General features: G+C 43.0%; 3 protein-coding genes across 13 annotated transcripts in view; 1 reads left to right on the forward strand and 2 right to left on the reverse strand.

Annotated features, from left to right (window-relative positions):
• TRMT61A (tRNA methyltransferase 61A) overlaps positions 1-14,694 on the reverse strand; it is a 19,711-nt gene extending 5,017 nt beyond the window's left edge. Inside the window, exons 1-2 of the mRNA XM_009949703.2 lie at positions 14,364-14,694; positions 4,539-4,805 (exon numbers count right to left, since the gene is read on the reverse strand). Coding sequence (XP_009948005.1) covers positions 4,539-4,805; positions 14,364-14,694 — 598 coding nt within the window. The remainder of the gene's footprint in view (positions 1-4,538; positions 4,806-14,363) is intronic.
• A 7,377-nt stretch (positions 14,695-22,071) lies between these two features.
• Positions 22,072-30,226, forward strand: CKB (creatine kinase B). Its single transcript, XM_086461984.1, has 8 exons — positions 22,072-22,099; positions 23,014-23,226; positions 24,352-24,506; positions 25,690-25,822; positions 26,740-26,911; positions 28,448-28,571; positions 29,257-29,446; positions 30,032-30,226. Exons 2-8 carry the CDS (start codon positions 23,034-23,036, stop codon positions 30,208-30,210), a joined length of 1,146 nt encoding a protein of 381 aa, XP_086318110.1. The 5' UTR covers positions 22,072-22,099; positions 23,014-23,033; the 3' UTR covers positions 30,211-30,226.
• A 22,028-nt stretch (positions 30,227-52,254) lies between these two features.
• On the reverse strand, positions 52,255-117,351 carry MARK3 (microtubule affinity regulating kinase 3). Of its 11 annotated transcripts, XM_086462291.1 has the most exons (19): positions 117,270-117,351; positions 104,137-104,328; positions 98,161-98,214; positions 89,795-89,843; positions 88,937-89,002; positions 86,271-86,341; positions 80,699-80,755; positions 79,525-79,761; positions 79,313-79,432; positions 78,501-78,600; positions 78,121-78,233; positions 77,205-77,358; positions 75,450-75,667; positions 69,973-70,076; positions 65,176-65,340; positions 64,187-64,444; positions 61,794-61,820; positions 56,996-57,040; positions 52,255-54,742 (listed from the first exon to the last, which is right to left on the reverse strand). In XM_086462291.1, the coding sequence occupies exons 1-19, from the start codon at positions 117,318-117,320 to the stop codon at positions 54,397-54,399; spliced, it is 2,427 nt and encodes an 808-aa protein (XP_086318417.1). In that variant the 5' UTR covers positions 117,321-117,351; the 3' UTR covers positions 52,255-54,396. The 11 variants fall into 11 exon arrangements, with proteins under 11 accessions (XP_086318417.1, XP_086318418.1, XP_086318422.1 ...); XM_086462292.1 differs by lacking the exon at positions 65,176-65,340; XM_086462296.1 differs by lacking the exons at positions 65,176-65,340; positions 98,161-98,214.
• Between the last annotated feature and the right edge of the window lie 9,932 nt (positions 117,352-127,283).

Genomic DNA, 127,283 nt, shown 5'->3' on the forward strand with positions numbered 1-127,283 from the left:
CCTAACAACTTCCTTTAAGGATCCTTTCATCCCAAACTACTTCCTACAAAGCATGTAAAGGCCAATAGCTTTGGCTGGCATCCCACAGCATGGATTACAGATGCAGGAAGCCTTCTGCTTGGTTCTGCTTGGTTCCTGACATGGGAGGGGATCACTTCTACTTCAGGCCAGGCCCATCGTGTGCACCTGACCTACCAATCAGACCAGAGCTAGGTTAATGCCCTCCAACGAGATACAACTACCAGGGCTGGCTCAGCAAACAGCCAGTGCTTGGGAACCAGATGGAGCTGCCTTGTAGGTCAGCACTTGGTTCTAGATCCTAGTGGGGCACCTCTGCACTAGACCAGATGGCCCCTCAATGTTGAGAGGATATGCTTCAATCTAAAGTTAGTTTGTGGATCTTTAACGCTACCTTGAGTTAATTCTCCTTCGAACCAAAGCAGGTACCACCCTAGCAAAGGCTGGTGTGGACATGTTAGCAAGCACTTACTGCTTCATCCATTTGTTCCAAAACAATCTCCTGGGGACATGAGAAGCATCAATACTGGCTTGAGTACCACCTGCATGGGTGGAGGAAGATAGTGTGGTAGACTGTCAGGCTCCACTTCCAGCCCTAACACCTTCCTGGTGTGTTCTTGAGGTAGTCCAAGCCCAAACATCAGCCTTGATGTCACTGCCCTCTTCTTAGTGTGATTCAGCCTGGGGTACTCCCTGTCCAGATACCACAGAGGTGAGACTTGTGGCCTGGGATTTCAGCTGCTCCTCAAAGCCATACCTGGGTGGTTTAAAAACAGGACCATGAATAACCTCTGGGGCTAATGAAAAATAACCAGTGAGACTTTCTACCTGGATGTGGTATCCCCTGAAAGCTCAGGGGAGGAGGGAGGCAAGCCCAAATGAAAACTGAAACTACCTAAACCAGGCAATGCCTTGCTTGACCACAGGCTACTGGGAAGATGAGTTATTATTTATTCTTATCTACAGCACCTGTAATAACCAAACCTGGCAGGCTAGGACAACAACCAATGGCTATGCTAAGGGGAAAAAACGCAAACAAGATGTGTTTTAAGTCCATTATGTACAAACGAAACAAATATGAGACCGAAACCCAACTCCTGTTACAAAGAGCAGAGCACTGCTGAAGGGCTTCTGCGACGGCAGGAAATGCAGAGGCCCAAACAGGGAGATGTCCAGAGGGAACTTTCCCTGCAGAGTTTTTGGGGGAGGCCTGACAGCACCCTGTTACCTGATCCAGGTGATATCTCAAGGATCACAATTTGACAAACTCATATATTTAGGGGCTCAAGAGGGAGTGGCAAGTCTGAATTTAACAGTTAGATCTTTAAAAGAAAGAAAGGAAATAAAAGAGGGGTGGTTTTAATAATTTTGTGACTCAGACTGTTAATTTAAACACCACCAAGGACTGATTTATAATTCAAGAGGCCAATCCAACCTAATATATGGCTGTATTTTTCCATCTCCCTACCTGAAAATTTACAATCTGTATGAAAATTTTTGTACAAATGGGTTTCTGCTTCATCTTCCACAGCCTTGGAAGAAATAAACAGTATTTAGAAGATTAGAGTAGGTGGGTGCAGAATTATATTCAAAGCACTACAGCATTCAGCTGTGAGATGACTGTGAGTCAAAAGTTTCAGGGCATTTAAGAACTGTAGAATATTGAGGATCTTTTTGTTACCTCACCATTTTTTCATTTATCTTAATTTTTTAAAATTTAGCCTGAAAGGGTTAACAGCAACTTTGCAAAACCCACCAAGGTCAGGTATTGGGAACAGCAGCTATAACTATACAACAGCATTAATCAGCAGATGCTGCAAAAGAAAAACAGTGCAGGTCTGGAAATGAAAGCAAGTTCTGCAGTGCAGCAGTGCCCGAGAGATCCTACAAGCAGCATTTCTGCTGAAAGTGTGACTGGGGAAATCAGCACAGAAGGATGCAGCCGAGATGCAAGCCTGAACGTCGTCAGAGCACATCACCAGAGAACAAGAACCTTCTAGTCACAAACCTCCTGTGCCATTTTATTCTTTTAGCTCTTCAGAGGTTGGCAGTGCTTTAATGTACAGTAGCCAGGCTACTGTAAGTAGTGTATTTACAGCATACTGCAAGGCATAACGTGAGTGATAAATGTACTCTGTAAAGAGGATCATTAACACTCAGCCTACTAGGAGCTGCAACTATTCAGGATCTTGAGCTTAAGTAGGAGAGAAAACACTGATTTGATAAGGTTTTGTTAAGGTTAAGAACTCTCTCTTACATACAGTCTCAGCTGAACACTCGATAATGAAAATTGTGGTTTTAAAGAGGAGGCTAGCTGATGCCATATATTGAATTCACTTAGTTCTCATTTCATTCAAAGTACCTTAAGACTTTAGGGAATAAATTACCACTATCTGGCAGTACAGCTGCGATATTTGTGTGGCACATCACAACAAAATCCACAGTGTGAACGGTTCAAATGTGACCCTGTCCAGATGTGAGAGAGAGGGCGTGGAGGGAAAAGAGTGGAACGACTCATTTTCTCCAGTGATGATGCTTTATCACTATACTAACCCTTGGAACAGCGGTGAACACCAGCACTATGGGCACAGACTGTTCTTAGTGCAGAAGAGCTTTAACTATTTCAAAACAAAAAGAGCACTATCGAATTATCTGCCTGCGGCAGAGAAAGGGAAGCAGTTACAGATACCCTTCTATCATATTTTAGATTCTACAAGAGTAAGGAAAAACCACAACAAAGCTACCCACGATTTGGAGTAAAACAGAAACATGTGTAAGTTTGTACCTAATACTACGGCAATCAATTATGTTTTATATGAAGAAGAAAAACAGCTTTTGTTTATATGCAAAATAGAAAAAATGGCCCCATCTCATTCAGGTACTATGAAACCCAAAAGATGACTCTTAGACCAGCACCAGATCTCAGACACTGGTGGCTGTTTGCAGCAAAAACTGCAGCAAGGATCAGCAACTTTGCCTTTTGACTGGTACATAAAGTGCAAGATGCCACTTCACAAACACAAAAATGTGGGATTTTAAAGTATTATTTATATTGCCTAAGCAGATGTAACACAGAAGCATAGCACAGAAAAGTACAGCCAGATGGTATGGCCAGTTTGGGACTATACTACCTTTTCTAGGATTTCAAATGCTGGAGTGAGCCAAGGATTTGAAGCTTGGAACTGTTCAAGCAGCTCTGCTTAGTATTCTAAACATACGCCACTTAAATAATTCAAATTGGACTGCGCAATGCAGCGCCTTCTAAGCTGGGAAGTCAGCTGAGTGTTGTGCTCACTAGATTAGATAATTTGAGCACGGGAAGGGCATCGTACAGTGCAGTGAAAATTATTTTTTTCCCAGGACACACTGGAAAGCAGCTACAAATTGAGCTGTAACCCTTGCAGGTACAGAGTGCTAACAAGTCTCTCTTTATTCACCTTCTTAAAGAAAGCATGTGGTACATTGGTATCCTAAAGCTTTCAAGAATTTTTTCCGTAGTAACTGAGGTAGACTAACAGCTGGGTCGGTCCTGACTGAGCAAGGTAATGCACATTCAGTGACCTTTAAGAACAAGCTTAGATCCTGTCATTTCAAGAAGACCTAGCAATTCAGTTAAAGTCAGGCCTGTGATTACACACTTTAACAAAGACCTGTGCCTTGGCACATAATCAAGTTTTACTAAACTCACGTCCCAGCACGGGCATTGTTCAGCACTCCATCCTCTTGTGATTAGAAAAGTCACTTTTGTAGATGGAAGTGATCTGGCATAAGCTAGTTCAGATCCACACTAGTATAGTTACACTACTATAACATTAATTAGGGGAAAACTTATTCCAGGATAAAAGAATGATTTATTCACTAAAGCTTATTTTTCAATAGGGAAAAGATTTAGAATAAACTGATGAAATCCATCACTTGCTGTCACAATCCTGGAACAACTGGCATAAGCTAGAACTGCCTTTTATGTTCCATTCCCACTGCAACCAACGGCAAACTTCTCATTAGCTCCAATAGAGAGACTTAAGGCAGAAATTGGCGAGCCTATTTACGTATAACCACATTTTCTTTAACATTACTGATGGGGTGCTCTGTTTAAGAGGTCCCAATCTACAATAATGGATGTGAAGTGTGTCTGAACACCTTTTATATATGCACCTTTCCACTGAATTGCCAAGTAAATTTGCTTTCAACGTTTATTGTTACTGCTGCTTCCCACACGCTTCAGATCTAGCAAAATGCACTTGACAAAGGTTCAAACGTTTGTTTTTTTTTTATAAACTGCCCATGCTAATTGTAGCAGCTAGCACAGGCCTGTAGGAAAAAGTTGTTCTTCTCATTTCAAATCTTCCACTGCAAATTGAAGACCTCTTTTGAAGGTTTTTCAGCCTTAGGAATGCCTAGAGACATTTAAGAACATTGACATTTAAGAACAGTGATCACACAATGGAAGCGTACGGCTCAAAGGCAGAGATGTGTGCATGCGCAGCACTTCCTGAACCGAAAGAGGGAAGTGCAGTTACCTTCAGCTTTTAACGCTGACTTGGCATGTCCTATGGCTTCCCATGGAGACGGAATATCTAGGAACACGGCATCTGCAATGTTTGAGACACCAAATCCATTTTTGCAGACATCCTGGTTGGTCACGGTGACCAGGTGCTCCACCCCATGCTCTCGAAACTCCTCCCTGGCCTTCTCGGCCCTCTGTTGGTGGAACTCCACCGTGTACAGGTGCCCTGTGGGAGCCACTGTCCTGATGACAGCGTGGGAGAGGGATCCGCTGCCCGTACCTAGAAAAGAGAAGAAACTCATGAAATGCCTTTTGACAGCGCTAAACATTAGAACAAAGGTCTTCTCCATTAGTCTTCCCGCTTGAACACTTAAGTCCAAACTCAAATGAACAGAAACCATTGGTTAAACTACTGAAAGAGAACAGTCCTTCTTTCACAAGGAGAGGGGGACCAAATGACCTAGGAAACACTCTTCAGGGTCTTCAAAGCATTAATTAAAAATCTGTCAAACCCAGGACCTGCCCTCTCTCCCTGGAGCAGAAAAATAATGCCAAGGGTCAGCTATAGCTCTAACAAGTGCCACAAGAGAACACAAGGAAGCAAATGCAACAGGAAAAACTCAAGGAAATTAACCAGAGAGGTTTTTTTCAGTGTGCCAGACTGTTCTTGGGTAAAGAGATGAAGCCAAATTTTAACGTATTTTCAAATCCTTATACTTCTTTAAAACAACAAAGAGATGCTGGCAAGCGTCCATGCTTGAAAATCCTATTGATATATACGCAAACAAATGGCCTTCAGGATATGGAGTCTGTTTTGCCCACAGACACTGACCATCCTCAGTTCCCACTGACATTAACCAAAACTAAGGCCTCTGGGCTCCTTGCAGCCGCACTGACCAAACGACCTGATTTCACAGGTGACTTACATACGCACACACCTACACAATCTTAACAACGTCTAAGGAGATCCATCACATATGTGAAATTGTATATAAGTACAATTACCACGTACAACCCGGGACTAACTATTAAGACACAGATCTTTTTCCTTGTTTCAGTTTGATAATTTAGGAAACTTATTTTAAATGATCCATTGGCGTATTAAATAGATGAATGACTAATAACCAATGTTTTCACTGAAGAAAACACCCATGTACCAATTCACATTGCAAATTACTCACTCAAGTGGCATTTAAGAGAATAACCCCCCAAACTCAAAACCCCACAGCAACACCAAATTATCTGTGTTTATTGATTTATAATTCTGTACTTGGAACACATTTCTCCTGCAGAAAGAAAATCTATTTCTAGATGTCTTCAATGACTGTTCAGGCTAAATTTCAGCCTGAAGCAAGTTCTTTCAAGTAACATAAATCTTAAAAAACTTAAAAAGGACAGAACCTGATGTACAGCAGCGGTGGAGAAAGCTCAGAAACTAGTAGAAAGGAAATTAATTAGGGGACACAGGGTCTGGTACAGCTGCTTAATTGGAGCAATACTTTCCACGACCGTACAGGAAGTCATTTTACTGACGGATCCAAGGTTCTTGCCCTCTAGTCACGTAAGGGGAGAAACATGGTCGTGACACTGTGTTTAATCTGACAGCTCTGAAAGGGGAGCCCTTCAGACTGTAAACAGAGCTCAGGGCCTATGTTGGCCGAGTCAACCCACTGCACTGTAGAATCAGCACTGCTCCTCTGCCTCCCTCTGAGAGGGCTCTGACCCCAACGGGAGACTAGCACCCTCCCCCCAGCTTTAATGGGGCAGATTAAATGGGGAGGGAGGACCTACAGGTTTTAGCACTGGCCTCAGAGAGGTGCAAGGGAAGAGAGAAACTGTGACACACACATTTATTTGAAGTGAAAATCCATGCATTCATGCCAGTACTAAAGTACAGCAAACAAAAGGCAAAAGACACTTACATGTGCACACATGAAAAACTACCTGGTCATGGCACCTGTAGGCTCTGAATGTCAACACAAACTTTTCCTTGGTCAAAAGGAGTAATAGCAGCACAGAGCCATGTGGTTGTAAAAACCCAATATATATGTGCACAGCAAAGGAATAGCATTTCATTGATTTTTTTTTTTTTTTTAATGACAGGAGCAGGGAACTATTTGCCACAGGATGCTAAAACGACTGACATTCTGCCTTTACGTTTCATGCCAGAAGGCAGGATTGCATTACTGACAACTTTTGCAAACTGAGGGAATTTAATTATTTTACCTCTCAAATGGGGAATGCTGCACACTTTCTGCACCTTTCTCTGCTAATCTAAAGGAGTGAACAGAAGGCCTGTCAGCACAGCTGGGCTGTAAGCAGAAGAGAGAGGCAGCTTGTGCCTGTATCCAATTTCCTTATTCATATCCTTTTACATTTTTAATTGCTTTCCTTTTAAATCTGCTCTTAAAAACACCACAGAAGCTACTGTTTGTCTCCTTCCTAGGAAAACCCATTAAGACTTTTCAGCTTTTTTTTCTGGTACTCTTGTTTTGTTCACAAACACTCCAAGCCAAACCCTGAACCAAAACCAGGATGTTGTAACTCACCACTTGCAGGCGTATTACAGACTGAGCTTTTGCTAAACAAGGTTGCCAGGAATTATTTATTGTTGACTGGCTGCCACAAACATGAGAATAATACATATGTATCCCATTTTAACATATCAAATTCTATCACACTAACATCATTAATGAGACTATTTCTGAAGGTGCTGCCTGCCTTCTCCGTGACAACACTCTCAAAACTGCAGGAAATAAAGAACAAGATGGTTATGAATCACCCACCATCGTAAAACCTCTCCTTGAAGAGATGACAGATTCTGAACTCAGTCCTGTGAAACGATGATGACCCTCAGCTCTCATGTGCCTGATAGTTCAAAATGCTTGATATGATACATTAAGAATATGAGGGTCTGGCAGTTCAGCCTGAGTCCACACCCAACACAACCCCTGAAGCCCAATCAGCACTGTCTACAGAAGGTAGGCGTTCAACCCTATGTTTCTCTGATGTTTTAGAAGGGGAAATGAACGTTTACATTTGCCTTCTTCCCTGCAAATCTGCAACATTCAACATCTGAGTACTCCCGCCACTTTCTCAATTACTTTTCAATTTCTCTTTGTCCTTATTTCAGTAACACTACTGAAAAAAAAAAGCAGTATTCTGCAAAATATGACTGAAAGAGTCTTAAGTGCCAGTTGGAGTAAGTTCTAGTCAGGTTCCGGTTTTCTTGGGAAATGAAAGGTATCCTTAGCATGATACAGAATCAGTCAGGAAAGCAGCAAAACGTAAGGAGTATTACTGAAGACATGAACTAGAATGCTACCCAACCTGAAATATCATAGCTGAATTGCCTGTATACAAATGAACCAAAAACCTGAATGCTCAAAAATTAATATTTTGTATCGGAAGAGGCAAGGTAAGAACTGGATGTACTTCAATAGATTTTCATTCTCATATAGGTGCAGTGAAACGCCTATGTTCCTGATTTGACCTAGAAAGCAGAAGGTAAGACAACTTCTAAAACAAATAGTTTATAAGTTTTACACCAGGATGATTGCCTTTCTGACAGCTTCACTATAAATAGCCTTAGAATCTGTTTGCTCTCCACCACAGGACAATGCCTATCTAACTACAGTGTATTAACCATGAATGGAGTCTGTAGAAGAGAGGTAAAACAACGCCAATTCTGCTGAAGACATTCTTAACACCACAGCTGCTGTTTTAGAGCTCACTTAGGTGAGCACTTAGGTCATTGCTAACGCCTTTGGAAAATATGATGGTCTTTCACATTGACTATTCTGTGATCTTAAACATCTTAGGCAAAAGGCAGACATCTTGCAGGTATTTAATGAGACATAGCAGGGTCCCAAATATGCCATACTCAAAGCTCAAAATCTGAGGAGGAGGCACCACGCAGGGGATGAGCATGTACTCTAGGAAAGTGCTCCATCTCAGTCCGAAGGCAGGAATTAAGGTCCTGTGGTAAAATCACATGAGTTAGGCGGCTAATGACCCTGCAAACATTCCCTTCTTCTTCTCTGCTACATCTAAGCTCAGGGGAGTTTTCTGCCCCCTCCCAAGACAAGGAAAACACTGCAGTTTTAGAAGGATTTTCAATCCTAACAAGTGAACACCTAGATGAAACACTCTAGCTCAGCACCTACTGATACTTGCTTCTGATTTGTAGACAAGAAAGTAATGATCAGATGAACTCCCTGATCATTCTGCTGACCTCGAACAGATCTGCTCTTCTCACTCTCTGCTTATTCAAGTGACAGGTTTTCCACAGAGAAGCCTCCACACACCTCAGCCATTTTGAGACAATGTCCATGTTAAGATCACTTCTCACCTTTTCAAAGCTGCAATGGACATCTGAGCTGTTCAAAAATAACAGCTGCTATTTCAGCACAGTATAGATACCCATCAGAACACTGTCAAGAGAAACACGAGTGTTACCACAGCATCTTGCGTAGCACTTGACTGATAACTGAATAAGAGTACATTTATACACTGTTTTCTGTTTAGTCTGGTTTTCTTATTGCAAAGGATATTTGTCTAACCTCCTGGAATCCCACCCATGCTAGAAACATTTCACTACATTTCCTCACTGCAGGCTATCGCTTGGCTTGTCTTCCCTAAATATTTCTCATCATCGGTGCTTCTTTTTAAAAAAGGAACTACAAATTGAGGTTTTGAACCTATAGGTGTTTGCAGGAGTGCACAAGCAAACAGATTTTGGAATAAAGTTGAAGACGCTCTTAAGTGCATACATAGGTTCATAGTGCTTGGAAACAGGAAAAGTGAAAAGTATGCAGAGTATTATTTAATACTGGGTCAATACACTAGTAATATTTTGCTAGAGCTGAAGTTTCTGCTGTAAAATTTGGCTACCTAAGGTATTCTAAAATGAGTAAATACAACAAAACAACGACAGTGTTGCTGTATTTGTCTCCTAGCTACGCCACTTAGACCTAGCAAATAATAAGACAGGTCATGTGTCAGCCATGAGAACGGAAGGAGCCTCAAAACCAAAGCAAAATTAATCTTTAGACAGAGCTAACGATTCCACAGCTAATATCTGTCCAGAAACACTGAACACAGAAAGACTGCTCACAGTACATGACAAGTTCATGTAACAGAATTATTAATCATTTGTAGCAAATATATGAAGAGATATCAAGCACCTGATGGAAACTAACCCAAAGATCTTACTGTGAAGACAGTCAAGGGCACAAATCATAGTGACAGAGGTGAGACACAGCAGGAGCAGGGACAGAAAGAGGGAGGAGGAGAGGGAGGGAAAGAGTTTCAAGGAGATGAGCTCGTGGCTGAAAGAGGAAACAACCAATCAAGAAGTTCCCTTCACAGGATGAGCTCTTTCTCCTGCCCATCTGCTGTTGACACCATGCTGAAATAGGCATTTTAGCCAGCAGGCTGGAGGTCAGCGAGGGCCACTGCTCCCTGACCAGATCGAGGACTTGGGGGAAGGATAGTAGGGAAGGTTTCAAGGCTGGTACTGCCTACAAAAGGAATGGGAATGTGAAGACTGCAAAGAATTTGTCCTTAGAGATTCAAGAGTCCTTTAGGGAGGGATCTTCTGCTAACAGACATAGTATTAAGTTCAGAGCTGCATGTGAAATGCGCGTGGTAGTCAAGTGAAATGACAAGATTAAAGTGAGTCCAGAAAGTCTGGAAACAAACGCTTTAGGGTATGAACAGCATTCCTCATCAGCTGCAGGTCAGCCACAAGTCTGAATACATTAGAGTGATGCCTCATGTGGCCACAGTTTTGGTTCAGTTCTTTGGTATGTCAAGAGAATACTACCCTCTCCAACGCTGGTACGGAGGAGGCCTTTCTTATACTTCAAAAGGTGCTATACAAGGATTGGGCTTTACAATTCTTCTCTCACTCTAACCTGAACAGCTACTAAGAGGTAGATAAGGAAGACATTACAAAACATAAGAATTAATTAGTATGAGCACATTCCAAAATCAAATCAATATTTAGAAACTTTGGTCTGTACTTCACACTAAAGGTAGAGCTGCAAACAGTTTACATATACTTATGACACAAAAATTGTAAAGACATGAGCAGTATTTTTCAAAAAGTCTATAGGCACTTTAGAGGAGACATAAGCATACAGCTGACTTGCTGTGACTCTGCAATAAACTATTAATCATTTATTGAGTATCCATTAATCATTAAGTCCTCATTAAATTTTTATGAGTGTACTCTTAACAAAATCTATACCCAGGCTGTGAGTTTGAAAATTTCATAATTGTTTTTGAGAAGCTCTAGTGTAAGGCTGGCCAGCAGCTCTCAATATTGCTTCACAGAGAAACGATGAGAACCCCGAATACTGTTCTTAGCCTTCAGAAATCCAGTCTGTGGATTCAGAAACCCATTGCTGTGTGGCAATGAACAGGGTTTAGCAATGTTTAATTTGGGATTTAGCTGAACGGAAACAAAAAATCCAATTAACCTTTTTGCTCATGTGAGTCTGATTTTGTTGAACGCTGAAGGATCACTGGGGTGGTGGTTAGAATACTTTTGACTAAATTACATTTTGTCTAAATACAATGCTCCACCAAAGCCAAAATATTTCTGAGATTTATCAGATTAAATGAGGTTTCACAGTGCTGTACTGCATTCCCTGAGTAATTCAGAGGGTTAGGACAGACACTTGTTCAGGTCTCACCAGGGAGAGAGGACAGTAAAAAAGCCTCAATACACAGGGACTGGAACGAAAAAAAATAGGGTTCCAGAGACTTTTGTACGGAAAAAATACCTGAAAGGTTTCATATTGGTTCCAATGTAGTATAAAAATAAATGTAAAAACCTCAAAATTGGTTGTCAAACGGGAGTTGTTATACTACAGGCAAATGTAATCACTGGACTGAAAATAGCCTTGCCAGGAAAGCTGACATCAAGATTAGTTTTGGAGAGTGTAGCAACACAAAAAAAAAAAAAAAAAAAAAAAAAAAAGAAAGATTCAGTTTATTCCTTTATCTAGACAGTGGCTGCACATGCAATGAATTCAAATGTGATCAGAGTTACCCGACAAGAATTACATATTTCACGCTAGCAGGCCACCCACAGCAGGTATTTTAGCAGCTATCTCAAGTATCCTTTAATTCTGGAAAGATCGGGCTGTTGAAGTCTGTATCAGAGTGAGGAATTCCTCAGACCAGGGGCCAATGCTTTCAAGAGATCTTAGCTCCAGCAACAGTGCTAACAGTTTTCAAATCTCAACATACCTTTATAAATTAGAAATTAGAAGAAGACAGAAAAAGGATCATATTCCTACACCTCCATCATGAAACATCAGGCAGACGCCGAGTTCCCTTAGAGCCTCAATAGAGTATGCTTGGATCATTTTAATTACGCACTCACTGCTGACAAGCTTGCTCTTTATGTATTTATTAAAGATGATTAAAAATAGTAAAACCTGTATTGTTTATATCATTTATGACAAATCATGACTAATCGATTTAAACTGCGTAATTCAAGTGATATAAAATTAAAGCCTCCTGGTTATTCTATTGAATTTTTCTAATCACACACAAAAGATCATTTACACTCCTATTCACGCCATTACAACATGACACAGAGGGTATTTCATCTTACTTTATCGATCCTTTCTTCATACAGTTGTGGAGACTAATCCACAATTCTGCTTGCTTACACTGGGTAAATGCAGGGCACTTTTCCACAGTCTAATTAGTGAGACAAGAGGAAAAGGGCCTGGTCTGTTTACAGTGCCTGCTTTGCCAGTCCGTACAGCAACTACATCTATCAGTTCAATTTCAAATAATAAAAAAGACAGACCTCCATGCTAATTAATGCTCAAAATACATCTAAAACCAGCACCAGCAGGAAGCTGACTCAAATGTCATTACCAGACCAGATTTCCTGTCTTGCTTCTATTAATCGCCATTGGGCTGGTTCCATCTAGGCCACACCAGGTTAATCTAGAACTAATGATTTTGGATCTCTGAATACTGTCTAACTTAGGATGGCACCGAGGTAGGTTACATCATCACACTGGAGGCTCCACTTGTCAATACCTGTAAAATTTTTAATTCAAATCACCACTTCTGGTCAGTTGCAAGCAAATCTGCAGTAAGATCTCTTGCTTCAAGGTTAACCAGATGAATTTGATGCAATACTTTTTCTTCGTGAACAGTGAATCTTACATTGCAAATACAAGCAAAACTATAGTAGTAAAACTGTTCACTTTTCCTGGAAAGCTCAAGTTACAATCCTTTGACAGCACAGGCATTAACATAAACCTGGGGACAGCATTCCATTAGCAAAAAGGATTGTTTGCGGCTATGACTTTTGGCTCATAACATTTTTGGGAATCTGGATAGGTTACCTCATCAAGTGTTTCCATTTCTTAGCTGTTTAGATAAGTGAGCTTTCAAACACTTTCACCCTCTCTAGGTACCTTTGACATTACTGAAAACATTTTATGTGCAGCTCTGTACTTCAACATTCACCTGTTTATTCCAAGTGAGGCAGGACATGGAGCAATTCAAATCTCCCACACCCTGACTAATTTGCTGTGTTTATTCTTCCCATCCAGTCTAAACATAGCAGGCAGGTGAAGAGGTGAAGAGCTGCCCAATGAACAGTACTGCCACTTCCCATGATAACCCTAAAAATGCCTGATCATCCTGCAAACCAAACTATAAACTCATAGGACCCAACCATTTTAGCAGGGCCAAAGGTTTGTGCATATGGCTTTGCCTATTTCAAGTGCTGCTGTACAGCAACCAGCTCCATACACCACCTGTTTCTTAATGGATGCAACTGGATGCAGAGATAAGTGCCATTTCAGTTGTGTTGGTAGGTGGCCATTATGCTTGAAAAGCTGCCCAAAATTATGCTTGGGTGGGAAGAGGAAATGTTAAATGCAAGAAAATGGAGTGCAGCACAACCCCACCACGCCGATCCTTTTCCATATCTATGCTTGGGAGAGAAGTGTATGAAATTGCTTCATAAAAACACTCAAAAGAAAAGCCAGAAAAAGCGACGACAAACTACCTCAGTTCATATTTTTTCAAACTAGAGAGGTGCACTCAAAACAAGCAAGCCTCGTGCTGCCTGCAGTAATAAAATCATGAAGGCATTATTATAAACTGTATTTAACCAGGAAAATAACTATTAATATAAAATTTCACTCCTTACTTGCAAATTAAGCAAAATCATGGAAGCTGCAATAAACCAAGTTTAGAAACAAAACACAGCCCTGTGATGAACACATCATCCATCGTATTATACAGCTACAGTGATTTCACATGCAGTTGCAGTGCCACAAGTGGATCACACTTTGGAAGAGAAAGATGAAATATACGTACTTACATGGCATCGCATTACATAAATACTGCCAAGTTATTTCCCTAATTAGTTCAACACCCTATCATCAGAGTCTCTTCCACTGGGTTATCTCAACTATATTCTCTGAAACTGCAAATTCAAAGCCTGAATTTTGATTCAAATAATGTATTTAAAAATATTTTTGAAGTACTTAACAACAGATTTAGAAAAGGGAAAGAAAAATGTTTATATATTTCTTCTAAGATGAATTAACCAAACACATACTCAAAGGCATACCCATACGTGAGGCCACCATACTGAGGCAACATCACCTGTTGAAGAAACAGCAGGTGATAACACGTGCACATGAAATAGAATTATTCAATGTGTAGGCTGGGAAAATTCTATCACAAAGGAAAAAATGAGATTTTTTGCAAAACGTAAAGATAAGCCTGTTTTTTCATGAAAGTGTTGGTGTTAGTTCTTAATCAAGGATTTCAACATATTAATTACCTGATTCGCACACTATGGAGCCTGGCTTCAGTTCTAACATCATGGTGATTATAGAGATGTCAGTGGAATACAGAATCTGTGTCCTGTGCGGAAGATTCATGGTCCAGAGTTCTGGAGTTGGATGAAGAATAAACACCCATCCTCCTTTACTGCAGGTCACTTTGGAGCCATACTTCTTGCCTATGAGGTCCGTGGAATGCCTGATGACCCCGTACTTAGTCTGAGTTACAGTGCCATGCTGGACTTTCACAGGAAACATGGATTCGTGGCCCAGAAACACTATAGCTGTGTCACCATCCTTTATTGTATCTCCATATTCAACAAAACTCATTGCGACAGTCTTGCAGTTGGCTGATGGTTGTCACCTAGAAGAGAATAAGTATGTCAAGAGACTTCTGCAGGATCATGATGGAGCTGAAACTACAGACATACAACGAAGTAATTTTATTTTCCCAATACAGTACAAAACCCCACTGTGCAAATAAGATGTTAGCAAGAGAACTCCATGAAGTTCAGGGACCTCCCTCCTGCTGCACTCTTGATCCAATTAAAATCAATGGAAAGATCCCACAGATTTGAATATAACCAGTATTTTTCCCATTTTATGGTATGTTTTAAACAAAATCGAGGAAATGCATTATAATTTACTCAGCCTGCTCCACACTACTACTGCGAAACGTGCAAGGCACTATCAATTTCAGCACTCTGCTCAATGCCAGTTCTCAAGCTCTCAGAGTATGCTGTTAAGTAGTAACTTTTATTTCCATCTGCTGGCTTATCCCTTGATGATTTACAACATAAGACAACTGCTACTTGCCTGGATATCAATCACTAGTTATCAGGACCCCTAAGAAAAGTTTACTTGAAAGTCTTCCAAATGAAGGTTTCGAGACAGCATAAAGGTAATAACTGCATTATTTTATGCATAAATTTGACTAATTACAAGGAAAAAGGAACATTGTGGCCTTTAATTTGCCATTGGGGGTGCAAAGTAATTGTCTGGGAAGCGATCTGTGCTGCAACGAAATGGAAACAACCATTTGCAAGCTAATGCAAACAGTTGTAGCACTTTAGTCCCATGGTTACAGACCTGTTGAAAGAATTACAATTAAATTTTGTTGTCTTTGAGAAGTCAATCTAGAAATGAGAAGGCAGCTTACAATGAAACCTGGGATTGCCATTTGGAGAAGGCGGCTAACAATTCTAAGCTTCAGGTTGATCAGTTTGTGGAAGGAATTGTTTAATGAAGCAATGGTGATCCCAAAGTTAGAAATTATAGCCTATGACAAAAGGCTTTGAAAATCAGATTTCTGGTACTTCTTCCATGAGAGAATTAAAAACAGCGTCACTTTTAGTTTCAGAACAATGATTTAATTCCAGTGCTTTTGCACTGAATGTGAAACAGCTTGGTCTCACTTCATCGTTTTCATTAAAAACTTTTAGATCTCAAATTCTAGTGTTTTTGTTGACTAAAACTCATTATAGTTCCATTTCTTGTTAAGCAGCTAGATTTATAATTTTTCCGCTGCAGTCACTGAGACTGTGGCTTGTGGCCAAAACTTCCAAAGCTTATGACATGCTTATTACATAAGGTATTCAGATGCCAAAGCAGAACAGGCCTGTCTGGACACATGGTGAGGGCATCCCATGAATTCATAAATGTATACATACTGGACTTTGTGAGATAGTGCGAATGCTTAACCGTGTTTTATAGCTTGCACATTCCTGTCTTAATCCTTCATAAATGACACTTTGGGTTCTCATTCTAGATACTACTAATGCATTACAGCTTTCAGCTCTTAGTTAGAATAGTACCATTGGAAAGCAGCTTGATGGTAATCCATTTCTGTCATGGCACTCAGACTGTAGTTACACCCATGTGCAAAAGCAACATTCCTGCAGCATGTCTGCAGGGACATGGTGAGAATTATTCTCCCTTTGATTACACAAACTGGCTTCCAGTTTCTTTGCCTTCCTTTGAGCCGCTACTTGGCACAAATACTTGTCACATCAGTGCACGCGGACATCCCAAGCGACAGATCTCTCGGGCTCAGATCTCACCTAGCATGCTATGTTCATACACTTGGGATAAATTTGGGGTCTGTGAAGAGTTCTGGTAGTTTCTTTGTCTCCCGCTATAGCAAGGAGCACAGTGATCTACAAGTACTCGTTTTTATCCATTTTCAATCACTTTCCATTCCCTACCAATGCAGGGCCTCATGCTGTCAGCTATGTCTCCTTTACCCTCTGGGTAGCACGCAGATTTCTTGGTACAGTATTACTCTTGTCACACGGTGCTGTGGAGTGGGACCAAAGGGAAGGTGAGGCAGCGGCTTGGCAAGGGGTCAGGACTTTTCTATGCGCTTGCCTCAACTTCACATTTCCCATGACTGCAGCGACCAAAAATCAATGACCCAGGCGATCCCTCGCAGCCTGACAAATTAAACCACTAAACTGATTCCGTGTTCCCTTCAATCAGAACCCAGATATACCTCTCCCTTTCCTGACCAGCTTCCACACAGACCCGGTAGGCTGCCCCTTCCCTCCCTGAGAAGCCTGGCTGCTTGACACGGCAGCAGGGGGAACCTCCCGAGGCGGAGGCGGAGGAGGAGGGGGAGGAAGGCATAACCTCTCACCTCCCGGGCAGCGCAGGCCCCCCGGTCACACGAAAGCCGGTGAATCCGCTACCTGGCCACCCGCGGCAGACCGGCTGACCCCGGCGGCAGGGCCTCTCGCCCTCCCTGAGGGCCGCTTCCCCCCGCAGCTCCAGCTCGGCGCCCGGGCCGTGAGGGCGGTAACGCCGATCCCTCGCCCAGGAGCCCGGACCGCAGCGGCCCCGGGAACCTCATTGCTGCTCCGGGGCCGTGTCCAGTGTTGATTGATATAATTCGGTGTTTGCTAGGGGGCGGGGGTTTAAGAGCACAGACCAGGCGGAGAAGGGGAGAGAGTCCGCCGGCCGGCGGGGTGAGAGGAGGGATTAGCCTGCAAGAGAGCAGCATTAACCCATGACGGGAGCGCCCTCTCCCCAGGGCCCCCGCCGCTCCTCAGGGCCTCGCGTCCCCCCAACAGCCGCCAGCTCTCCCGACCCCAGAGCCTTTACCTTCCGGGGCTGAGCCCCGCCAGCAGGCCCGGCCCGGCTCTCCTCACACGCGGTGCCCGCCCAGCGCCTCCTTCCGCCCCGGTCGCAGGCTGCTGACGCTCCCGCCGCCTCCGCCCCCGACAGCCCTGCCTGGAGCCGGCGAGTCGCCGCCGCTCGTACCCGGCGCCGACAGCCCCAGCCCCCGCCGCCCGGCCCCTCGGTCCTCGCCGCCCGCAGCCCGGTCATGGCGCCCGTCCCCTCAGCCTTGCGCCCCGCAGCCCGCCGCTGCCCGACCCAGCCTCCCGTCCGCTCAGCGCTCCGTGCTGGGTCCCTGAGGAGGGGGGACGGTCACCGATCGCCCTCAGCAGCCTCCGGGCACCCCTCGCCGAGCCGGCCGGGGTGGCCCTGCCTCGGCGAGGGCCGCCGGTCCCAGCCGGCTGTGGGGCCGTGAGGGCGCAGAGGGGCAGCTGCCGCTCACCGCATGTCTTGGTGAAACTTGAGGGGTCCCAGTGGGCGGCGGGCTGCTGTGAAGGGCCATGAGGGTTACCAGTGAACCCAATGGGAACTCACGTTTGTCGCCTATCAAGCGTGTGTTTCAGGAGACTTGAAGGCAGCCGCCTGCAGGGGTGAAGCCCCTTCCCCAGGGAATGGCTCTGCGTTTGCAGTCGGTGGACCTGGGCCTCACCTCCAGCACCCCTAGCAAGCGGCTTCCAGAAAGCCCTGCCTGCCTTCCCCCAGGGCAGCCTGCTCTGGGGAAAGGCAGCACAAGGCCGACCAAGCTCTTCATATGGGTTTCATAAGGCTGTAGGAGAAACCACAATGTGGGCTCAGAAGCAGCGGAGTCGTTACCTAAACCCCAAATAGCATGGTACTAACTCCTACTTCTGTCTCGTGTTTAGGATTGAAGTGATGTGGAAAGCCCTGCATGCCCCTGTGGTACGGGGGATGTAGTCAGGAGGCAAGGAGGAGCAAAGGAGGAGGGTATCGCCTCATCTGCTTGCAACAAGCCCAGGCCACCTGTCATGGGAGGGGTATGGGCATAGCAGGGAGCATGTGAATCACCCTGGACGTGCAGGTAATGTTCCCGGCTAAATCAGATAACTCTGTATGGTGCTGTGTTCACCAGTAACCTGTAATGCACAATAGTGGAGAAAAAGACAGCCTTCCACAACAAGAACACAGTAACGGACAGACATTTAGATGAAAATTTGTGGGTTTTTTAAAACGAATGTGATTCTATCAAGTATAGGGGAATTTTTGCCCATTAGCACCTTTTGTTATGCTGTTGACCTGCCCATATCATAATTGCAGTAGTCTTTGTTACTTAGTTATGAAACTCTCCTCCATCTAATCTAAACATAATGTATGCAGTTTCAGAGGTTTCTTAAACTGTGAACTCCTACTCGGCTGTTTTTCTGACTGGCAATCATGGCTCTACTGTGCCTTTATATTTGCACCTACCTTGGGTTTTTTTTTTCTGTCATTTTTAGTGTCATTGCTTATATTTGTCATTGTTAATGTTCTTATGTCCTTTCTTTCCCATGATGAACTGCTGTTCAGATCACTGTGGGCCTGCCTGTATGCAAGATCAAGACACTTGGCAACTCCTAGTTTCCACAGGCGCTCAGCTCACTGGAAACGATCAGTAATTTTCAACAGACTGCCTAAGCAGTGTGAAAAAATACAGCAAGGATATTAACTAGGCAAATATATTTTAAGCAATAAATGTAAATGGGAAGAAAATTTCATTTGAGAAGTTAAGCAGATGCAGCTATAACCAGTTTCTTTAATCTACTGATACTTGAGTGTTATGTTTAATTTTCAAGTGCTGTTTAGTTGTCAATTAGGAGCTGAAAACAATTCGGTTCTTTGTAGCAAGCCACTTTGTCTTGCTATTTCCTAATTTGGAATATTCTTCTAGACTTTCAAGATGTTTATTCCCCAATTCTTCAGGTTCATCTTACGTTCATGCGAGTAATTTCAGAAGACACATTCACTAGCTAACACCCATCTCCTCTTGCAGTTGTACACTGCACAACATTTATAATTAAGCCTCTTAGGAAGTTAGCTGCATGGCCCATGATTAACTTCTCTTAATTCTTCATTGTTAAAGCTCAGTGCAGAGATCTCAGGAGTAATCACCCCACCTTCCCATCCTGAGCTGCAGGATGGCAACTTATAAGTCAATATGCACTAAGATACCATCCCAGCACAGAAAGTAAATATTGGTGCCTTTATCTCAGTCTAACAGGCCATACAGGCTTATCCAAAGAAAGTATTCTCTCAGCAGATGAGCTAGATAAAACGGTTGATCAGAGGCTGTTGACACACGGCACAGCATCTATAATTAAGTCACTAGGGAAGCTGGGATGGGATGCTGTAACAAAGGCAGGATCCAATTTACACACAGCTTTCAGCAAATCTTAAAATGCAGTCTGAATAAAACCCAGTGAGGTAATAGCCACCTCTGACTTCCTGCATGCTAGAAATTTGTCAAATAGTGGTAAGGAAAAGGGGGGAGAGGGTGCCCTGTTTATTAAACATGTACATTGGATATAGTTTGGTTGTTTGGCGCCCGTGACTCTCTTCCCATGTCTTCTTTACAGACAAAAGCTTTGTGAAGAAGGGGTGTCTGTTTGTGTCGGAAGTGCTGTAATGAATGGCACATTGAGACTACTACCAGCTTATAATAATGACTGGTATTCCCTGTTCTGCAAGACTGGGAGGGAAAGGGCATAACCAATGAATAGAAATGGATCCTTGGGTTTGGTTCTCAAGGTGACCTTGACTCCACGAATCTACAGAACAATTATAGTACAGAACAGTTGATTGCCTCTCTGTTCGTTTGGCAATAGATTATGGAATAAGACAAAAGGAGCCTTCAGTACCTAGCCTGATATGCTTTTTCTGTGAAGAAAAACACCACAAAAATATGGTGTAATGTAAGAAAATGCTCTTAGTTGTATTTCTATTGTTCTAAATTAAAAATAAAACCGTAGTATTTTATATTTAAAAAATCCACAGTCAGAACTATGTTTGCAACTGAGGTAATCCAGCAGTATTACGTTTATTTTGAGGACTCTGGATATGATTTTACACTTATGTTCATTTAATACTTGCTTAGCGACAGCATTATTTGCAATTTACACTGTTCTGAAGTATTACCGTAGTGTGGCTCTAGTAAAAGGTAGGGGAAGATTTTGTGAGGTTAAAAAGGCAGAGAAGACCTAGAGAGAGGATTTGTTCTTTGATCTGAGAGATAAGAGACCAGACTTGCACAGATGCTGAGCCCTTGGCTTCTGCTGGAGATCTGTACACTCAGCACCTCAGTCTATCAGACCTGGAATAACTCGGAAATCTGGATGGCAGCCAAACACAACTCATTTTTATTTGAAGAAGTCTGTGCTTTTTATTTTGTAATGATTTCCTCTCTATATATATTATTTTTCTAAAATCCAAAGCAGTTCTGTTAAGCGCAAACACTTCTCGTCGGGCTGAGGGTACTGGTTGTGGTGCTGAAAGAACTGTGGTGGGGAAAGAGTTTCTGCTGATGTCTCCTGACATCCACAGCTCATGTCAAAGAAAGGAACCCTGTGACTCAGATCCACGTTCACATGGCTAAGTACACTCTCTGGACAGGAGGATAAGCGTGGGTTCTGTTGTGAGAGATAGACAAATAAACTATTATGTAAAGGTGAAAGTCAGATCAAGATAATAATTAATATATTTATTTCTGCAAAAAATGGGATTCTCAGCTGCACTTTAGCTTTGGGACAAACTCTGCTCGTTCCTACAAAGAGACGAGTGGAAGACACTATTTTAATGAATTTCAGGTGAGCTTTAGATGGGTCAAATCCCAGCCTTCCTGCTTCAGTGCAAAATCAGCCACTCTCCAATAAAGCTTAAGACTTTTTTTTTTTGGCACATGACAAGAGCAGGAGGCTCACTGTGCTTTACACAACCACCCTACCGCCTTTCAAATCAAACTGTAAAATGAGCCCATGGCTTTGCAGGTGCTGGAGGCGAGGCGCAGGGCGAGTGGCAGGTCCCTCCCCCGCGGAACGAGGCCACCACTCCGGGCACCAGGGGCTGAACACCAGATCCACAGCCATCTTGGTGGCTCCTGCCAAGGCAACTGAGGGGGATAACTCAGGGCACACCGCTCCTGGCGCTACAAAGCCCTTATTTTTAGGGTGGAGGATTATGACACCTGTTATTGAATCCTCAACCAAGGTGTGAAGCCTGAACAGCAACAGGCCGTGTGCCTGCGTTGGCGCGCAACGGCACCACCACCTGCAGACAACCGTTGGCCCACGGGACGCGGGGGCGGATTTCCGCACGCATGGAAGCGTTTAACGAAGCCACCGAGGCCGCCGTCGCCCCTCGGCCGCGGGGAGCGGCCCCGGCGCGAGCCCCACCCCACGCCGCCCTGCCTCACCGAGGCCAAGCAAAATGGCGGCACGGCGGGGCTTTGGCCCCGCCCTCTCCCGCGTCTGGCCCAATGGAATGAATGGGCTATAAATATCGGCCAATGGGGCGGCGGGTCCCACTCTATATAAAAGAGGCGCGGCGGAGGCGCCGGGGCTCCACTCCAGCTAGGGCAGCAGCGGGGCGCGGAGCGGGCGCGGAGGTCCTTGCTTTGGCTGCGGAGCCCTCGGTAAGTCCCGGGGCAGCCGAGCCGTTCTGTAGCTTTAAAATAAGATTTAATTTTTTTTTTTTTTTTTTTTTTTTTTTTTCTCACTGTGTGGGGTAGAGCGGGTCCGGCTGAGGAGGGGGAGCGGGGCTGCGGGTGCGGCGGGCGTCAGCGCGGGGCAGGGGTGCCCGGCGTGCAGGCGGGGGACGCGGCGCAGGTGCTCAGTGGGCTTGTCCCCAGCTGGAGCGGGCCGCGCTCTAAAACCAGATTAACCCGGTATTTAGCAGGGTAGTTACATATGCTCGCCCCAGCCAGGTCCCCCGAGGGAGCCGTCTGTTGTATAATGGCTTGGATGCTGCCCACCCCTCCGCTCCCAAGCCGGGGAGCAGCCGGGGCTCCGCGGGCGCGGAGGACGCCGGGCGTTAGCGCTGCTCGGGCCGGCGCGTGGCGGGTCCGTTCCCCCCTCGCGGCGGGAGGAGGCGCAACCGCCCACCGAGGGCATCGCGGTGCCGCCCCGCTCACCTGCCGCCCGGCCCGGGGTCCTGGCGGGGCCGAGCCGCCCCCCGCCCCCTCAGCCCCGCGGCGGCCCGGCCGCTCCCCCCGCCCCAAAGCCGCCGGCGGGGTCTGCTCGGCGCTGCCACGGCCGCGCTGCGCGACCTTGGGCACGTCCCTTCACCCGGGCGGTGCCCCGGGGGAGCGGGGAGAGCCCCTGCCTTGGCGGCCGGGGTGTTCAGGGACGGGGCAAGGCTGGTGGAGGTGAAGAACTCTTTTTCTTTCCTCTTGCCTGGCTCTTGTGGAAGGCGGTGTAGCAGCAAAGGTGTGAAAGGCACGGGTGGACTGACAGCCAAGGTGACCTTGCCTGGGTGCCTGGCTTCCCCCCGAGCGGTTTGGAGGCCTGCCAAGCCCCCAGTGATAGGCTTCCCCTCTTTCTCCCCTAGTGACTGCGGTAGGGTCAGACATGCCCTTCTCAAACAGCCACAACCTCATGAAGATGAAGTTCTCTGCTGAGGATGAGTTCCCCGACCTGAGCGCTCACAACAATCACATGGCCAAGGTGCTGACCCTGGACCTGTACAAGAAGTTGAGGGATAAACAGACTTCCAGTGGATTTACGCTGGATGATGTCATCCAGACTGGGGTTGACAACCCAGGTAACGGCCGGGGACCGTTAGATCTGCATAATGATCTGTTCTCCCTCCTTACTGGAAGTGCTTTTTGACAATGGCACCCAAAGCTCTTGAGCTGCTGAGACAAATCTTGTAAAGCATTGAGAGACGGCTCTAAATGCCTGACTGTTAAAAGAGGCCTTGTTCTATCAAGCCATGTTCCTTGCTGTGATCTGACATATCAATTCCCAGACACTTCAATTATGTAACTGCTCTGCTAAATACTTTAAATCTGAAGAAAAAAACACCCAACCAAAACCAAACCGCAAATGCATTCTAATTATAACACAACTGGGGAAAAAAGAATGTTGGCTTACCTGGCTGTTCTGGTCTATTCCTATTCCAAACTGGTTATGTGATGTTCTGTAGCACTTCTATGAAAAAAGGGGGAGCAGATGTGTTTACATGTTAACATTACAGTATTTATTTTTACTCTAGCAATATCAAAATGGCCCAACTAAATAATCAGAGACTGCCTCCTGATGAGGAGTACCCGGACCTGAGCACCCACAACAACCACATGGCCAAAGTTCTAACCCTGGATTTATACAAGAAACTGAGAGACAGAGTCACGCCCAGTGGCTTCACCCTGGATGATGTCATTCAGACTGGGGTTGATAATCCTGGTAAAACGCATTGAGAATATTCTGTGTGAGCCAGCTGAAGTAACTGGTGCTTTTGAATATGGTGACTTAAAACTAATCTTGAGGAGGTGGTATTTATGAGCACACTACAGAAATGCAGCTCTGTCTGTAGCAGAAGGAACGAAAGCGAAGCATGCTTGCTTACAGCAAAGCATGATTGTGTAGACATGAAGTTCTGCCTGGTGGTCTAAATTAGCTAGTGAAATTGGGTGTGCTGTGCAAATTTGTCCTAAACCAAGCTTGACAAATGAGCGTGGTTTAATGGCAATAGCTATGGGTTTCCATAGCACTGCATTTTACTAACTGGATGAAGTGTAAAATGTAGGATCCCTCCAAATGTTTTTATGTAAGAATGCATTTCTAAGTGACTAGACTTACCACTAAAGAACTTGCCTGGTTAGTGCTGTGCTGGAGTACAGCCAGACATCACCCAAACTTAGCTTTTCTGACTTTATTACCACTCCAGGCCATCCCTTCATAATGACAGTAGGATGCGTAGCTGGTGATGAAGAATCCTATGATGTGTTTAAGGAACTCTTTGATCCAGTTATTGAAGATAGGCATGGTGGCTACAAACCAAGTGATGAGCACAAGACTGACCTGAATGCTGATAACCTGCAGGTATACATTTTTGATCAATTACTGATGCCTACTGATCTGGGGACTGGAAAAAGTTGTTAGCAGCTGCCTAAACTGATTGCTCAGGTTCTGTCCCCTCATTCTTACCCAGCACAGACCCACAGGCTGTGCCTAGTGCAGTCAGACTTAAGAGCTTGCTGCTGTAGGATGTCAGTGGCTGGGTAGAACCAGGCATGCTGGTGGGCAGCAGGAGCTGGTTTCATGTGCTGCTGCACCGTAGGTCATGCCAAACACATTCAACATATATTTCCATGAATAGTAGTCAAGCTAAACAATATTGTCCTAGAAGTCAAGGACTCTTATGAAACTTAGCACTTTCTACTATCTGATCTTGGATCTTAAATATCATCTGGTAGTTTCATACTGTAGAATAGACATTGCTATGGCTAGGAGTAAGGATTTCTGCCCGTTTTATGCATTTCAAGTGTTACTGTAGACTTTAGGAATTAGTAATGCCATGCTTCTTGGCTAGCCATAAGTAGTCTTGAAAATAAGAGACTTGGGATGACAGTAGTGAATAACTCTCGTTTGCAAGAGTAAACACCTACCTAAACAACAAGGTTTGCCTCGTGTTGATACCTCTAGATTGCGGATCTGGAGGGGTGACAGGAGCCCAGACTGTAGTCTGAAATGGACATAAAACTGGTGGTCTTGTGGTATCCCTAGCTTCTAGCATTAGTAGCCATAGCCTTAGCCTCAGCCTCAGCCTCAAAGTGAAGGTTGTGTTACACAGAATGACAGAATGGTAGGGGTTGGAAGGGACCTCTGGAGATGGTCTAGTCCAACCCCCTGCTAAAGCAGGTTCACCTAGAGCAGGTGGCACAAGGTCACATCCAGGTGTTTTTTTGCTATCTCCAGGGAAGGAGACTCCACAACATCCCTGGGAAGCCTGTTCTAATGCTCTGCCACCCTCAGAGTAAAGAAGTTTTTCCTCATGTTCAGTTGGAACTTCTATGCTCCAGTTTGTGCCTGTTGCCCCTTGCTTTGTTACACAGATACTTGAGCTAATGCTGAGGAAAATAGTCCTGAAGTAAGATGTTGGCTTACAGGCCAAGTATTCAATATCTCAACTATAAGGTGCATGCTTAAATGCACAGGAGCTACATGTATTTAGGGTAGATATCTTGGCAACAGGGTTTTACTCACTGGTTTCCTAATCCTGTAGGGAGGTGATGACCTGGATCCCAATTACGTGCTAAGTTCCCGTGTCAGAACTGGTAGAAGCATCCGTGGATTCTGTCTTCCCCCGCACTGTAGTCGAGGAGAGAGGCGGGCTGTCGAAAAGCTCTCTGTTGAAGGTAGGCTGAGAACTGGGTGCATTGGAGAAGCTACGGGTGTCCTTTGTGCAAGAGGTGTTCTTTGCAGTTTGAAAATGGAGGCAGTTGGCAAAAGCTGCCTCCCTCAAGACTTAGCCTGAACATGGAGTCTTCCCTGAAAAAGGCTCATTACATTACAGCTGCCTCAGCATTGCAGTTTGTAGCTGAGAGCAAGAGCTCATGGCAGAGGGAAGTTGGACTGTGTTAAGTTGACCTTTGCTCATCTTGAAAACTTCTTATGTGTGTGGGGGAAGGAGGTTGGTTCATCATGGCTCAAACCTGAAGTGTAACAGGTATGAGGCAACTTCAGGGCTTGAGTCATGGTTGCAGTATTTTGTGGCTGCTTTTTAATTGACATTCATTAATGTTCAGCTTGCTTAGAGGTGTACTCTTGCTCCAAATGTGCAGTTGACTAGACTAAGCCCTAGTTTTCAGTGGAACGCCTCAGCTGCAGGTTTTTTTCTGTTGCCTCCCCACTCCATTAAGTGAGAGGAAAGGATACACTCAAGGTGCAATTCTGGAGGCTGAGAGTGTAGTTGTTCCAAAACCTCTCAAGGGCAGGGTAACAGTCCTTGGCTAGAATAATACTGTTTGTTTTATTCATGACCTTGGTTGTCCTTGGAAGAAAGCACTCCACTTCTACAGTTAAGCATCAGTGGTGATTCTATACTGCATGTAAGGGAGCAAAGGCTACTTGTATAAGCCTGGAAGGTGCAGACAAATCGCCTGATACTGCCCTAAGTTCTGTAATGGCGCAAAGGCGTTGCCATTGTAGATGAAAGCAAGGGAGGAACAAAACTCGGCCTATCAGACATTGCCATACTTTGTGTGTGATCTCTGAAGTGCCGGGAATGTCTAACATCTTTGGTCTCATCCTAAAAGTGACACTTTCTTTTCAGCTCTGGGTAGTCTGGAAGGTGATCTCAAGGGGAAGTACTATGCTCTGAGGAACATGACTGATGCAGAGCAGCAGCAGCTGATTGATGACCACTTCTTGTTTGACAAGCCAGTTTCTCCTCTTTTGTTGGCATCTGGGATGGCACGAGATTGGCCGGATGCCAGGGGTATCTGGTGAGTATGCCTGGAAAGGAGGAGTCTTACAAAGTCCCTGCAAAAAATTTTGCAGTTTTGGTTGTGACTTGTACTGTTGGGCAAAATGGCAGCTTCTGAACTCGTATTATGGAATCTAATGAGAAACTTGTGTGGTATCCTCTGGGGAAGTTGCATCTAAACCAGCAGAATTTGGACAACTGTTACTATGCACCACATTGGGCTAGTAGGAACAAGCCAGCTTGGCCAGCCTGTAACCAGAGCCTACCCATCCAGCACAGGTTGGTGGAGCACCAGACAGTAATCGAAATAGCTTATGAAGCAGATAACTTCTAAAGGGGTAGATGTGCCACTACATTGAGCTCTTGTCCCAGGAGCTTACAGTAACTTGTGGTAACAACCATAGCATTGGCTTAGCTCAGACTGGATACTGGATGCATAGTTGCTCCTTTGTAATCTCATCACTTCTGCTTGCGGAAACTCACTGGTGCTGGACTGGTATGGCTTTACCTGTACTAGTGATAAGATTTCCCCCTGGCCCGCAGAGACTCAGTGACATGGGTTGACTGATGCAGAGATGTGGAATGGAAGGATTCTGCTTATCAGATGTAGGTCACCTACATAAAACTCTGCATCTCAGGAGCTTCTGTAGCATAATTAACTTGCTCCCTTGTAAGCCAAGGGCTAGGTTTTTATCAACTGGAATACTCCAATCTTATTACTGTAGCTGCTTCAGTACAACCCAGAGGAAGCATGCTTTGTTTCTGTAGGTCACCTTTAAGATTGCATCATCTACCTGCAGATTGCCAGTGCTAGATAGCGCTGTCATTTGAGTATGACTAATCTACAGGCTTGAAGTGTAAAGTCTCAGTGTTGTCTGCATAAATAACTTTCCTCAGGTACTGGTTAATTTTTGATCCTAATCAAGCTGAGAAATTATCAGTCTGATAAATATTGACAATAGTACTTGCTGCCAGCTGCAAGCTAGGACAAGAGGGGCCCGTTGGTGTTCAGAGGTTTTTATAGCATCTCTGAAGAGCCCTGATGTAAAATTAATAGTGAAAACTCAACTTCGTTCTTTGATAAGGTGCAAAGTACATTTTAACAGAATCTGACAAAATTCTGATAAAAGGCTTTGTAATACCTTGTCAACATGGTGTCATGAACATCACTCTACAGGGCTGCCTCAAAGTCTGTACTGATCACCCTTCTGCCAACTCTGTTGAACAGATGAAATCTCTTAAATTGAAAACTTGGATCACAAGTGAGCTAGAGGGATGGCTGGATTTTAGAGTTTGATACTGTAGGAGTGGCTAATGTCCTCTCATTCTGACCTGTTTAGATACAGGCCAGTTCAAACTACCTCTTGAAAAGAGCAGGGTAAAAACTACTAGCTTAACTCTGTTAGGTCCTACATGGACCAAAAGTAAGATTTATTTTGAGAGGCTCACTTAGTTGCTTCTTCAGAGAAATAAAAGCTACAGTGATGAGTAATTTGGTGCTATTACAATTATCTTGAAAGTGTCAGGTGGAACAGATGTTTGCCTTGTCTCCTAGGCACAATGATAACAAGACCTTCCTTGTTTGGATCAATGAGGAGGATCACCTTAGAGTTATTTCCATGCAGAAAGGTGGCAACATGAAGGAAGTATTTACCCGCTTCTGTACTGGGCTAACACAGGTAAATCAATATTGCCTGAGCTGTAGGTTCAAATGGTACATGTTTCTCTGGTTTGAGCTGAGAATGTGAAGTCTTTCAAGCCCCCTTGCATGATGGTGCTTCATAGCCTGGGTCTCTAGGAACAGCCTGATGAGGTCCAGAGCTGTCAGGGCACTGAAACACCTATATCGGCAAAGCGCTATGGCTATGAAATCTGGAATGTGTCCTCTGATGTGGCACCCTTATCCAAGTGTCTGAGCTGTACTTAAAGGACTCCTGCATGGTTCCATAAATCAAGCACTGAGACACCCTGGGTGGGAGGAGAAGTTGCCTGAATGTGGCTGGGTAAAGCTTAGCTTCTAGTCTTGATATGAACTTGAGCCTTATCAGCCCCTTCCCTAATCCTAACAGATGTGCCAGTGTGACATGCACTAAATCAAGCTTCCCTACAGATAGTAACTTCAGACTTTGTAGTGTAGCTTACACTTAGCCTGTCTCACTGCTAGGAGCAAGATTAATGCCTTAAAAGCCCCTTGTTGGTGGCCCTTTTTTCCAAATGGAGGGGGCTTGGTGACTGACTTAAATAGCTGTTCAAAACTGTTGTGGCTGTTGCTAAGAAACTGAAGCTGTAAATGAGCACTAATGGATGACCTGCATCCTTCAGGGCAGAGAACAATCTCTAAACATCCATTCTCTCTATTTATAGATAGAAACTCTCTTCAAGTCCAAAAACTATGAGTTCATGTGGAATCCACACTTGGGCTACATCCTGACCTGCCCATCCAACCTTGGAACAGGACTCCGTGCTGGTGTGCACATCAAGCTACCAAACCTTGGGAAACATGAGAAGTTCGCAGAAGTCCTCAAGAGGCTTCGGCTGCAGAAACGAGGCACAGGTGAGAGGTGATAGTGATGTCCTAGTCAGGCTGCTCTAAGACACCTGCATAAGCCTGGCTACAGCCAGAGCCATGTTTTGGTTCACACTGGCAGTGTCTGTCAGACCATCCAAAAGGTACCCTCGTAAAGCACATGGAGAGGACCAAGCCTTAGAATTGTATCTTGGAGGAACTGGGGATGCCAATGCTCTGCTTAGCCTGTACTGTATCTGGCTATCTAGGTATGGTCTTCTCTGTGGTATTCTGAGCACCAGATAAGGCGGACCTGGTGGCAGCTCTTCCTGTTGTAATCAGGGATGGGAATCCTGATTTAACTTCTGCCTAGGAAGTACCTACAGCAGGTACTTCTGACCACAGGTTAGGTTGCTCATGGGTTAAAAGAATCACAAGCTGGCCTAACAGCATGCTCAGTGGCTCATGTTGGTGGTCATGTGCAGCTTTATGTCCCTGCCTGTAAGAGGAGGCAGCAGTGACGGCTTGTAGAGAATTGTCTTGCTGTGTTCCCCCCTCAAGCTAGTGAGGGAAGAAAGGCAGAAGCACCTGCTCTAGCAGTGGTCAGTGTACTAACTGAATCTCTTGCTCCAGGTGGTGTGGACACAGCTGCTGTCGGAGGAGTGTTTGATGTCTCCAATGCTGATCGTCTTGGCTTCTCTGAGGTGGAGCTGGTGCAGATGGTGGTGGATGGTGTGAAGCTGCTCATTGAAATGGAAAAACGCCTTGAAAAAGGCCAGTCCATTGATGACCTCATACCAGCTCAGAAATAAAGCACTTTATTCTCATGCTTCCTAACTTATTGGATGAATAATAAAATGTCACTCCAATTCAAACCCCTGGGGTCAGAGCCCACTTAGTTACACTGTAGAGAAGTCTTCCATCCATCTGTGTTAGAGTTTATTTTTTTGATGGTTGAGATGTTGCTGAAAATGAAATAAACTATTGTTTTGGCCTGAGATGTCTTAGATGTGTTAACTGAATGTCTTTGAGATGCAAGTGATGAGTCTTTGGTTTTTGTAGTTAAGCTAGATGGGCTGGTTTTGTGTGCTAGCATCTTCCTGGCTGTGTTGCTGCAGTCTACTAGAGTTGAAGTGTGGTTAAAGTAGTGTCAAAAGTGAACTTTTAACTTGATTGTAGTTGCCGTAAACTTGAGAACTAGTGTTAAACATGAGTCACTGCAAACATGCCTTACCTCCAAGGCTTTGACTTGTACATCTGCTCATGGCAACTGTAAACTGTCATTATCCTGACTACAGCAAGCCAAGCTGACTCCTGCAAGGGAGAGGAGACAGATCTGGGTACAAAGGGCTGCTGTTTTCAGACAGGTCCTCCTGGGGCTGCAGGGCAATGCTCTGAGGTCAGGCTTCAGCCCATAATAATACTGATGCTAAGCTAGTTCGTGGGGAGAAGATCACATCTTTAATCTAGAGACGTGCAGAGAGTTGGTGTAAACAACTAATTGCTTTCTTGGGGGTAAGGAATGAGGTGAAACATAGATTAAACCCATGCTTCTCTATATGGTTTTAGCTTAACCTGGGAAGAGTTTGGGCTGTAAGCTGCCAGTTACAGGAAAAATATCAGATAACTGTAGCTTTCTTCAGTTGACTTGTTGGCCCATGCACTTGTCTCAGGAACCTAAAACCAAGCAGTATAGTCAATTAAAACATGATAAATAGTTGGATTTTTTCCCAAACTGGGTCTGGCTTGCAAGCTCAGGCTGTTTTCTGGGTGTGAGCTTACAGTGTTGTATCAAGTAGATCTCCAGAATGGCTGTAGTCAGTGTGCTTGCTGTGTGGAAGCATCACATTAGTAATGTACATGAGCAACATTTTGCAGAAGTACTGATAGCTAGGATCGTTGGACCCTTAGTAACAACAGCTTTTGCAGCTCATGCAACCTGGGAAGCAGATAGTACCTGCTCAATGCTCTACTCACTGCTAAAACCTGGCTTTTATAGAGCGAACGTGATGAAAGGTTGATACATAGCTTCACAGCGTGAAGCTTTATATAGGTTTATGTAGATAACTGAAGATTTCTTTTGTAGAGGCTGTGATATTTCGAAGGCTGTGATTGCAGGCTGTCACTCAGCTGAAGTGATGACTCCAGTTGGGGTAAGCGAATTAAATTTTTCTGAGGGAAAGGCTGAGTGAACATTTCAGATGAGACTTTTTTTTTTTAAGGTAGCTTTCTATGTGATTCAAATTTAACTGAGTGGGGGAGAGGAGATCACATGTAAGAGCTTTGTTCTGTGCTGGGTGATGTTACTGTATTTGAGTTAATCAGCACAGGGTTTTTTCTGTATGAGGCTTGTGAGAGCAAGGAAGGGAAAATGGTACAAGAGACAACTGGCTGGTTCTGTATATTCTTTAGATCCCCCTTGCTGTGCTTTGTGTCACTGTTCACAGACGCTTGGCAAATAGCTGGTGCTGCATCTTGTAATCAGAGTGTTCATTTAGTGGTGCCTCTCCTCAACACAGCATCGTTACTGTGCTCACAGCAATTAGCTAATGGAGGTGCCTGAAAACATGTCTATTTTTTTCCTAGCTATATCAGCTGGACTAATAAAACCATCTCTCTCCCTATGCATCTTGTTTCTCCTATGTCCTTAGCCCATCAGAGCTGCTACATCTCTCTGTCTTGTTTTGGCCCCTGGGTCCCCACAGTCTGAGGCAGGACCTGTAGCTGGCTAAAAAAATTATGGTCAAAGCAGCAAGCTAGACTTTAATGCTTGCATCCAACTCAATACTTCTTTTTAATTGCTTTTCTTTCCCACCCACCACCTTTGCTGTGTTCCCTCCTGTTGTTGCCACGAGGAATAACACGACTGTGCTTTTGTTCCAGCTTGTACAAAGCAATTGAAAATATTCCAGAGAACCAATGTGTCATGGCAAAAGGCTGGACACAGCGACCTACCCCAGCTGGGACTTGCTAAAAACCTGTGACCAAGAGAGAAATGAAACCTCCCACCCCCTCAACCTTAAAAGCTTCGGTTTGATTCTCAGCATTACTCACTGTCGCGCCCTGGGTGCCTGTCGTGGGTCACTCAGATACTGCGGCCCTACGTAGCAGGTCACGCGGAGAGGCTGCTCGCTTGTGCCTCGGGCACCTGAAATTGCGCTGGGCAATGGCAAGCTGCTGTGGGTCAGGGGTGCCTCGGCCTTAAAGCGAGGGGAGGAGAGGGAGGTGATCAGTCGCTACTGTGCTTTATACAGGGGAGCTGCAGTTAGCCTTGCTGGCCGAGCCACCCGTGTCACGTAGCTTTTGGGAAGGACGCGGGAGCTGGTGTGGCCGGCGGAGCCCTCTGGGTGGGTGAGCTCATGCTCTGCATCGCACCCAGCGCTGATGGCGGCGTTCCTCACCGAGCCTGGAGCTGTGCACGGGCTCCTTCGTTGGCCCAAAAAGTGCTGACGGTGCGTGGGTGCGGGCAGGGGAGGAGAGGGGCCGGGGAGCCCTTTGGGCCATGCAGGCGCGTGTTGCCCCTCTGGGCTTTCCCGTGAAGTTTTAGCCGAACTTTTCTGGCTTACAGGTTCGGGAGCAGCGATCTTCGCTGCCAGGGAGAGCAGCTGAGCTCTGCCGGCTGCCCCGCGGGCCTTGGGGTGGTGTCCTCTTGCGCTGCCTTCACACAGGCCGGCATGTTGTCCCTCAGCTGCCAGCTCACCATTTGAAACACGCACCGTTTTTATAACATTTTCAACGGGATTTTCTTTTTGTCATTGTCTTTTTCTTCTGACTTTTTCTCCTTTCCTCAGGGGAGCGGCTGCCTAGCCCTGGCCTGCGTGCGATGCCCATGCAAGGCAATGCCTGCGCTGTCGTCAGCCATCCCAGTCCCCTTCCTTCTCAGCATGTGTAGCACAGGCAGCACATTGGGTCCTTATTCAAGAAATCAAGCTACTTGGGAAACCATTTACCTCTCAGATTACGCTTACTGGCAGTAGACTGCCCATAAATGCTCCTTATTCCGCATTCATGCTATCTATGAATCTTATTCATGGTCTTTCATGTGCTTGTGGACTAAGCCACATGGAGAATGGTGGTAAGCTCAGCATCACGTCATCAACCCTGGGCACCCTGCCGTGCCGTGGGAAGCTCCCAGCCTAAGCAAATTGGTCAAGCTCCCCACACACTCCCTTGTGTCCTCAGCCAAGTGAGGGGACAGGATGGCTGCTTCACGAGGAGGTCCAGGTGCTCCAGGGAGTCCCCTGCTTCCTGGGAGGTGGCCAAACTGTGTGACTCCTCTCTCATGAAAACAGAGTATGGAGCAAGGTGGTTTTATCTGCTGGACGCCCAGCGAAAGTTCTGCCCTCCACCGGGGATCCTCGCTCAGCTCAGCTCGGCTCAGCTCAGCCCAGCCCCAACCACAGCCAAGGCCAGGGCAATGCTTTCCTCTGGCTTTCCATTTTGCCCAGCGTAATTAATCCATCACTAGGCCAAGAAGAAAAAGGAAGGTGCTATTGCCTAATGTCTCCAGCACCTGTCTGGGAGGGAGGAGGTTTAGGCTCCAGCCTGTCCTCAGATGAGCGTTACCATATTTTTACGCAACGTGGAATAGTTTAAGCAGGAATGTTTGAGTGATTTTTTTTTTTTCCTCCACCCACCCACCCACACACGAAAAATGTGGTAGCGTGGTGGGCAGGGCACTCTTCTGGGAATGGAGACGACATCACAGCCTTTTCATCTCCTGTTTGCTTTTCTTTTTCCCCTGGGGAAGTGGCAGGCCAGCAGGCTCCTTTGGCTTCTCTGCGTTCCTCTGGCTAGTCTGCCTTCCGACCTCTTCTAAAAAATTATAGTTACAAAGCTGGAAATAGCCTGGGTGACTGTTTGCTCCAGCTCTCCACCACTGGGACAGGGCACTTCAGCATCCTGGGGCTTTGTTGGGTTTATTTGTTCCCAGTGAACAGGGAGCCAAGCCCAGTGCTGGAGGAGGACACTGCCTAGCCTGAGGTGTTGAGGTGAGAGGCTCATCAGAACCAGGTCTCTTGCATCACTTGTCCCTCTTCCCCCGTTTTTTGACATGTTGAGGTTTATTTTCTTATACAGAAATTACGCAAGCTCCTGCCCAGCTCCATCTCAAGGCCCAGGCCACTTGCCCTGGGTTCCCGGGCCCACGGTACCTCTGCATCACTGGCTGCAAGCCACTGGCCACCGCATGGGAAAACCCAATGGTGAGGGCTGCCCTTGGGCTGCAGAGGTATTTGTCTCCACTGGGTTTCCCCTGCCTTTTCAAAGACCATATTTTTTTGTCCAAACGCTGCATAGAGCCAGGTTGAGCACACCAGGTGAGAAGCCGTATCTACTACACCCACAGTGTGGGTCTAGTAATTAAATTAGCAGCGTGGGCTGAGACTGGGATTGACAATTAACGGGGAAAATCTGCATTACCAGACAGCATAAAAATAAACAGAGATGCATCCAAACCTACCAAAGATTCCTCCTCCAGCCAGTGAGTAAGACTATGTATGTATATTTTTATATATGTATATTTTTATTTATACATATATATGTGTGTTTTAATATATGTGTGTGTGTATATATATAAGAATATAAACTTTCAAAGGGCAGAATGTCTTATGCTCAACACCTGGCAAAATGGATAGCAAGGGTACCAGAAAAATGTGAACACTGAGGTTTGTAATGAATGTCAAAAGCTTGAGCTAAAACCACAGAATGGGCAACCCTGAGCTTGCTATGATACAATTTCAGAATAAAACCAGAATCGAAGATTAATGTGACAGATGCACATGCAAGCCTCAGATCTTTGTAAAAACCTCGGCTTCTCTCTGTGTTTAGTGCAGGTGGGTGCGAGGTTCAGCAGACAGCTGCAATCCAATTGCTCTTTCCACATCCACTATGATGACCAGAGAGTAAAACTGAGAATAACCTGTGCTGAGGAGACCTTGGAGGTTTCAGCTTATGTTTTTGCCGTGATTTATTGTGATGGTGTTTGACGGTAGCACTTGTGCACAGCAAAGCTTTCCTGAATTACTCGGGAACGAGCAAGACTGGAAAATAAGTGAATTAACTCAGCTGAAACCCCATGTTCTTTAGCCTCGTCCAACAGAGCAGTTAGCACATACACCGAGGACAGTTTTGTTGAGGTGTAAGTAGTGGCTGTTTGCAGTTCAAACACTGCTGTGTGTTCAAAGCACAGTGAAACTGAAGGGAAAACCAACAGCAGGTTCAGTGCATGCACCAGCCCTGCCCGTGGGAGCTGATGGAGGTCGTGTACCAGCTTTGGCACAGAGGGGGTTTCTCCTGCTTCACTGGCCCACCTGGCCAGGGACAAGCTGGAGGCAACCACAGCAGTGAGAGGCAAACAAGGTGGTTTTAGGGCACTGGGTGGTGAAGTCATCTTAGGCAGGGAAACTGGTGTTTCAGTAAGCATGAGCCAGGCTGCGTCCGCCTGCAGGAACTGGCCGGTCTCCCTCGACGGCTGTGGTGAAATCCCCTGAATCATCGCTAATCACTGCTCAGGATGACGATGTTCCCGGGCTGCCGGGCAGAGTGTGGCTGCGATTACCGGGCAGCCGGCAGAACCGTCCCGCGCTGACAGTGCCAATACGGAGGGACACACCGGAGTGAGTGGCTGAACATGTCCAGATGGGCACGAGAGGAGAAGTCTCCAGTGGGGACGAACACCAGGAGAGCCATGGGACCATGCTGCTCCACGAGTGACCTGTCTTCACCAAAGGGCATCGGGATACCATCATATCGGATCGCTGCTGTTAACAGCCTCCAAGTTAGGACTTGTCTGGGAAGAGATGGCTCCAGGGATACTCGTGGGAATGTGCATGAGAAGAGGATTGCGATGGACAGGAGCACTCATGGCCCCAGTGTCAGCTCCTCACCATGGGAGAGTGATGGCTGGCTTTTTTTTTTATAAGCCATTGTTTTAAGGCAAAACATCATTGGGCGTTTTGAGCATTCCCCTGGGGCTGGAATAAGTGCCTTACTTTCTTCCCTCTGACTCTGGGACGTCCCCCCTGCCACCCTGCTGGGGTAAGGGGACATGCTGCCACCAGCACCGCTTCCTCTTCACCGTCTGGTGGGTGGCACGAGGTGTTCTCTTCTCCCACAGAGGGGTGGCTAGTGGAGTCCCAGCAGTGCCCCAACACTTGCATCTACCTGGAGGGTGGAAAGGGCCATGAGGAATCAACAGCTCAGCTATTTCCCACTGCTGAAAGCCTCAGGAGAGGCTTGAGGATTTCTTACAACTATCCTGGAGGCTGGAGGAGAACAGAGGAAGGAATGCAAAGCCAGGCATGCGTGGACATGTGTGCAACCTCTGCAGTGTACCCAGCCGCCCCCAGCACTCAGCCTGAGTGCCCCCCGGGTGCCCTGGGCACCTCCCCATTCTGCCCATGGCTCTCCGCAGACTGATCCCCAGCCCCGCCGGCTCTCAGCATCCCAGAAGGTCCATCCTTCCCCTCCACACAACTTCTGTGAAGCCCCATCCCAGCAGCAAGAGGTAAGTTCTGGGGGACGCTGCACCTCCCCACCTCAATGATGTCCCAAAGGGCTGCGTCTTGACCAGCATCCTTGGCCACCAGTGACCACACAGACCATTTCTCACTACAAGGCATCTCCTGTTTGCATTAACACGGAAGAGAGTCAGGTTGAGAGGCAGTAGGGGGTTGCACCAGCCAGCTCTCTGCAGGGCTGTGTGAGAAGCACACTAATGCAGCCACTGCTGCGTATCACGTCTGAGCATCACTCAGCCTTGTGCAACAGCTGAACTGCCCACCAGTTAGCTCACCAAAGTGCTCACTTTGACTTGCTTATGCTGTGGGGTGCCATGAAGTGGGGCAGGGCTGAGGGCTCATCTAGGCAAAAGGCTGAGCTAATCTCACAGCCAGCAAGTGAGGGATGTGACCAACCCAGAGGCAAAAGCTACATGTTTTCTGTTACTTGGTGGTTTAGTCTTTTTTTGGGGCTTTTTTTTTTTTTTTTTTTTTTAATTTTGTGGTTTTTATTTGCAATGAACCCTGTGGTTTGCAAAGAGACTTGTCAGCAGGATGGAGACCTTGCAGCTTAGTGCTGAGGGAGCTGCCTGCTTTGGATTGCAGGCAACAGTCTGTGTCACTGCTGAGCCAGAACAAGGTGATGAACATCATCACCAGGGAATGGAGAAGGTCCATCTCTGCCAGGCCTGCCACTTGCTGCTGCTGTGGGGCAGCACCCCAGCATGGGGGGCTGGTTTCCGAGTATGTCAGAGGGGAAGGGTCCCTGCAGCAGCACAGGGCTCTGCCTTGGTTCATGTGCCTCAATTCCTGGCAATAACCTAATTTTGGACGAAACCAAGCCCCAGCTCCAGCAAGGAATTGTCAGTCTGGACCCAGCTGCTGCCCCTGGAGCATCTGGCCTCTTCTCCCACTGGTGGCCACAGATGCTTGGCAGCATATCATGCTTGTGGTCACCCATGTCCCCACACAGGCGAGGGGACTGCCTGTTTTGAGGTGCAGCCCTGGGCTCACCTGAGTCCAAGCATCACTGCCTGATGCCACGACCTGTTGTCAGTAAAGTGCTGCGTCCCTCTCCTCTCTTGGGGGAAACAGGACATCTCCAGGGGCCCAGGACCCTTCCCTACAGCCCCCTCCTACTCCCCTCAAAATGCCTTTGAATTGATTCAGGTGGTCCTGTGCTTGGGCATGACACCCCTGAACACCTGGCTGGGAAGACCCTTGCACATAGTACAAAACAGTTTTAAAAGCAGACAAAAGTTGTATTTTGTTTTTCCTCACGAGGAATAAAAGATCAGCCCTTGAGCAGTGTTTATCAGAAAGGACACCAAGTGGTGAGTCAGCTGGAGTCCATGAAGAGGCATTAGACAGCAGATGGCCAGTGTATCTTTCCCAAACACTTTTATAAAAATCAGTGTCAAAGCCAGCAATGACATGTCTTTGCATTTAGCCTATGTGCCCTTTCAGCCATTACTGTCCTGGGGCACCTGTACAACACCCTCTCTCATGATCATTTCCATTTTGAAAGTCCATTGACATGTTGAGATTTTTTCATGCAACTTAGTTCAAGAGAGAAGCCTCCACCAAGAACAACTCTGGAGAGCCACCATCTTGTATAGGGTTTGTTTAAATGCCCAGCTGATGTGCCTTTCAGCTCAGTTTATTCACCTTCAGTTGAAGCCAGCCCTGAGCAGGAACCACCAAAAATCACGTTATTAGATTACCTAAAAGGGATTTGGAACAAACGCATCAAGAAGATATAGAGAAATGGTGAAATACATTTATAGACCCAAGAGCTATTCGAGGCTCAATGGGCATGGGAACAGTTATTAAAAAGACTAATAAAACTAGGAAGTAAGGTAAAACAATTTTTAAGATACTAAGAAATATCTTACAGTGGGTACCAGTGCGGGGGGGTAAACACTCTGTTGTTTGCCAGCACCCTTAGTCCCATGACACTTTCATACACAAACATCCACCATTAAGCCTTTATTAATCCTCCCTTCTGATTTTTGCGCAGGTCATTTAGCATTACTTGGTACGGAGCTTAGGGGAAAACCTAATAAGCCAACCACTAATCTTTGAACTTGGCACATAATCCTCCATTTGCTACTTCTCAACGTGTTCTTTCTTGTCCTTCCACCCCACTGAGAAAAACCCTGGAGTGCCGGCAGAGGTAATGGTGGATGGCAGCAGCAAGCTGGCCGCAGCGGCGAGCCTCGGCTCACGCCGGCACCCAGGACATGGTGGCCGTGGCCAAGTGGCTGCAGTTTCTAAACAAGTGGTTGCAGGAGATATTTTGGGACCTGGAAATGAGCCTCTCAGAAAAGGTAACCTGTGGTGAAGGGACTATTATCAAGGCACGCTGAGACTGTGGGATCTTTGGAAAATAAGACAAGAAAATTAAATTCATATATACTTATTTTAAGCAACAGCACTTAACTCTGCATGAGCATGCAGCTGAAGCATATTTGCAAGTGGCTGAAAGCTTGTCAGTATTTTCTTTCCTTTCCAAGGTAGAAAAGACCCCTGCCATCCCCCCAGGGGGGAACACATGATGCTAACCCAGGAGAAGGACACTTCCAGGGCTGGGCTTTGGGGGCAACAACAACATTGAAACCTCAAACTCTGGCTTGGAAAAGAAAACAAGATCGCTCCTTCAGCTTACGCCGGGCTTAGTGCTAACAGTACTTTGTGTTTGTATGATGTTGCATTTAGCATTTAGTATTGTTAGCCCCATTTCACAGCGCGGAGGAAGCAGCTTTGCTGAGGCTGGGGACAGGGTGGGCAAAGCAGCTCTTAGACGTGTTCCTCTGCCTTCCTGCTCACCTGCTTCAGAAGGGAGGGTTAACCTGGTCACTCCTTTTCTCTGGATAGAATATAGAAAAAAAAAATATCCTGGTTTGAGATGCAGAATCCTTCCGTAGCTGAGTGTCTCATGTACAAACTCACTCACAGCCCTGGTCAAGGATTTCAACAAAGTATTTTTGTCCCAACTAGCTGGATTTTATTTATGCCCCTTTTAGTCTGTTCCTTCCTCAAGATTAAAAAAGAAAAACCAACAAAATTAAAAATAAAATACAAAAGTCTCAAGAGAGCTCAACCTTTCCTCTTGCCACTGCCTCTCCTGCAGAAATAGAAAATTCCTGCAGACTTTCTCTTGGGAATGGAAAAGACTGTAAAAAGCACGTTATTGAAGGTGAAGAGTCTTGAGGTCCACTTGCAGCCAGAGACCCTGGTCCCCCCTACAGGTCACCTCCTGCCAGCATGGGGAAGGCACCAAAGGAGACATCACCCTCCAACTCAGCTCAGGGCAGGCCCTTGTGCCAACCTAAGCGCTGACAGCAATAAAACCCTGTGATCGATGTGGCCGGCTCCTGGTCTGCAACTCCCCCAGCTCCTTGTTTCAGGTGCTGGGCTTTGTCCTCCAAGTTTTGGCCATTTTGGGGTGTGGGACCCCTTGTGCCCCACACCCTTTTGGGTGCTGGTGGTGGCAGGATGGGGCTTTGCTGCCCCAGGAAGGCTTGGAACACCTCGGGAGCAGCAGGAGTAGTTGCAGAGAGCGTGGTCCACCCAAAGGAACCCAATAAGGGAAGGGGGTAAAAGCAGGGAAGAGCCAGGGAGAAATCTCCCTGCAGGGTGAAAGTGGGGTTGGAAAGCTGAGTGCTGCTCTGGCAGGCTGTGTTCCCTCGTTCTCATGGAAACAGGAGCGATGCCCTCCAGCTTGGCTGTTTTCTCAGCTTGTTTATAAAGGCAGCTCCTGTTTATGCTGACGAGCGTTTACGGCAGCCCCTTTCCTGGGGGCTCCCCCAGCAGGACCCCGAGGTGGCCTGCGAGGAGCAAGGCAATGTGGCGAGGCCCAGGAGGAAGAGCTGCCCCTCTGCCAGGCGAGCGCTATCTAATCGGGGTAACGGCTGGAGCCCCATAAATGGCAGCGCTGGCGAGCCCCGGCCCTGCGTGCCGAGGAGGCTCTGACAAGCCGGTGGTAACTCCTGTATCTGCTGTAGGTCAAAGTCACATTCGGCAGAGGCCAGGAGCGCAAGCTGGCATGTTTCGACTTCCCTTCTACGCTGAGCAGGCAAGGAATCTTCTAAATAAAAAATCTCCCTTGGCCCAAGCACAGGCAACAGCCGCCTTTCGAGTAGTCGGGTCGAGCAAGAGACTTCCAAATCAGGGCATCCCCGTCCCCCTGCGGCCCCTGTGCTGCCTGCGTGCGAGCTCTGAATGGGGAATGCTCTTTTCTCCCCACGCTAGAAAAGGGAGCTCATCTGTTCCTATTAAAGGATATTGCTTCATCTCCGGCTGGGCTGATGTTTGCATAGGCTGGAAGCTGCAGCCCAGCAGAAGTCCTTGGCGAGTCATATTTGGGCTTCAGGTCTGTTTGGGGATGCTCATATTTTTATGAAGGGTGCAGCAGGGTGTTGTCGTTACAGCCAGGGGTGCTTGCAGCAGAGCTGGTGGGTCCTGGGGACTGAGCCCCCATCCCAGTGCCTGGGTGGTGCTTCCATGGGGCAGCACCCTCCTGCCATCACCCTCCACCCTATTGGGCAGCTTCCCACTGTGGGGGGCTTGCAAGACCTGCAGGTTGGAGTGATGCTTTGTGAGCCTGAACACCACTTCGCAAGTGACAAGAATGCTGGCCAGGAGAGGGGGATGTGGCACCAGCCCCTTGAGGTCCTGCAGGATGACCTCCACCACGGTGGGGTGGCCAGGTCAGGACAGCCCTTCACTGTCTGGGATTTTGTTACTGCCAACTGCATTGCTCTCCAAACCAGGCTGGCTCCACAGCAGCAGGCTGCACACGGGTCTCCACTTGCCTTGGAGCCGTATGTCCAGACCATTCATCTGCAAGCCACAAATCCAGGGCCAGCACAAGTTGCTGCAGTTTGGGGGCTGACTTGTTTTAAACCACAGATGATCCCTACTGTCACTTCAGTATCCACGAAGCTGAACAGGGCCAAACCTGACATGTTTCCTGCAAAGCACTAGGGTTTCTGCTGACATGTTCACCCCACTGAGGTTCAGCCTGGCCCAGCGGTTCACAAAAGCCATAGCTGACATTGTCTGGGAGCAGCAAGCGGGGAAAAGAGCTCCCTCGCTTTTTCCTATGTGCACACCAAGGCATCGAGCTTTCCCTTTAGCTCAGGCACAGCCAGGTCTGGCCGCCAGCGCACTGAGCCACCTCCATCCCTCCTGTTTTCTCCTCCTCCCAGCTCCCCAAAGGCAAGGAGGGGCACAGGCTCGTCACAGCAGCAGATGACTTTTTCCACGGAAACAGATGACTGCTTCAGCTGACGTGTTGTCTTTGTGTTGAGCTTGATCCCACCTATTCTGATTGTCACTGTTGTTATTATTTCCATAACTACTTTTCCTCCAGACTTCCAGCGTGTTCCTGCTCTGTGAACACATTGCTCAGCCCTGCCTGCTCCCGGGGCTTAGAGGCTTCAAAAAGCATCTGAGACCTGTGCTTCCTGGTAACAAGTGCTCCTTCCCTTGGATCCTCTGTGATCTGCAGCATATCACATGTAGGGATGAGCTGCCCAAGAGACCATGACCACGGCCACAGCAGGAGACACAGGCTGCCAGCAGCCAGCCGGGGAACCACTTGGGCTGGGGCAGGAGGGAAGGTGGCCATGCTCCTGGCTAGCACTGAACCAGAGGGTGGCTTTGCTCCTTCTCTGCCGAAGGAGAAAACCTTGCTTGAATTCAAGCATATGACAGCCTAAGCAGGAGCCAAGTCTTGAGGTTTTTCTGTGTTGCTGCAGGCTAAGGGATTCACAAAACAGCTTGCTGTTTCCTTCAGCGGTGGTGGTGAGACAGTCACAATTATCCATCCAGGGAGACTTCAGCATTCATCCCCCAGCTCCCTCCCTGGGATCTGCACAGGACATCTCCAGTCCAGCTGACACAGGCAGCCACGCTTTGGCCATAGCCAGGGCTGACAACAAGATGGACAGCCCTTTTCAGCGCCGCTTCAAACAGATACCAGTTCCTTATAGTGAGGATTCAGGAGACTTTCTGGCTCCCCCAAGACATCACTGGCCAACCATCTGCCTGAGTTGACTGTGAATATTTATGATCTCCAGAAAGGACAGCAGCAGGTTGTGCCCAGGACAAATAACCACAGGGTTAATGTACTGTGCCTCCTCCTAGTTCTTTGCTGGGCCTATGACTACAGTACAAGCTTGAAGGTCCTCCCGACAGTGTCCTTGGGTGCTGTGAACCCCTTTCTCATACCTTCTCCAGGAAAGAAAATTTCAGTAAAGTTCTCACAATGCTGTGAAAAGTTATTACTTTACTTTGCTGAGAAGAAAATTTGGGACCTTCTCAAACTACTCCACTTAGGTCTACCAACAGAGAGCTTTTGTTGTCCTACACATCAACCTACCCACACTCATCGTGCTGGCCAGAAAGAGATCTAACTTGAGACTTAGGAAAGTCTGGCTCCTACTCTTCCTGCCTTGTGACAGACACTTGCAAAAGCTGCACCACTCCTTGTGTGCAAGGCCAGGACCTTCCTTTCCTCTTTCACACAGGGGCTAGCCTAGCCCACATAAAAGGTCCTTCTGAGGAGTGCCCAGCAGAAGAGCATCCAGCCAGCCAAAGGAGAAGTAGGTCTAGCAACTAGACAAGAAACCAGGGCTAGGAAGTGGCCTGGCCCCAACCCAGCCTGGATTCAGGCCAGAAAAGAGAAATGAAACCAGCCAAGATAGGAAGAGGCTTTTCACTATGATTAGGCAGTGGTTCGTCCTTCATTCTCCAGCTCACCTCCACCCTGGGGCAGCACCCGCCCCTGCCAGCCACGGCTGCTGTGTTCTGGAGTAGGATGGCAGCAGACCTGGGTGCTCTTTTGTGAAGAACCAAAACTAGAGAAGGATGTGCCAGTGGGTGATCTCATTTCTTGTGGGTACTCCCTGACACCTGCCAGGCTGGACCCTCGCTGTGGACAGGCAGTGGTGGTGAGCACTGGTGACCATTCATTGGTCGTGTGGGGATTGCCCCAGAGGCTTGCAGCATGAGGGGACCTCTGCTATAAGCACTAGCTAGGAAGGAGGAACAACAAATGACCGTCCTAAAAACCGACCCAATCCTCCAGCCATGCCTGGGAAGAGGGTGCTGAGGGAAGGAATTCCTGCTACTCCATTTTCAAATCCATTGGTCCAGTCTACCTACTTGAAAATAGAATAGAAGCAGAGATCAGATCACTCCAACCTTTCCTCTTCTAGACTCAGCTCCACTTCTGCTCTGTCTCCTGCTTCAGGAGATGGCCTAGTTAGAGACCCTGTCACCCACAAAGACCAGTTTTAGTACCCTTTCCTGAATCTCAGCCCACTCCGGGATTCTCCACACGGCAGCTGGTGAGTGGGATTGCTGGCAGGCCTTTTTGTCTCCAATGGCATCAAGGATGAGCAGGGCTGTGTTCTAGCTCCTCCTGGGTTTAACACCTCGTTTCCTTTGCTGTCTGCCCCAGAAACTTGGGAGAGGAGGATACACACCCTTTAGGCTCAACAGCAGATTGTACAAACCACGCAAGTGCAGATAGCTTGCTGCGCTGCAAACTGAAGAACTGGTTTGGGAGCTCAGATTTACTGGTGACCACTTCCTCTTCGCACATACACTGATTTCTAAATGGGCACAAGCCCTTCATCGAGCACCAGAGAGCTGGTGGAAATCCTCTCAGGCTGCACGAAAAGCGCCATTGCTGCAGAGACTGCCTGTGCCTCAGCCCTTCGCCCTTGCACCAGAAGCCAGGCTGGAGAGTGCTCTGCAGCCAGGGCTGGTGTCAGGCACTGCTCAGGCTGAGAGGCATGTCCAGAAAATCCTCCTCTAGCAGTCAGTTTGACATGGCCAGTATTGCACAAGACGTGCTTGCCAGCGTGACCCACATTTGGAGGTAAAGAAAGGCCAAGTTACAGCAACGAGCCTTTACTCTACATGTTCAGTTTGCTGTAATCTTCAGAGCCATTTCCTGCACTAGAGTAATTTCATTTGAAAAGACTGACCGATATATTATTTCCAAGACATTGCTGTGGACATGGAGAAGTGGAAGCTCCCGGTTTTGCCTTGCTGGCTGGCTGCAGGGTGCTCGGGTTGGGCAGAGGGCATGGTTTCAGGTACCCCAGCCCCAGAAAATGGTTCAATAAAGATTTTGGTGTTGGACCAGAAGTACACACAAATTTGAGCAGATGTTGGTAAAAAGGTTTGAACTGTTGGAAAAGCAGCACTGAACTCGTAACAGAGAAGGACCAGCACCTCCCCCCACCCTCTTCCTTATTTCTCTTCCTCTATTCTGTGGGAAGCCACTTTTGAAGAGAATCAGGGTCTCCCACCTCTCAGGCCATAGAGCTTCTGCAGGTTAAAGCTGTGTAGAAGTGGATCCCTCCAGACCTCTGGCTGGAGCATGCCAGTGTAGCTTAGACTAGCTAAGTAAGGGCAAGAAATTACCATTTTCTGTCTCCAGGCATACACTCCTTGCTCTAATAAGCTGCAAAGGTTGAACAGTGCTGGCAGGAGAAAGGAGAGCCCTAGTGCAGTGTCCCCCACAGCCCTTGTGGGAGGCAGGGGAATCAGACCCTTTCAGAGGTCAGAATTTGGCCTCCAACCTCTGCAATGCCCTACCCACAGGGTTGCTTTATCACCAGTGAATTTAGCAGCACAAAACCCCATTTCTCTGCAACCAGCAGATATCACAGAAGAGGTGACTACCACCACACTCCACGTGTCCCCAGTCAGGACACACGCACGTGCCTTAAGTGAAGATAAAGGGCACGTTACTGCAGCAAGTGTTACAGGTGCAATCAGCGTAACCACAAATTTCAGTGCAATACCATGCTGATCCAGAGCTTTACTTCCAGGTTTTCGGTTTTCCATTTAGCAGCATGTCTATCTTTGGTTCAGTCCAAATTTAGGACTTCTTTTCATCCCCTGCCTTCCCTGAACTCAGCTGCTAAATCAATGAAACTGAGCTATGCCGTGAAATGCTGAACGCTACTGCTTCCAAGACAGAAAACTGGGAAAAGGCATCATCCGAGTGACAAAACAAGGCAAGGATGAAACATTCTTTATTCTCACGTGTTGTCATAGGACAGAAGGGGAGGGTAAGGTAGAAGTAACAGTAAGTTAATGAGAGATGCTGGATGTTGGTTAAATAAACTGCGTGTCACCCCATAAACCTTGGCCCTCATCCCTCTGCTTTATTTTTATCCTTGACAAATGCTTTTGTCACTGCCTTTACTTCTGCTGGTTTGCAAAGGTGGTTCCACATTTCCCTGCTTCTTCAGCGGAATTAGCCAGACGTAAAACAGTCAGGAAAAAAATAAAAATCTGTCTTACATCATGCAACGCTCACTCTGGTGGACCAAGCTAATAATGTCAGCAATACAAAGAAAATTAGAGAACAGTCTTTGGTATTTTAAGTCACCCAAGTGATTAGATGCACAAACTAGAGCTCGGCTCCCCTTTGTGCACAGCAGAATTCATCCCTATTCCACCAGGATTCACCCCGAGTGCAGCTCTGACCTGAAAAGTGACCTTTTAAGGAGAGCTGCCTCTTGATCGGCAGATCTGGTCCCTGCTGTGAACTGTCACGGTTTTTAGGCTGGTTTCCCAGAGGAGCAAGCCTTATGTAGCCAGGCAGTGTGTGCGAGTGCCTGCGGTCCTGTCTGCTCAATCTGTCCTCCCTGTAGCTGTTGAACCTGCAAGCTAGCTTCAACCAGGGCTGGCAGACAGATCGGAGATAAACGTCCCTGCCAGTCCCCCAAAAACAGAGCTCAGAGGAGGAACGGGCCTTTCCACACAAGCCCTGCAAGCTGCAGCTTCACCCCAAGAGCTGTTTGCACCAACAAACACAGCGTGAGACGATATGAGAAATGGTTCACTGAGCCCCAGACATAAATCCACATGAACCACGGGCCGCTTGAGCTGGTGCTCACCGAGCTCCTCTTCTGCCACCCTTTGCCCCTTGCAATACTCCTAATGCCTCTCCTAAACAGAACCGAAGGGCCGTCGGGCAGAAAAATGGATGTGGCTCCTTACAGCAACACAACCAGGACAAGCTTTTCCTCCTGCTTACGGAAGCCTCACAGTGAGAGCAGGCTGCTCCCTGAAGAGCCACAGCACCAGGACAGTCCTGCCCCTGTTTGTTAGCACAGAGAGCCCACACAGCTCCTCGCAAGGGCATTTTGTTGTCCTGCATGTTGCCCACCACTGTGCAGGCTCTGCACGCACTGCAGAATACACCTCATTAAGTATGCATCCTGGGGAGGTGTTTGATTCCACAGCGAGAAGTCTGGAAAGCACCTAAGAACTGAAGTCATCCAGAAGACTCGACTCCTTCCTCCTCATCCTAGGGACTGCACTAAATTCAACCATTCATTACAGCCTTGCACTTACTCAAGCTAAACTCTCCTCCAGGTCTGAAAAAAACACTTCAGCAACTGAACACTAAGGAGATCCCTTTGCATTTGCCATGCTCTGTACTACAGACCAACATTGAGATGCTTCAGGGGGCCCTGGAACACTTGTGCTCTTTCCCCAGCTAGAAGAGCACTTACAGACCCAGTCTGGGGAGACGAACGGAGCTCTGACACCATAGGAGACCTCAAAAGGGGACTGTCCCTTGAACTGAGACTTTAGCTCGAAGCTTTCAGCCAGGGCATTCAGTCAAGGCTCATCTCTGGAGATAAGGAGAAAGCAACAAGTTTTAGATGCCAGGGATAGAGGTTCATAAAGGGGTTGGTTAGATAAAGCCACTAAAATACATATATTTGACTGAACAAATTTGTTCTGGTGGCTGCTCCCGGATTGGTGACGAGAAACAGAACTTCCCAACAGCAAAATTCTGCTTTTGCTGCTCGCACCGCATGGCCACGCACAAAGCAACCAGCCCTGCACATGCTGCTTGCCGCAACTCCCACCGCAACCCACACTTTAGGGCATCACCTTGGGAGGTGCAGAGAAGGACTCAGTCCCAGCCGATGGGGTCTGGGACTGCGGGAAGGAGGGAACAATTCGCAGGGCTTCTTCATAGAAAGAACACAAAGGAGCCTGAGATCAACCAAAATAAACAGCTTCTCTGTTCCCACTCGTTGAATCCAAACATCCCAGCAATAAGTAGTACCAGCCACTATTAATCCCCCAAGGGCAAAACTTTTATTACAATAAAAGTGAAAGCTGAAGCTAAATACATGATTTGAAAAAAAATCCTGAGCAAATAAGGAAGTTTCACTTCTTGCCTACTCAAAGCACAAGCGACAAGATTTGTTTGAAGATTAAAACAGACTGCAGGCATGGAAAATGCCAGGCATAAAGCTTTAGAGTTACTTAATGCAGTGAAATATAAATGGCAAGTGATCCCAGATTATTTTAGAAAAGGCTGGCTGCAACTTACATCCTTGATTAGACTGATTACTAAAGGATGAAGAGCAAAATAGCTTCAGTAATTAAATTTCCGAACAGGAAAACAAAGACTCTTGCTCTTTAAAAAGCTGGAAATGAATTTAAATATTCAATATTCCTTTTACCCTTCTCAGGAGAAAAGCCTGCTGCCCAACATGGTCATTTTCTAGGAAAGGAGACGGAAGGCTTGACAAAGAAGTGGAAAAGCATTTTACAGCCCTACAGGTTTTCCATGGCAAAGCTAAGGACCGTTCCACCACACCTCAGCTCCGAAAGCAATAAAACATAACGGAAAGTTAAATGTAGCATTAGGGTATTTGTCAACCTGGAAAATACACAACTTCCATCAATACCTCGCAGTGTATTTTTCCCCCTAATACTTTTAACCGTAAGTCCAAGTTGTCTGAGCAGATGATTCCGCGCGGAGCCAAGCGACCCTTGGAGCTCCTTGCTGCCAAGGCTCCGGGCGGACACCGACCCGAGCCCTGTTTCTGCATTCGAGAGACACCCCGTGGCCACCGCAGGCACTGCACGGCCCTCTGCAGCTCGCCTTTCCTTGCAGAAGGGACCGTCCGTCCGTCCGTCCGTCCGTCCGTCCACCCCCGACCCTGCCGGGCAGCCTCTGCCTTTCCCGCCGCCCCCCGCCCCTCTCCGGCTCCTCCGGGCGCCGCAGGCACAGGACGATTAAAACACACGCGCTCCGGTGGCTCCAAGCTCTTACCGGGCCCGTGGTTTTCCCATCTACGGGGAAACGTGTGGAATCACTTAACTTCATGCCTTTTGGCTGGGTAACGCAGGGGGAATAATGGGAATAATTCTGTGCTCAGACAGACTGTGCTGCTTGCAGTGGGTCACCGCGCTCACGCTGAGCTGAGCCTTGGCAAGAGACACCTCCAAGCAAACGGGACCTCACCCCGAGCTGGGCAAAGGATTGAAAACCGGGCGCTTGTAACACCACTGCCCTTTTACTCCTTGAATTTTTATCCCCATATGTTTTAACAGAATTATTTTCATGGTGAGATATTTCATTATCTGATTTTATTCACCTAATACATTCAGTGTGACCAGCAGCTACAGCGAAACATGAATTGTACGAATATTCCATGCCCTGAATTTCATAAGGATATTATTAAACGATAACATAAGGGTATTAATGGGATGAGAACTGCAACACCTCCATGCCTTGAAATTCAATGCCGTGGTTCCCACAGCAACCATAACCATAGCCACTCCGCATGAGTTTTGCATCTGAGTCTCAGAACACGCAGTTCCAGGTGCTCAACACACGTAAGCAAAAACCAAGCAAAAGTGGTTTTTTCCCCCCTGCAGTAAATATCTTACCTGCAAAGCCATAACCACTACAAGGTGTTAATGGCACTTGTAGGTGAAGATGAACTCCCAACGACTGGCAATTAATGCGCTGAACCTGGCTTCTGTGCGCAGATACTTACCGGACTCACAGCGCTGGTACTGACACAGCTCCTTGTCAGTTATTGCTGGAACACGAGCCCCCAGCTTGTGCCAAAGGTTAAAACATTCTCAGAAGGCTAAAAAAAGAGCTGTTGGGGGTCTTGCAAAGCCTTTGGCTTCAAATACCATACTGCTTCAACTCCAGGAGCAAGGGGTGAAGAGACTGCCCCCTCCACGGTTTTGCTCGTTTTACCCAGCTCCCCCTGGGAGCACGTTAGGAAGAGATCAGCATAAACAGGAAAATGAGAACCATGGAGTTACCCACGTAAGACTGCAGGGTAGCTTTTTTCTGCTCTTAAGTCAGAAGCAAGGAGCACACACATGGAGGATGAGTACTGTATGTGTCTTGTGTTTCTCGGATTTCTCTAAGCGTTTATTGCCGCTGGAATGAAGAACACTGACGGCCTTGGGTAGGAGGTGTAACTTTTACAAAATTCTTATTAATTGCACGAGGTTGAGCTTTTACCCAAAGCTTCCGCCCCTTCCTGCTGGATAACAGTTTCTCCTCTGAAGCGATGGAGTAATGGTCAGTGGTGACATCAATGAAATAATTCACTGCTACCAGCGGGAAAAATCCCAGTCAAAGGTGGAATTGTCACAACCACACTTCATCAGAATGTCAGAGCCAGGGTTTAATTGGCAGCACCAGCCCTTTGTAATAATGTGAGCCTATCTTTACAGGAAAGCTCCAGGGCTTTTCCACGAAAACTTAGAGAAAGGAGATTGTATTGACAGTTGGAAATACAGGGAATTGCAAATCTACAGCGGCACCAGCTTTTCAAAACTGTATTTAATACTTCCTAAACATCTGCAACATGAATTAGAAAACACAAACTTTACATGGCTATGACCCCCCCAGATAGCAGAGATACCATCTACTACTGAGATTCCCTACCTATTTAACTCTTTAGGTTACCAAGGAAAGACGTGGTCTTGGAGAGCTGATCACAGACTGCACAGCAAGGAAGACCCAGCCATCCCACCCCTGAAATACAGAGAACCTCCTGCGAGGTGCCGAGCCCTTCAGGAACCGAACCAGCATGATCAAGAGGGTTTAATTTGAGGCGGCCGTGTACGTACTGCTGCTCCAGCCCAGGGCTTAGCAGAGAAAACGGCTCTCTGGGTTGGCTGCAGTCCTGATTAAATTGCCATCCGCAACACTGTGTACGACAAGCAGCTGTGGGAAGGACTGATTAAAAGCCTCTACACATTATCCCAATAGGCCCACGTGTATCTGAGCTTTTAACTGGAGATCTATTTAAATTGAGATCTGCTACAACCTTTCCATATGACTAGGACTCCTGAATCTCTGACTTAATTTCTTAAACAAAAACATGTAGATACTAATTTCAGATATGTTTTTAAAAATAATCTAATTTATCTTGACTAAAAATGCTGCACTTAAAATCTGGGATACAGTATCTCCCTGTATTTGATCTTGAAATTTCACTGTAATACAAGAGGAAAAGGTGAGCCTTGCCCAAACCTGTACTAAAAAAATCTTTGAATCCACAAAGATTGGACCAGATTCTGTAGCCTGACTAAAAGTAGCATGCAAAACACTTCGACCAGCAGGACTAGCTGTTCCTCTAACTTACCTCTCCCTACTTCTTCTCAACATGCTTGAGGACCTAAGACCTTCTAAAGAGACTCAAGTGTTTTAGAAAGGCTAAGTACAGGGAAGGTTTGCATGACAAAAAGCTTATCTGAACTTGTTTGTTCCTGCTCAGTGTTTAGGATTTCTTTTTAATGTACGTATCTTTGAACGCTTCTACTTAAAGCAGTCAACCCCAAACTCTAAGACATTTTTCTCTGCCAGACCCAGCAACCAAAAAGACATGTGGATGTCGTGGGTTTTCGCAATGCAAACCTTTAGTCACAGGCCCAATGCACCCCCCAACACACCAGTCAGACCACACGTCCCAGGACACCAGTCATGCCATCACATAAACCACTACTTGGTTGCGAGACAGGCAACATCCCAAAAGGCCTAGGCCTGCTGCCACCTCCTCACCACACACTGACCTCCCATTATTTTTAAAAACTCATCTCTTGAGGAAAGAAACACCAGCAGTAGCTCTGCGGAGCCGTATCAGCAGCAGTGCTGATAAACCTACACAGATCCCCGAGGAATATGAACAAGTAAAGGCCTCTGTTCGGGAAGGAGTTCGTCTTTGGTCTGGAGATCTGAAGAAAGCAGCTTTCCTTTCCAGGCAGCTCCTAGAGGCTTGAACAGCAAGAGAGCAGTAGGCTAAAGAAACAAGGGTGTATTCTTGCAGCTTGATAATTTTATAAGGCATTTGGGAAGGAAGCTGTTAAAAATCTGTTTCCGATTATAATTTTTTTTAATACCTCAAATACAGACTTATGCTGAAAGAAGCTTTTGAGAACACTTTAAGAAAAATACTTAAGTACAAACTTTAAATATCCAAAGTATGATACTGGTGCACTTTTTAGAAACGATTACATACTTAACAGGTGAAGTAGGAAGAGAGTATTTCAGAAAACTTTTAATATGAAACCTTTTGGAACTTCCATCGAATACAGATTTACATCATTCATCAGAACACTTTTTCAGTTCAGACAACAAAGTGCACTGCCAGGTGAAAAAAATACATTTGGAGGAGTGCTTAAAATGTCAGAAGTGAAAGGATAGGTGACCATTCACCTGAGAAAGTACAATGACTGCCCTGAAATGTCTTATTGCTATTACAAAATGGAGTTTTCATGGAAAAAACCATACTGAGCAGTACAGGCATGGGCAGAGCACTGAAAGCCAACTGAACTCCGGTAGCACCTGGAGTTCTCAAGCCATGGCATGATACAGAATATACAGAGAGTAAAATGCAAATTCAGGAATATTTACTACATTTAACAACTATGATTACCCTTTAAACTAGCATAATCAATATCACTGCTTAGGGGGAAAGAGAGGGGAAGTCTGCTGCCTTCACAGACTACAGATCACAAGAACCAACTTGCAAAATATTGAGGATTTTGCATTTTCACCTCGGGTCAAATCTGAACGGTGTACTATGAATAACTACGAGCTCACTGCAAATTTAAAACGCAAATTTAGGCTCCAGTTTAAAGCACATGTTAAGTACATGCTTAAGTGCTTCACTGAAATATAACCATAAAACATTAATACAAAAAGTCAAGTAGATAATGCAAGATATTATCTACAGAAGTCCTTGATGAAATAAACCGAGTATCAGTAGGAAACAACGCATGAGGAAATCTCGTCATTCTAGTTTGCCAAATCAAATCCAGCTCACCACAGTGACGGTTAAACAGCGGGGACCATCCCAGCGTAGCTTCGCGTCCTACAGAAAGCTAGTTGGCCATCAGAGTTCATCAAGGGGGGGTGTTTCCACGCTGCACGTTAAAGGAGCAGCAGTGGACTCCCTCAGCAGCAGAAGCTAGAGACACAACTGGCACAAAGCCATCAAAAGCAACACAACCAGAGCCAAGTGGAAGCACGCTGGAAGAGAGCTGCAAGGAAAAGCTGTAACTGCTACCGCCTATGGCTGCAGTTTAGCAAGTTGGACGTTACAGAGGAGATCAGAAGCCAATTTGATTCCTGCTTTTGGGTTTCAATACTGCGCGCGCCCAGAACGCAAAGGACAGTACTGCCACACGGGCAGCAACGCCTCGGAACGGCACCGACTTGCATCAAAACACAGTTGTTATTTGAGAGTCTTTTTGTGCTTTGTATCAGTCTGACCTAGTCTAACACGGAGAACTTGGTCTGAAAGAAAAAGTCACTAGTCAGCATTTAGCACATCTGTTTAGACTGCCTCGTTCTATAGAGGAACGGTGGAACAACACAAAGGTGTTCTTAGCTGCAATTAATACTCATAAGCCAAAAGGACAAAGATACAATTTTAGTCGTTTAGCAGAAGCAGAAAAATGGAAGCATTTACCCAAATTTTAATGCACAAATCAACTACATTTAAAAAATTTGATTCAGACTTAAATAATAAATAGGTGGGCAAAATATAATGCAAGACTTACTCAGTAAAAGTGAATTTTTAATAATCTCATGAGATCTACTTAGAAAACAGGACTAATAATGTTCACAACCGTAAATCCAAACCCTTCACACACTTTTTTTTTCTTAACACAGTAGTGAACTGTAAACCTGCATTTACTAGTTATCGCTTCAGTTATTTTAAATATTAACTCAAGTGTTTCCTCCTTGGCCATTTCAATTTTTAGCACCAAAATTAGCCCAAAAAGAGGTACTAGTACAGCTCGATGTTGTAAATGAAATTGTTTACATATAATACTTTATATATTATACACACATACTGTACATTCACACATCCACACAAACAGGAGGCATATTTAAATGAATATATTCTGTGTTTCAATTTGTTGTCAAAGACTTAGGAGCAATGGAAATAAAGCAGAAGGGGTAATATTTTACATAGTAGGCAACTTTAATGCTGTAGTGCACTTATAAAAAAGTCCAACTCTCCCTCCCAGCTCAGCAGCTTTTTTTTTTTTAATATCACTATTCAGAAGGATGCAGAAGTTATTGCCTAAATGTTATTCTATACATTTCCATCGGAATTCTCAAAAACACTTGAAATTGCTAACTAATTTACAACTTAACTATTTTTCTTGTTACAGCTTTAACTCATTGGCAATTTTGGAAGCAATGTTTTTAAAAGCTATGGATGTTCCCGATATCCGCTTAAAGCGAACTCCATTCAGGGACAGTCTTGGCAGTTTACACACCTCCATCTCCCACTGTACAAGGTTTTCCGCATGCCCATCTCCATGGACACAGAAAAGCAAGAAACGCTCTCTTTGTTCATAGTCACAATTATTGGCATCCAGGACCTTTCGTATTTCCCTCATCATGTCATTGGGATCCATGGAGCTGGTGGTTTTCATGCTCCAGGTAAAACGCAGCGACCGAGGCTTGGCTTCCTTGTTCTCGTCCTTCTGATCCACAGCTACATTGCGGCTGAAAGACAGGAATTTACTAGTCAGCAGGGCCAGCTACCTCCTCCACGCTTCAGGTTAGTGCAGCAAACGAACACTCAACGCACACTACCGGTATTAGAGCAGCATCTAGAGGCTCCAGCTGCGAGCAATGCCCCGCCTTCCTAGCTGCTGTGCAAACACACAGTCAAGGTGAAGCGTTAGCTGTTGGGCTGAAACAAAGGTATGGTACGACGGGTGACACAACTGGAAGTCACTGGAGTCAGGAGCATGAGGGAAATGACCTTGCGGAGGCACAGCTACATGCATCCCCTACAACTCCATTTTAAGGCGGGTTCTGCTCATACCCCTATTCTCAGGCCACGTGGACAGCTGAAATGCCAGCTCTGTGCTAGAAGTTTCTGGAACATTCAAATAGCGGTGACTGGTGACAAAAGGGCGCTCAGCCCAGATCGCGGGAGCGCCGGCCCCTGGGAGGTGCCCGCTTACATGCAACGAGGATGAGTCCGTGCAGAAAGATCCTGGGGGCTCCTCTGCACTTCCTCCTGTGCAGCGGGTCGGAGACCAAGCACTGGGAGGGCCCCTGGAGTCCCACAGCAGTGAGCTGCAAGCAGGAGGAGTGACAGCAGGATTGGGGGGACCTTGCCAGGGGTCACCCACCTACTCCCCTAGGACCAACAAGTGCCACCCAGTTCTGGGCTGGTTCAGTTTTACTCTGGCTTTCCTGCACTGGTTAAGTGTTTGAGACTATCACTAGAGACCCCCCACACTGTAGGCTATCGGGGTTACCTTCAAGAGGGAGGAAACCCTTCGTCTCTAAGTTGGTCAGTAATTTGTTTAATATCAACGACTGGCAGAGGTAAAGCCATGAAATCTTTTGCTGCTACAGGCTCTGCAGCTAAGTGCCTTTGAGGCTGACATGCAGGAAGGAGAGTTGGAAGCCAATACCAAACACCACTTCAATGTTGTTAATAAAGATGACAAATAAATGGGTTACTATTACTGTCAGTTATAAGAGATAAAGCACAAAATATTGAGGCAGTATTTCCCAAGTCTGCGACTTTGTTTTCTTTTTTTTTTTTTTTTTAAATTAAAAAAAACCCACTTTTCCTTTGGTAAGGATAAATAGAAGTTATACAGGACAAAGAAAAGAAACGTTCCAGAAATTTCTAGCTTCAATGATTCTTCTACTTCAATCAAAATCAGTGGTCATGCAGCTGAAGAATAAGGAACTACTTTTGGACCTCCAGGGAAAAAATAAGAGAGATTTTCTTTATGAATATTTGCACGCTGCCAGTCTCCTCTTCAAATTTACTTTTGGACAGGACAAGAGGTTTAAATATGTTGACTGTCACGCTTAAATATTTTCTGAAAATACCTAACCCAACTGACCCTAAACCATGCAGTTTAGGTCTCATGTTGAGCTTCAAAGTTCAATTTCCAATATTAAGTCAAGCTGCTCTTTAAAATAGTTGGCAATTAATTTCTGGTTACACAATGCTTTTCTTCTACCACCATTAAGCAGACAATTATGAAGAGGTTAAGTAAAAAGTGACAGCAAGGTCAAAACTAAATACATACATTTCTCGAAGTTAACCTATTTCATAATTTTACCTTCTGGTAGAAAGACTTCCAGTAACTGCAAGAGTCACAGGATTATGCTGTCAAATCCAGCTACGTGATTTGCCAGATGTTACAAAATCCAGCAAGCAAATTAAAAAAACCCCTTTGTTTTAACTTTAAGGTTTTAGTTTAATAAGGCTGTAAGGGGGCAGGGGGAACACTAACTTTTATTCAGTGCTCATTTCGGTTTTGAAAGCTTTTTCTACTTGAAAACAGTTGGCAGAACCAGCACAGGTTTGATCACTTCCAGTATTTTTATCTGCAGATTTTAGAAGAGTCTAACATGAAAAATACTGTTTAATGATTGTGATTTTGGAGATGAGAAATACCACCCTTCAGTGGTTATCCCACATGTTTGCAGCCTCACTAGAGACCACTTACCTACACATCTACAAGACAACAGCAAATTATAATGACTAAAACGCAAAAAAAAAACAACACACAAGGGAAAAGGCAACAGCAAAGATGAAAGTTTAGAACCAAGTCAGTCAGTGCTTTCATAGCTGTTTTGCAGACAGAAATGCTTCTTTTTTTAGTTTCAAAGCCTTACACAAAACAAAAGCTGCTGCCTGAAGCCACTATGCCACATAATCAAGGGGAGAAAGGTTCAAACTCACCTAAGTAACATTTTAAACAAAAATTTTACCCTCACCTTGAGCCCTCAAATCTCCCGTTCCTCTCAAATTCAGTCGGGAGCCTCATTGAAAAGAATGCAGAAGCAAAAGGAAGTGGGAAAGAGAAGACAAATCTTACACTACAATATACAATATCTGAGTAGTTGCTAAAAGATACTGCTAAAAGACACCAAAGGTGTATTAAAATACAAAGCAACAAAGATGTAAAGAACTTTGTAGGTTAGACCAAATTCAGGATATAACACACTGTCAAACCAAATGGAAGTCTATAAACTACAGTGTTTAAAAAGACCATAACTAACTTTTACAATGTATGTTTATATATATCTCAATACTGTAGAACTCACTGAACAAAGTTGAACTTCTAAAAGCAGAAAATGTGAAACTAAAGTTATAAAGCATATTGAAGTCATTGTATTATTTATTACCTCCTAAAAGAGAAATAACTCCCAGTTATTTTTTGGCTAATGTATTTAAAATTTTTATCTGGGAATACAATGAATATTTCAAAAGATTCCCTATTTACAGACAAGTCTGGTCACACTGCTGTGTTGGCGGGCACACCAGCTCCAAGGTATTAGGTGTTTAAACAACACCGAACACCTTAGTGCGTAAGAACAAGATGCATACACATTTTGACAAAAGTTCAGAGGTAAATACAAGATTTCTCAAGCTGTGGTAACTCCATCCTATTAATGCCCACACTGACACATCTTCCATGTTCAAGAGTAAGCTTAAGCTTTCTGTCTTCTTGCATTGCTTAAAGCTACATTGCTGATCACTACCATTTTAAAAAAGCCCAGTATCAAGCAGAATTAAAAGGAAAATCATCTTCCTCTACCTTCCCATTACTGCAATACCATGGTTCAACATCTCAGGGTTAAATTTTGCTCAGAGGAAAGTTGCCTTTCTAAGGCTCTTATCAAGACTACTCTAAGTACACTGCTTCACTGAATAATGCAAATTATTAAAGCAGTTTTGTTGACAGGTGCCTAGGGATAGGAATGTAAGACAGTAAGCTCATTTTCTGATGCACAGCGGTATTGTATCAGGGTGTGTGGGGTGCTACAAGGCTTAGTTTTCTTCTTCCCTTCCTTTTGAGGGCTGTGGCGAGGGAACAGTTTTGTAAGATGACTCTGTGCAGTCCCTGCCACGAGGGAACAGACGCTGTGCTAGCACTGTGAGGAGCACGGTGGCAGCACTCGCTGTACAGGCTATGGAGCCCCCTCCTCATTCAAAATCCACACTGCTCTTGCAACAGCAATTCAGTTGAGAAACTGGTAAGTCACTGAGCTACGAGCTGCTTGCCACAACAGCAGCTGATCAGAGCCCCACTCTCTGAGGTACTGCACAGCACACGGTATGACAGAGTCTCTGCTGGGAAGCTGCCACAAGCAGAAAAGGTTAAGGAAGATAACGAGAAGAAAACAACTGACAAGTCCTCAACTAATCCTAGAGCTTCAAAGCGGGTTTTTAATGGTAGTTATTTTCATGAGATCCCAAGCTACTTATCTATGGTGGTTATATGAGAAGGTGGGGAAAGACTTTTAAGGTCTGCCTATACAGCGCGTGAACTCATCCTTTAGGACAACTCTGTAGGACCGAGAAAGGGGAGGAACCATCACGTATACCAACTGAACAAGCCCACACCTGTCAGATGACCTGGGAAAGGCCTGTTTTACTGGGCAAAGCAAGCAACGAGTCCGAAGACACTGCTCAACAGAAAAATTGAGAGTACTTGAACTTTAAAGCCTACTGTGTTCCTATGAAGTGGAAGACAACAGCTTTGTCAAGAGCTGAAAGCGCTTAGGGTTTTTTTTTTGTGTGTGTGTGGTTTTGTGTTGTTTTTGTTTTGTTTTGTTTTTAAACTTGAAAACGGTTGCAGAAAATGGGAGCATAACCAGTCACCCCAACAATGAAGAGTTTTACTGTTACTGAAATCTGCCCAGAAAAGTCTGGGAGAAAAAAATATCTAATGATATTCTTATATCCCCCTTTTTTTTAGGTTGAAATTAAGCCAAACTGTTCAGCTTCTAATCCACTGCATTCCAAATCTAAGAAAAGTCATTATTTACAAAATACCTGTCTCTCTGAAATAACAAACACACTTTCATGGAAACCTCTCAGAAAATCCTTACTTTGTTCAGTTTTTCCATGCATTGCATTCATTTAGCCCGAGGAACTCCATTCAGTGACACACACCCTCAAAATGTGAGCGATCATGACAAGCTTTGGAAAGCTGTGCCAGTCTCTCTAGATGGTCCTTCCTTCACGAAAGACACAGTTATGGTCCAGTTCTACAGTTCCACACTGGTGCTTTGGGAACAGTCACTTACTGTACTGCCAATATTGTTTTGGTGGGTCTGCAAGTCAGATGCAGCCCTGAGGCGGCCTCACTGCTTCATACAATCTTCACTTCTGCAGGAACCGCAAATTGCTAGTTTATGCTCTAAATTTTCTGCTTTTGCTTGGTTTTTTACATAAATTAATTTTATGGACCAAGATGCTCCTTGTCTTGAAAATGGAACAAATATATAGGAAAGTTATGTCATGCAATGCCTACACACTATCTCCTTTATGGTTTGTGAAAGGCTTTCAAAAACAAGATTGTTTCCATACATCTGTCCTGAGTTACCCTGTGTTTTCTGTTCTTTACATCTTTGCACACTCTGTGTTAAAAATCCAAATAAACACAAAGAAAACTGTCTAAAAAGATACAGAAAAAACAGCAAAAAGTGCAAGACACTAAAATAAGATCAATTTATGAAAATGAAGAAAAGATGCTGCAATAAAATCCAGAACATAGAAACTGATTTTTGCTGTCGGAAAAAAAGTTAAGACTTTCACAATATGCAGATTGGCAAGGACAGTGCATGGTACAAGAGAGGTATATGTATTTAACACCTCTGTGTACTGAGTACAATATTAGAACTCAGCAGTTTAAAAAGAAGTGACTGATTATCTACCTTTGTTCACCTCCCTCAACTCATGTTGCAGAACTATATACACGTGTTACTGGGTTACAGCAGTTCTTTCAGTATCAAGGACAGTGACCTTAGGTAAGATTCATAGCACAGAGTGAGAGAAAAAATTGCCAACCCCCCCAACATTTTCAATTTAATTTTCTACCTACATACAGATCAGGTATGGAGGGACACCATACACGCTTAAAACAGAATTTAAAAAGCAGAGTCTGGTCCTATGTAGGTGGTGTAAGACTTTGCAAATATCTTATTCAAAAGACATATTAATGGGAGCTGTAGCAGCTATTCCACAATAGTCTTAAGATTCCTGGCCTCAAGTCAAAGAAAAATTTTAATAAATTATTAAAGATTACCCTAAGTCTAAAATTTGATCAGTAACCTTCTAGTCTAAAACTGTACTCATATTAGCATTTTCTATCTTTCTTCAGAGCAGCAGTGTAACAAACTTACGTGCACCCCGTTGTGGAGGTTGCACATACCACAATCCTTTGTTTTAAAGAGCAGTGTGACCATAGAGAGACAAAACCTCCCTCTTACAAAGCGGTATGCACCCCACAGCTCCGGATGCACGATGGGTTAACACTATTGCTGCTGCTCAGTTTCATATGTATGCTGTGTTGGAGGGTTTCTTTCCTTAACTAACAGTTGGTGCATGTTCCTTTTCTCAAGGCAGCTGTGACAATGCCAGCCAACCCAACTGACACCAGTTCTAAACACAGTCATGTTTGGAAGAGCTCTGATTATTATTACCGTGGCATGGAATTTACTCAATTTAATTGGGCAAGGTACCTTTAGACTCAGACTGTACATAAACCCAAATTTTGGCATCAATTTACATATCTCGGCTCTCCCTAATTTAAGTATTTCCTTGAAATGGTCTCACAAACTTCAAATCATGGTCACATGCACAGCCTTGCGTTTTGAAAGTTAAAACAGATGTCTGGTTTTTGGCCCCGTCTCCCTATTTTTGATCAGTAGTTGGAAATTGAAAGTACCGCCCTTTAAGAAGCTCCAAGATATGATACAACTAAACAGAGTATTACAAAATCCTACTGGAGAATTTACTTGTGGGTGAAAATTGTACAGCCAACTTCCATGAGCCATAATGCAGTAACAAGATATATAGCAGGTCAATTCATTCCCAAATTGCAAAACTAAATTCAACCCTTTGGGCTTGAAATGTGACTCAGACTTCTGAGCTTTTTCCTTCTGTTAATAACTTTGCATAAATATTATACTTTTTGTTTATAACCCAAGTGCTCTATTTGCACTTCAGCTGCAAATCATTTCAGCAAATGCATCCCATTTTAAAATACACAGCCATCGCGTCTTCATTCAATCTTCCACACAAAACTGTTACATTCACAACTGTGTTCAGTTTGCTTTCTATTGTACCAACGGCAGACAACACTTCAAACTGATTTTTTAATAAAATATCATAAAACAAATAAGAATGTAAATTTAGCATCACTTACCTTTATTTGCTTGTAACCTTATGTTTTGTTTATACTTTCATCATTGTTATCAAACACCTCATTCTTCAAACATAAGCATGCTAAGTGTATTAGTACAGAGAACAGAATTACTTTGGTACTACCAACTCTATCAAAGAAAGAAGAATTCACAAGGCATGCTTAGCATCTTGTTATACAGGTGCCACAGATTCTTAAGTATCATCATGAGTTAATGGATTTATTCTATGCTTTCCTCTCAAGAAAGAAAGTATTTAGTTCTCAGCAGGAAGTTTAGTTTTCGGAAAACCAAGGCTAGAAAGCCAAATCTGTTGTTAATTGCAGGAGCCACTTTTTTTTTAAATATAAATAAATCCTACCTTTTGATAAACCTGAATGACATGTTTCTAAAAGAAATTAAGCCAAAATAATAGTTAACAAAAAGTTTTGTACAAAATAAATTGAAAAAGCCATTTAGAGTGAAACATGCAAAAAGATCTCATTTAAAACGCACAATGAAATTACACGTCAACACATTCAGAGATTAGGCAGATGATTTAGGGTCTGAAGAGTCAAACTCTTAGCATCACTACTTCCAAACTTCCATTTTTCTGGGAAATATGCCACCAGTAGTTGTTATGAATTATAATATGTACTGGTGTCAGAACACTTTAAAACTCATAACCACATAAAAATATGTTTATATTTTCTTCATGTATTTCAAATAGAAAGCAAAAAATCAATGACTTCACTATAGTTAGATTTTGAGTATCTTCGGAGTTAGGTTCCTTCCTTCATAACATTAGGTCAGCCATGTTGTGCCTAAAAGTGCCTTAAATATTTAGTTAATTTAGTGGCAGAAACTAACAATTACCTACACAAGACCATAAGCAGTTCATAATCCAAAGTATTCTGATTCACCATAGAGAATGCTAGGATAAATTAAGGTTTTAAGGTTTTTTTTAAATTCATTTAAAGAGAAAAAAACACAACCATGTCCTTTGATGGCACTACCCACCTCCTTAGTAGTTTGCACAGCATCCAGTACAACAGAGCCCAACTGTAAGAGGCCCTCCAAGTGCAAACTTAACCATCTAGAAGAGTGCTATTGTGTTACAACTGCATGTTGTTTAATCAAGTCCAGATGGAATTTAAGCTATTGTCAAAAGTAGTGGGGAAAAACTTCAAGAAAACCACACTGCACTGCAAATGTTGAAACTCAGAGGTAATGATAGAAGTTTGAATGCTGCCTAAACAACTGAGCGAAAAGCTTGCATGTTCACAGTTTGAGTGTCCGCGTTTGGAACGTCAGATGGAAAATTAAGTAAGGATATTACAAACAAAAGTACAGAAAGACAGACGTGCCAAGAGGATGTGTCTGATTAAGACTTCACTTGACAAAAAGCAGATGATGATTCTTAAAAAAAAAAATTCAAAATAAACTTTTATCTCTCTCTCAACAGAGGAAGAAAGTGGTGGTGGTGGGGTAGAATTTCATACAGCACAGTACTTCCCAGGGAAGTGTTAGCTGGCAGAGAGCTGAGTGCTGAGCAGGATAAAATATTTACCAAAGGCTAGGTTGTCACGTTTCCGTTTTTCACAGAAACAACTTCCACGTTTTCAAAGAAATTCACTCTAAATTGAAATCAGCCAGTTGTGAAAAAACGGAGTTTGGCTTAGCATTACTTCGTAGGAATGGGAGGCTACGAAGAGGATGCTGAGAGGGAGGCACATATAGTTACAGAACAGACAGGAAGGAAATGGCTTGGTGGTGATGTGATATAAGCCCAATACAAAAGCAAGCAGGCCAAGATCAGAATGATATAGGTCCAAAAAATTTCACATGATGAGGAGGGCACAAAAGCATGGAGATTACCTTAAGGCAAATGCAAACAAATCCTCACTTCTGTGAACACAAGTTGTGGATATCAGAAGTGGTCTAAAGCATGCGGTATGTGAACCAACAGGTTTTAAACACAGAAGGAAAATAGGTGGTTTTCAATTTCAGGGTTTGTAGGAACTAACTTGAATCACACATGCATTTGAATCTAGAAGTCCAATTCGAATAAAAACTGTTAGTGCAGGGACAACACCTGTTTAAGCTAGGCTTTGGCTAGACCAACACACCTTCACATCAAAACCAGAATCTGCACATGAACTAAAGGTCAAAATAGTAGTAAGTTTTTCAAGGTTTGACCAGACTCCTGCCTAGACAAAGCATAGCACTGCCATTATTTTAAGATGACCTATGCTAGCATTACTGCCAAAAGAAGCTTTCATCTCCTGCCCCTACCCTTTCACCTGTGATATTTTCATTTGTGTACTGCCAGCAAGATTATTCTGGGAACACTGATAGCTGAAGTGATTGGGAAGCACAACCTGAGCTTCTAACGCGACATTAAGTATCAAGACCAGGATCCTAGCTTATGCCGTCTACTGATAGACCACATAGCCAGTGATCAACTTTTGAACCGAGCAGAAATGTTTCAGCTCTGCAGCATTTGTACCTCAGACATGAGGGTAAAGAGCACAGAAGAAACAGCACAGACGAAACTGTCTCACTTTTTATCTCACTTGATTCAACGGCTAAAAACAAATGGCTTCTGTAACTAAAAAGAACTATGAAAAATCACAAGCCAGTGCATTTTAAGTTGCAGAAATTGTTAAGCCATTAATCAGAGAACGTGGACACAACTACCTAAGCAAGGAACTACTGGGTATTTCTATTACCCAACAGAAAGGAAATGTTGCATTACCATTTTAAGAGGCTTACCTTCTTGTTAGTTTTGAAGTTAGTTTACTAAATAGATTAGTGGAACCCCTGGTTCGAGTCTGAGAGAGTGGTGTTGCTTCATGGGACAGACTGGGGGAGGCTGGCGGTCCATTGTAGGTAGCAGTACGTCGCTCTCTGAGCTGGCCATGGAAAGTGCTCCGACTAGCCGTTCCTCTGGGGAAACGAATACGATCAGGTGTGGTTGCGCTGCTAATGCTGTGAGTTGAAGCAACAGGAGTTCTTTGATCGGGAATAGTGCTAGGGCAGAAAACAAAAAACAATGCTAGAACTTCTTTACAGAAGCACTATGGTTCTGCAGGAAACACAAAACACTACGTTCTACAGTAAAGCATAAGCAGACACTTTCATATAAGCCAAGGTTGGAAAGATCAACATTATTACAGCACTGTATGGAATCAAAACTTGTAAGAAGTTAGGATTAAAAGGCTGCCGAAACAAAAACCCACATAGGCAGAAAAATGCAACAGGAGTATCCTGGAAAAGACCAGATAAACTAGGCATACAATGTTTCACTGAGAAGACTGGTAAAAGAATAGATGAGTAAAGGTTCCTCCCAGGAAAGAGAATCAATAGGCAACTTTAGCATCTCTCCCTCCACATCCTATACATATATCTTTGAAAATCTTGCTAATTTGAAAGTATCCTACACAAAATTCTCTATAAGCCAACTCCTCCAAGTAGTGAAGTCCTTCAGGATACACAGTTAAAGTCTCCCACAAACTTTGACAATAGGGAATGTCCAATACTCCTAACACCAGGAAAAAAATTATGGTTCATTATTGCAGGATTATGTCACAGACAGCCTGACACACCACAAGACAAATGTAAACAAGACTAAAAAAAAATAAATGAGGAAACACACATCTTGTGGGCAATATATACTAGAACAGTCTAGGACTAAAATTCCACAGCACAAAGTTAAGAAGCAGTGGGTATAAGTTAGTTTCACAACGATTTCAGGTTCTTACATAGGCCTGAAGTTATCTGCGCCATTGTCTATTGGAGGCAACATCATCTTCGTGTGCACAGAGGCTGACATGGACATCGACTTCTGATGTCGCAGCCGAACACTGGAGAAGGATGTAGTACAAACTGAAGCAGGGCTAGCTGCGTAAGCGAACATTTCTGTCAGGCTGTGAGGGGGTTTGGGTTCAGGCAGAGGCAGAAAGAAGAGCATGATGGACCAACAACAAACTACTGCATAGGAAAAAAAAAGCAAACTTTTCCTTCTATTAACTGATTTATCAAAGAACATGAACTCTAACAGCCCTCTTCTATGTAAACAGCAGTAACTACCCTACACTCCTCTTAAAAAGCATCCTTACTGTAGCACCTGGCATCTATGAAGTGATCATTCTCTTACCATTAGCAACAGTTTGCAGTGATGGCCTCCTTGATGTACAGAACCCGAATAACTCTGTGTCCTGTGCCAAAGCACTAGTATGAAGCACTGATATAACTCGTATCCATCTTAACATTAAAAAACGCATTAAAAAAACCCCACCAACTGCACTTTCCAAAAGACTGGTGATAGTTCCATTACCTTGGTGAAACACTTTGTTTTCAGAACGTGTTAAAAGAAATCAGTGTAAGTTGGGCAAGCTGTCAAATCTTGATCTACATCTGATAACTGAGGGACTTCACAGGCACAATCGAACCCAAGAATTTCATGATCTTTACCAAGTCCAGAGAGGCCCAAACTAAAAGGCTACTATTATTCAACCTGTAAATGTAGAAGACATGGTGTTCTCTGAAGAAAGAGGTATGACTGTTGAAGAGCATCTCATATTGCTTAGCCACAGACCTTAAATTCTCCAAAGTACTACTCGGGCTCTGAAGGAAGGTATACAGTGCTATCTCAGTGGAATGGCCAGTAACCTGCCAGCTGGATAATATGTTAAAATAGGAGCATGAAATCTTTTTCTTTCTTTGGACCACAATACCCTTTGCAGCCTTCACATTATCTAGTACTGATACGGATGGGAAAAAACTGAGAGGCCACAAGATGTATTGGGCCTTTCAGGCAACAACACTGTATGTCATTCATCTTCAGTTTGCTTTAAAAGTAAGGCAACTGTAATTCAGAAATACTGATCGAGACCAAGAAATCAGTAATGTCAGTGACAGTTTCATGACACTGCATTCTTCCAAGGTACTTCACAGTTACACATACTGAAATTCAAGTCCTGTTATCTCATTCTGGTATGTCAGACTTTGGAGACGAGAATTCTAGTCCAGCTACAACTATCAGCTCATCCACTTCTCTGGCTTTGTCCCAAAGCACTAGTAGAAAACACCTCATGGCTCAGACATCAGAACTGCTGCCTAAAACAGTTAGCAAAATCTACTTCTTTTGGTTTTGCTTTTAACTTTTCAGAATCTAGAAAACTTCATCCGAGTCATGCATGCATCTGTCTACAATGCTGAATCCAGCAGGATGCCAACTGCAGGCATCATTACAATGAACCCTGCAAGACAGCCCAGCTTTTATATTACCCCAGGGTGTTAAGAAATTGTAAGGAAATAACATTCATCTCTAAAGCAATACCCCAAAGTCACATAATCCCCAAATAATTGGTCACTAGCCTCTCAAGCACTTCTAGCTCCTTTCCTCTCAGTTTGTCGCAAAAGATAAAGGAGAAAGAATGTAGTTTCACAACACATTAGACCCAAGTTTTATTTAGTTACCTGCCTCCAAAGATGTGATAGCTAAAGGTATCAATAAGGTACCACAGCACATATTAAAGCATTTATAGCTCTTCCTCTGAAGCTTTGCTAAAAACCAGCTTCCTTGGATTACTAGCCTGGGAACACAGAAACAGCGAGCTAACATTCACCAATTAGTGCCAAGGCTTATTAAAAATCTGAGGCTCTTGTAAATCACTTATGTTACAAATGATTTAAAGCAATTGCCTATCATTATGAAGAGTGTTTCATGAGTCCCCAAGTGCGTTAATTAATGTTCAGGCTTTGGAGGAAAGCCAACAGAGCCATCTCCAGCAGAATGCCTGTGTCAGACACACAATGTGTTAAAGTAGGGAGGTGAGACTTAAAAACCCTTTGCTTCTACCAGTCTGCCACTGGGTCTTCAAGACTACTTTCTCCAACATCAAGTCCACTAGCTGACTATTGATTCTTCAAAGTTCCCATACCTTCAGAAATAGTGCCTTCTCAGAATTCAACATGCAAGAAAAAAACAGAACAAGCAACATTTTAACACTTTCTCTACAGAAAGAATAGAGACTTTAAATGTGTGTATCTTGCCTTTTAAGGCAAGTCTCCCAAGTTTTCACTGGGTCACAGTCAGTATGACTGGCTATGGAAAATCTAAAATCCAATCTGTGACAAATAATTTATAGTAATTACTCCTGCCTTTAACATTTGCCACCAATAGACATTTCAAAAGCACAGAAAGCGTTTTTAACAAAATTTGGATTTATACAAAGCCCAGGTTCTACTTCAGATCTTGCTCACAGAAGAGAAAACATTACAAGTTTCTAAAGTTACTTTCTGCCAAGTCAACAGTACAGTAATACTAGAGATACAGAAACACCTGAAGGCAGGCAGAATTCATTCTGAAGAGCCAGTCCCATCAACAGCCATGTTGATTTAGCCTGCATTAAAGGGCCCTGCATTTCATGTGATCAGTCATGCCTTTGTCCAGTTATAGCAACAAAACATACTTAGACATAAATTCTGAATTCTGTGCCAAATCACAGTAATTCTGAAACTGTGCCAAAATGAATGTGCAGGTTAGTGGTGAAGTGTCTCAGACAATGAGAAATCTCCAACTGTAAAACAATTAGCAATGCATTCTCATTATCTTTTCTCATTTTAACCCTCTAAGGAGTAACGAAACTAGTAATCAAAAATAAGTGATAAACGCTGTAAAGATTTTTTTTTTTCCCTCAACAGTGAAGATATAAATATAATTGCCAAGGACTACTCAATGTTAACTTTGAGCTTAATGCCCGCACATGACTAATGAGAAAGACAGCAGTTTGCTAAGAAACTCCAAGCTGTGGAAAAAAAAACCCAAACAAACAACTTCAAAAGACAGCTCCTTACGAGTATGAAGTTACTCCCTAAATTAAGAGGGCATCTGAATCTCAAGCATTCCTAGCAAATAACTTTTTAAAATGTAATGAAGAAATTGTAGACGAGATATTGCAAAGACATTAGTTTAAAGACAAACAAAAATATTATTAAACCAAGAAATCAAGTTAACAAATCTGATCAAAACTATTTTGGACAGAAAGATTCATTTCTTAAAAAGAGTTTGGAAAGCAAAAAGCTATTAACATATCAAATCAAAGAAAGGATAGTGAGCTTTAATCTAAACAAACCTGGTAACATTAACAAGGACTAACCAAAGAAGGCTGAAGACAGACACACTAAGAGACAGTATCCAATAGCTGTGCTGTACTTCACAAGACAGTTGACTGCAGGCCCAGCTGGCCAACTAGACTTTTTGCACTCTTGAAACCTATACTTGACTTTGTCCTCAATCACTTTTGATTTGCAGAAAGCTAGGAGGAGGAGACAGGGTCAAAATCATATACTTTATCCCTGGGCTCCAGCATTCAAATAAGGGGCAGACTTTCCATCCAACATTGCAACTTCGCCACTCTTATAAACTGCCCAAAGGAAGGGGAAAACTTCTGTGCGAAAAATGGCGGATCTTTCACCAACTTCAGCCCAAGCTAGAAGAAAAGTATTTTCTCTCCACCTTTTGCAATACATCATAAAATTAAGAAGAGGTGGAGAAAACTGGGAAGAGCAGGAGAGAGGTACAGATTCCTCCAAGCTTAAGCATTTTTATGAAGTACTACCTGCCTGGGCACACTCTTGGCAACGGTCAACTACTCAACTGTCAGCAGGTTTTGAGACCAGTAACATTGTGTGAAGAACGATTAGTTGGAACTTAAAATACCTCATCCAGCCAGGAAATTCAGCGGTGCTCTTCACCAGTGTTACTCTACACCTAATGTGTACATTCACTATTATATGTATTTTCTACAGCTCTCCTCAGACTTCAGTATGCAAGGAAGGATGAAACTAGACATGGCTATGGTGCTAACACATGAACTGGTTAACTCCAACTCCACTGCAGGCTCTAGTCAAGCTTTCTTTCAGTGAAGTAAGAGGAAACCTCCTATTTCTCTGACTGTTTCCACTCAGAATATAGAGATATCAGTGCTTCCCTTCTCAAGATGAGTTCTGTAAATACTGGGAAGCAATTAAACTACAAGAATATCAGTAAGGAATGTTGCGAGTCCCAAGACAACAGCCTATCACTGTTTCATCTTTGCTGAGAAAAAATTTACTTTCTCCCTGAGACTTTGTAGGAAAAAAGGTATTCCAAATAATCCCAGCAAAGTACCGTTTAGAGTAAAAGCTAAAAACAGAATGGCCCAAGAGATGGACTTTGTAGTTTGACACTCAAGAACTCTATTCTGCAAGCATATGTTGTTTGGCCACAGGAGTTAACAACTGATTTAAGATGAAGGCTGTACAAATATGACACGTATTTAACCAGAAATTATGAAATTCCTTTTACATTCTAAGTATAAAGGCTGTACGAATTCAGTATAGAAAAAACACCCCAAACCCAACGTACTTACAGGTGCTCCATAACCAAAGATCTGTACTCACCTGTCATTACGAATTACACTAGAATATTACCGATTTTTAAATTAGGCATTAAGATTTTTTTCAAAACGTGAAGACAAAGGACATACACCATAGGAAGACATTTCATATACCTGTTCTCCTTGCCATTTTGTATCACTGAATGCCTATCAGCAGTGGTTCTTTCACTACAAACATATGTGTTGCGCCGTGTCATTGCTCCAGGGGCAGTATTATTCTACAATTAAAAAACATAGGCTTGTTATTCCCCATAAAAGGCTTTTCTGGGGTTAAGTCTACATGTAATTGAAGGCTGTTTTACTTCATGCTACTTCTACAGAGTTATAAAAAACTTACAACAATTAAATAAGTTAATATACAAACACCTTCCAGTATTTTTAAGGAATAATGTGATCAGAAAAAAATAATTCTAACAGGTTGTTCTTGTATTTCGTGTTGATGGCTCAAAATTAATATTGCTTAAAGTTTTTAATTACTGATGTTCTGAATTACAAATTCTGTGCATGTGTAGCATTCCTCTACAGCTGGATAGCCTATGTCTTTATAGCCTATTTTTAAAATACTTTACCACTTGTACATTGTAGAATTTTCCTTTAAGTTAAAATAATACCCTTAAACAAGATCAGAAAAGCAAACACTTAAGAAACAAATGTGGTAAAATTCAGTGGGAAGGTAAACATGAACTTTTAAATATTAAAATACTATAATACACTAGACAAGTTTTAGAAACAGGGAAGAATAAGTCAAATTAAAGTGACAAATTGCTGAGAATTTTAATAAGACATTTTTTAAAATACACATTTAAATACAAGCATAATACATTGAGGACAAGAGAACCAGGGGAACTTAAACTACAGACCTTACTTTAGAGGGGAGAAAAGAAACAGAATTACTTTGCCTCTGTCTTTACAGAGAAAGAGGGTGGAGATATGCCCAAGTTGGCGGTCAATTTTCCAGGAACGACTGAGAAGCTAGGTAATTCACAGATAACAGAATTATAAAACATTAGATGCAATTACTGTAGGAAAAGCACGGTGGTCCAGATAAACATGCACCCCCAGGTTGTAGAGGAAGTAAAAGCCGGCAAGCCTTACATTTTTTCTGCCCACCCCAAGAACATAACACAGGAAACTGCATATGGTTGGAACGTGGAAAAAACTTTTTAAAATTGTCTTTAAAGAAAAGGATCACAGGGCAAAGCAGGAAGCAAAATAGGCTATTAACTTTAAACATCACTGCTGGGGAAAGTCTTGGAGGAGACTAGCTTAAGGGAATGACTGGTCAGCACCTGGATAAGCACATGTTGAGTAAGGATGGCCACTAAGAATCAGGCAGGGGACTTCATGCTCAACTAACCTTTTGGAGTTCTTTGAAGAATTACTGCTATGACAGACAAGGGAAATTCAGCGGATTTTTAAAATAGCATTACAAAAAGGTTTCACAGAAATGGTCATAGTAAAGAATCAAGGGAAGAAGGATAAAAAAAAGAAAGGAAAAACTAGTTCAAGCACAAAAGGAGAGCAGCCAAACCTTTTTTGTTTCCGAACCTGAAATAAAACTGTTAAAGTGCAGTATTCTCAATAATGAGCAAAAGCTTCTCCAGTGCCTTAAGGCAAAATATTTGTTATACAGGCAGCCTCAAGCAATGCAATCCCTGATCTGCAGATTTAACAATAAAGCCATCTTGTCTGTTTAAGAGACTGCTGACCTGATACACATCTTTACGTGAACGTACAAATAAAAATGAAAAAGTGAACTGCGCAACCTCCTGGTGTTAAAAAGGACAAAGATTATCAAGAGTATTTTAGACTAGCAGAACTGTTAATTAAATCATAAGATGTATGTAGTTGTCTCAAGGGTTCTCAAGTAGTCTTTGCTGGATATTCCTTAGGGAGAGGCAAGTGACAAGCATCAGCAGAAGTCCTCCTGGCCCTTTCCTTGAACTGAATTCCTTACACATTCCTCGTCTTCAAATCTGCCTGTTTATTTTAAAAAGAAACATTGATTCTTCCACTTTCCTCTGACATTTGTCATTGTGCAAACTCCCCTCTCTTTACCAAACTTGCTAGTAATGAAACTGTGCACCTAAGGGGGAGTTTTGTTTATATGTTCTTGAGAGGTCATGCTGTGCAAGACACTTTGTGGAGCCCTCACAAACCAATGGTACACTGAAGTACTGTATATTAGTATTTGCGTATCATTTTGTTCTGTGTTCATATTAGAGACACGAAACACTTAGAATATCCAACAGTGTTTCTCTCTCACAATAAAGGGTGGCTTCCTTCCTTCCACTTGCTCCCTTTAGAACATTAAATATTTGTTTCTCTTGAGAAGCCACCACATAACATTAAAATGCACTGTGATGTTGCACATCTAGAAAGACAGGACAGCAATCTCTGTGCTGGATCAAACTTTAAAGACTATACATTTTCAAGTTTGGGAGTGGACATGTTTTGGTATTCATATCTGAAATCAGAGGACTCTAAAGATGCACTTTCCCAGCTCTTTCTGGAATGCAAAGACAGACAGATCAGTACACATTTTTTTTTTCTGTTTGGCCCAGATTTCAGAGGTCACAAGAGGAGATTTAAGCACTTAAAGCTTTCAAATTTCAATTTTAGCAAGAATACAGTCTTGGTATTGGGGCCTTTACACTTCTTAGCACATAAGCTTTCACGATTCATTAAGGAAGCCCTTTGGCTACAACTGTTTTCTTCAGCCAATCTACAGACTAATAATCTCTGGACCTGACTTAAGTTGCATAGGTGCACAGCACTGGAAGCCTGAAACTGGTGTCAACAGCACCATACTCCCCGATGGAATGACAGCCCCTAGGGTCAGGGTTAGCTGCAAAAGTTCATCCTCATGGCATCATCTGCCTTCTTTGCAGGAGGCGTTGATACTGCAAAAGCACATGCTGAGACTTCTGAGCACAGGCACAAGGTCCAACCACATCACAAAAGACAAGTTTGTGGTACAGAGGAGTCCTCTTTTCCTAGGGAGTTTTGTGCCCACTGCTTAGGCAGGCTATTTTCACATTAAGAGACACCAAGGTGAGGACTGATGAAAAAACTTTCAACGAATCAGCTTCTGACTTACAATAATAAAGCAGTCTATTTACTTAAGAGCACTATTATGGTTTTTGGTCCTAAACGATTTTCCAAAAATAACATCTATTCTCTTCCAGTTCTCTTAAAGCTACACTAAGGGCTCTGGGGCAGCCTTATTACAAGCATTGAGGAAAAAAAAAAATCTAAAGCTGGAGTAATGAACAAGGAGCTATTAAACCAAGAAATTATTAGTTGCCACTAACTATGCAACCCCTGTAGCAGGTTTTTGTTATTAATTTGGTATTTCCCAAAGAACCTGAACTTTTGATGTGCACTTGTTCAGCCTGCAGAACTATTCAGTCTGCAAGAGTTTAAATGCTCTGTCAACTTCAGAAGTACAGCTTGGAGCCCCTTACTCCATCTCCAGACTTAGCTGCTCTACAAGCACAATTCTTATCCTGAAGTGCATGCTTGTAAGCTGTGTTATTTAATAAAAGCAGCACACAACTGGCTAAGGGTTCGCTGGATCTGTCAAAGTAATAATTGTTTTAAAACAGTATTTTTCTGTCTCTTCAGTGATTTTCTCATCATATTACTGATTTTGGAATTTAAGCGCTCAGAGAGAACACAAACTCTTCACCTCAAACTTTTTTTAACTTCAGGACAATATGGTAACTCCAACTTCTTTTTTTTTTTTTTTTCCCCCCTTCTAGATGCACGCCAATACTGTAAGAAATAAAACTTCCTAATCAGTTCCAGGAATTGCCTAAAACTGTCAGTGCTTCCCTCCATCCCCAACAGCCAGAAAGCAAAAGACTGATCTCTAGCAGTAGAAAAAGAAAAAAAAAACCCAAAAGTTTCCAATGTCTGACATGAGCTATAAACAGAGACAGTTTTAACCATTAATTGAGTGACATCACAAGTCTGATTCCATGTTCACCACCTTGTGCCACTGCTTGTAAAAGATCAGTTGGATCAGTTGCACACTGAATCGGAAGAAAGATCCATCCTATGCTTATGAGCTCAAATCTTACTTCAGCTACAGTCGTATGATATCTGAAATAAGACTACTGGAATAAATCCCCAGGATTTGGGAGTGGTGTAGAATTGCAGATAAAAACACCAAAGATACTAAACATAAAATATGTTGTAACTGTGATGCAAAGCTCTTGAATAAAGGCACTACATAATAATGAGTGATGTCCAATGTAGGACAAAACAGATTTGATTATTTTCTACCATTCTGAGACTCAGTAACTAAGAACTGTCCTATAAGAAGAAACAAAATCTGATCCGTTTCTGGACCGATCAAAACCAAGGAAAAGGGCAGGGGACCACAAAAATCAGAAAAGCATCCCCCAAAATCATGAGCTTTTGTTCACATTTATGAATAACAGCTGCTACAGTAGAAGACATGTCTTTCCAAGGAATCTTTTTGGCTGAAATCATCCAGCCAAGTCACCATCAGCCACTGAGCCAACTGACAATACAGAGCCAACAAAGTAAAACAAATCTTATTTTACTTCTTTTGCTTCAGATTGTCAAAAAGCTGTGAGCTCAGGAAGTTCTGTTCTCATTTCTGGTGCTAAGTAAATGATAAAATATAACAGCTTTATGGGATAAATTTTAAAAAAATCATCACTCCATTGCAAGTTGAATAAAGGACTGCGAAGTTATTTCTTCTGAAAAGAAGAAAGGTTTTCAATACAAAATCCCCAAGATTTCGAAATTAAATGTTACAAGACTCAAGAGTATTTATGAGAACACAGATTTCCAACCTTTCCTCAGAGGGAGGCACCACAGAGAATTCAAGTTAAAGCCAAAGCAAACAAAGGATTTTTCTTTCCTTTGGCACACTGCCTACTGCTTGATCCTGTAAATTCACTAGTTATGCACCTTAGTGTGGTTTTTTCGTTGTTGTTGTTGAGGTTTAGGGGTCAGTGGGGGAAGCCCACAAGGACAAAACCCCAGTGTGCTGCTTTTAAATACCAGTTGAAATACACCTTTGAACAGTTTTCAGAGATACATTTCTTCAACAATCTTAATATACATAACTATGACTTGGAATAGTCTGTTTGGGAATAAAGGTTAGGTGGCTCCTCACACACGGAACTACAGATCAGGATAATAAAAATAGGTATTTCGTTCTTCTGTACAGAGGCCATGGAACAGTAGTTTGTGATATCAGAAATAACTCACATGAAATTCCAGGGGACAGCCTTTGGGTTCAGATCGCTTTGTTGGGTTTTTTTGTTTGTTTTTGGTTTTTTTAAATGATTTTTTAATACCCAAATTATGTCCGTTCACTTACAGGCACTAGTGCTAATTATTAATACCTACTAACTACTTCAGGAACATTAAGAGGTAACTTGAGTAGCTGACTGATGCAGGGAAAAAAGAAAAAAGACAACAGTAGGAGATACCTACATTTACTCTTGATGAATGAAAAGTGAAATCAGTACCACTGATAACTCACAGCTTTAACACTTTTTCACCCCTCAAACATTTCATAGTTTTGATAAATAAGCGTTTCTACTTACACTAGGAACTGCTGAACTTTTCTTACGTTCAGGAATATCAGCCTTATTGGGATTGCTGGCATTTCCAAGCATTGGGCTAGCTGGTGCAATTCCTCTTCCTGCAACAGCACTACTGCTGGATTTTCTTGACTGAATTCCTTCCTCTTTGAGGTCACTGTCTGTAGTACTAGTCTGGCTTCTTTTGGGATATGCCACTACTGAGGGGATGGACGGTCCAGCTTAAAAAAACAAACAGAAGAAATAGGAAAAGGATTTTTCTTCTCAGAAATTCAGTAGCTATTTTTCACTACAATGGAAATGTATTCACACATGAGAAAAAATAATTAACACTAGGAATTAGAGTTGCAAAAGAGTAATTATTTAAATTATCAAAATACATGTATTTCAGTAGACAGGAAAATATTGTAGAAAACCAAAAACCTTTCCTGTGATTTCCATGAAAGAATTATGAATTTCATGGAGGCTTCTGGTATTTGAGTACTAACACTGGATTGGCTTGCTGTGAAAAATCCTTCAGAGTCACCTTAAAGACACTTAATAAGTAACTGACTCATTCAAACCAGACGATCTTCATCAGCACAAAGCTGGCGCACACTGTTCAAGCCAATTTCTGCTATAACCAGGCTCCTGAGGCAGGTACCTGGTGACACGACCCTGGACCACCAGCAGCACTAACAGCCAGTGGACTGCGGTCCTGGAACAGCCCAGAAGCGGTGGTGGTTTGCCACCAGTCTCCCTGTGTGTGCCCAAACAGAAAACCGCTCTGGCACACCTGAGAATGAGGCGGCCCCTTCAACAGTCCCAAGTTCCCTCTTGCTTTAATAGGTTCCTGGACACTGGGAAAAGCCTGTGGGGATGTCAGGGTTGTGTTTTCTGCCATCTCAATTACACCTCCTCAGAAGAGGACACATCAAGATACGTCAACATTGTAGTTGGTGTTTTAATAACCACTAATCAAAAAGTTTATGTATAGACACACACATATAAAAATACATACAAATATCTATAAAATATATATATAAAAATATGTATATATAAAGCAGCATCACAGAACACAGTAACCATCATCCCAGGAGACTTCTCAAGGAAAACAACCTCTGAATGCACTTGAGGTGTTCAAAAGTAGACCTAAACAGAGGTCCTTTTATGAGTTAGTGTCTCAGGAGGAAGATGTTTAAGATACTTAGAAAACCCTAGGCTACTATCTTGCAAACTCACTAAGCAGAAGATTTCTAAGTTTGTCCGAGTCACCACTCTTCAGAAATTTAATTCCTGCAGGACAATCAAGTGACACTACCCTCAGGAAACAGGAAACAAGAAACACTGGCAAACTGACATTTCTTCAAGTTTTAGACACAAGCTGACCTACTAGTGTCAAAAGAAAACAAAAGCTGAACAGACATACAAGAGCATGGGGGAGGAGTGCTGTGCTTTTCATGAAAAAGGGGTTGCAACATTCTCTTCAATTTGTGTGCAAGACCTTCCCAGCATGGTCAGGAATACAAGGGACAACACAAAGCAGAATAAGAGAGCTAAGTTGGTGTATTCGGCATTCCTCTAGAAGCTGTTTTTGAAGGCTTTATAACATAACCAATTAAAAAAAAAAATTAGTTACTGAACAACTTATTTAACCACCAATGCTGTGAGCTACACTGTTGTCATCCTCCTTACCTTTGGGGGATGGAGAAAAATTCAGCAACTGAACAGAACTGGAAGTCACTATATTCTGCAACACTGAAAACGAGAATTGCTCACCGTGATCACTGTACCGCCGCTGTTTCTGGCTAGAAGATATGCTTCTCTGAACTTTGTGATGAGGAGATTGTCCAGTGCTATTATTAAGATCACTACTTGGCCTAACTTTGGCAAGTGAAAGATTGCTGCTGGAGCTTGAATCACTTGCATCCAACTACAATACAAATGAGAGTATTAAAACAAGGAGTTCAGACAAAACAAAGTAAACATCCACCACATTATGGGATCAATAACAGGGAGGCAGAAGGAAAATGGCTCTGGTACATAGGAAATTTTGTGACAGCAAGGACGTTGCTTAGAGGCCCCAACTTCTCTTAGATTCTTGTGCAACTGTCTTAGGTAAAACTCAGCAGAATTCGCAGCTCCTCAAAGGACAATCAGATAAAAGAATATCCATCTCTACTTTCCGTACTCTCTCCTCAAGAGTTCTCTTAACATTCGACAGGAAGAGAGGATACATTTTGTAGAAGCCACCATAACAACTCCTCCAGCAGAGGAACCAAGAACAGCTTACTGGTGCTGAGCCCTCTCAGCATCATACAGAAAGGTGATCTACAATGTAAGAACTTTTTTAGGTTGATTGGTCCTGCTCCTTGGTTGTCTTAAAATATTTACAGCTGGTACGTTCACACTTGAGCTCCTAGACTAGACAGGACAGTAACTGGCATACAAAGTCCTTCAGAGGAGTAACTGCAGAGCCTAAAGGCAAGAGTTTACTGATTCAGATCAGGGTGGGAACAAACACAGCATTATTCGGACAGTTGACACTGATGATTAGAATAACGTGATTTTAAGTGTAATGGACTTTTGTGCAGGAATGCAATGGCCTACAGTTACTGACTTAATTTTTGCTTCTAACTTTGCTAAGGACACTTTCATTCCTTTGTTCCTTTGCATTTGTAAGAACGGCACTTACCTCTGATGATTTTCTTCCTAGCAGTAAGTACGTAGCTGTGATTTCATCATACTTCATTTTACTAAGGGATTCTTGAATTTCTTCTTGAGAATATCCCATTCCTACCATAATATCTACAAACAAACACACATTCTGTAAGCAACAGAAACATGCTGATGTTTAGGCTGGCTGAGTGTTTAAGTTCAAGAGCAAGAACTGAACATTTAAAGAATTAAACAAAATGATTAAGTGTGAGAACATAAGCCTGATGAAATATCAATATTAAAAGATTAGTTACTTTTTCCAAACAGCAAACAAATACAGAGTGGTGGAGGGAAAAAAAAAAATCAACCCACTCACATCATGAAAACAGTATCATGTTCTGAAAAACATTCCATTACCTATTCTTTTCTGGTCCGAGATGTCTAGTTCTGGTTCAACAAAAGGTTTAAGTTCATCCTCCTCATGCCCTGCATTGATCCACCTGTCCTTCATAATTTGCTACAAAAGAAAGGGTTCTGTTAGTACAATAAACTTAGAACAGCCACAGAAAGAACTCCCCTATCTACAAAACACTAAGGCCTTTTCTAATTTTTATTTTTCCAGAACAGGCCCCAGCACCTACTAAGTTTTGTTTTGCTCCAATGAGGAGAATCAACTATGCGCATCAAGGCAAGCTGCTTCCCAGTCAGCTGTATTCTAGCACATAGCTGAAAGCTAAAAGCCCCTAACACAGACCTGGAGAGTGTGACAACTCTGACAAGTCTAGTAGGTCCAGGCTTGACTATGGAAGTCCATGGAAGGCAGTACATTTTGGCCTTTCTCCTCCGTGATGGTACAAAACACAGGCAAAAGGCAACCACATCACAACCTAGCAGCCAATACTCGCAGTTCACATTTGAAAATGTGGAAAACATCCTGGTGGATCATCCATTAATGCAGGAATCCACAAGGTAACCATCAGGAAAATTTATATGACATACGTGGCATAGTGTCACATTTTGAAAATAACTGTGGAGTCAGGTGTCTTGTAACCCCAGTAAACAAAATCTTAAAAAAAAAAAGTCATAGGCTTTACTCAACAACTGCCCCACCCAAACCCACTCCAAATGAACTATTCAGGAATAATATGAAAATAGTAAGTTACAGCTCAAAAATACAGTTTGCAAAATACTAAGTCTAGCTTTCTGATTCACCTTATTTGTGTCATTACCTCTAGAGTGCCTCTTTTTGTTGGGTTTAGCACCAGGAAACGTTTGAGGAGGTTTTCACAGTCTGTGGACATGTAGAAAGGAATCCTGTATTTTCCCCTTAGCACTCTTTCTCTAAGTTCCTTGGTAACAGAAGAACAGACATTAAGTCGTAAGTAGCAAAACACCTAAAACATTAGATAAACGTGCCCAACATGTTCTACAGAAACCACACCTTTAAGTTCTGTCCATCGAAAGGGAGAGATCCACTCACGAGAGTATACAGAATAACACCTAAACTCCAAACATCTACTTCAGGTCCATCGTATTTCTTCCCTTGAAAGAGCTCTGGAGCAGCATATGGTGGGCTGCCACAAAAGGTGTCCAGTTTATTTCCAACTGTAAACTCATTGCTAAAACCGAAGTCAGCTATTTTAATGTTCATATCTGCATCTAGCAACAGATTTTCAGCCTGGAAGAGAAAGAATGGTTTGTAAGGTGAACTTAAGATACTTCAGTTAGAATGCTATTGTCCATTTTTACTCATTCTGAAAAGGCAAAAAGCTAAATACCTGTTAACATTCTCTTCCTTGCAAGGTCTTTAGGTATGCTTTAGTCTATCATTGTCATATCCCCTGTTTTAAAATTTTGTTTCTGTACAATGGCTTCAGACTATAGGAGCTGTTATGCTACCTGAAAACTGAGTTATTACCACCTATCTGTTTTCTCCGCAGAAATGCATCCTGAGCTATTGTAACTTACGTTTTTATCTTGTTTTCATCTCAATAGATCTTGTCTCACTATCCATAGTTTATGTGGCATTCTTGGAAAAAGTTATAAAAAAATAACCTTTAAACTTTTGTAAAGTGGGTTTTTTTGTTCTTGTTGTCGGGGTTTTGTCTTGTTTTTTGTTTTTTTTTTTTATTTTTAAGTTACAAAGCTATATGTTGAACAAGTTATGTGGCAACACTACAATATAAAAGGCACAGTTTAAATGTACCATCTCATGCCAAGCTACAAAGAAGCCATATTTCAGTTTCATCTTCACAACTGGTAATTCATTCTGTTCGAGACCAAAACTTGTCATGCCTCTATTAAAGTACTACTTTTTTTTTTTTTTCCTTTTTAAAGATCTCTCAGCTAAAACTGACCTGCATCAGACTTGATTCTGATCACCGGGTGGGAGACTATCTTTCAGCAGCCATTGAATGTCTGTATTTAAAAGCCTTACAAATCCTCTTCCTTTTATTTGAAATCGCTCTATACTGTAAACATTCCTCAAAACTTGCTATAACACATGCAAAAAAAAAAATCAGAAAGCTTAAAATACACTACATTTTATCAGTACTAAAGATCACACCCACAGGTACAGAAGCTGACACACACTTCACACACATTTTCCTACTCACCTTGAGATCTCTATGAACAATATGCTTTTGATGGCAATACTGCACTGCAGATACTATCTGGATAGAAAACAAGTGCAATTATATAAGTGGCATCTCAAAGAAACAGCAGTTTTAATAAAAAATTTCAACATTCATTACTGAAGTTGACGTGTACTTATCCACTCAGAGCTACATATCCAACTACTACAGTGACCAGTATACTTGAGGAAAAGCTGCTAAACAACTTAGGCATTTGCTACTTGATCTATATGGTTTCTACTATACGTGAAAGAGGATTTTGTTTTTCCTGTGTGGCTAATTATAGAACCAACGACTTTCAGAAAGGTTACTGAAGTATTTCCATTCCAATACTGTAAACAGCTATAAAAGCTTTCCCTCTAGACTGAAGTTTTACAGTCCCTCTCCAAAGGTGATTTTTCATGTCGCAGCATGGAGAGAAAAGGGTAAGAAACGGGCTTAGCTACTGAAGAAACTACTGGGAAGCAGCTTGTTTGTCAAAACTTGTGCAGCGAGAAGCAATTACACATCCGACAGAGGTCTGCGGTCTAAGTGCATACGTTTTACTGTATTTTGTATACTATACAAGAGCAGCAACCTCAATGGAAAAAAGCTCTCTATGCCTCTCAAGTGTAACGGAATAATGTCTTCCATCATCAATTCCAAATATTATTAAGTTTTTCTATCTTTATATAGCAAACTATATAAGCTATTTACACAGTACAGTGTCCTAGCACATTGCTTTAAAGTCATTAGTATTGCTGCAGAACTCTACAGGTACGGAAAAGCTGGATAAAGTCTTATTGTCATATGATCACAAATGCAGTCAAATACATTTTATTGTCATGCACACATGGTCAGAATGGAGTCAGACGTTATGACTTCTTAAAATAAGTGGAACTGCACACAAAAATAATTCACTGTAATTACCACGCTTAAATGAATGCATTTCCATTCTTTGTTCAAGATTTAAGATTTCCAACACAGAAAGATGAGGTATCATTACTGTTACAAAAAATAACTCATGATCAGACTACCCAGCTTAGCATAAGGATCCTTCTGTACTGGTAAGAAGCAATGGTTCTCTCTCCCAGTATTTAGAGTAGGGGAAAGTAAGGTTCTTGGTAGGTCAAAGAACTGACCTACCAGTCAATTTTGCATTGGAATCTTAAGCAATGTTATGATCTTTGCACCCCTGTACAATTGAATCACGCATGTGCAAAATGCCACCTTGGAAACCAAGCAGTCTTCGAAAACTCAAAATACTTCCATTCCCTACACTTTCATTCTGGTTTTGCTTGTTCCTTTATACATTGGCTCCCTCTTTCAGACTCCAAGTTCAGCTTTTTACTGAAAACTGCCAAGGGTGCTCCCACGCCACCACTTGTACCATCCTTTTGGTTCTCCTTCCTTTCCTCTCCGCTACCACTACTTTAGAGCCAGTCACAAGCTCACTCTGCAGGGACTTCCAAGGCTGACAGCATGACAAACACCTCAAGCTTTATTCGGGACTGCAGAGACACAGCACTATGCCACTCGCTCCTAAACTGCTTTTACTCTGACTCTAAGAGCAGAAGGTCTAGCAGATGATCAATCAGTAGTTGCCTTTGGAGATGCTTTTTTGAACTACTCTGCATTGCAACAGGATAGCAGAGAGACTGCAGAAGTGAGACCAACCTAAATGGAAGGGAAAGAATGCAGCGTGTATGACATTAATAATTGAGGAACAGCAGTCATAACTGAATAGAAAATAGCACAAAGCATGGATGCACTGAACCAACTCCCTTGTCTTGCACCTTCCACCATGTTTCCATCAACAGCCCCCTCACTCCCAGCCTACTTAAGTGTGAGAAATTTGCTGATGCTTGGCAGGTGGGGACAAGAGGGGAAGAAAAAGCAGACCTTTTTGCTAGAGGTAACAACTGGAGCATTGAAATACATTTCTTGGGAGGGACTTCAAAAATCTGTGTAATCACAATAGGTTTTAAAGAACAAGTTAGAACAAGTTATCTCCCGGCAGAGAAAGCATTCTTCATAAGGATTACATGACAAAAGGATAAACAAACAACCTCTCACAGTCCCTTCCACACTGCCACAAGTATTTTGGTTTTTAACTGGAACATATAAATAAGATGTATTTTGTGGATTTTTTTTATTTTCCAAGACCTTTTCTAACATTGACCACCATTAAAAATTCTAAATTGCTTCTGCAGGGAAACAGCAGGAAGACTGAAGGAGGCCCGATCTAACTGGTGGCAGTGAAGGAAGAGAGGGAAGTAATACACATAAATTTTGGGAGACCCTCTGCCCTAAGCCTTGGATTCCCATTTTTGCATGAATTCTTAACCAGATGGGTAGATTTCTATGGAAAAAGGATGGTAAGATCAAAACAGAACTGCTTGGAAGCCTGTAATAGAGGAAGTAAACCGAGGTGACATTAAGAATGCAAAACGTTCTGGATTTGAATTTCTCACACATGGCTGCACAAAAGGAGTTTGAAATGGAGAACTGCAGAGCATGGCTGTATTTTTAGTGTTTGCACCCTCTCTTGTGTTCCTTGTTAAGCGTGACTGTGGAGTAATATGATCACTGCCTTTTACATTCTTTCTTCCTGCTAAAAGCCTTAAGTATGTGGAACAAAATGGACCAAAAAGATTTTGTTTTCTAACACGCAAAGATGGGAGAATTACCAAATTCTGCTCTTTGCCTGCTAGAGAGGAAGTGCCTCCTCAGATAAAACACAAGTGTTTGATCCAGAAGTCACATCTACTGAAAGAAGAAACATGATCTGAAAACAAGATATAATACAACCTATTGTAAGAACTAAGCTCAATGCCATGGCACAAGTGTTTCTTCAGTTTAAAGAGAGCCACCGTCTGTTAAACCATTTAGCAAATTATATAAAAAAAAATATCCCTATAATGTCATAAGTCTCTATCCAACATAAGAACAGCTGCCCTGAGTCAGATAAAAGGTCTACAGAGAGCATTCTCCATCCAACAATGGCTAAAAGCTATACGAAACTATTCTGGGACTACAGTAAGGTGAAATGAATAGTTTTATGACCTGTAAACCCAGTAAGACCTAGTTTCCTTTGACACTGTTGCACAGCCAGAGTCCTAGTATCTAATAAATGCCAAACTCTGATCAAAGTTGCCTGACTTCTGCCCTGTGCGCATGCTCTTCTGTCTAGCACAGCTCAGTGAGCTCATGCTATAGCTTCTCTCCTCAGGTTATTAGTAGGGTTCTCTCTTTTATTCCCAGGTGCTCATGCTTTTAAAGCTCTCAAGAACCTCCCACTTTTGAGATCAAGGTCCTCTAAAACTGAGTGAGCTCGGTAGCTGGGAAGTCAGCTGTTGAGAGAGGACAGAGCACAGCTGCCTGCATCAGGAGACAAGACTTAGAAGAAACTGAAAATGTACTTCTGTGTATTTCAGTGGATTCAAGTGAGGCCATTATCTATCTTTACTGACAGTATTTAGTCTACCAAAGTTTAAAAATAAATAAAAAAAAAATCAAGCTGAGAATCTGAGATACTTGATGAGTCAAATACCCAGCTCAGCAGGTAACTACCTCTTTCAATTCTTTCCCTTTGCATCTGTTTTTGAAAAATTAAGTTACATATATCCTGTACTACCCACACTATCCAATAAAATTAAGCACTAAGTGAACTTGTAAAACATGTTGAACCTGTTTCCACAATTTTTCACTTAAAGTGGAGATTAACGTTAGAAAAAAAAAATAGGTAATTGCTGAACAAACATGCAATTTCAGTGGAATTACTGCAAGATCTTTTTCCACACAGCTCCTGATTAAAGGAACTGAGGACAAAGAGCAGAGAACTATACCAGTAGAAGTTTTCAACATTCACATCTGAGAGAGAACAGCAAATCCTCTCAAGTTATCCTGAAGCTCTTCAAGTGACATTACAAAGACCAAGGCAACAGTCTGGGATTTAGAAGAGACGGCTGAAGTGGGAACGACTGCTCCACAACCCATCACATCTACTCCAACATGTCACAGAAACACATACCAGAAACTCTCAATCACAAAGGAAAGTTCTCTGTCTGCTGGAATACGAAAGGGAGGGAAGCAGCTTTAAAAAGACATGTAAGATTGTTAGAGGGGAAGAAAAATTTTCCTTACTATCATGCTGTATAACTCCAGTAATCACAAATCACTTCTGGGGATATGAAGTCTGCAGCTGCTTTTTTGGGTTGTTGCGTTTGTTTGTCTTTTGGTGGTTTTGGTGTTGTTTTTTTTCAAAAGATTAAAGAGGGTAAATACAAGATTTAAAGAGTTGAGAGAAAACAAAGGAACAATGATTTCACAGAAATGCTTTTGTTGCCTGCTTCTGTTGGGTTAAATACATTTCTATTTTTCTTAACTTTCGCTGCCACTTTTGAGCTTATTGCTTATATTGTTTTCACACAATTCTTACTATATGAGACAGGGAGCAAACCAGTTGTGGCACAGTTCCCTAGTTCCCAAATTGTTCCTTTTGCTCACACTACCCACACTAGAGAAGTGTAAAATGCCTTGTAAAGAAAACTTTTTGCGAAAGTCATTGATTAATTTCCTGGCAATCTCACATATCATATCAAATTTCTTCTACTTTTGTATGGCTGCGCTTCAGAAGTGAAGCTACCGGAGCCTCCCCTCTTCCAACAGTCAAACTTACTGTCATGTCATTGCCACAATTCACAAGTTTAAAACTCCTACGTATCATTCAATAAAACACTCTCGTCCCTATTTATTACTTAAGTGTCATTAAGCAGGAGCATAATTTTGATATTTGTTACTTTTCACAACTTTATCTAGGTTCTCTAAGTGACCAAAGGGATGGAAATAACGTAGGTATTTACAAATTTCTGCACAAGAGCAGAAAACAAAGTATATCAGACCAGTCACATCTGAAAATTAAACTCTAGATGCCTCAAAAGCCGAGATTTGGATTTAAATTAGTTAGACAAAAATATTTGGTTATGTTCAATACTGCTTTACTATAGAACGGAAATGCTTTTTACAGATCAGTGGAATTCCAACATCTTTGCAGGGCTAGTATATCCATCACAAAGAAAGCTAAACTAACAAGCCTAGAAATTACTTTTCCATGACTTTTTAGAACAACCATTAAACTGCATTTTTTTCATGTAAGCAGATGGATGTGAATGGAACCCTCTTACACGCACTGCCTGTGTTTTAAAACTGGCCTGTTTGTAGCCTGTTACATTTGAATAACTTCCAAAATGTTACAGACCAGCTGAACTAAGGATATATGAAATCAACCTAGAGGAAATGCATTTTGGAACAGAATACACTTCCAAATCAAGCAGTCACTGTGTTCTGGCACTCCTGGACACCCTGGCACACAGCACTAAGGAAACTAGCAGCACCGAATGGACTACTAACCCCTTGAAGTACTACTGCAATCCAAGGTTTTTCGTCACTCAGGGCTACAAGCCCACAACATGCTGAACACTGCTAAAAGGTCAAACGCAAAGGACAGCCGTTTTAGTCATTTCAGCATTAAAAACAGGCAGGGAAAGCTGATGTATAGTAATGTTATACATACCTGTCTAAATTTAGCTCTAGCCTCCTTTTCCTTCATTCTTCCATGTGCAACCAGATAGTCAAACACTTCCCCTACAATTCAGTAACGAGATACATTAATGCCAATTTCAGAATCTAGAGATTCATCTGTAGCAGTTGCCCACAGCAGCTTCACTGGAATGATTGTACTTCAAGTTTATGATTACAGGTTAGCTCAAGAGAACACGACACAACTGCTATGTAATTCATTACACCATCATCTCTTCTGCAAGAAAATAGTAAGATTTAATGAATGACTGGATATAGACAAACCCCCTCATTTCCTTCCAATTATGACAGAAACTGAGCAGCACACTTCTGTTGGTTTGTTGTTTTGGTTTTTTTTTTTTTTAATAAAGGTGACACATACCCCTTCACAGACCTTCTCACACAGGGTTTTTTTTTTTCCCCACAAAAACAAGCTTCATACATGAGAACATTTGATGATATTTGCAAATATTGCCATACCAGCACTAGAATTTTTCTGGTGTGCATGTGTACAAAAGTGTTCTAACCAAAATCAGAAAACTTAGCTTTAACCTAGGCTTAGAAGTAGTACCCACAAGGAAGGTCACAATAATGAGCACTGCAGGACACACTGACCTAATCCACCACACAACCATCAGATCTGTAAGATACACTGAGAAGGATTACTCCTCAACAAGCCCAGTGTTGTACGGTTGTGGACAACTAAAGGACGTTACTAAAGCTGTACTAAAGATCTGTGGTGTTTTGTTTTTTCTTCCCCCCTTTAATCAACCCAGTCACTTTATAGCACACTAACACAGACTACAACGTTTCAGCTTTAGGGGCGGCCAACTGGTCCATGAAACATTGACACGTTTGTGAGAGTATGGGAGATACTCTTTACTAAAAACCAATAGTCACGTACATAAGAATGACACACACAGACCAGCACCCAGTTGCAAAAACCCTTCGCTAATACACAAACTTAAAAATTTTAGAAGCGGATCAAATACCTAAATATTCTCTACTGAGCAAGAAAACACTGTTTCGTAGATAGCCAAGCTCACAAGGAAAGAGCTGAGTAACTTCACATTTATTTTTGAAAAGAAGCAACTCCAAGAACCAAATCAGAATAAAACTCCCAGAGTCATATGGCAGGAAAAGAAACAACTGAGCAATCTAAGGGAATGTTGGGATTTTCTACCAAACAGCCTTACTTCCCTCTGTAGTGTATCATTTGACACTCAACTCAGATAACTCTCTCAGCTGTATTTCACAGCTGTTTCTTCAAAAACCTTGAAGGAACAAACTTGAAGACTTCTTTGCAATTCAGGGAAAATGACACCAGAGAAAGAATTATCCTCAATTTATGCAAAGTGTTGCAGCTGTAGCAACGTTTATCTCATCCTGCAGCCATGGAGCTCATAAGCATCATGCATGACCACTATCTTGAGAAAGAGGAAATATGGGAAACTGATGCCTGCCACCAAGATTAACAGCCATCCTTGTCTTGCACAACGTGGCACACGCGAAGGGTACCGCTCACGGCCTTTTAGACCAGTACAGTATGCATCTCCATTATGCTCAGAAAGACCATCATGGCTTCAGAGAACTGGCCCTTCTACCTCCTAGAAGCTAATCACTAGATGGCAATAGGACTTCACTTTTAAATCTAGTACCGTTAAACAGCACAGAAATGCCTCCACAAACACCTGTACTAGCCAATATTTTAACTGTATTTTACCAATTTTGTTTCTCTTTAGACAAATCTTGGCTGAGCATTTAAGGAGCTGATAGAATAAAACATGGGCAGGTAGAGAATCATTACTTGATCTAAAGTAATGCATTAAACTTCACACAAACTAACATCAGAGTCAGAATTCATGCTGATTTTCTTTGAAAAGAAGTCTCTTTATCTCCCTCCTGAAACTAAAGAAAAGCCTCAACTATTTGAGATTCCCAGCTGCTGATGCTAAAGGGTCAGTTTGACAAAATGAGTGCCATTAGGTTTTAGCCAGCAAGGATTAACTTAAGCCTGAATACCTTAATTCTAGCTCTGGTGAAAATACCTGACATCGCATGATGCGCGCTCTCCCCGCACACCTGTCCACCCCCCCACCCCACAATGGGGAATAAATGTTTAAGTTCCTCCTAAAATGGCATAAAGCTAAGCCTAATAATTCTTGGCAATAAAAGGTCTGTGATTAAGATGTGTTGAATGTCATCAACACCTAAAAAACAGAAGTTGCAGTACATGTGCTTTTGAAAACAACAGTTAAAAGAAACACAGAAATCTTTCCTCTGAACATGTTTTTACCAAATATCTTACACAAAATAAGACACCAGAGGTAGGGAGCTGAACACAATAAACTGAGAAGGTTGGCATTTGTTAGGGACAGGAACAATTGATGGCCAAATAAAGATTCACATTAAAACTGAGTTGTGAAAACAAAGCACACGTCACTAAGTTGCACTAAGTTCAGAGGCTGGTTTTACAATTCATAATTAATTATGTTGCCCAAAGAAGTCCCAAAGAATATGAAAGATTTTGCTTAATATTTTACACTACCATGACATAAATATTTGCTTAAAAAGAAAGCAAAACTTTAAAGAAAACAAGTGCTTTCTTTCTACCACTTGGCAATTTGTTTATATGTGTCATCACAGCAGAGACATACTTACCCCCACTTGCATATTCCATTATTAAATAGAGAGTTTTTTCAGTTTCAATGACTTCAAATAGCTTCACTAGAAAAAAAAAAGCCATTTATTAATCAGTTAAGTAGTTGCAGAAGTATTATGTTAACCCCACAGAAAATTCTGCCAGATAAAAAAACCCAAACCATCTATTTGCTTACTGCTTGACAATGTCAGACTATGACTCTAAAGAAGCTTTTTCCATCTGATGTTCCTAAATGGAAAATAGTGTAACACATTTGGTCAACTCACACAGAACAACATTTTCCTCAAGAAACAACACTTCGCTTCTGTTACGTGGGAAAATCAACTAAATCAAGCTCAAATCTCTGGAGTTTCTGCATCAGTAATAACCATTTTTATGCACTGTACTGGCATACACGGTGACAAACGAGTTACCAGTCAGTTTGCTGACAGGCCCACAACAATACTACTTCATTTACATGTATAATCCTGGACAATAACTTGAGCACTACTTTGTTTCGGTATATACTTATTTTTAATGAGAGCCTGAATTCAGTCAAAATCAGTATTATAGTCAAAAGGAGCAAAATTATCAGTTATCTACAAAAACAACAGTTTTGTGCAAAGGGACCAAAACGGGGGGGGGTTCATTTGTATTTTGTTTTTTTTGTTGTTGTTATTGGGTTTTTTGTTTTTTGGTCTTTTTTTTTTTTTTTTTTTTTTAAACACACAGCTCTGAAAAAGTATTTATTACTGGTACTTTACAATAAACGAACACCCTAGTGCAGAATCGTCTTTTAAACTCACACCATAAGAATTTCAACATGACAAAGCTACAATTTCTGCAGAGTTGGAAATTATGTGAAAGAAACAAGGTACCTATATTTGGATGATTTAAGATCTTCATTATTCTTACTTCTCTAAAGAGCTGAAATAAACAGAACACATGAAATAAGTTAATGAAATAGGTAACAGCCTCTCTTCCTAAAGCCTGATCACTTTGATATACTTATTTAAATATAAAGGGCACACATTACTATTAGCATTTCAGTGAAGCTCATGAGATGAGCATTTATTGGCAGGGAAAAGTTAAGCGCCTGCTTCTTTTAACACCCCTCCCCAACAAATCAACACTCAAAAACCTGAAGACACCCATGAAGAGCTCCAGATAGCTCAGGAGAGAAGTGATTTTAGCTCCGTGGTTCGCAGACTTTTGGGGCCAGAAGACTATTACGAGCCCACACAGCTTCTTGCTGGTCCATACATCTCACACCACCTTCACAGAAAATACTGTTTCCAAAGTTTCATGAACGCCCACGAGAGCACCTTTTGCAGACCACTGCAGTATGCTACTGGTATGAGTTCATCGCTCTTCAGTACTTCGTTAAAGCCATGGAATTACCGTGCTACAACAGGAGCTCGCAGGTAAAAAACCAGCTGCTTATATAGCATGAGGAGCGCATATCCAACTACACACCAGCAAGGAGCAAGATTTAAGGAGAGACGGGGAGGCAAGGCTCCCTCTCAGCCTTTCAGAAGTATTCCTGCAAGGTGACAGAGGCACAGCAGAATCTAGTCCTGAGTTTGACACTGCAGCTCCACTGACTCACTGCCAGACATCCAGCCTCCAAGTCTGCTCAGCCCATACAACATGCTGAACTTACTTGCCAAAATTAATAGGGCAGAACACAAACGGTGTTTTCCTGACTGCAGCAGACAGAAGAAACACCATTACTTCAGGGGTGTTCTTAAAGGGATCAGCGGGCTCCCACCCTCTTCACCATCCACCTCCCCGTACAGCAGGATCAAATCACTTCCCTTTACACAAGCATTGGTGTTAACCCAGGCTGACATACAAGGTCCAAGAATTAATATAACAGAAAGATCTCATGGAACACACAACTCCCCCAAATAAAAACACTCCATCTCTAAGCCTTCTGTTGCAGCTCCCTTGCCCACCCCAGCACATCTATTTTGGCAGGATGGGTGGTGAGGGAGTACAACTGCCCTTTTCAAGCTGCAACATGACATTACATCAAGAGTGCTGCATCCGGAGACCACATACTGATAGTAAGGACCTTGTTCTCCACTCCCCCCAACACCAATACCAGTGTGAAGAGGGTTTTGCTTCAGCAGTTATTTCCAAAGAGTTCAACTTTGCCTGTCACACTGAGTAAATTCCGTCCTCCTGCAACTGGGCGATTAACATGGGAATGACATTTAACAGAACATAAATGAAAGCAAAGTCTATTACTGATCATCTGTTAATTATTTTCACCTTTGAAAACTCTTCTGCAAAAGACAGTTATAAGATGCACATAAATCTGTAAGTGTAATACTAAAACCACCACTGGTGGTGTTACTGCAATAAAACATTGCTTTTAACAAAGGTGGTTAATAGCAGACGAAGTAAAAGTAGTCCCACTTCTCCCACAAAAGACCCAAGATAAAAAAAAAGTATTTAAAAAATGACAACTTTAAGTTCAAATACTATCATATTCAGAAAACTCAAATAATTATCTTTTTAGGCAGTACGCTATATGGCAGTCAAGCACGTAGCTGTTCTCCCTCTGCAGCTCCCCCCATGCCAGCTCAAGACTCCAGAGGGCTGATGATCTTAAGCCTCGATTATTTTCTAACAGCATTCAGCTTCAAAAAGGGGGAGTAATCAAGAGGTTTTATTATAAACCTAGCAGCAACTTCTACAGGAAAACCAGTAATATAACAGATCATATTCAACTTAATGTAAAGAGACCGAAGCAGAACGAAAGTCCACAGCTCCGCAGGAATGCAGACACGAGTGAAAACAAAGAGTTTTGTAAATAAGAGATAACAGCATTGTTATTAACAGTAAAGAAGCAAAAACTGCTGCTGCAAGATTTGCCTTAGGTCAGATTTCAGAAAAAGTGAAGACAGTTAATATATCTACACGTATTACTAACGACTCAAAAATCCGTAGGCGTACTTAATAAAAGCAAAAAAAAACAAGTAAAACATGGGAAACTAACAGAAAATCACCAAAGAGTCAACAAAAAATCCTTGTGCCTTTGTGTCCTAACAAAAGAAAATGTGGGGGGTGGAATTTAAATATATAAATGGCAGGGGGGAATCATAATTTGAAGACCAGTTGTTCTAACCATTCTCTGCTTTCTGGTGTTTCTGTAAAGGCTAAGATTTGAGGAGCAATCCTCATTGCACTGCCCAGCAGACCACCTCCCCCATGCTATAGCCACAGCTATGAATGGCACATTACCTGAACACAGAGGAAAAATCAAACAGTTTTCCAAATGCTTTTAATTATCTTACTATCATTATCCTGGTTTATGCCTGACACTTGGCTAGATGACAAGCTGCTTAAATGCAATTGGGATTGGTTGATCAAGTAAATTTTTGGCCAAGCAAAATAGAGTTTCAAAAACTATGCATGCATGTTTTCTTTTTCCCCTAGACAGGTAAGTAAATTGCCATTTCTAACAACGTTATTTCTGGAGCTTTCATATATAATTACACAAAGTACACTACTTCATCTCTCTCCATCAGAAATTTAAAAGCAGTTGAATCTATAGCTATTTCTTATTTTTCATCCCATTCAGATGAACTGGTATATAACATATTCTGAATACTCCATTAATACTTTTAATCACAGCTTATACGACTGAAAGCCTCTGGTCAGCTTTTAAAGTTTTGAAGCCAGATTGCTTAATTTGCTCAATTAATTATTGTATCTTCCACCCCCAATACTCAGATAAAGCCTATTGGGTCAGTCTCTCACTAAGGGCAACTCCACTGCTGCACAGGTGAAAACCTTGGCTGTTAAGTCAGCCATTAGCCCATTTATCATCACCTTATCCACCTAAAAAACCCAAAACACATTCAAAGGATTAACTATGGGAATATAGGTAGTCATAATTGGTGCCACCAAACAAGAACAGTCAACCAAGGGCAATATACCATAACACAGTAAAAAAGAGGCCAAAATCCCCAATATCATCATGCAAATGAATATATTCATTACTCTAATTTATTATTTTTTTAAATAAAGTATGCTGACTTGGCCAGAGCTAGCTACTTCCTCTGTTGTACACTATACACTTTGATGGTCTAATGTGATAAAGTCAGGCTCATACATTTTGGGCTGCTCTAAATATAACATTGGTCCACAAGATGACTCCTCTGCATTACTAATTCGAACGAAGCATGTCAAAAAGTAGCTTCTACATATGAGCCATTTGTTGAAGTGCATGACTAGAAACAAGCTTTTTTAAAAAATACTATTTTTGTCTCAGAGGAAATTAAAAATAAAAATACTTGAGAATAGCATACAACCACCACCAAATTCCTTATTATAATTTTAGTTGGATAAATAAATGCACTTCAGATTGTGCTCCCCTAGTCAGTTTAAATGTTATGTGTGGCATTTTGACACAGAGAGCAACTTCCACAGGGATATGTGCAAATGCTTGGCATTGTATTATATATTATAGTCTATATCTGATAGAGGAATACAATGTAGAACATCATACAACTTTCACACAGTAAGCTGAAAAAAGGTTTCCCAGATGTCATTCCTCCAAAATATTACGTGCATCAACTTCTAGCAAATGAAGTACTAATTATCATCACACAGGCTGGCTCAATGGGCTGAGGCCAATGCTATGAGGTTTAACAAGGCCAAGTGCTGGGTCCTGCAGTGCTACAGGCTGGAGGACGAGTGGCTGGAAAGCTCCCGGCAGAAAAGGACCTGGGGGTGCTGGTCGACAGCCGGCTGAACATGAGCCAGCAGTGTGCCCAGGTGGCCAAGAAGGCCAACAGCATCCTGGCCTGTATCAGCAATAGTGTGGCCAGCAGGAGCAGGGAGGTGATCATGCCCCTGTACTCGGCACTGGTGAGGCCGCACCTCGAATGCTGTGTGCAGTTTTGGGCCCCTCACTGCAAGAAGGACATTGAGGTCCTGGAGCGTGTCCAGAGAAGGGCAACGAAGCTGGTGAAGGGTCTGGAGAACAGGTCTTGTGAGGAGCGGCTGAGGGAACTGGGGCTGTTTAGCCTGGAGAAGAGGAGGCTGAGGGGAGACCTTATTGTTCTCTACAGGTACCTGAAAGGAGGTTGTAGTGAGGTGGGGGTCAGTCTCTTCTCCCAAGTAACAAGTGATGGGACAAGAGGAAATGGCCTCAAGTTGCTCCATGGAAGGTTTAGATTGGCCATTAAGAAAAATTTCTTTACTGAAAGAGTGGTCAAGCGTTCAAACAGGCTGCCCAGGGAAGTGGTGGAGTCATCGTCCCTGGAGGTGTTCAAAAAATGGGTAGATGTGGCACTTCGGGACATGGTTTAGTGGGCATGGTGGTGCTGGGTCAGCGGTTGGACTTGATGATCTCCGAGGTCTATTCCAACATAATGATTCTGTGATTCTATCGCACAGTAAAATTCATTGCAGACAGCCAGGTATGATAAAAGCCCACATATCTGAGGTTCTCTGCCACAGGAATGCAGAAGAAGGTATAACATCAGAAGGCGTAACATGAAGGTTCCCAATATAGAAAATAATTTTCTTAGTTTTAGGTACTAGCTTATCATAATTAGATGATAAAAGCAGACAATCAACTGAAAACAGTACTTATCAGTTTAATTTCTAATACCGAAACTAAAAACTACTCTCAAGTTGTTAAGCAGCTCATTTTCCATTAACAGGAGCTCTACAAATGTTTCTAGGCAAAGACAAACATCCTTAGTCTGCCAAACAAATGGCTTTCAGCTTTGTTGTGGTCTGGTCCTTTGACTGTAAGCCATGTTAGATACAGGGAAAGAATTACATTTAATTAATGCTGCTAGCCACAAACTGAGTAAAAGAAAACAACAAAAAAAAAAACCCATACCAACAAAGCAGCAATGGAAGCACAGACAGATACTGAGTAATAATCTCAAATCAATTTTACCTGAACTTTATTATGCTGACACATCCGAAACAACAGAGGAGTGGGGGGAAAGAAGGACACAGCTTTTAAGCCAACTCTCTTTGAACACAGCGAAAGACAGATTAGAAGTGTTCCTGCATCAGCTATTACAAGCGTTTCAGTGGCAAATTATTTAAAAAATACCAAAAAAAAAAAAGTTCGGCAAAAAAGCAAGTCAGTACACTTCTCAGATGAAGAGCACCAACATATCCTGCCCTCCTTCCCCTCAAAGCAGGGGCTCTTCATAAGGTGTGGTCCCAAGCCAGCTAAAGCTTGACCAGTGTATTTGGCTTCTCCTGATAACTGCTCACTGAAATATGCTCTATATATAATTAGAAGCCTCAAGCAGGAAGCCTTTACACAATACAAGCTTGCCTCAAACAAACCACAGCTTGAAAACAGAAAAACTACTTGTAATAAACAGAAAAGCCTAGGCATTTTAAATTCTCACCTTTTTCTTGCAGTTTTTAAAATACCAATTGAAGCATGGTCAGAAAGGACACGGTCCATTGATGTTTAAGAACTCTTAATTTTAAAGTTTAACAAAAAAATGGCCCAAACAAGTGGCAAAACATCTGCACATAACGAACAAAAATATTTGGCTAAGGAGCCAAGTTCTAAAAAAGGAAAATGAGAAGTGATTTAATGCTATTACATGGGCTTGGTAAAAAAACACCCTTGCATATAACAGCATTGCTAATTCAAAAGAAGAAAAGCCAAACAATTTTTTTTTTTTTGTCTAGGAGGAAGTGAAGTGAACTATTGTAGCATCAGCACTTGTTTCCAGTGAGACAAACAGTCACTGGAACTAGGTACACAAGTACATTTGTGGAGAACAGTGATTATGACTAGCACCACCAGCATGGGAAAAAAGCTCTAAGAATCCCCTTTTCTTTCAAAGCAGGAAAGTACCGCGTACAGTTTCCTCTTCGCTAAGCAAGAGCAGCAGAGTAGTAATTAGGTCCTAGAACAACAGTTAAAGAGTAGCTGCATGTGGCTACCACAGACTTCCTCAGCAGTGGACAAGAAACCCGACTCTTCTGAAGAGCCGTGCTGCTGAACATTGAGCTGTCAGGACCGCAGCCGCCCTGAGCTTACTGCGAGGGCATACCAAGAATTACTGCTCCAGAAAGCAAAGCAAGTCCTTAACAAGGTTAACTTCTTCCTGGCAACTGAAATATCAGCATGGAAGACGCGACACAAAGAAATCAGAACCAGCAGCCTTCACCACCATTTGTTTCCCCACCTAAGGATGACTAGCACATGCAACTACACCACAGCTGAGGCACTATACACCACGCCCTCTTCTCAGCACAGCCCTTCCCTCCCCACCATACCTCAAATATTTTATCCCCCTCTCTAGAAGTGCAAGATCAGAAGCACTTCCATCTTAGCTTCCCCTGCGTGCACAGGCTGCGTGCGCAGCTGGCTTCAAATGCACCAAGGCTATGGCACTGCTGATAGTGCTGGGGGAAAAGTGGCTAGAACTTGCAAAAAAAGCCTTGACAAAGCAAAACTGGTAAGTAATGTGTTGTGCATTCACTCTGCCTACTCTGATAAGCAGGCATTTCATTTTAAGAAAATTACTTTCAGTTTTTGAATTGACAAACACGTACATCTTGCTAATTTTTTTCTGTGCTCATATAACAAATGAGCTTAGAAAGGAAAGCACATTAGCAATCTCCCTCCCCAAATCTGATCTGATTTCAACTCCATTATTTTGTACTATTCTTCCAGACTCCTATTTAAGGAACCTAGCAGTAGACAAGACCAATTTACAAATCATACTTTATAATCTAATTTTAAAAATTGTAAATAGAAATGAAATTATGATGGAGATTGAAACATGAGTGGACGCTGAGCAGGCTGAAACCCAGAACTAAAGGGCCAACAAGCACATTTCAAGCTTGTGGCCTTGCCAGCTGAACACCTGTAACTTGTAAAAGATTTGCTTTGTACCTGAGTAAGGCCTCAAGCTAGCATTACGGCCCAATTTTAAAATAACACCATTTGAAGGATTACGGTTTTATATTTTTGTCTGAAAACAGAGCGTCCCTACTTTTCTCTGACCATTCTTCCCATGACCTGACCCCTGCCCTTCATATCACACAGCTTTTGTTTCTCTTCCAAGTGTTTCAAGCATTTAACAATTTTTTCAGTTAGTCCAAGTTGCACAGATCTGCCATACAAATCAACTTTATCTAATCCATCATATTAGATAATTTGCATTTAATTTCCTCCCTGCTTACCAAGAAATTACCAATAACCTCAGGGATGAAGCTGGAAAAAAAAAAAAAAATCTAAGAAAACTGCAACCACATTATTTACTTCTATCCAGTCAGTAGAAGTTGCTATCCACTCAGATGATGGAGCTTTTCTTCTATAGGTTCCTCTTTGCCTCTCAGCCAAACCATACAATGCAAGAATTTGTGTGTTTTTCCAATTTACTTTTGCACCATTAATTTTGATAAAAACATCTTGTCACACGATCTTTTTAGTATTTCCATAAAACCAAATGTGGATATTCTTCAGTTTACTCTGGTTGTGCTGTTTAATTTTGTTTGCAGGAAATATTGCAAGGAGCTTTTTTATCAAAGTACTCAAAAGTAAATAAAAAGCCTTTGACTGCAGCACTTAAAAGGACAGAGTTAGAAAAGTCCTAGGTAAAAGTGACATTTAAATGTACTTCCTGCAGGCATTCCAAAGCAGACTGGCTTGCTTGATGAAAGAGTAGGATTTATCACTACTTACTAAAATAGATAAGGCGATACAACTGTAACAGCACATTAAACATTTGAGGCTAGGGGGAAGAAACTGGAATAGCCATGCTCCAATTTGTTCCATAAAACCAAGCACCTTTTCTGCTACAAACTATGTGAAAGGCTTAGATACTGCTTGGCCTTCAGTCCTGAGGCAGCATTTTCAAGGCCAGTTTAAGAGGACAGAACACAAGCTTTGTACTTGTAAGTTTAACAAAGTGACCAGCATGAAGGAGACATGGGGGCATGACACCGAACCACAAACATCCTCTCTACAGTTAGCTATGCTTGGGAGACAAAGGAAGTGGCTAATACCACTGTTTTCTCAGTTTACAGCTCTGTACGAGTTCATCTTGAACAACTGCGGCGTTGTCAAAAATATCTGTTACAAAACTAGTTATTAAATACAGTAGTCAGATGTGTGCGCAAGGTATGCAATGCTTCAGATTCTCCAGCACAGGCATGCAGGGTTAATGGAAGGAGTGGTGAAACAAAACAAGTTACAATACAGTTGGAAAGATTAAATGTAAAAACCTACCTTTTGTAGACTAGTTGGGTTCAGCTGTGTTTTGTCAATTATTTTTATGGCAACCTAAAGGACAAGTTCATAATCAGTATTTTCCATATGAACAATGCAGTGTTATTACAAGATGGTCAAATCCAGTAACAGAAATTGAAAACATGAAAATTACACAAAACCCACTAAGTTTCTTCAGCAAATTATATACTTTCATTTGAACTCCAAATATCTGGAATTAATGGCTAAAGTATAATTTACCTTTACTGCAACAAACTCAACAGGAGAGTGGAAAAAACCCTAGTATTTTAAGCGTATTAACACGAGAAGCTACCTTAGTCTTTTGCTTGACATTGAGACCATCACACTTATTACAGTGAAAGCTCCAGTATCAGACAGTGCCCTGATAAAGAGCAGTGTGCCTACAGATAACATTTACACAGTATAATTACACAACAGATTACACAGTACTGGCTGGGCATTGGCAGTTGTGAAGATGCTTCTAAAAGCAGAGATTTCAGAGCAAAATGAAAGTTATTCCACACAGACTTTGCAAGAACTAAGTTCACCTTTGGAAATTCGCTGAATATTTGCATCAATTTGCTCCCTGATGGCTATGAAAAAAAATTACCACTTTTGCAATAACAAAGACCCATTGGCTGCTGTACAACAATTTGGCCAAGTTCATTCCTTTACTGGTTCTTATCTTTTCAGTAAATATTGCACAGAAATATTATAGAACAAAATTAAAATTTCACAAAACAATCAAAAGAGAAATTCACTACCGTGGTAACTAGTTAGAACCTGAAGATTTGAGGCAATGAATAGGCAACAGAGACGAGCTTCAGTGCAATGCAATCTGGATACAGAACGAGTTAGCACAGGAAACAGGAATCTTTCTAGAATTATACGCCAATTGGTATTTTTCCTTTCTAAATTAGAGACTAAACATACCAGAAGAAACTCTACAGAAGCCAAGGAGATGCTGCGTCTAAAAGAGGCAAGATGCTGCAACTCAGCTGATTATATTACTTCACTGGTGCAAAGCAAGGTCTTTCAATTCCCCTTGAATTTTTGGCTCAAACAGTAGATGCTGCTCCTTCCCATGCCACAGCTCCTGTTATCACTTTGTGCTATCTTCATCATCTCATTAACTTGGGGTAGGCAACATATGGAATAAAGAGTATCTCATATCAAAGCAAATTTGTATCCCTACATTCAAGCGCAAAAACACATGGATGGATCATCGTGATGAAGAGGGTAAGCGGGGAACAGAGTGTTCAACGCTTGAGTGCATCACAGAACTTAAGATGGATATGGTGCTTTCTGAAACTGAGATTCAAGATTTATTTTGAGCGCTTCTAGATGCAAAATACGATGAATCGTCACCAAGAAGCCATCTAAGAATACTTTCGCTTTGGGGAGTATTTTCTTCTAAGGTATGCTACTGAAATTAAAGATCACTATTTCCCGAGGCAAAATTCCATTGCAAAACATTAAGAAATCACTTCAAAAATACAAACAGGAGACAAACACATTAAGCAATAGGTATTTTTATATTAGTAGCTGTGTACGAAACCAAGAAAGATTTTTATCTCTACCTTTATGCCTGTTGAACTACTGTCACAAAGGTAACCAAGTTACTCACTTCCTGCAATCTCTTATAAATCCACGCTGGATGTGGAGTGACCACTGCCTTTGCCAACAGCAGATAATGTTATCTGAAAGTGAGCCAGTGCCCCAAGACTACCCATGCCACAGAAGACAGCTGGCTGCTTGGTAAGTGCATTCCACCCAGAAAAAGTTGCATTTGTGTTCTGAACTGCACCATTCTGGCCAACCTTCGAAAGATGCAGACTTGTTTCAACCCACAAAGTCTTAAGGTATTGGGTTTCTGCAAAACACAGCTCATCTCTCTCACTGTGCTTTGGTGCCAGATGATCACAGAGGTCTCTTACACTGGGAAACAAATTCAGCCCTGGAGATACAGGGAAAGTACACACCTCAGTTTTCTGAAAGGTAGACTCACAGGCCTGTTCAGTGCACTAATTATAGCCTTAAATGCAGGATGAACTTAAGAGAATTCCTATCCACGTGAACACAGAGTACAAAATGTTAACACTGACTTTGAAAGCTTGAAGCCATCATCAGAACAGAGAGCAATTTCAGGTGCCTTGATAAGGTCTCCAAATCACAGTTAAAGGGGGCCTGCCCTCAAGAATAGTTCTGACAAGCCTGAGAAAGAAAGCACTCCACTTTACTAAGCATAGTTAATAAAGCATCAAATTGCCTTCCAAAGCAGAAACTTTGCTCTCTTTACATAAAGTGAATCTGGAACGGTTTCAATTATCATGTGCTATGGCCAACGTTGGAGGAATGCAAGTCCACCTACAGTGTTACACTGCTGCACCCACCATGATATTCTGCGTGAGATCATTAGTAGAATTAAAATTAACTTTGCTTTCACTGTTCACAATAGCACGACTTAAAAACATTCCTCCTACATGGCTTGAATGAAGGAGTTAAAGCAATCAGAAGTTGAGACACTGAGCAAATTGACCACACTGCTACCATACAGAACACTTCACCCCTCTTAAATTTCACTTTCTCCAGGGGAAGAACAGAAAGAAGATGACAATAGATTCCTTGGAGTCAGACTTGGATCCTAAAAGAATCCTGACTCACTAGGAAACGTCAACTTCCTGGCTATTAACTTAACACATGCCTTTAATGAACAGAAGGATCCATATATTTTTGGCTGTGATTCCAACCACATCAGTAACAGCAAAAGGTAGAGCGATCTTCTTAGATTAATTCTGGCAAGTATGGAAAACTTGTCAGAGGAAATAACCTTTGCTAAATTACAACTGAAAATACATGGCTTAAAGTCAAAGAATTAACAAAAGCAGATTTACAATGAAGATTCTTCATTTCGAAAAGGGCAGACAGACTACAAATAATACTCTCCTAGACAGAGGATCTCAAAGGAGTGTGTTTCCAAACACCAGCTCTACTGCAGTGAAGCTAACCGTCCCTCCATACTCCTGCAGTAAGCAGGCAGCCATGCACTCCTTGGCAGGACAATTCAACCCCCTCAAGTTAGGCTGATGTTCTGATTATCTCCTGAAGGGATGAACATTTCTCCCCTTCTGTAATTTGAGGCTCGGCTCTCATCATACATCCTGCATACACACTGAAGATGGAAGTGAAAGAGAGTCCTGGAACTTACTTCAGTTGGAAACATGAAAGCTGTGTCTCAAGCAACAGGAAAATTCAAGGACTCCAGACGTAAGGAGATGAGCAGCTACCCTACAAGAATGCTTGAACAAATATATCCTCCTCCCAAGAAGTGTCAGAAAAGTGCTGACCTGCTGCATTATTTAGAAGTTAATCAGTGCAGCGATACGAAGAAGGAATTCAGTGAAACTGAACCGGACACTTCAAGGAACATTAGGAATAGCCACACAGACAACAAGACAATAAGTAGGGTTCAAACAGAGCAAGGATACAGCAGAGATGAAAACTCATTTAAACGTGACTCCCAAACCTAAGCATTTTGTTTTAGGTTTTCAGTCCATAAGATGGAAAAAAGAATAGGAACAAAGACAGGACAGGCAGCAGGAATGAGTGTGTAAGGCAAGAAATCACAAATTCAGGAGGATGAATGCTGTCTGGCCTCAGCCAGACTAAGAACACTATCCCGGAATTCTTAAGAGTGGCAGGTTTGAAGAAAAAAAAACTCTTATAGCACAGATTTCCAACATGTATCAAGAACAAAATGTCAGCACAGGTTTAGAAATTATTGGACTTAACTTTTTTTTTTTCCTATTAGAGACATTGACCACAAAATTCTTGAGCTTGAAAATTGCAGGGAAAAAATAGGGAAACTGACAGAAGGGTTATATGCAACATACTTTCCTACAGTTAACTGTGCCCTATGGAAACACACAAGATATGACTATCTGGACTACTGTAAAGCCTCATCTAGAAGGATGCATGGAAATTATTGAACTAGATAAGCTGAAATGTGCACAGAGCTTTTTTAATTAAAAAAACAAATTGCTAAAGAGATATCAGGATGGAAATAAACGAGTAAGAGTTTTTCAAGGACAACACTTGGGACCAATCTTGTTTAATATCTGTATCAGTGACCTTGGCATGGGAAGTCAAACCATAATGATTAAGTCTGTTGAAGGAGTTAAGAAGCACCATCAAATACAATGGAAAACTGATATAAACAACCTTGGAGACGAGTTAGCAAAGAAAGCGAGATTCAACAAAGTATAAGGTGCTTTTGCTGATCACAACAGAAAACCAGCAATGGGACAGCCATGAAAAAGGTTAGCACAATCTAAAGATTGATTAGATAAACACTTCTGTAAGGGCAAGGGTAAATTAATGACAGTGGGGAAACTGTCATCCAGAATTTTGTGAATGATTCTTGTCACACACTTCTAAAATATGTAACTGTTATCAGTGCTGTACAGTTACCCTAGGAAGAGGAGAAACTTCTACTCATCTCTCTTAAAAAGGGAAAAAAAAAAAGTTTAAAATACCTTCAAGATATTCCTATAAAACTAGCTTAATCATTCCCTTCAAAGGAAGGCCACTCATTCCAGGTAACCAGGACCAATGGCCACTCCTGAAAATATTTATGCTCTGAATTGACTGAATGACATCTATTCCATGAGAGCTTAGGACTTAAATCTTTCAAAATTTGGCCAAAGATTTTATACTGTCACTTTACTTGCTGAAATTTCAAAGAAAAATAATGAACCAGAGGTCGATACACAGTTACGTGCAAGTAAAAGAAAAAAAAAAAAAAAGTACTTCAATTTTTGCAAAGCAATGTATGACACAATACCTATTTTCCACTCCTGTACCTATAGTAACAGCAAAGAAACACTAACCAAGTACTTGCATTTCCCGTCTTAAATATCAATAAAAAGAGGAGGGAACTTCAATGGAAAGCAATTAACCAAAAACTTTGTCTACAAACAAGCACTAACTTTAACATCAGAAGACAACTGCTGGTCATCAGAACTGTCAACTTAAAAAAATATCCCTCCCAATAACTCTTGCAAAATTACATCCTCTGTTCCTCCCAGTGCTACTGAACTCCGTATTAGCTCAGAACAAAAGAAACTTCCTTAAAGCGCCGCAGCGAGCCACACAGCTTTCTTTAAAAGTCCCTGCCGGTATCAGCAAACATTTAATTCATTAGACAGGTTTGGCAAGAAAAGGTCAACAAGGTGTTTCTCCCTCTTTCAGTACACAGAGTTGCTATTAGTAAGACAGCACCAAGAAACACCTCCTTGTGACTAGCAAACAAGACTTCAGCTCACCAAATCAGAGCCATCATTAAGTACAAGTTATTAATTACATTGCAATGGCATGCAGAAACTAATTATGGAGCTGAGTTAGACAGTATGAAGAGATACAAGAGAAAGCTTGTCTACACCACACAACACTGAGCAAGACACACAAACCTGCTCTGAACAAACTGGAGTGTCTTCCCAAGGTTGCCCAGCACTGCAGACACTAGTAGAACTCCTGAGAGATACATCGGTTTTGCAAGAAAATACTGCGTTTGGGCTACTCAGACCATAATCAAGAAGATATACTGGTTCTCATTCCTGACTTCCCCTCCAAAACAGCCCTGCACCGTGCAGTACAGAGACACCAAAACGCAGACTTTCCAGCAAGCTCATTTAATTGCTATATATCGAGCCCTTTTTTCAGAATGGAGGATTTAGCAGAGAATTCTAGTAGCAAATTTGAACACAATTCAGACAAAAATACAAATTTAAGAGACCATTTTCAAGATAAATTGTTCTGTAATCATCACCAAAAAAAACAGTTTTCCATTTTTATTTTTTTCTACATTAGTGGCAATACCTCTCATGAAATGTGCTAAATGTTCACAGGCTTAGATGATTCTAAGAGAACCTTCATACGCACTGCAATTCCCTACTGGTTACACCCATACCACTTTACCTCTCTGCCAGTTAGGATGTGCCTTGCCAGTTTTACTTTTGCGAAATTCCCCTTTCCGATCGTTTTGAGGAGTCTGTAATTTCCAATATGCGGCTGCTCATCTGCGCAGGAAGCTATAGAGTTCCTGCAGCGAGCTCCAGAGCGCCCACTTCGAGAAGAAACTTCCTGCCGTCCATCTCCATGGGACGTGTGCTGCAATAAAAACATACACAGGTAAAGCGGAGAAATAAAGACAAAACACATCAATAATGAGAAGCACACAACATTCAAAAACGCCTTTGAAGAAATCTTCAAAGGCTTCAACTCAAACTTCAGATTCATGCTAACTTTGCTCTGACGGGGACAATAAAGAGGTTCACAGTTCATAACACAGTATCATTTCATCCCCTGGTAAAGACCAAGGGGAACATCACCCGAACAGCAGCAGTTAAGCATTCTTAAGTAACTTACGTGGACTGCTGGTTCAGTTATGGAACATGGAGGTGTTTGATATTATTTCCCTACAGCAGGAAAGCCTTTGGAAAGATTTTTCCAAGAGCACACACAGCAAAATGCTCACCCTTATTGGACAGTTTAATACTACTGATAAAATAATAAAAGGGTTGGTTTTTTTTTTTTCCTCTTGTGCTAGACTCCTGTTCCTACAAAACCTCACGACTGAAAATACCCTGGACGGCCAGGAGAACAAGGGAAGAAATCTCACCTAATGTACAGAAACCTCAGACATCAATAGGCTAAGCACCAGTTACAGAGATCTGAGATACTGCCTCAGGAACTGTTAAGTTCCTTGCACTCAAGTCTCGCTGAACAGCTATTAATTGTAAAAATGAATGGGTATATATCACACCTATAATAGTCTTTATGCTTTAGATCACATGGTTAAGGTAACAGTAACTTTTTCATTTCCTGACAGCCTGTTTACAAAAGAGCAGGTCCCCTTATGTCCCTTAGTTCTCGACTCATGGTTGAGGTCTATACACCAACTTCACTAATTAAAGTATTTGTTGGGAATGCTCAGTAGTCTGCAAATGTGGCTACACAGAGATGACATGCTAAATGCACAGTCATCCCAGAAACCCCAGATCTTGCTTTTCTTCTACTCATCCTCTTCCAGAAACCCTGCGAGGACAACCAAAAACCCAGCATACAGCAACACTTGGTCTGAAAATCACTGCAGCACAAGGATGTGAGATTACAACTCAAGCGCTAACAAGCATGGTACACGCACAAATGAACAAATCCATGCTTGTATGACACTTGGCAAGTTTCACACTCTATTTAATAACCTGATGTAACCTTGTGACCATATACTCTGGCATCTTAAGTCCCTTGGTTTGTTAATTTGAGTGCAACAGCTGTGCAAATTATTTTTAAAAACACATTCATTTCCTTTAAGAAATACTACTGATAAAAGTCTATGGCAACTCTTGGAAAATTGTTTCAATAGTTACTATTTAAACACACCACACACACCCCCCCCCAACACACACACACAGTGGTGCATACAATGTTTTAGTATCAATCTGGCCTTAGCTTCTCCTTACTGCCTGGCTACTGCATTTTCACCAGATTTGTACTTCCCATACAGTTACTTAATTACTATGATCACATTACCCTTCCACTTTAGTAAGTTACATATATATATATATATATATATATATCTATCTCTATACATCTCAAGCTCCCTAAACAGGCTACTGAGAGAACAATTAAAGATAAGGAAACATTTCTTGTAGTTCTTTTCAGAACTCTCACCTATTTTTCCAACATCTTTTTGTGGGGCTAATGCTAGAACTGGACATGCCATACCAACAGTAGGTGCAGTAGGACTAAACGCAAGAGACTGCACCTTCTCTTCAACATTCCACTGATTTTACAAGGACAGAACTAGCCTTCTTGGCAGAAGACCATCTGCATCTGACCACCCAACTCTGACCCTAACTCTTATTAGGAATTACTGCTTCCCATTCCCTTACCACATATAACGACTTTCATTCCTGGTTCCCTACATGCATGATCTCACATTTGGCTGAAGTGAAATGCAGAGTTTCCTTCATGCAGGTTACTACGTGTTCTCGATGATTGGCCCATCCTGCTCTATTTAACATTGTAGCAATCCTTATCCTAGTTTTCAGGAGCAGTATTATACATTTCTTCCAAACCACTAATAACTGGCACAGGAACAAGAAGCACACCCGTAACAAGATCCAGTAAAAATTCAATCTTGGTAAAAATTCATCGTCCTCAATAATATCTCAAGACCTGTAACAACGGGGTAAGCATTTATCAATGATTCCCAAGGAGAGGAAGGACAAGAGCAGTCGCCCAGCTGAAGGAACTACTAAAGCCAGTGAAATCCTGTATCAACAACTTCACTACTTTGCACGCCCTTAATGCCAGGCTGGTGCGGGTTGTTCAGGCCATCTTATTTACCCCTAAATACACTGGCACAGCAATGTCAATCCTCTCCACTAAACTTTGACTCCTAACAAACCTTGTAGCACACAATGCAGAGAACATCTCTGTCAGCTCCTTCGGTACCTTCTAGTGTCAAATTATTCAGACCAGCCAGAAAAAAAGCAGCAACTGCTGACGCTAGATGCTAACATCCTCCTACCGCCTCGCAGTGATTGGGGACCAGGATGTTCTGTACACGGCCACGAGGCTATTTCTTGGATATATTAGAGGAAGGCTCACTTTTACTTCAAGTACGGCATCCCAGGAACACAGCTGTACTACTTACATTGCACTACACTGAGTTCATAAGCTACCTCGGAAAAAGAAATGTATGAGAACTATTCAGACTATAGCCCTTTCACACCTGGGCACATGGCACAGGCACACACTGCCTCCACACAGGGCTTATTAGCTTATGCTCTCCAAAAGAGGGAGTCAACAATTACATTGCTTTTGAACTACACAGCTGACTTCGAAAACAGAGTATCTGCATCTGTGCTGTCTTGTGCTTGAACTAATAAACTGCATTAGACCTGAGCTACCTTATGAAGCAGTTGAAATGTAGGCATCAGGTACCCTGTATTCCCAAACTGGAAAACCTGTGTACAGGTCATTCAGAATGATCTTACTCATACCCTACTTTATATAAACAATAGTAGGTAAAAGTAAGATTCTGTTATACTAACAAATTCTATTCCACATAGTAAACCACGTCAGTTACTGTATCTTGAGAGCTTCACTGTCCTCTGTTGAGGAATGACTTCTTGAGTCCTATCACTTCTTTCATGCTTTCTAGCTTTGCACTTAAAGGGAGGAATTAACAGCTGTGAACTTATTTGGACTAGCATTGATAAATTTAACACAATCTCCTTGTACAGAGGCTTGCATGTCCTCCCTAAACCAGATTATTTCTTTTCAAGAATACGACCTTTTTCAGCTGTGGTTTTTGAATATCAAGCTGTGTGTTCCTAAGCAGTTCAGTTCTCTCCAACTGACTTGCTCATAGCCATGTTCTACTCCGTAGAAATCTAACCACTTGCAACCATATCTATTTTATACTTCACATAAGTAAATCTATCAGCAAGTCCTTCCTCTGTCAAATACAAGAGTATTATATTGAACAGAACACAAGCTTTCTAAAAACTGCAGAAAACAGCTTCCCAGTTTCAACATGGATTTTCTTCAGCTTATGGAAGTGAGGGAAGAAGAGGGCTTGGTAGCATAAACTACTACAAGGCATAAACTCAAAACTGAGTAAAAGTGTTTCTCCCACCCAAATCATTTTCAAGAAGCCATGATAGGTAGATGAGAAGCTAAATGGTGTAGGCAAAAAGCAAAAATATAGATGGTCCAGGAAAAGTTCAAGTCACGCATTGATGTGTATAGCATTTGGCTGTACTCAGCTATCTCCCAGGGTAGCTTCCACAGCAAACAGATGATCAGCCCAGAGAAACAGTAATAGCATGTGCTGTTCCCTAAATTGAGATGCAGGTCATTTGTCTTTTCCCAAGCAGACCCTCAACTCCATAGATTTTGCCTCGCTCCCCCCCTGACTCCCAGAGATTCTGTTCAATTTCAGGCTTCTTTCCCAGGTCCACATTTATACGGCTTCAATAAGAAAGGGAATTTGTCTTAACAACGTAAGATTTAACACAAGCATGTGTTTAATTGCAATAAGTTTCCACACAGTGTGGTAGGTGAGCTCTATCTTCTGGAAGCGCATTCTGTGTAAGGGCAACACTTGTTCAGACACTCACCGTGGCTGAGGTATTCCCAAAATACCTGTCTTCATGCAAAAAAAGACCATTATACTGCAGATGGGGAACTGAAGCAAGGAGACTTGCGTACTTTGCGCAGCTTCAGGCTACCCAGTCACAATTTCTTTTAAAAGAAAAGTCTCCTGAAATCCACTCATGACAAGTAAGCACTTGCCTGGATGCGTTCCTGTGTGATCTACTCTAGGTGGTCCTGCTCTGAAAGGGGTGTTGGACTAGATGATCTTTTGAGGTCCCTTCCAACCTCTAATGTTCTGTGATTCTTCCATATCTTGGCATGCATCAGGTTCCATCTCAAAATCTTTTAAATACTTTAAAGTTTTGGGGGTTTTTTTTGCACACAGTAGGAGCGTTCCCTAAAAAAACTATCCATTTTCAAGTCAACCTCTCATTAAAGAAAAAAAAAAAAAAGCATTCTTCTCCTCCCCCCCTGCCCCACCCTGGTGTTACTCAACCCAGAAGGAAATGGAATAAAACACCTCCATTTGTGAGAGACCTTACTCAGGGAGGGACTGAGCCCGAGACCAACTATATTTGGAACACAACACAAAACCCACCTTTTCGCAAAAGCCTTCCCCCAATGATGAGCCGACATCCTTTCATAGCCAGATAATGATTAGCATGAAAAGAAAGAAAAAGAAAAGAAAAGAAAGTAAAAAGCAAATGAAGTATGAAGGTGCTGGTAACTGAAAACTTTTTGGTAGATGTTAGCTTTATCCAGTATCTGTGTGACTAGAGATATCTTAACATTCCCAGCATTAGAAACACACAGGGCAGAGAATGATTAGGATCCAAGTTCTTATACTGCTTAAGAAGGTGCCAACAGCTGAGAAAAACCTGGAAGAGACAGTCTGATATCCATTTGAAGAGCTGAAAAACATTAAGAAATTAGAATGCCCAAGACCTGCAAAAATCCATGTTTACTTACAGTAACTAGGAAGCTTTCTTTCTACAACAGGGAGGACAAACGGTATCAACATTTTTTTTAAAGCATTTATTTTACACAATAGTGAAAACTACTTTCTCATTAGACAAATGAATTAATAAAATTTAATCTTAAAAAAGTCTCTAGGAATGTTTATTTCCTTAGCTGTTACTTTATCTTTGTACGAAACACTACAAAGTGATCTTACAGAATTTCTTGGAAAGCCATCACGACCAGTAACAACCACGACAGCCTCATTCGATTCAGCATTTTTAATTATAATAAGAAAAAATTGTACTTAAAGACTATCCCTTACAATGCTAATAATGTAAACATTTGAGGACATGATGAACATTTGAGGCACTAAATTGCTTCATTACCCTAACTTGGGCACACAACATATAAACACACAGCAATTTCTGGCTGCCCGCTCCCCAGCACCACTCTGATTTATAGAAAAACTTATCAGAAAACATGTCATAGCTTTTTAAAATGCAAAAATATTTGAAATTAAACATATGAAGACAAATTTCACTGCCCTTCCTAACAACATATTGTATTTTATTTCCCATTTATCATTAACATCTTTAAGAACATACAGACTACTGAGTACTACTCAGTGTAAGAGGAAAAAGGTTAGCCCTAAGGTTATTCATGGAGGTAGCGTCTTATTGCTCAGATATATCTGTGAAACAGCACAGCAGGGCATCCTGCGACTGCTGACGAAGGCATTCTACTGAGAAGTCAAAACACAGACTTACATTTCTGGCAACCACCAAGAGGTGTCACAGCAAACATTCAACTGCAATTATCTATATACCAGTTACTGCTCTGGGAATCCCTAAGTCATCATATATTATAAAATATTACATTATTTTGCTATATTATAAAATAGGAAGACATCAGGTGAAGATGTCCTGTACTTGTTCTGATTTTATTTCCCTCCTACCACTGACCAGGACACAAATCAGGACATGGAGCATGGTGAATTTTGTCAGACCCAGTATGACTGTGCTGATATTTGCATAACCAATTCTTTGGTTCCAGCACATACAATTAGAAGGCAGTTTTCAGACTAGCTTGCTACATAATCAGTCTTAAGGATGAACAGCCATGGCTTCCATCTCATGAAATTTTAAATGCTGTCCTATGAAGGAAAAGGGTATCCAACATGGCACTGAAGTTATCAATCCATGAAGGCAGATGTATTCACTGAAGTGTGCTACAGCCCCACCATTATGGGTGCTGTGATTGAGTGGAACAACTGAGAGGGTCAGAACTCTGCAAGGGAGTCCAACAGACCTTCTAGAAATACATTATAGCTGGTAAAAGAGAGAAAACACTAATTTGAATGCTTCCATTGTCAAAAGGTGAAGAATTCACTGTGCAATTCTCAGCCTACCGTAGTACTCATTCATTTAGCTGATAAGTTTCACTTCATGAAAACGAGTGGCTAGTTTAATTAGGTCATATTTGTCAAATAATCAGCTTAAAGGGAGAACCTGAAGAGTAAATACGGTCTGTAGCACACACAGGCTATACCTCTTAACACACATTCCTAATTCTCCCCAACCTCAGCAGGGAGGGTGAAATAAAGGAAAAAAACAGCAGTAACAGCCAGGAGGCAGCTACAGCTCAAACTGAGCAAAGCAACGCAGCTCCCTACCCTGGGCAGCCTTATGGAGGCGGACAGCATGGCCTGACGTACAGGAGACTTCCACTTGGCAGAGGGAGCGTCGCTACCCAAAGCCACACTCGCAAACTCACAATTCCGGCCACGGACCAGAGGTGAGAAGAGATAGTGACAACTGCACCATTGCCCTGAAGATCTGAGTGGGAGAGCGCCCGCAGCAAAGCACTAACAGCCTTCAGTGAAGGAAGGACGCTCCCCTTCACAGACATACAGGGTCTGGCTTAGGAGTCCTTTCCACGTATAACCGCTACAGCCTCTGCTGATGTATTTGACATCAGTTGGTTCATACTCTACACAGCATATGAAAGAGAGTGAATCTGTAATTCCGTGATTAGCACTGAACAACACAACAGTCAAGAAATCCTGCTTATATAATCAAAAAGATAAGTCTGGTGCCGGTTAGAAAAGCTTTTTAAAAGCTCTTTTGTTGCTTCACATTATCAAGATCTGACATTCATCGTATCTTTCCAGCCAAAGTTTCTTTACTGCTGATTAAAATGGATATTTATTGACACCAGCCTGGGGAATAATAGCTGAAGAGCCAACCATATTCTGTTCTTCATCAACAATACTGCCAACTAAGTTGTTTCCAGAATCATCACTGTCAGTAATTACATGCTAAACAAACAAAAAAAAAAAAAACAAAAAACCCAAAAAACCAAAACCAAATCAACCTCACAATTGGTTTTCAAAGACCACACCGAGTTTGCAGATAGAAAACTTTGTTTAGGCTTTAACCCTGCAGGAACAAATTTTATTTGAAAGTTATTTTTGCTTATATGTATATACACACATACACAGAGCTCAACAAGTTGCTGATTTACGGGCCAAGAATTCTTCTTAACCCAAGGGATTCATCCAAGAGACTGACTCGAGTGTTACCACAGGTGTACTCAGTACCTTTCAGGTTTGTGTTTTAAGAGCAGTAAGCATCTATTCATCCTATGTTCTAAAGATTTTTAGTGGCAGATGATCTCCACACTAAGCAGAGACAACCTTGATATGCCATGAGCCTAAAAAATAAAATTACCTCCATTTTTGATCTGGCTGACACTCATGAGGCAGCATTACTTGACTGAGAAGAAGAGGAAGTTGCAGACACACGCTACTTATATATCATATGAAATGGAGATATGGAGAGACAAATGCCTCCACTCTTAGAATTCCTTTGACTTGAGTCACCTGAGACATGCAGTCAACAGGAATTGTCTGCTTACATCAACGTGAATGTCTTTTGACTAGAATTAAAATGGAGAATCAAGCAGTTAAGGATATTAGGTGAGTGAGTAAGAAAGCCTAGGAAGAAGTCTATGAAGTTTAGTGTACTAAACTCCATATTGCCTCTTATTTTCTTTCAATAATTTCTGTGATTGTGTTCCGTTTTTCAGATTGCTACTTGTAAGGCCACAATTTAAGTCACATTCAGTGGTGCTAATAAAATACACGAACTAAGGCTGACTTTTTAACAACTTCTGGAGCAAGGTCCTGGAGCTTAGTTTTTCTGAGTTACTGAAATCATGCAAAAAAAGGGAAAAAAAAAAAAGTTCATTTCCATGACCAGAACATCACAATTTGTGAAAGCTGCACCACTGCAGTTATATATCTCTGTTTGTAGTTGTGGCACCACTCAAGTTATCTCAGCCCTAGGGTGCTGTGCTATGACTGGCTTAAATCAAACCAAAACAAAAACAGTAAGCAGCATTTCTAGCCTTCCCCACCTGAACTGGGCATTCCCATCCTCTCCTCTGTGTCAGTATTTGCAGCCACACAGAATGGAGATAAAGCCACTTTTCTTAAGGGCTCATTTCAGTCAGAGCAGAGAGCTGACCAGACTCGTTGTACAGCCCAGCACTAATTAGTGCTGGCAGAAACCACAGGTGGGAAGAGGCAGCCAAGGCTGACGCCCCCAGCAGCCTCCGATCAGTTCAAGCTGACAGTGAAACCAAATGATCAAACAATATGGCACAGGCTGTTTAGCAGAGCTGAAGAATGAAACTTCTCACTTCAAAATGTGAAAATTCTAGCAGTCAGTGACTTGCAGTGTCACACAACCTAATCGGGTATTTTTTGAGTACAAACAGAGTACAGGACTTATCAGGCATCCCAGGCAGTAAGAAATGCACAAAAAAACATTTTCCTGCTCTGTGAAAGTTTGGAATTAAAAAATACATCTCAAATGAATTCCTAAAACATATGTTATTTCTAGTTATTTTGCCACCTTCACCTAATTTAATTCAAACCAGAACATTTATGACTACTGGTGAAAAATATGGGAGAATGTAGATGGTCCCTGTAGAAGAAAATCTACCAGAACTCTTGGCCACAGGCACACTTCCCTCCTCAGCCTCTTTTAAAAAAAAAATTTAAAAATACAAACCCCAAAACCAACAGGATTTCATGCTGCGGAAGAGAGCATTCCAATTACAGATCTACTTGTAATAGGAGAAGACTGATAAATAATATATTGAATAAAGTGAGCTTGCATATTGTCCGCAAATGCTGTAATGCGTTTCATAGCTAACTGGTAATAAACCAAGACATACTGCACTAATCTTCACAGTATCTTAAAAGTAAATTTTTGAATCTAACCTTGCCTTTATTAAACCTTTTAAAGAAACAAAAAAAAAATGAGCTGCTTTTGCTGCACAGAATCCTTTTGTATAGGCTTGTACAAGCACAGTTGCCATCACGCTGGCATTTTTCAATAGCAAATTTTTCACATTAGGCACAGTCATGGAGATAAGAGTATATTTTAGTCTCGCTTTTCCTCAAATTACTTAAATTTTTAATTCAGATTGGCTTGCAGTACCAACACATTCAAAACAGTTACCTTTTTCCCCCCAAAAAACCACAGCTGTGCAACGAACACAGAGGTTCAAATTAAACTGTTTAGTCTAAGATTTTTTTGCATTTCATGCTCTTAAAAAAAAAATCTACCAACCTCCATATCATCTGTATTTCCTTGTTTCTATCTACAGTTCGCTATCATCTTCCCACTCTTTGGGAATTTTTTTAATGAATACTTATCCTACTCCCCTCAATCTTGTTCCTTCTGCTCCTATTTCTTTGTCACTGGTTGTCCTCCATCCTGCCATATTCACATTCCTCTCTGACTCCTCTTCTGTTTTCCACCATCTATCTTCCTTTCTCATTGTGTTTCCACACTCCTTCCTCCTCCATCTTCTCTCCCTTCCTTCTCATCACTAGCAAAACAGGTTTAGTCATTCTTCTGTCACCTAAAGGTCCTTCTTCTGTCTACCTTGTCTTCCTTCCAGTTTTGGATGAAGCAGGTCTCTGCTGCCTCTGTTGCTTTTTCTCCCACATGCAGGACATAATTCAGAAGAAGACAGAAAAGATCTGATCCTCTCATTCACTTCTGTCCCCTAAGCAGCTGGCAGCCATTGCTGCACAAGAAATGGCCAGAGAGGAGCTGCTCTACCTTTGTGGTGAGAAGGCAGCTCATTGCAGGCCAACAGCCAGCTTCCAACTGTCCAAGTGTGAAGTTCCAATGATCACAGATCATCTGGGATGCCTTTCCTCTCAAAACCAGGTGACTCGGAGCCAAATTCTTTAAACTCAAAGGCACTAAAGGCTTGATAGCTGTCAGTGGCTTTTGGGGAAAGTCACTGTGACAGTATTTCCACTTCAGTGGTACACATCTCAGTAAGAAGTGGTATAAACTGCCTTAAAAAAAAAAATAATCAAGTACTGACTATTAGACCTTCTCTATTCAACATGAGTTTCCAACTGCTGAACGTGGTTAACTGCAAGCACAGACAATGATAATTTACGCTCACCGTCATTCTGGAGGCTAACTTCATTTTCAAAACTGCAAGTATAGGCATGGATAAGCTATGATCAGCACGCCTTAACCAGAATCAACACCAGCCAAGCCTTTGTCAGCAGTGGTAACCTTCCAAGCAGAAAGAAAGCATTAAGGGGGTCCACAACCATGGCCCAAAGGCTAGCTGAATACCTTGGCACCTCTTAAGCCTCTTCCCACCCGGGCTTCAGAGAGTTCTATACATATTAACTAATTAAACTTCTCTTACATGAAAGAGAATCAAGAGCTCAATTTACCTGCCAACACAATACACCCAGCTTTGGGGTAGAACAGCAGCTAGTTGAAGTATCAAAATTGTCACATTTTGTATTAAAAAAAAGAGAGATACCTGGCTTTCACAGCTGCAGAGGCAATTCAGACAGACTAAATGTCAGATTTAAATTCAGTTTTAAGCAAGGCTGAACAGAATGCATTTTGGTGAATTTCTGGATAGATGATGGCCAGAACATCAGAGGCAGCTTCTTGAGGGATATGGCATTGTACTGGGGGCTTGGTTCAAATGGATTTGGCAAGTACTCAGATTAATCGCTCCCTGTCAATATCACTACCTACAGGTATTTCTGTAGTTACCAGCCCAGATTACAGCAGTTGAAAAATATGCCTTAATCTAAACCTAAGGCAATTCATCTGCAACCAAGACAATCCATGTATGTTAAAGTATTAAGATTACTAAAGAGAAGTGTTAGACCAGTATTTTGAAGTGAGAACAAGGTGCCTTAAGTGGAAGACATGTAAAAATTTAACTCCAAGTGCTAGAACACACAGCTTGTGAATAACATACTTCCTCAAGCACATACTAAATCTTTCCACCGTTAAGTTATCCATAGTAGAGTTGGAATTAATTATATTCGAGAACTTGATCTGCACACTTTCTAAAACAATTTACTGGGCGGCCTTCACACATATACATCGAGCTTGAAAACCTCAGTCAGGTTTGCTTATAGACAAAACCAATTATCCAAATAAACTTTGTATAGTATTTTGTAGAGTATGCTACAACTTCAACTCTCCCCATGGCATAGGAAGGGCCACATAATATTTTAATTATTTTCTTCCACAAGGCAGGAAGCTCATTGAGATTTTACAGCCAAATATGCTTAGCTGGCTTTTTGCTCAATACAGCCCTTAGCCTGCAGGTTGCATCTAGTGTTAAAACAAATAAAGATCACAGAAGTTAGAAGTGCCTATTATGTCAATAAAATCTAAATCCCTAGTAATGCAGTAATTGTTCCATGCAGCATGTTTTCTAACGCTTTGTCTGGTCTTGTTTTAAACAATGGGGCTACCATCACTTTTCTTGGACTATTTATGGACTGGAACAATCCAACAGTTTTTCCTGATCTTTAACCAAAGTTTCCACTTTTTTATGCCAGTCCAAAACATAAGCTGTCCTCACAAAAAAAAAAGCCCCCTCTGTCAAGCTCAGCATCTGTCCTCTGAAGAATGTCTGATAGCCTTCACACAAAGCTAAATGCAAAGTTCGCTGATCAACTCATTTTAAACTATAGTGAGTGACAACTCCCTTCTGTTTATCATTTGGGGACATGTCAGAGCCTATGCACAAAAATGGTTAGACAGGATACACTGGGATCAAGTAAGTTTTAACTTAAAAGAAACACAGCTCCTATCTGCAGAAAGGGAGTCTCCTACTGAGCCTCGTTTGTGGCTATCTGCTCATGAGGTAGGACTTTTTTTTTTTCTTCTTTCTTCCTTCACCATACGACCTGTGTGACTGTTAATAGTGTTTGACTCAGTCTTGTAAATAAAATATATGTCAATTCCTAAACCCTGGCTTTGTTAAGAAAAAAAAAAAGGAAGGGGGGAAGGGTCCCTTATCTGGAAGGTAATTCCAATAAAGAAACCCTTTTAATGTCATCTGAACAGGTGACTTGTCTAACAGCGTCGTTATCATACAGAACCCTGCAAATTAAGCAGGGAAGAGGCCTATTATCTAGGTCACCTAGCCCACCCCTACCAAAGCTGAATTATTCCCATCTGTTTACCAGAGGTTTATTCGGCTGCTTTTAACAGCACGTTTGCGTATTAGAAGACAGGAACCCACCAGTATCCCCCGCCCCACCGCCGATCTTCCCTTCCCGGTTACCAACACAACAAACCCGATCCTCCCCACCGAGAGATACTCGAATAAAGCGTCAGAGAGGGGACACCGCGTTTGGGGGAGGGCTGCCCGCAAATGCTACTAAATGGGCAAACCGTGCTGGCGGGGGAGGGTGTTAAAAAATAATTAATTTAAAATAAACCGGTAATCAGTGAGCACTGCAAGCGGCAAGAGGTTAATGACAGCCCTCCGCAGGGCGATGCCCCCCCAGCTGTCCGGGGCCCGGTACCCCCGGGCCGCGCCCCGGGCCGGCGCCCCCAGAGCCAGCGGCGCCGGGGGAAGGTGCGCGGGCCGGTTCCCCCGCGGCCGGCGGTACTCACGTTCTCGGTGTCGCGCTCGTTCACCGTGGGCAATGGAGTCCGAGTGGACATTTTACTTCACTCGTGTGGCCGCGCTGCCCGCGACGGCGGCGCGTACAGACACACACACGGGCCCCCGGGCCGGGCTGCGCGTCTGCTCGGAGATGATGGTCGCAGGGAGCCACCATGAAGGACGAGGTGGCTGGCGGGGGGCGGCGTCGCGTCGGTGCCCCCCACCCTCCGGCGGTTCCCCACGCCCGAGCTAGATCCCCCTCAGGGAGCGGAGCGGCCTCGCCCCCTCCGAGTCCTCCGGGCTCATCCTACAGCCAGGCCGGGGTCCGCGGGGGTCAGCAGCGGGGAGGGGGGCGCCTCATCAAGCGGGGAGGGATGGAGCCGGGGAAAGGGAGACGGCGAGGGAGCGGCTCCGGAGGGAAAACGCAGGGCGGGCAGGCGGGGAGAAGGAGGAGGCAGCGGCACGCCGCGCAGCCCAGCTCCCCTCGCCGGCCCCTCTCCGCTGCAGCCGGGGCACGGAGGCTAGCGCAGGCCCGCCGCCGAGGGGTCTCCCCTCTCCTTCCCCCGCCGCGGCCCCGCTTCACCGGGCCGCTGCTCGCATCCCGGCCCGCCTCTACCCGCCCGCCTCAGGCTCCGAGAAGGCCGGTAACGCCGCGGCCGGGCTGGGGAAGCTGGGTGCCCGCCCGGCGCTGGCCCGCCTGCCCCCCGCCCCTCCGCCGCTCCCGGACGAGCCAAGATGGCCGCCCGGCTTCCTCCGCGCCGAGCCCAGCTCCGACATGAACCGGAAGGGCCCGCCCCCCGCCCGGCCGCGCCGAGGAGGCCGGCGCCGGCGGCTTGTTGCTAGGGGCCGCGGCGGGGCGGGGCGGGGGGCCGGCAGCCGCCAGCGGGGCCGGGACGGGCCCCTCCTCGTGTGGGGATGGCCCCCCCCGCCGCGCTGTCCTCCGAGGGTCGGTCAGCGGGAGCCCTGCCCGTCACCGGGGCCCGGCCTGGCGCCGCACAGGCAGGGCTCGGCCGCCCTTCGCCTCCCACCCCCCCGGAGCAGCCCTGGGGCGGCGGGGCCTGGAGAAAGGGGGTCTCCTAAACAGGCCCTCGGGGAGCTGCGGGAACCCCGATGCGGCGGGCCGGGCGAGAGAGGAGAAACGGTGTGAGGCGGGGCGGGGAGCTCAGGTGTTGGGGAGCACCGTGGGGCAGAGGGGGTGAATCCGCGGAGGGTGGCTGGAGAAGTGGCAGCATCTCCTCCTTGGGGAGCCAGGCCTCAGCCGGGGAAGGGACGTGGAGAGGACGAAACCTGCTGCCCGCTCCCAGCCAGGAGCAGGGCCACGGGTGTATGTAGTCCAGAAACGTGTCTGCCGTGCAGCGGTGTCCAGGGTTCGGTCCTCAGGTCTTCTTCCACAAAAGCATGTCTTCCTCTTGGACTTTGCCAGCCCAGAAGATGGTGTGTGGTAAAGAAGGGAGCTCACGCGTGGGGGATTTCTGAGGCTGGTGTTAGCAGATCTCACCTGGTGCGGTCAGGCACCCATGCAGTGTTACAGCACTGCCTTTTCATCCCAATTTGATGCTTGGTTCGTTTGATGGAGGAGTGTGGAAGCCTGGGATATCAAAACATGCCTCGTATATCCAGTAGTTACTCTGCACAATCATTTTTAAAGAGTACAAGGAAAGTCTCAGTATAGTCATGAGTAGATCTGATTATGAATTAAAAATGGGAAAGAGAAGTAACTTGTGTATATTCAGCATATAGGTGGTTTAGAAACATCTATTTCTGTTTTTTTATGGAGAAAATACAAACCTCTGTAGGAAAATAAAAACCGCTAAATCTGGTGGGATTTGTAGAAACTTGGTATCTCTGGGGATCTGTCAACCTAGTGATAACATCTTGTCTTTCTAAAGCACAGTTTATCTGACAAACTTTGTGTCTCATTTACCAGCTTAGCCTTGAAATCCATCCTATGACATAGGTAATAGTTTCCTCGCTTTTAGAGACAAGAGCAAGGAAAGAGCCTTTGAACACCACCCAGTAAAAAGGTTGCTTGTCTGTTAACTCACCATCAGGGCTACAAAATGCTCCATAATGCCTCACCTGCAGAAGGAGAAACCCAATAGGCTTGCATGTCTTACCCTCCTTCAAGTTGAGCTAACGCATTGCTGTATGTCAACGACAGGAATTTTGGATTTGAATACTTACCTCCTGTGCAAATGATCCGTGTTTCTGTGTGTATATGTATGTCTGTGTGCATATATGCTCAGATGGTACATACTCATAGCAGAGCCACTCTGCATGGAGAAGGGAGTGGGATTTGCCTTTGTCTGGCTTGCCAAGGTCAGTCATGAAGTCTGAAGCAAAGCCAGGGAACGTATCCAGATCTCCTGACTCTCTGCTTTTGCCACAGGGCTGCTGCTTCATCTTTTTCTTTTCGGTTGCCAGCAGAATATGTTCTTTACAATGTGTTTGTAAAAAACTGACTTACGACAGAGTCAGAAAAAGGCTGAAAAATAGGCAGAGGTTTACTTGGGTTGTTAAGCAGACTGCTGCTCTCACCCTGCACTCGTGGGCACTCCAACCATCATGAGAAGGCTGAATTGCAGGCATTGGAGCCGGGGAGTGATTTGCGGTGTGAGCAGCACACGGAGCTCAGTGATGCTGTTTGCACCTATGGGTTTGCCCATCCCCAGCCTTGGCAAAACTCAGATCTATGGAAGTTCTGCACACAGGCATGAAGAGGTATTAAAATAAGCTAAGCCTGGTGTTACATATACCTGTGTTGCCATGGAAGCAGCAGTCACTCAGACAAAATCTGAACTGTACAGCGGTGGGTAGTTAGGTGAAAATCCTAGCCCTGTTGATACAGTAGATGTTCTGTTATCGCGCTCAATAAGGCCTGCGTTTAATACTTGCAGTCCAAATTAAAAGGGGCTGGGGAAAGGGTGCAGGGGGAAGGGAAGTTGTGGGGAAGGACTGTTAGTGCCTGCCAGGGTCATGTTTCTGATTGGTGAAGTGATTTTGAAATAAGAACTTTTGAAGAAACGCTTGAGACCACAAAAATAACGGCAGCTGATTTTGCCATTTTATTGCCAATAAAGGGCAACATTGATTAGTGCTGGTTTTGCCGTGTAGCAAAACTTGCACAGGGAATGACAAACTGCATTAGCAGCTACTTTCATTTATGTTTCATTGTTGCTATATCTGTTTCTCCTGTTTAAACAAGTGAGTTCATTTCAAGTGTAAACATTTTCTTCTTAGAAATTGGGCCATAGTAAAAAAAACTGATTGCATGGGTATTTCTTTGCTGTCCATAAATATTCTGCATGTTTTCAGGTGCTACTTAGGCCACATTCACAAATCAGAAGGTGAATTTTTTCCCTATCTAAAGGCTCTGAAAACTCAGCAGTCTGAGAATTGAATTGTGCTGTCTGGTTCTTGTGCTATCGCTAGTGATAGTGACAGTGATTTCGTAAGTGGGACTTAGATGACAGTGTTTGTATATTATCCAGAATAGGCTGCAACTTGCGCTTTGAGCTGTACTGGCTACTGTGCTAACAGTTGTAAAAACTTGTGTTTGCCAGTCGGATTGGAGAATATGACTCAAAGACACACAGGAAGCGGATCTGCTAGTTAAGGTGCCTTTTTTATGTCACTCTTTTGGCTGTCACTGCACATAGAAAACAAAAGAAAACAATATGATATGAAACGACATCATTGTGGTGAAGAATTTACATGTTTTTTCTTCTGGCTATTAAAAGTTACACTAAGAATCTCTTAACACTGCACTGCACAGGCAGAGTAGACCCTGACTTTAACAGCATTTGTAATCAGAGCAAAAATTGATTACAATTCCTGGGCAAAACGTAAGGACTGATTTTAATGTATTTGAATGCATGGGTTTTGAGTCTCAGTTCTGCAAGAAGGATTGCAAATGCAGAACTGACTGAAGAATTCCTATTCACCACACCTCACTTTACAGGCTGGGGACTGAAAGACATCAGTTGGAAGAGGCAAGTAGAGAATCAGCTAATGTAGTTGTTTCGGCTGCCTCGTTGTGCACTGCAGCTGTGACGGTATACACCAGCTGGGAATCTGACCAAATATTAAATCATTTGAATTTATCCAAAAATACGAGTTTAAACTGATAATTGTTAGCCCTGATGCAACTTTTTGGTGTTTCTTTACATGTTTACAAAACACATTTTAAAATGTGTTACACACAGAATGATATAACTAGCATTATTCATTGTTATTCCGATTGCTTATTGTTTTTTTTCTTGTAGAAATTCCAAGATAATCCCATGCAGTGGAAAATTTGCAGGACAGTTTTCACCACCAGCACTGCCTTTAAAACTAAAGTCGTTACTTGTGTTTGAAATCATTATTTGTATTTGATTTTAAAATTTTAACTTCCACAGAATACATAATCTTAACAGCGTTTTGCAGTCTGAAGTGTGTGATTTTGAAAATGGTGGTGACAAAGCTATTGATAGAAAAGGACTGATACTGTCTGCAACCTGAATCGATAGTCCACGGTCAATTATAATGAGGCCCAAAGGCCAGGGCGAAATGTGGTTTTGATGGCAGAGAAAACAATGGAAAGAGAAAAAGATCTTCCTCCTTGACTTCATGTTCATCAGAGAATGAGATCTGAAAGGTGGGAGAAGATTTTGTGTGTGTTGACTTCTTCCTTTGATCTGTGCCCGTTTAGTTTCCAAACTTGCCTTTTCATACTGGAGAAGAGCAAGTCCCTGGGGACAGCAGAGTGGCCGTGGCGGTGCAATTGCGCTGCGCTCCTCAGCTATCAGAGAGGTTCAGGCACTGGGCTGCGACTATGAGAAAACAGGAACAAACAGTGGTCGTTCCTGGACTTCACGCCTCATTTAATTCCTTACCTGCAAGGCCAAGCACGCTGTGCTCTGCCTGCAGAGCCATATGGCACGGCGCATGAGACGTGAACCTTTGTGATGGGATCACTGTTGAGTGCCTGAACTGCGCTAATTCCGCCACCATTTGACACCAATGCCTATATGGATCATAGGCTCTGGGACAGAATCATGCTGCTCCAGGGAGCCGGGTGAAAGCATGGCTCTCACGAGTTGACACAAGGTCAGTGTTTAGAAAAGTGAAAGAACTGAAAATTTCTCCTTAGCTGTCCATAAACCTGACACCTGTGGGCTGCAAAGGACAAGTAGCCGGTTGGTTGTGGTGCTCACTCTGAATTTGACTGTAGGTTTGAAGCTAAAATAGGTGGTCTATGACAAGCCTCTTCCGTTCCTACCACTGCATGACCCCAACAGAGCTGCATCTTAAACACAAATCCTTTCGGATGCTTTGCCATCTGAGTCAGGCGTGTTGCTGTTCCGCCTTTGCCATTTCCTGTGTGGCTGATCCTGAATCAAAGACTCCATTCACAATGATGGGAAAAGAATAGATGACTCCAGCACACGTAATGTTTTCAAGTCCAAATTAATAATTGGTGTGCCCGAGCCTTAGTGGGAAGTAATTGTTTTGTAGTGGTGAGATAAATTCCGGGGGCTTTGGGCACAGCTTATCTAAAAATGGTATGGCCCACACTTGTTCGAAAAGGAACATCTAAAATTGTTGACAGGCTAATGGGAAGTACACAGGTTAGCTGAAATTCCCACCATAAGCCCCAAGAGCTGGGTTTTGCTTGGAGAGACCTGCCAAGGAATTCTTAGAAAGAGCTTCCTTCTCCATTTCCAACCCTGGAGCATCAGTATCCAACCAGAAGCTCCCACCTGTAATAACCATTTGCACCTTCAATGGTCAGTGGAGCCTCTCAGCTGCCGTCCCTGCTGGTTATACCCTTCCCTGCTCTTCTCTGAGAAGAATCCTTTGTTCTCCAGAGGCCTCCAAATGTGTCGACACAGATGGCTTGGTGTACACCCAAAGCCATGTGTAAGTCCACTTTGTTCATGCAAGAGTATGCGTTCAGTCCAAGCTTGGGTTCAGCCTCAGTAGTCTCTGAAGGCACCTCAGTGAAGGCCCAGGTTCTTGCTCATATGGTCTCCAAAGCTTTCCAGAACCAAGCCCCAAAGTTCCTCTGTGTGGATTTCCCTGAAGTGACTTGTATTTAGATCATATCTTTTATTTAAATACTGCCAGAGACAAGGAATCCATGAGCAATCCAGGAAAACTGTCCATGCGATTGTTCCCCCTCACTGTTAGAAACCTTTGCTTCTGCTCTGGATATGTCTGCAAATGACAGCTTCCAGCTATGGGATCTCTCCTGCTTTTGTCTCGTGGATGATCAAACTTTTACTCCCACCCAGGACTCAGCTCAGCCCACAGCCCTCTCTTAAAGAGACTGAAGAGATCAAAATCTTGGGGTCTGTCCCCAAAAGGCATCCTATTCCAATCTCTAAGCACTAGCGTGCATGTTTTCTCTGATTCTTCTCCACCTTATCTATTGGTTTGTGCCGCAGATACCAGACGTGAACATGGTGTTCCAGCTGGAATAACACGAAACCCAAATACTGATGTGATATAGCTTATTTTGCTGATGCCACAGTCAAAGAACCTATTTAGCCCTTTCAGATACTGTAACTGAACTCTGGAAATTTATGTTCAGCTGTGACTCACGTGCCCTTTTCAGTATCTCTGACCCTTTCTCTCCACACGCATATCTCCTGTCTTGAAACTATACTTTATTATTCTTACAAGTATGATTTTTAACTTCGGTCATACTCGAATGTGTATTGTTCACCTGAATGCAATTTTGGGAGATCAGTTTGCTTTGCACCAGTGACACATCCTTTAATTTCCATCTCTTCTCTTCATACTGGTGTCATCTGCAAAGCTTATCAGTAATCCTTTCATTTCTTTACAGTTCTTGATAAAATATCAATTGGTGCAGATGAAGAATTATTGTGCAGGATTACAGGACCATGTTGCATTTTCCTGCTGTTAAAAAATCATTGATAAGTAGTTGTCACCTTGAAAATTTACTCAACGCACCAGCCATCCCAGGGTGGGAAAGGGCTAGAGGGAAAATAAACAACTCGGTGAAAAAACAGCTGATTACCAGGGTCTGCCCTGGGAAGGGGTGCAAGGACTGAGGCATCGATAAATGGTTGGAAGGGGATACTGGGCCAAACGTCCCAGGGTGGCACCCAGGGAGCCGTGCCTGCTGCCCGCAGTGCCCCAAGCACCCTTCCAGGAATACCAGAGTGGTGTTTAAGGGATGATTAGTTTGGCAATCATTTTATATGTGTCACGTTGGGTTTGTATTGTTCCGGTTTCTTAATCAACATGTCCTGCTGCAACAAGTTGAAGGCCTTGAAGAAGTCCAGGTGTTTTACATCAGCTTCGCATCATTTATCACTCAATCTTGCAATCTCCTTGGTGAAAGATAACAAGTAAGTTTGAAAGGGTTTCTTCCCATAAACTCCTGTTGATTGGCATTAATTATCTTTCCCTCCCTTAATTCTTTGTTAATCCAGATCCATGAGTCATTCCATTATACTGCTGGGACTCCTGTCAGGAGACAGGCCTATAAATACTTAGATCTTTCTCGCTACCTTTTCCAAAAAATTTCCCAACATCTGCTTTCCCTTGGAGCTTCCCTGCTGCCCAGAAAGTTACTGGAGATCACACGCAGCTGTAGTGCTGTGCTTATGTGTGGAAGACATCCTTGATAATCACTGACAAAGCCAGCCGTGTTATATATTCTACTGAAACAAGGGGGTTTCAAACAACAAATTAACTCTATAATCATAAACAACCGTTACAAAAGGATGGGAAGAAATATTTCATTTGCATGTTTACCTTCAGTTTCTATATCACTACATCATGTTACGGCTACAAAAGGTCTTTTTTTAAATGTGTGGATGATTTAAAAAAGGGATTTATAGAAGACCAGCCAGAGGGATGCATGTCACAGGAGGGTTTTGTATATGGTCCCTGGCATGGTGCTTCACAGCACCTTTGCTGTTCTAGTGCTAAACCACCTTTTGCCTTCCATTCTCCTCAATGAAGCAACCCAGGAGATGAAGAAACAGCCCCATACTTACTACTGTTACGGTAGATCTGTAGTAACACCATCACCTTCGGGGTTTTTTCTTTTTGCATTTTTTTCAGGACATCAAGGAGATGACAAGTAAATAACATATTTGGGCTTGTTTCATAGGAAAAAATGAGCTGCTGATTTGAAAATATCTGCTAGAAGGTCAACAGCTTCAAATTGAATTGGAAAAATACCACATTAATGCTGTTGCCCCAATCCTGATTAGAATTCACATCAGAGAACATAAAAACACTTTTGGAGTGAAACAGGACAGTTTTCAAGATGCATAGAAGATCAAAATTAATTAGAAGGAATGTTTTAATATTATCAAATTAAAAAGCAGGAATTAGGACTGTCATCATTTCAAACGCACACCAATAATAAACTCAAGTCCTGTATTCATCTGCATCTGTATTTATCCGAACAGGTATCTGAAGATGCTGGTGAGGGCCAAGTTTTCCTCCGGATGCCCCTGCGGTAAGCCTGCCTGGCGCTCCCCGGCAGGGAAGACATGCCTGCAGCTCAGGCTTTGGAGGAAAGGGACATCTTCATCCCAAAATAGTCAGGGCACTGGCTCTGCTTCTTCCTGGCCAAGACTGCAGGTCACAGCTTAGCCTTTTATTCACTGATGACAGTGAGTGTTTCGGGATTAGGTCTGCGGTCTGTATGAATCATGTAACTCTGTATGACTTGCTTCACGTGCCCGACGCTATATAAACTGAATAAATGCATAGTCCCTTTTGGCAGTGAAGTCTGTGCATGCTGCAGGTGTTCTCCGTGGAGAAAATTCAGCCTGTGGCATATAGTTAAAGAGTTTTCTCCATGTATCATGGAGTTTCCCTTTAAATAGCTTGCATCAGTTTTCACACTTTCTACAGCGTGACATCATTTACAGGCAAATGTCTAACTACAACTTTATTACATTCATTACCATTCATTGCTTTTCTTCCCTTTTGCCCTTCCTTTTTTTTTGCCTGGTACTTCTCCTGGGACTTGTTGGACCAAAGTCTCCTTTCACCATTCATAAAAATACTGTGGAAGCAGCTGCAGCCGCGAGCTGCTGGGAGCAGGGCGGGTGGGGAGCCTTAGGAACTCCCTTCCCTGGGGAGTGCTGCTTTTGGGGGGCTCCGCATCCCTCCCCTCCCATCACTGAATACCCACTTTGCCACCTACCTTCTCACTGACCTCTTTGCTAGGCTGGCAACAGAGTGATAAGCCTTGCTGGCAGGATTTACCCTTGCAAATATAGGATCCCGTTGAGCTAATAAATACTTCCCATCATTGCCTAAGGTTGCCAACAGTAACATTCCCTTCCCCGTTTACAGGAGATGCTGAATATGCCATTGGTACTATTAACACCTTTAATGTTTCTTCCGTTAACATTTCCTGCCCATAAAAGGATTTTTGTATTTTCTGTTGGTTCTGGTTTTACTTTCTTTTGTGGCTACTGAAGCTTGAGCCACCTGAACTTTGAGGAGGCAACCCTTTAAATTAGTTTTAAAACTTTCACAATAATTACAGATTTGTCAGTCTGATTTCAAAAAGCAAGATTGGAGAGAAATGTGGGAGTATGACTTTGAATGCTTTAGGAACATTTTATATTTACCCTTTTTTCAGTAGCAAGATGGAAAAGGAAGAGAGAACCCAAACACCCAAGAAAAAGAGCCAGCGATAATTTTTAATATAAAACTTTTCTAAGACTTGTTGAACAGAGGAAAGATTCCTCCCTCTGGAAGCCAGCAGAATGGAGAGCACTTTGCAGATTTTTAAAGATTCAGTAAATGCTAACTCCTATTTTTCAAACAGCTCTCACTGAAAGCACTTTTGTGCATCTACATTAGCGGAAGGATGGTTTCAAGCCCAGTGAGCAGGGAGATGGGAGCAGTGCTGTTTCCTGCTGCCTTGCCCCAGAAGGGGAAGGGAAGGAAGGCGTTGGAAGGGCTGGGGCTGCGGGAGGCTTCTAGGGGGAGAGGAGGAAGGGAGCACACATGCAGGACACGAAGGAAGATCT

This window comes from Leptosomus discolor, chromosome 3, assembly GCF_034619465.1.
Source record: "Leptosomus discolor isolate bLepDis1 chromosome 3, bLepDis1.hap2, whole genome shotgun sequence".
Taxonomy (NCBI): domain Eukaryota; kingdom Metazoa; phylum Chordata; class Aves; order Leptosomiformes; family Leptosomidae; genus Leptosomus; species Leptosomus discolor.

What these genes read in the sequence shown, in the direction of transcription:
- CKB (XM_086461984.1), top strand. Translation starts at nt 23,034, where the DNA reads ATGCCCTTCTCAAACAGCCACAACCTCATGAAGATGAAGTTCTCTGCT. An exon ending in CGAAAAGCTCTCTGTTGAAG is followed by an intron (nt 25,823 to 26,739) that starts GTAGGCTGAGAA and finishes CTTTCTTTTCAG; the next exon opens with CTCTGGGTAGTCTGGAAGGT. An exon ending in TCTGTACTGGGCTAACACAG is followed by an intron (nt 28,572 to 29,256) that starts GTAAATCAATAT and finishes CTCTATTTATAG; the next exon opens with ATAGAAACTCTCTTCAAGTC.
- MARK3 (XM_086462291.1), bottom strand. Translation starts at nt 117,320, where the DNA reads ATGTCCACTCGGACTCCATTGCCCACGGTGAACGAGCGCGACACCGAG. An exon ending in AATGGAATATGCAAGTGGGG is followed by an intron (nt 86,342 to 88,936) that starts GTAAGTATGTCT and finishes ACTGAATTGTAG; the next exon opens with GGGAAGTGTTTGACTATCTG. An exon ending in GCGGCGGTACAGTGATCACG is followed by an intron (nt 75,668 to 77,204) that starts GTGAGCAATTCT and finishes TGTTTTTTTAAG; the next exon opens with CTGGACCGTCCATCCCCTCA.